Below are 143,420 nucleotides of genomic sequence, written 5' to 3' on the forward strand. Positions count from 1 at the left end.
TCTAAGTTGGTGTGCGCATATCCATTGGTCTGGTCATGGAGTCAAGTAGTTGTCAAAAACCTGAGGCCATTAGGAAACTATACATATCAAGAATCTGACCAGAAAAAACCAAAAAATGGAACTATTTTTTGTTTTTGGGCCATGAAAAATGGAACTATTTATGAAGATGATGATGATCAGTTGTGGATCTTTCCAGAAAAATGGTACATACATACATATATAGGCGTGAACCAAAAGGCTGGTTGAGAGGGGTGGGTGGGTTGGTGCATGCGTGGTCCTCTCCAGTCTCCATTGTTGAGCTACGCACCACCGCTGGCTCCATATTCAAAACAAAGAAAGCAAAGTCCTTCTCACCCTCTTTTCTTTTTCATTCATGCATGACATTAAAGTGTCGACACTCTGTGTTCATTCATATCCTCATTTCTGTATACATTATATATATATTCTACAGCTCTAATCTATGTTATAACCATTTAAGCTTCTCTGGAATATTTGTGCAATTACTAACATTATCCTCCCATAATTAAATAAAATTATGTTCATTAAAATTCGTATAATATATATATGCAAGATGCTCACTTAGTCACTTCTATATATAGTACCGGCATAGTGGATAGAATGGCAGCACTTCAGAATATTCGGGTCAATTGTTTAAGATTAATTTCCACTCAAAATATCAAGTCCTTGTAGCTCGGTCTGGTAGTTAAAGGTATTTATCCTTACATACGAGTTTTCAAGTTCAAACCCTTTAATTAATATTATTTGATAAATAAAGAAAAATATTTGGGTCATTCCTTGGGGGTACCCCAAGGTCATCTCTCTCCCAAAAATAACAATTTCGGTAATATCGGCATATGATCGGAATCGTTCACTTTTTAGATCACCTATTATAGATCATCTCTGCAAAAAATCAAATCAATCGGAAATCGTTTGGTTATATAACTGTTGTCAATTAAGTAGAAAAAATTGATGGTTTTCAATTAAAGAGTGATTTTTTGACCAAATCGTTGATTTTTTTCTATTTACTCACCAACAGTTATATAATCAAACGATTTCCGATTGAGTTGATTTTTTATATAGATGATTTATAATAAGTGATATAAAAAGTGAACAGTTTCGATCATGCGCTGATATTACCAAAATTATTATTTTAAGAGGAAGGGTGCCCTTGAAGTACCCTAGAGGTAACCCAAGTAGTGTCCATAAATAAAAGATTCAAATCCTGTTGGCTGCCAATTTGTGAACAATTTAATTATTTATTATGTTTTTGTTGAACCGAATGACGAGTTGACAACAAAAGGAGTCCAAAAGGCAAAAGTCACATGGGGTTGAATAGATACATATATAAAATCATATGGCAGATGGCTGCAGTCTGCAGGGAATATATAAAGGAGGACTGTACGTACAAAGGATAGTGTTTTAGTTCATAAATGCAGATGGATCACACTCAAGTACAAAAAGCCATTAATAAAATGTTCCTTTAAAAAAAAAAAAAGGAAAAAAGGGTGCAGATGGTTCACTCTTTTATTGCAGAAAACTCGAAAACAGCTAGCTGAAAGCTTTTTTGACAGAAGCTTAGCTTAAAGCTGTGGTATAATTTTGAACATGAATGAGATTTATCATTTGTTTTGGTTAGATAAGTGCTTGTGATTTTTCAAAAAGACATTAAGTTTGTAACTTTGTTTTCTAGATGAATGCATGTGATTTAACAAAAGTAAAAGCTTTTCAAACTAAGTATTCATTAATTTTGACAACCTTTTATTTATAAGACCATAAGACCATGCACGATTGCACCCTATTCCTCTAAAAAGAAATGGGCTTTTAATTTTCAAGGTCCAAGCTTTTAACCTCAATCAATTGGGTAAAGTCAAGAAATCTAAGTTCTAAACTTGGTTCAATACTTTTGTATTGTTAATTTGTTAATTATTTTCCATTTTTCCTCATAAGTTATAAACTTATAATCATCTCACAAATAAAAACAAACTTTAAGAATATAACAAAATTAAGTGCATCAACATTTTATATACGAAGTAAGTTATTAAAAATTATTGATTAATATGAATTTCATAATAAATTTTATAATATTTATTTATTAATGATGTTTAACAAAATTATAGAAAGACTAATCTTAATTATCTTATTAATCTTTTTTATTCTTCTTTTTTTTTTGTAAGGAAAAAAAATATAGTTTACGAGCCTATGACTATGAATAGTGATTTGTTCACAATTTAGGAAAGAAAAAAACTAAAAGAAGTAAAATAGTGATTAGATGGAAAGTAGTAATGATCCATCCGATACTTCTCACGTGGGCCACACACTTTGACAGTGGGTCTGCTTTTACCAAGCACACACCCAAGACCCACCACCACGTGTCTGCTCCGTTTAAAGGAAGTCGGTTGGTCCAGACCGTTGCGCAACCCACACGCCCCCAACAGCTCTGTCTCACCAAATCATGGCTCCACACGTTCCGGTCCCCAGGAGGGTGCGCTAATAAAGTTGAGCGGCCAAATCTTCGATCAACGCTCGTGATTCTACTTGCTCACATGCAGATACTAAATGGACGGTGCAGATTGATCGTGTAAGGCTTTCCTTTCACGTGCATTGCGAGTGAATGATAATGTGGATTGTGGTGGTGATTTATTTGGAGTTAATTACATTTACACCCTCTGAAGTTTATCATTTTTTCACATACACCCCCTAGGGTTTCAATAATTACACATACACCCCCTGAGGTTTTAAAACTGTTGCATATAACCCCCTATAAGAAAAATAAATAAATAAATAAAAAAGAAAATATTTGTATTCAGGTTGGACCTTACATCTTGAATAATCTTATTAGGCTATTTAATCCTTTAGCATGCTTTTTTGCATAATTTCTCATCATTTTCGTCTCACTATAGGGGGTTATATGCAACAGTTTTAAAACCTCAAGGGGTGTATGTGTAATTATTGAAACTCTAGGGAGTGTATGTGAAAAGACGATAAACCTCAAGGGGTGTAAGTGTAATTAACTCATTTATTTGTAATATTGTTTTTTGTCATTAACTCATTATATATCTATATTTCCTGTTTGAGTAATATGCCAATCCACCGGTAAAAAAAATTATTGAGTATATCTCATATATCGTTATATAGAATAATTAATTTAACATGTAAAGACATTATTAGATGATATATTTATATTAGTAAAATATAATATTAATAATATTTACATATATTATGACATGTTAAACTGATTATTTTATGTGACGGTGTAATCAATAAATGAAATAATTTTTCAATTTGTAGCACTGTAGCAGACTTGCGCATAAAAAGAAAGAAACTAGCCTCTTGACATGTGTACTTTGTGCCATTTGACTTTTTACTGTATATTATATTTTGATAATTTTATCATTTTTTCCTCAAATCAATGGGGTGTCTTTTTCTTAATTCTTAAATTGTGGTTGAATAGTTTCATTGTAAAACTATACTCTCATTTATAATAATAGAAACGAAGTAAGCATGATATAAAAATAAAAAGTAAAGATATATATGTGTGTGTGTGTGTGTGTGTGAATACTGTGTCCTTAAAATGAAGACATACATGAACACATTTAACACATTAATTCTTCGTTTCAAGATATTGACAGGTGAGATATCAAAAGAGTGATAATTAATAAATAAATAGATACTTAAGATTCTGGTCCCGTTTTAGTTTTAGGGAAATTAATGATTATTTACTTAATTGAAAAAAAAAAATATCCTCATATGGATGAAAGGGATAGAATCATAGCGATGTCAAGCATTGACAATGATAGTAAGTTAGTAACGATGGGATAGTTTGTTTATTTATTGTACATGCCAACCTTTTTTTTTCGTTTTTTTCTTTTTCCCATGAAAACAAAATGATTCATTTTATTTTATTTCTTATTGTCATTGCCATATTTTTTATACATTAATATAAATAACAAAAAGGATAAATAAAGAAGAAATATTATTAATATACCATGAATATAAAATTTTATTTTTGGAAATAAAATTTTATATTTTATAATAAATTATGTTACTACTGGGATATTGGCTTAGAGCGATTTGTCCCATATTGAGGATATGCAAAGAGCAGGGCCCTTGCTTCCTTAGATAAGGGCTCCTCCTTCAGCCTACTATGGATTTTCTCCAGTCTATATTTTTATGTCTCTATCTCAACATTTTACACTAAGAATTAATCTAAATGGTTAGAGAGAATGAAGAAATGTATTAGAATTAAAATAGGCTAAAGATTCAATTTCCTTAAATGTAATATAAAAAACTTTAATTTTTTTATATAATGAAAACATGAAACTACCTCTATAGATATAGCTTAGATTAAATTAAATGAATCACGTAGATTAATTTTATGTAATTGTATAATTTGAGAATAACTTACATGTAATATTTTAAGAAATAATAACTACATCTTTGCTATAGTTTTTAACTTCTAATACCATTATTATTAATATATAACAATCAGGTTAGTTTTATTAACTTAGGTCACTTTGAGTTGGTATCAATTGGTACAAGCTTTCTATCTTAGCCATCAAAGCAATCCAATGGTTGCTAATTTTTTAATTTTTTCAAAACTCTCTTAAACTCTCTCACGTGTCTCTCTCTCTCATTTCTGAAATTTATCTTCTCTTTTATTACTCTATTTCTCTCTCCCCAATCACTCTCTCTGTGTTTTCTCTTGCTTTCTCGTTGCAACTTTCTTCGACGGCGTGTGTATGCATCCGGCCATGGATGGCGACGAGAGGACCACCCCTAAGTTCCTCTCTCTTCCCTCTTCATTCCTGTGAGCTCGGAACACCCAGCAACCCCTATACCCAATCGGAGCCTCGATATTGACTCTGATCCCGGTCTTGTTGCGACATTGCTGAAAAATAAGCCAAGTTTCTCACTATAACAATGCCTAGAAAGTTATTGGGAAAACCAACTCCACCCTCGTGCCTTCCTTATTAGTAGTAGGTTCTTGATTTTTTTGTTTAGTTCAGTTTATGAAACTGCAGTTTTCTGTAGTTTCTGGAACTGCAAGTGAACTGAAACTGCAGTTTTTGAACTGTAGTTTTATGCAGTTTCTGGAACTGCAATTTATTGGAGTTGCAGACTTACAGTTTCAGTTTTCATTTTTTTGATGATGCTTTGATGCTGGTATTTTGGAAGGTGTCTACATGCTATGTTTTTGTTATGTTTATTTTCGTCAAAACAATGCGCAGGGTATATGGGGTTTTTGTGGTGCGGGAATCTAGTGGTGGTGTGGTGTTCGCAAATAAAGAATGAGTTTGTGATAGTTGGCCCGCAAAGGAAGAATGAGACTTTAGGTGATTTTGGTTAATAAAATTAGATGCCAATACCTGTATATTAACAGACTCATATTTTAATGTGGCATCCCAGACATACATGAAAGGAGGGAGGGTCCCACATTTCAATGTCCCAACTCTTGAGTCTTGTATATGATGCCACATCAATATCCAAGTTACATGTAAGTTCCTCTTATATAATTTTTCATTTTCCTATATTTTTTTATGTTTTTTTTTTTTTAAAATTCAACCTGAAAGGAAAACGAAAAAAAACTCAACTTATACTTTATTATTTTATATTTTAAAACAATACATCAGAATAAATTCGGTTTCTGAGGAATGCTGGTAAGGCTGGTATATTGTAAATAAGAATCAGGAATGTGAAAGATTCCTACCTCGCCCACCCTCTGCGTACCGGACTGGTGGCTCCTCTATAAGAATCCAAAGCCACTGTTCACATAGACCACTAGGTGTAAAGCATTAAGCAATCATACACTTCCTCGTCACCACCCTCAAAGAGCCACGTGCGTCCGTCATAGCTTTCAGTTCACAGGTTTGCTTCTTTATAAACCGACCCACTTGCCACTTTTTGTTTCTCTGAATCTGTACATCCTAAAATATTTTGTTTGCAACCGCGGTGTTCAATGCCAATTTGGGTTGGCTTTCAATCCGTGCGTGCTTATCTGAATTGGGTTCTCATTGTTCTTATCCCAAACGTGTTATTATATGCAGGTCTCAATGATTAATTAACTGAAGTCTCTCTGTACGTAGCCAGAGTATTTGATGGTTTTGAGTTGGGTTCTAACTTCTAAGTTTTTCATGGATATCTCGTTGGAGATCGTTAATGTAGCGTTTTTCATAGTGTTATTGACGTGGGTTTTGCTTGATATTATGAAACGAATTAGAAGAGATGGTAGTGGTGCTCACACATGTTTGAGAGATAGAGCTGAAGATAGAGGATGCAAAGGTTTTGCTTTGCTCACCTTTCTTGCAAATGCCTTAATCTCAACGTTCTATGTTGGTTTTGGGGTCTATGAGTATTGGGATCGTAGGATTATAAGTTGGAAATCAATCTTCTCAGGCATGACTTGGGTTTTAGCCACAGTGGTTACACTCTACTCAAAGAACAGGACTCACAATGAGCAAAAAAGGTGGCCTTGGGTCCTCATTTTTTGGTGGATCTTTTCCACCATTTTTTACTCACTTTCTGTGTGCCTTTACCTCATTACCCAATTGAAATCCTTAAAGTTTCCAGATGTTCTTCCAAAGGCTAACATAGTGGAATTTGCTTCCTTCCCTTTGTCAATACTACTTTGTTTCAATGCTTTTGGTTATGCCCAGAAAAACAGTGAACTTAAACACCCATTACTTGAGAAGGAAGATGAAATTTTCCGCCAAGACACTGATACTTTCACTAATGCTGGAATCTGGAGCAAAGTTACATTCCAATGGCTGAACCCACTTTTCAGAAGGGGTCGAATTCAACAGCTGGAATTACCTCATATACCATCTGTTCCTCCCTCAGAAAAAGCAGAACGTGCCTCCTCTTTGCTTGAAGAATCACTGCTGAAACAGAAGATTGAAGACTCTTCATTGCCAAAAGCCATAATGCGGGCCATAGGAAAATCGTTAGCCATAAATGCAATTTTTGCAGGTAACTCTTAAGTTTGTTCTTAAACCACTTTTCCTTTTCCTTTTTAAAAAAAAAAAAAGTTTTAATCCTGCAGGTTTTTATATATATGCTTTTATTTATTTTTGTAGGAGTTAATACTACTGCATCCTATATGGGTCCGTTCCTAATTACAAATTTTGTGAATTATTTACTGGGAAAGCATGACGATTCAAGCACCCATCATGGACTGATTCTTGCATTTGTATTTTTCATTGCAAAGACATTGGAATCATTGAGTCAAAGACAGTGGTATTTTGGTGCTAATCTAATTGGTGTACGAGTGCGAGCAGCTCTCACTGTGTTGATTTACAAGAAGTCTATTTCCATTAAGTATTCTGGTCCAAGTAATGGTAAAATTATCAATTTAATCAATGTGGATGTTGAAAGAATTGGGGACTTCTGCTGGTACATTCACGGTGTTTGGTTGCTTCCACTTCAGGTCTTTCTGGCCTTGGTTATCCTTTACAGGAATCTTGGTGCGGCCCCCTCTGCTGCAGCTCTTCTTACCACAGTTTTGGTCATGGTGTGCAACACACCTTTGGCCAATAGGCAAGAAAGGCTTCACTCCAAGATCATGGAAGCGAAAGATTCAAGAATCAAAGTAACATCTGAGACTCTGAAGAGCATGAGAGTCTTAAAGCTCCATTCATGGGAATCCACATTCTTGAAGAAGCTGCTGCAACTCAGGGAAACTGAGAGGGGTTGGCTGAAGAGATACCTCTATACATGCTCAGCAGTGGCCTTTCTCTTCTGGGCTTCACCAACTCTGGTTTCAGTTACCACTTTTGGTGTATGCATTATACTAAATACGCCATTAACAGCAGGTACGGTCTTGTCTGCTTTAGCTACCTTCAGAATTCTACAAGAGCCTATCTATAACCTGCCAGAGCTCATTTCCATGATTGCTCAGACAAAGGTTTCAATCGATCGAATTCAAGAGTTCATCAAAGAAGATCAAATGAAGCTGATTCCTTGTCATACTTCAAAAGCATCCAATGTCATGATTTTTATTGAGACAGGAGAGTATGCATGGAAAACAAGCGATCAAAACTCAAAGAAACCTACAATCAAAATTATGGAGAAGATAAAGATAATGAAAGGAAAAAAGGTTGCTGTTTGCGGCTCTGTTGGTTCTGGCAAGTCAAGCCTACTATGTAGCATACTTGGGGAGATTCCCAAAATTTCTGGGGCAGGAGCAAAGGTTTATGGAACAAAAGCTTATGTTCCACAAAGTGCTTGGATTCAAACAGGAACAATAAGGGATAATGTACTGTTTGGAAAGGAAATGAATAGGGGTTATTATGAGGATGTTCTGGAAAGTTGTGCTTTGGACAAGGATGTCAAGATGTGGCCAGATGGAGATTTGACTGTAGTGGGAGAGAGAGGGATGAACCTAAGTGGGGGAGAAAAGCAAAGGATTCAACTGGCAAGAGCTGTCTATAGTGATTCAGATGTTTACATCTTGGACGATCCTTTCAGTGCTGTTGATGCACATACAGGAACACACTTGTTCAAGGCAAGGAAAATTGCTATCATTTTAGTGTTTCTTTTTTGTTCCTGCACTGCTAAATTTATGATTATATTTTGAAATGAATTTGATCAGAGGGTGAAATATTTTGCAGAAATGTCTCTTGCAACACTTGTCCCTGAAGACTGTCATCTATGCTACACATCAATTAGAATTTTTGGAAGCAGCAGACCTTGTCCTGGTAAGTTATTAGAATTTTTTGCTGCTCTACTAACATTTTGCTGTCAAGTCTCTTATTTCTTCCTTTCAATTCAATTTTCGATAGGTAATTAAAGATGGTCAAATTGCTCAGTCTGGAAAATATGAAGATCTGATTGCGGATCCCAATGGTGAACTTGTCAGACAAATGACTGCGCATAGAAAATCATTAGACCAAGTTAACACATGCCAACAAGATGATTCCTTTAACAGTAGACCTCATCAAATTAATCTAATAGAGGTTGCAGAAGAGAAAGGGCCTTTCAACAATGGCAAGCTTCCAGAAAAATGTCATGAAGAAGAAGCAGAAACTGGTCGAGTGAAATGGAGCGTTTATTCGATCTTTGTCACTTCTGCTTATGGAGGTGCTCTTGTTCCAGTCATCCTTCTCTGTCAAGTCTTCTTCCAGGGACTGCAAATGGGCAGCAATTACTGGATTGCTTGGGCAACTGAGAAAGAAGGCAGGGTCAGCAGAGAACGGTTAATATGGGTATTTGCTCTGTTGTCTGGTGGGAGTTCCATCTTCATATTGGGAAGGGCAGTTTTGCTGGCAACTATTGCTATTCAGACTGCTCAGAGTCTCTTTCTTGGAATGATCACTTCAGTTTTCCGAGCACCCATTTCATTTTTCGACTCCACACCTTCTAGTCGAATACTCAATAGGGTCAGTTCTGAACTTTTTCTGTTTGCAAGTTATTGATTCTATTAAAGATTGTATTTCGTTGAAGTATAAATCAAGTTCTGCAGTTTAATTCTTATCTTCCTTTTTTTTTTTCTCTGTAAATAATGGATACAGTCTTCTACGGATCAAAGCACAGTAGACATGGATATTCCATATAGATTAGCTGGATTGGCATTTGCACTCATCCAGCTAATAAGCATCATCATACTCATGTCTCAAGTGGCATGGCAAGTTTTCCTTCTTTTCCTTGCCGTCCTTGCACTCTCCATATGGTATCAAGTAAGCAAAAACCCCATTTTCAATTTATATTTTCATTTTTATCATCTTGATTGTAATTAAACTCTTACCTACAAGGAAGATCTACACCATATTGCACTTCATGTATCACACAACAGAAATATGATGGTTATTATTGTTTTGATTTTACAAATTGATGTTTCTTCCAGCTATATATAGGTATTTATTTTATTTTGTTTTTCAGGCTTATTACATTACAACAGCCAGAGAACTCGCCAGGATGGTTGGTATTCGAAAGGCTCCAATCCTCCATCACTTTTCAGAATCAATCACAGGGGCACCGACAATTCGTTGTTTCAATCAAGAAGACCGCTTCTTGATGAAAGTAATGAACCTGATTGATGATTATTCTCGTGTAGCCTTTCACAATTATGCCACAATGGAATGGCTATCTGTTCGGATCAATTTTCTGTTCAACCTTGTATTCTTCCTTGTTCTTATCATCTTGGTGAGCTTGCCTAGGTCTGCCATTGACCCTAGTAAGCCCCTCCAATCCCTGATGTTTTATTAACCCAAGAATTAAGAGTAAAATATGAACACCAAAAGCATTAAAACTGTCAATACTGAGCTAATCGACGAGTTTTCTCTGGTCTCAGGTTTGGCAGGATTGGCAGCTACCTATGGTTTGAACCTAAATGTCTTGCAGGCTTGGGTGATATGGAATCTGTGCAATGTAGAAAACAAAATGATATCAGTTGAGAGAATTCTTCAATTCACAAATATACCAAGTGAGGCACCACTAGTGATTGAAGATTGTAGACCAAGGCCTGAATGGCCAGCAACAGGAAAAATTGAACTTGAAAACCTTCATGTTCAATATAGTCCAGCTCTCCCAATGGTTCTCAAAGGGATCACTTGCACCTTCCCTGGAGAGAAGAAAATTGGAGTTGTGGGCAGGACAGGGAGTGGAAAGTCCACTTTGATCCAAGCTCTCTTTAGAGTAGTAGAACCCTCAGGAGGACGAATTCTTATTGATAGTCTTGATATTTCTAAAATAGGTCTGCAGGACTTAAGGTCAAGGTTGGGCATAATTCCACAAGACCCAACATTATTTCAGGGAACCATGAGGACTAATCTGGATCCTTTGCAGCAGCATTCTGATCAAGAAATCTGGGAGGTTAGGATCAAAACTCTTTATTTATAAGAATTATATGGGGGTATTTTTACTTATATGACCCGATAACTCAGGTTCTCAATCAGTGTCGACTGGCAGAGATAGTTAGGCAGGACCAAAGGCTTCTCAATGCACCTGGTATGAAAAATCTACTCAATCATATAATCAAAATAGTTCAATAATTATTTTTTTGGTCTCATTCACTGCATCATATAATTCATTCGAAAATCTGGATTGTAATACAGTTGCTGAAGATGGAGAAAACTGGAGTGTTGGACAGAGGCAACTTGTTTGCCTGGCCAGAGTGCTCCTAAAGAAAAGGAGAATTCTAGTGTTGGATGAGGCTACAGCTTCTATTGATACGGCAACAGATAATGTAATTCAGGAGACAATAAGGGGAGAGACTAGTGGATGCACTGTTATCACTGTGGCTCATCGGATTCCCACTGTTATTGACAATGACTTGGTTCTAGTTCTTGATGAAGGTATTGTAGGAAACCCCTTAAAGAAACAAAGCTTTTGCTTCCAGGAAGTTTTAAGGAATTTACAACAAATTTTGAAATTAACGAGATCAAGCATATCTTTTTTCTACTGTGAGTGTAACTGCTGTCTAGATCTGGCCTTAAAAAAGATACAACATTCCACTGTAGCAGATACTATACTGTAAGAACATGGATCTAGTGCCAACAAAAGCAAAAATCATAACCAACATCCACTGATTATTAAAAACTTAATATTGCAAAGGTGACATGATTTGAACTGATTTTTGCCAACTCTTTGATTTATGTAGGCAAGGTTTTAGAGTATGATTCCCCAGCTCGGTTACTTGAGGATAGTTCTTCTGCATTCTCCAAGTTGGTGGCAGAATTTTTGAGGAGATCTTCCATGAGCAACTGCTATAGAGATCTATCTTGAGGATTTGGTAGAGAAGGTGCATGAACGTCAATTACCTCAATTTCTAATCCATGCAAGGGGCATGGGCCCAAGTTGTTTGGTCATATATGGTTTCGGTCTGAGAGGCTTGGTCCAATAGAACAATTTCTTTTCCTTTCAATCAAAAGATTTGCCTTGTTGAGTATAGAAATATTTTGATACCATAAAGGCTTGGGAATCTATGAGAGGACATTTCCTTGGTGCCTAAGGTTACTAGAGGTGCTATGAAGAATGATGTTGCAGTTGGTTCAAATTGCCATGTTTACATCCCAAATTTTTAAGTCAATGGGCGAAGGATGAGATTCTGCATAATCAAGGCAAGTGCTTTACAAGGGTCCTTACATGGTTACTGGAGGCATGTTACAGATGGAAGTTAAAACTCCTGAAGAAGCTGCCGCTGTAATGGCGCACATCAGACAACAGCTTAGGGATGATGGGACTGCAGGACAAAGTGGACGTTCATTTCAGTCAAACAGGGCTGTCTCTGGCTGTAAAGAGATGCCTGAAGCTGGTGCTATCAAAGGTTTATGGTTAAAACATCGATCTATACCTCACTCAAAACTTCTCTTGTGTACATGCATTTTGCTTTCTCAATGGAATTGTTAAGTGTTTGAAATTTAAATGCTTATTGGTTTACTGCCTACAATATTAATGCATGATCAGCATGTAGAGCGTAAACAGCTAACTTAATACCGTAAATGTAAATGGTAAGAATTTTGCAGCTTGTGGGTATTTGCCTGATTATTTGAGTGCAGGTTAATTATATTTTGCCAATTTCTTTTACCCCCTTCTCTCATAGAAAAAAAGAGAGAGACAGAATTATAAAGAAATTCAAGCATGCCCATGTGTCCATGAATCTCTTTTTGGTCAATTAACAACTGTAAACAATAAAACAGGAACACTCTAGCTTTTGTCCTCCACTGACATTCTTTCGTCTCTACCCCATTGCAGTCAAATCTTCATTGACCCATAATTTGGCATCCTGGTCCAGAGCACAAGCTTCCAAAATAAAACATCCTTATAACAAGCCCCACTTATTTCCTTTCCAAACAACAGATTCTTTCTCATATCCATGAATTTCTTTATCCAACTTTTCTCAGTTTCCTTGAGTTGGAGGAGCTTCAACCAGAATCTGCTCTTCCGATCCACGAACTGAATTTTACAACTCTTATACTGTTGAGCGCCTCTATGGTTGTCTTCATTCTTGAATCCCTGCCTTCTGAGATCTTTGAATGAAGCGTTTTTTGCAGTTTGGTCACTGGTCTGCTGCATACCATGACCAATACTGTGGTCACAAGGGCTGTGACACAAGGAGCAGCACCGAGGTTTCTGTGCAAGATGATCAATGATAAAAGCAACTTTAAGCTGTGTCAGCTAAACATCCTAGATATCTAAAAACAAGTCCCAATTGTTTCTACATCGTCCATGTAAATTGACGATTCTTCCACTGCTTGGACCAAAATATTTAAAGGAGATTGACTTCTTGTAGAGTAGGGCTTTGAGAGCTGCTTGTATTCGTAGACCAATTTTCCGACCACCAAATTCCAATCATCTTTTGGCCAGCCATTTAGCGAGAAGAAGTATACCAAGGCATGCATGACTCCATAATGGATATTGCTTGAACCGTAATGCTTGCCAAGTATATAGTTCACCAAATTAGTGACGAGGAAGGGGCCCCTAAAATAGGCAATAGCATTAATTCCTACAAAAAAGAACAGAGTTCATATAAAACCCCAAAGGAAGAAGAAAAAAGCAGTAAAGCATGAGATATGTAAGTGAGTCAAGAACAGTTAATGAAAGAGTTAATTACCTGCCAAAACTGCATTCAAAGTTGTAAATCCAAATGTTCCAACACCGTACTGCCAAATCTTTCCCTATGTGCATCTTTTACGAGCCTCTTCCTCCTCACTTACTTGGTGAACTATATGCTGGGAAATCATGAGGGTTCAAGCAGCATCCACTACAGAGTCATGCTTGCCTTAATATTCTCCTCCTCCTCCAAGACACTCAAAAGACAGTTGAAATTCGGGGTTGGGAAACTGTCCTGCGAGTAGGAGCGGCTCTGACAGCCCTGCTCTACAAGAAGTCAATCTCCATAGAAACTTCTGGTCCAAGCAATGGAAAAATTGTCAATGTAATGGACGTGGACGATGCAGACCCAATTGGGGAGTTGTTCTCAGAAATTCAGGATGTTTGGCTGACACCAACTAAAGTGCTTCTAGCATTGATCATCCTGTACATAAATCTCGGTGCTGTGCTCCTTGTGTCACAGCCTTTGTGACCACAGTATTGGTCTGGTATGCAGCACACCAGTGACCAAACTGCAAAAAACTCTCCATTCGAAGATCTCGGAAGCCATTGATTCTAGAATGAAGAAAACCACAGAGAACCTAAACTGTATAAGAGTTGTGAAATTCAATTTTTTGGAGAGCAGATTCTGAGAGGAGCTCTTCCAACTCAGGGAAACTGAGAAAAGTTGGATAAAAGATTCTGAATATGAGAGAGAATGTATTGTTTGGCTAGGAAATGAGTAGGGGTTATTATGAGAGTGTTTTGGAAGCTTGTGCTTTGGACCAAGATATCAAATTATAATGGGTCAATGGAGATTTGACAGCAGTTGGGGAGAGAGGAATGGATCTTAGTGGAGGGCAGAAACAAAGGATTCAATCACAAGTGGCCATTTTCTTCTTCTTCTTCTTCTTCTTCTTGGCTTTTCTGTGCGAGCTTGCCATTGCTGAGAAAAGAAAAGAAGAAGAAGGAGAGGGCTGCAGGGAAGAATAGGAAGATGGAGTTATGAGAGGTGCAATATTTGATCTCCTATTTGTAGAAAAATTTCATGGCCGGGATGAGATTAATTCATTAACAATGATACATGAAATCACATTGATCACACTGCTCAATCATGAGGACATGAGAGCAAGAAACCTTAATTAATACAAGCTAGTAAGCATTTGTCACCTCACTGTCACACTTACTAACTTACAGTACATATTTTTGGTATAATTACTCATAGGATATGTGTGTGTGTGTGTGTGTGTGTGTGACTGTGTGTATCAATTGATTACTTCTGTTTTTAAGTTTCAATTACTCCAAAAAGTTCGTTAAGCAACATTGTATATATCAAGCTAGCTTTGGTATCAAAGTAGTTAAAAAGCTTAAACCTCCATGCTGATGGTATATATATCACAGTGAAGTGTTTATGGACGAGAAAGGAAGAGATAATCAAGAGTTTGGTTCTAATTTTAATTAATATTACTGATGTTTTCATTAAAAGTGTAAATCCTCTGTTTCTTGTGTCATGACACTTGTAATAGGCTCATGATATTCATATTCATTACTTCAGTAAATGGCACTTTAAGGTAGAACTAAAAGAGCAGTCATCATGTGAATTAATGTGAAGATCAATGTTCCTTTACATTAGTACTTCAGTAGGTAGTAATTACAGGTCATTTTATTGGTAAGCAGTTACAGGTCATTTTCAAACCGAGCTATGCATTATTGGGGGATAAATTGGATGAAGATGCCAGAACCACACATTAAATCATTGCACAAATTTCCAGTGAGGTTTGGTTATGTTCCATATGCATAAACATAATGCAGGTTGCTTTTTAATCCCATATGGCATAACATACATATACGGTTTGTCATTCATTTCACAAGGTTGGCACTAGTCTCGTACATCAATGAATGTGATGAGCAGAGAGCAGAATGACAATAAATAATGCACATTGGTTTTTACTTGTATATGGTATAACATCCATATATGCTACAGATTTGTTTGTTGGCTACTGATATGATGAATTTGTTTGCTGTCACAACATCCACAATGTCACATGATTGATGACACTAGTTTCGTACAACAGCAATCAAAGTGATGTGCAGTATGACTAGGGCTGGGTCGGGTTGACCGAAAAACCGAGGCCGAGTCCGAAACCGGCCCAACCGATACCGAAAAAAACCGTACCGGAAGTTCGGTTTGACTACTGAACCGGGAGGTTCGGACTCGGTCCCGGTTCCCATATCCTTAAACCGTCGGTAAACCGAACCGAACCGAACCGAATATATTTAACAAATCATTTACATAATTCATTTTTATACATTTCTAATACATTTCTTATACATTTCTAATAAATAATTTATAATTTTATATAATACATTTCTATAATTTATATAAAACATATATAAATTTATAAACCCCTATAATTTTAATTTATATGTTTTTTAATATATATAAACTAATTAAAAATACCCTAAACCATAATATTAATATATTATACTAAATTAGTGAATGGAGTTAAGGCCCAAAAATGGCCCAAAATGTGCCCCAAAACATGGCCCAACATGTGTTCGGTCTAGGCCCATAACCGAGCCGAGCCGACCGAATTCTTCGGTTGACCGAACATCGATTTACCGGCTTTTCGGTCTCGGTCTCGGTTGCCGTGGAGGCTTACCGGAGGGGTTCGGTTCGGTCTTCGGTTTAGGGATTTCGGTTCGGTTACCGATCCGAACCCACCCCTAAGTATGACAGTAATCTTTCATCATGTTCTTGGTACCAATCATAGAGCTGTTGCTCCTGCAAGTGCAAATCAAAAGTGTAAATTTTCTTCTAATATTTGAAAATTTTTACAGATTTGTCAAGTCTTAAACTATGCATTTGATCAAGGAACAACATAATGGGTGGAGGACCCGGTCCTCGTCAAGAATGCTAAGCAAACAACCAGAGGGCCCATAAGCATGGAAGCCCAAATCTCTCTCACAGTCCATAATCACATGGAAGCCCAAATTGCAATTAATTATTTTTTTAAAGCCTTACAATTTGGGTCCAATAAGCAATATATGATAGAAGGTGCAATTAATTTTTTAAGGTAAGATAATTTTTTTTAAATTAAGCTTGGTCCCTTAGAAAAACAATTTTTGGATGAAGATCGAAGGTATTTTAAAATTTATAAAAAAATCATTTTAATTCATAATAAAGTCTTCCTCTGATTTAAAAGGTATTTCCCTTGATTTGAAGGGTATTTTCCTTTTTAGGGTGTAGAATGGGTTTGTAGAGGCTGCATGTTAGGTTTTAACTCCAGGATTCCACTCAAAATCCCGAAGTTAAAACCTAACATGCAGCTATCAAATAAGAAAAATTAAAAGACTTAATTAAAAATCATAAATCACTATCAGTCTTATTCTAAGAAAGACTCATAAAATGAATTGAATTCTAAATCTCCCTTCTCTTTTTTTTGCCTATGTTTTAAGGTAGACAATTCAATTCCTAGTATTAGGAATATTGTACATGCATGTGAATGAATGAAAGAGGGCCTATGAAATATGAATCCTTGTCTTGCCCGGTCGATCGGTCCAGCAGCTGAATGTATGCAAAATTGCAATGCGAACAAGATAAGGAAGCCTGCTCGATCGATCTGTTTAATAAGAGGATTGCTAGCTAGCTTATAATATAGAACTGTCATCTTCCTTAAATGTCTTGTTTCATTGCACTTGTTGCTGTCATTTAGTGGGTACTGTGCTGTCTTTCTCTTTGGAATAAATAAAGGTCACAGACTTGGAAAGTTCAGCTGAATATCCTCCATGCATGCATCTTTAGTATATTGACCATGACTCACTCTGCTTTATTAATTTGAACTTTCAAGTGCATGGACTATAAGCCATAAGCTAGTCCATACAAACCCTGGCCGGGTGTTAATTTCCAAGTTCATGATCGACTCGCATGGTACATCGACTCCACTTGTGGAAGTATCCAAACTATAACGTCTATATATAATCATCAATTCATCACCAACCCCTAAAGCAGTTATCTGCAACCATATTACTTAATTCATTCATATCAGAGATCGAACCCATTAATTGCCAATTGCTAGTCTTAATTCAATTATCTTTTTTTGTTTTTTTAATTTTTTTTAAGAATGTCTTTAATTCTTTTCTGATGATATATTCTTCACAATGATTTACACAACCAGGCCTTGTCATTGTGACACGTTTTAATTTGCCACTTCATAACCGGTCGATCGATCAAGGTATTAATTGGCTTTCCTTAATTTTGATATCATAAACTTTTTTCCTTAGTATTTCTTTTTAGAGCACTCCTCTGCATATTACATATGACTTCAATTATATTTTTTTGGGGAAGTTTCTTATTTTGGACCTTTTTGAAGAAAAAAATTATTTTTGCTCTATAAATAAATAAAAGTTGCATGAACTATAGTTCTCTAAAAAAATGCGCTGTGTTTTCACTATTAATTTCTTGATTAGTTCCACATCACGCTGAATGATCACTTAACTTACCCCACAAGTTAGGTCATGGTGTAACCCTCCTCATTACAATTTACTATGCACCCTTTGATCCTTGAAAGTTGGACTGATCTGTCTCTGTTTTCTAACTTAATTCTTCAGATTATGTTTAATGGCACATAGTTGGGTTGCTTTTCAATCTTTGTGTGCTTAATTATCTGAACAGAGTTCTCATTGTTGATAAATGCAGGTCTCACTTGCTCATTGTTGTTATACATATTTTTGAGTTGGATCGGCCGATTGAAGGTTCAGACCTGATTAATTGGACATGGCTAGTTACGGTACTAACGATTTCAAAGCACCACTACTGATCAACAGGGAAGATGATGTTCATGATCATGAAGTTCCCAAGCCACAAGACACTACTACTGGTGATCACAGTTACACTAGTTTCGGAATATGGAGCAAAATAACATTCCAGTGGATGGGTCCAGTTTTTAGAAGGGGATGTCACATCAGAAAACTGGAATTATCCCATATTCCATCCCTTCCTCCCTCACAAACAGCACAAAGTGCTTCCACTTTGCTTCAAGAATCACTCGATCAATACTCTTCGTTGCGAAAAGCAATATGGAGGACTATATGGATGCCATTATTCATAAATGCAGTTTTTGCAGGTAACCCTTTAATTGTTCTTGAATCATGATCAAGTACTTGTATATTTTGTGCTTAATTATTTGTTCGTTTTTGTAGGAATTAGTGCTATTGCATCTTTTACTGGCCCCTTCCTCATCACTTATTTGGTGAATTATATACTGGGCAAATATGATGGTTCAAGCAATATCAATTATGGAGTCATACTTGCCTTGGTATTCTTTTCCTCAAAGACATTAGAATCGCTGACAGAAAGACAATGGAAATTTGGTGGTCGGCAAATTGGTCTACGAGTACGAGCAGCTCTCACAGCCCTACTCTACAAGAAGTCAATCTCAATCAAATATTCTGGTCCAAGCAGTGGAGAAATCTCCACATTAATCGTCGACGTAGAAACAATTGGGGAGTTGTTTTCAGATATTCAAGATGTTTGGCTGACACCACTTAAAGTGTTTCTAGCAGTGATCATCCTGTACATAAATTTAGGTGCTGCTCCTTGTGTCACAGCCTTTGTGACCACAGTATTGGTCCTGTTATGCAACACACCTGTGACCAAACTGCAGAAAACGCTTCATTTGAAGATCTCGGAAGCCAGGGATTCAAGAATGAAGACAACCGCAGAGACTCTCAAGAGTATAAAAGTTGTGAAATTCAATTCATGGGAGAGCAGATTCTCGGAGAAGCTCCTCCAACTCAGGGAAACCGAGGAAAGTTGGATAAAGGGATTCCTGAATATGAAGTCATTGGGGGTGTTACTGTTTTGGACTTCACCAACAATTGTCTCTGTCACAACTTTTGGTGTTTGCATTTTGGTGAAAACCCCATTAGAACCAAGCACAGTGCTGTCGGCCTTGACCACTATTGCCATCCTCGGAGACCCTCTCTTCACTCTCTCAGACCTCATATCCTATATTGCCAAGGCAGGGGTGGCAGTGGACCGTATCCAAGCAATCATGATGAGATCAGAAGATCAAATTGAGGTGATTCCTGCTTGTCATACCACTTCAAGAGCATGGGACGATACTATGATTGTAATCGAGACAGGGGAGTATGCTTGGAACACAAGTAACGATGATGATCAGAGCTTACAGAGTCGACCTGCGATCAACATTACCGAGAAGATAAATATAAGGAAAGGAGAAAAGGTTGCAGTTTGCGGCTCTGTTGGTTCTGGTAAGTCAAGCTTGCTATGTAGCATACTCGGTGAGATTCCCCAAATTTCTGGAGCAGCTGGAGGAGCCAAGGTTTATGGAACAAAAGCTTATGTTCCACAGAGTGCTTGGATACAAACAGGAACAATAAGGGAGAATGTCTTGTTTGGAAAAGAGGTGGATTGGGGTCATTATGAGGATGTCCTGGAAGCCTGTGCTTTGAACCCGGATATCAAGTTATGGCCTAATGGAGATTTGACTTCAGTGGGGGAGAGAGGAATGAATGTTAGTGGAGGACAGAAGCAGAGGATTCAACTAGCAAGAGCTGTATACAGTGATTCTGATGTCTATATTTTGGATGATCCATTCAGTGCTGTTGATGCACATACAGGATCACATTTGTTCCAGGCAGGCCAAAAATAAATTCTATTTATCCTTTAATTTATCTTGTATTAATTCATTGTCCATGGCCATGTACTACCGCTATATATATATTTATATTTTTATCTTCTTCTTGTTCCATTTGCAGAAGTGTCTGTTGCAGCACTTGTCAGCCAAGACCATCATCTATGCTACCCACCAGCTGGAATTTTTGGAAGCTGCAGACCTGGTTTTGGTAAGTTAATTACACATCAGAACGGACTCTTGGATGCTCTATGTCTACTCAGAATATATATATATGTGTGTGTGTGTGTGTGTGTGTGTGTGTGTGTGTATGCATGATAGAATTAATTAATTTAATTGTTCTCCAGTCTCTTATCTCTCATTACAATTCAATTTTTGATATACAGGTGGTTAAAGATGGTCAAATTGTGCAGTCTGGCGCGTACAGGGAGTTGATTGAAGATCCCAATGGTGAACTTGTGAGACAAACGGCTGCACACAGAAAATCTCTACACCAAGTTCACACAAGCCCCCAACAAGATTCTTCTGGCCCAAGTGAAAGTAAATTAGAAGTAGAAACAAGCAGTAGCAGTAGCAGTAGCAGTACTAGTAGCGAAAGTGGTAGCAGTAACAGTACTAGTAGCGAAAGTGGCACTAGTGAAACAGAAGAAATTGTAGAAGTAAAAGCAGGCAGTGGTCGAGTGGAATGGAGTGTATATTCGACCTTTGTCACTTATGCTTATGGAGGTCTACTTGTTCCGGTCATCCTTCTGTGTCACATCCTATTCCAGGGACTTCAAATGGCAAGCAATTACTGGATTGCTTATGCAGCAGAGAAGGAAAACAGGGTCACCAGAGAGAAACTGATGTGGATGTTTACTTTGTTATCTGGTGGGAGCTCCCTATTCGTCGTGGGAAGGGCGGTTTTTATGTCAGTCATCACGAATAAAACTTCTCACCGTCTCTTCGTTGGGATGATTACTTCAGTTTTCCGAGCACCTATGGCTTTTTTCGACTCCACACCTTCTAGTCGAATCATCAGCAGGGTCAGTACTCAGTATTTTCAATGTTATAAATTATTAGATTCTAATCTATTTCTTTCAAGTATAAATCAATAAGTACTTTTACGTGCAACTCAATTCTTGTTTTGCTTGTTGCTAATTACAAATATAATTAATGATTACAGTCTTCCACCGATCAAAGCACAGTAGACACAGATATTCCATACAGATTAGCTGGACTTGTATTTGCACTCATCCAAGTAACATGTGTGGTCATCCTTATGTCTCTGGTGGCCTGGCAAGTTATACCTCTGTTCCTTGCTGTGCTTGGACTCTCTTTTTGGTACCAGGTAAATACGAATAGAAGCTCTTTTGAATTTATAGTTTCATTCTTTAACGTGCATGATGATCTTGATTATGACTATACTCATAGTAAGTTAACTTCAATTTTTTCTTTTTTTCTTTTCAAGGCATACTACATTACCACTGCCAGAGAGCTAGCCAGGATGGTTGCCAAACAAAAGTCTCCGGTACTCCATCACTTCCAAGAATCAATCGCAGGGGCTGCAACCATTCGTTGCTTCAATCAAGAAGATCGCTTCTTGAGAAAAATAAAGAGTGTGATTGATGATTTTTCCGGAGTAGCCTTTTGCAATTATGCAACCATGGAATGGCTCTCTCTGCGAATTAATTTTTTCTTCAATGTTGCCTTCTTTGCCGTCCTTATTGCCTTGGTGAGCCTGCCTAGGTCTGCCGTTGACCCCAGTAAGCCCCTCATATCCCTGGTGTTTTATGAAGCCAAGAGTACCTGAGAGGAAATGCTATTAAGTGTAACTATATTATCTGTTTTGGAATGCTTTCTCAATCAAACACTTTAATTAAAATTCTCAACTATTTGTATTGGTTTCTCTGATATCAGATTTGGCTGGATTGGCTGCATCCTATGGCCTGAAACTCAGTGTCCTGCAGGGTTGGGTGATATGGAATCTCTGCAATGTCGAAGATAAAATGATATCAGTTCAGAGAATTCTTCAGTTCACAAGAATAGAGAGTGAGGCACCACTTGTGATTGAAGGTTGTAGGCCAAAGCCAGAATGGCCAACTGAAGGACTAATTGAACTTCAAAACTTGCAAGTTCAATATCGTCCTTCTCTCCCGATGGTTCTTAAAGGGATCACCTGCACCTTCCCTGGAATGAAGAAAATCGGCGTTGTGGGAAGGACAGGAAGTGGCAAGTCCACTTTGATTCAAGCACTTTTCAGAGTAGTAGAACCCTCAAGAGGCCAAATTCTAATTGATGGAATGGATATTACAAGAATAGGCCTGCAGGATTTGAGGTCAAGGTTGGCTATAATCCCACAAGACCCTACCCTATTCCATGGAACCATGAGGACTAATCTTGATCCTCTGCAGCAACATTCTGATCTAGAAATATGGGAGGTATGTTAAAATCAAAAATCTTTATTTAGAACTCATAAATATGATATGGTGGTTAAACAAGTTTACTTATATGACCTGATATGGTGGTTAACTAACTCAGGTTGTGAATAAATGTCGACTGGGGGACATAGTGAGGCAAGACCAAAGGCTCTTGGATGCACCTGGTATGTATATAAAAAAAATAAAAAAAACTACTTAATCATACAATCAATGCAGTTCAATATATAATGTTTATTACACATTGTTTTTTGTTTGTCTCATTCATTTAAAAGTGTGGTATAATTCATTTAGAATATATGGATTATAATACTAATACAGTTGCTGAAGACGGAGAAAATTGGAGTGTTGGACAGAGGCAGCTTGTTTGTCTGGCCAGAGTGCTTCTAAAGAAGAGGAGAATTCTTGTGCTGGATGAGGCAACATCTTCAATTGATACAGCAACGGAAATGCTTATTCAGGAAACGATAAGGGAAGAGACGAGTGACTGCACCGTTATCACAGTAGCACACCGAATTACTACTGTGATTGACAATGACTTGGTTCTTGTTCTTGATCAAGGTAGAATATATAATAACAAGAAATTTATATCCCTTAAACAAACATAGCATTTGCTTCTAGGAAAGGGTTTTCTTGAAAAAAAAAGAAGATGAATTGGCTTTAAACATGATGCAACATCCTTTTCTGATATGGTTTTTACTAACACTTTGATCCATATACAGGCGAGATTATAGAGTATGATTCTCCTGCTCGGCTAATGAAGGATAGCTCCTCTGCATTATCAAAGTTGGTGGCAGAATTCTTGAGGAGATCTTCCAGGAGCATGAGGAAGTGCTAAATTTGAGGAGCAGAAATAGTGTTAAGTTCCAGATCTTTAGGACATAGAAAATAATCTGCTTGGTTAATTTGTATATAATATGAATCTATCTATAATGCTTTTTAGTGTTCAGTTTCAGATGGAGGTTTATTATTGCATGAAAAGGTGCAATAACAAACCCCCCACTTCAAAAGCCTTTTTTTTTTTTGCTAAAGAAAGCATCAAACCTTCCTCTCCAACTCAAGTTTGATCAACCAACCAACCTTCTAATTCATGTTTGTTCATGGCAAATCTTTGTTAACTCAGTCAAGTTTTGTATGCAAACTTTATTATAACCTTTTGGGTAAACTGCTACTCATGCATGGGAACTTAATATATTGAATTTAAAAGAGCCAAATGAAGGAATAGTTTGACAGCAGATCATATAGTAGACAAATAAGTATTTCTGAATGAATCTTTCATGTTTTATACAAAATAAGGTAAGAAAACTTGAATGAATCTGTTCTCATTTATATGAAAACTTGAGTGCTATGTTTTATTTTGATGCATACTTGTAATGGAATTGGGGTTATATCTACTAGGAAGCATGGAAATATGGAATTAGGACAGTCTCTGCACTTTAAAGAACTCTGTTTTTGGTTATGGTGGTAACTTCTATTGTTGGAGCCATCACATGCCCTTTGATGTTTTGTCGTCCCGGTTTTAAAAAGAAAAGGAAAAGTTCAAAGTTTCTAGTAAAAAGTTGGGCACATGGGAAAATTTAAGTGGTTAGGCGCACCATATAAGCATGCTGTGTGGTACTGCAACTTTTTTGACTGGAGATTTTTTGAAAAATGATGCAGAACTCCTTCAATGAAACTGACTTAATAGACTATAATTCAGTATATGAAAAGAAAAGTCCTACATTCTTGGCCACATGTTATTTTCAATTAACAGTAGTTGAAATTTTACAGTGATTATGCTTCACTGATTGTTTTAGAGTTAAAATGCATAGCTCCCAAACTACTCGATATATATTATATATAGTTGGATCAATCTGCCTTGGGTACATAATCAGCCAAACTTTGTGTGAGCAAGCTACTTTAGTGTTAACTATAACTGATTGGTTTTAGTCGATCTTTTCACTACTCTTGCTTCGCATAATGTGTCAATAGGCTCCTTTCACTATCTTGTGCTTCCAATAGCAGGCTCTCTTGCTTTATATATATGACTATGATATGTACAATGAATCATCAATCCAGCACCAGTAGCATACTCAGCTGAAGCAATAAGACAAACAAAAATATAATTGCTCATGCACGCACAATAAAATACTCAGACAATCAAAGATTAAAGTGAGGTTGATGCAGGTACAATATTATCTTTTCCACTACTCCTCAAAATTAGCAGTTCCACCTACTCCTGGAAGACCTCCTCAAGAATTCTGTTGCCAACTTTGAAAATGCAGAGGAGCTATCCCTTAATAGCCGAGCAGGAGGATCAACGTTTTAGTAAAATTCAAAAAAGAATGTCGCACCCGCCAATTAATAAATATATATTTTTTTAAAAACCTTTCCTAGAAGTAAAAGCTATTTTTGTTTTAAGGATTAATTTCTTGTTACTATATATACTACCTTGATTGAGAACAAGAACTAAGTCGTTGTCAACCACAGTTGGAATTTGGTGAGCTACTGTGATGACAGTGCAGGCACTTGTCTCTTCCCTTATTGTCTCCTGAATAAGCATCTCTGTTGCTGTATCAATTGAAGCAGTTGCCTCATCCAGAACCAGAATTCTCCTCTTCTTTAGTAGCACTCTGGCCAGGCAAACAAGCTGTCTTTGTCCAATGCTCCAATTTTCTCCATCTTCAGCAACTGTATCAGTATTATATGAGACAAAAAGAAAAAAAATATATATTAAACTATAATGGAACTTCTTTGATTATATGATTAAGTAGTTTTTGATATATACCAGGTGCATCCAGGAGCCTTTGGTCTTGCCTGACAATGTCCCCCAGTCTGTTGATGTAGTTTGAGAATTAAATCCTAATTCCCACCGTCACGGCGTACAAGCAATAATTCGATGAAAGATAAATAACAAACACAGCCAAGAAAACAGAAAATAATAAACCAACAAGCACACACAATCACACCGAGATTTGTTACGAGGTTCGGCAAAATTCCTGCCTACGTCCCCGGGAGAGATCTCCGTTCTTCACTATGAGAATAATAAGTATTAAGATTACAATTGGACTAAATCACATAACCCAATCCCCAAATCCCTTGTACACCCTTTCACAAAGTGTTTCCCAAAACCCTAGATCTCTCACCCAAGATTAATTACCTAATCTTGATCTTACCAATTCTAGATTGTGTGCCTCCCAAGAATCCTAAGGACTTGCTCACTCTAATCTGATTCTCTCACATTTTTCTAAGCCCCTAAGGTCCTATTTATAACCATAGGCCTTATATTACAATCCTAAATAAAGTAGGAAGAAAGTTAACTTTGAGTAGGAAATAAGTTTCCTTTATACACAAGGAAAACCTCAAAACTTGCCCAAAATGAAGTCCAAAACGCACCAGGAATTAATAACCTTCCAACACCTATTTGGACTCCTAACTTCATCCTAGAATACCATGGAAATCCCCCATGAACCAGGAAATCTTCAAATGCGAGCCAAATTAACAACACAGTCGACATTTATTCAAGACCTGAGTTGCACATAAGTAAAATTAATTTACCACCATATCATAGTTCAGAGTTCTAAATAAAGATTTTTGATTTCAACATACCTCCCATATTTCTAGATCAGAATGTTGCTGCAGAGGATCAAGATTAGTCCTCATGGTTCCATGGAATAGGGTAGGGACCGTAGGGTCTTGTGGGATTATAGCCAACCTTGACCTCAAATCCTGCAGGCCTATTCTTGTAATATCCAGTCCATCAATGAGAATTTGGCCTCTTGAGGGTTCTACTACTCTGAAAAGTGCTTGGATCAAAGTGGACTTGCCACTTCCTGTCCTTCCCACAACTCCGATTTTCTTCATTCCAGGGAAGGTGCAGGTGATCCCTTTGAGAACCATCGGGAGAGAAGGACGATATTGAACTTGCAAGTTTTGAAGTTCAATTAGTCCTTCAGTTGGCCATTCTGGCTTTGGCCTACAACCTTCAATCACAAGTGGTGCCTCACTCTCTATTCTTGTGAACTGAAGAATTCTCTGAACTGATATCATTTTATCTTCGACATTGCAGAGATTCCATATCACCCAACCCTGCAGGACACTGAGTATCAGGCCATAGGATGCAGCCAATCCAGCCAAACCTGACATCAGAGCAACCAGTACAAATTGTTGAGAAATTTGAATTCAAGTGTTTGATTGAGAAAGAATTCCAAAACAGATAATATAATTGACACTTAATTAACATTTCCTCTCAAGTACTCTTGGCTTCATAAAACAACAGGGATAAGAGGGCTTACTGGGGTCAATGGCAGACCTAGGCAGGCTCACTAAGACAATAAGGACCGCAAAGAAGGCAAGATTGAAGAAAAAATGAATCCGCAGAGAGAGCCATTCCACGGTTGCATAATTACAAAAGGCTACTCTGGAAAAATCATCAATCACACTCATTATTTTTCTCAAGAATCGATGTTATTGATTGAAGCAACGAATGGTTGCAGCCCCTGCGATTGATTCTTGGAAGTGATGGATTACTGGAGACTTTTGATTGGCAACCATCCTGGCTAGCTCCCTGGCAGTGACAATGTAGTAACCGTGCAAAGAAAAAAAGAAAACAGGAAATAGTACCAAAGTTAAGTAGCAATGTATGAGTTTAATCATAGTCAAGATCATCATGCATGTTATTAAAGAATGAAAATATAAATTGCAAAAGGGTTTTATATATTCTTTTTTACCTGATACCAAAAGGATAGTCCAAGTACGAAAAGGAACAGTGGAATAACTTGCCAGGCCACCAGAGACATAAGGATGACCACACATATTAACTTGATGAGTGCAAATACAAGTCCAGCTAATCTGTATGGAATATCTATATCTACTGTGCTCTGATCCGTGGAAGACTGTAATCATTAATCATATATGTAATTAGAAACAAGAAAAACAAGAATTATGTTGCACTTAGGAGTACTCAATTAATTTATACTTGAAAGAAATAGTTTAGAATCTAATAATTTATAAACTTGCAGCAAACCAGAAAACAAAATACTGAGTACGTACTGACCCTACTGATCATACGACTCGAAGGTGTGGAGTCGAAAAATGCCATAGCTGCTCGGAAAATTGAAGTAGTCATCCTGAGGAAGAGACGCTGGGAAGTTTCAACTGTGACGACTGACATAAGCACAGCCCTTCCCAAGAGGAAGAGGGAGCTCCCACCAAATAACAGAGCAAATATCCACATAAGTTTTAGTAATGTTTTCTTGTCTATTCAAGTAATGTGGGCTTAAGGAATAATAGATATTGATATGGGTCAGGTCCGTCAGGATCTATGTCACTACATACATAACACAGCTTTTGACACAATTAATTTTGTGGGGTCTTGAGATTCAGTCATTTTCAAGGGTAAGGATGTTACATATATGGATGTTAATTTGACTTTAGAAGTTAAAGAAAATATCAAAATACTCTCTCCTCTAATTCTTTTATGGAAGTTAAAATTTATTTCCCACAAAATTGTGTCAAAAGCTGTGTTGTTCCTGTCTTCCTGACCCTTACAAGTTAATATAACATCATAACATGATTCGACCTAGTGCACGAAAGGGTTAGATCTACAATTAATTCAAAACTCTAATAATATATTGTTATGTATGTAAACATTTATATCCCACCTGGTATACATCTTTTTAAAGTTTAAATGTCTACAAAAAATTTGTCCGATCCCATGCATGTCCAAAAAAAAAAAAGGACTTGTTTGTTCCTCAAATTAAACTAAGAAGTTTAAAAGAAATACACAAATTAATGTGAGTTATTGGAACTTTCAGATGTTGTAAAGAAGGGAAAAATGACAAACGTACAACTTAATTAAGGAGAAAACTAAGAAAATTAAGAAACATATTAGAAGTTAGAACAAAAACAGAAGGAGTCGATTTGGCAAAAAAAAAAAAAAAAAACAGATCGAAGGAGTTGTACTAGCTAGCTAGTCCGCCACCCTGTAACAGTTCATGCTTAGGGCGTAGCCATGCAGGTCTAATTTGGGAATAAGAATGAGAGTGGTTGGTTTCCTCTGTTAATTAAGCTGCACCCACAAAATATCACAAGGCCTTTAATTAATTAATAAGGGTACTTACGCAGCAGTTAAAAATCAGAAGATCGAAGAGGAGATCGACGAGGACGAGTAGTATGCCAGCTAGTCTGAAGGCAAGAATATTGACAAAACAAATCGACCGATCTGCTGTGTCATGGTACGTACAAATGAAATAACATGTGCTTCTCTTACGATCGAAAGTAATTAAATTTCCAATCGATTTCCTTAATTTCTCTGATCGACTCTCCAAAGCTTGAAAAAAAAAAAAAAAATAGTTGTCTAGCGCTTCTCAAAGTTTCCGGGAAAAGATCATAAAACAAACGTAAGGCGTTGCAAACTGGATCGATTGAACTGCAATTGTGTATGCATGACATAAAGAAAAGGAGAAAATAAAGAATGATCAGTCAGTAATATTGTGTTAAAGGCAAAACAAGAGGACGTACGTGCAGTAGTGCAACTCAAGAATATATGCAGGAAATAATTAAAACTAATTAAGGAGCAAGCAGCTAGGATCGACAAGAAGAAAGTTAATTAATTGTATAGATAACCTCGATCTCTAGCTAGGTATACCTCTCAAATATTTTCTGTACGTATACTGAATCTTCACCCCATGCACTCCTTACAAAAACAAAAAAAGAATCTTCACAATTAACCACTTATCTGTGAAACTTAAAAAATGAACTGTCTAGAGTGAGTGAGTGTGAGTGTTTATATATACATGCAGTTAAGGGATTGCATGGTTTAATCTTCTTATTTAATTAATAAGCGTTTAATTGGTAATTAATACAACCGCAATTAAATCAACTACAAGTCCACAACTGACCCCCTGGCGGGTGTCAATAATATTAATTCTCGGACACTTTATATCACTGTCTTAAGTAAAGCATAGAATCCTAATATTAGCAAGTCTACATTGATATTATATATATGTAGTATCAGACCTGGTCATGAATCGAGACTCGTGACTCGTGATAAGGCAAATGATCGAGACTTATAAGGTCCATGGTCCCATAATATTCCAAATGAGGCCATCGTGACTCGTGCTGCGCATGTACTGGCCAGTTACCAATTACCATGAAATAATTATATATATATATATTGTCAGGTTGCATGTGCCACATATCCAATTGAATATATATATATATATATATATATATATCAGATTTCCACATTTTAATTATAATGCATGTTGAAGCTGCAGTATTAGTTCATGTACGTATAAGTATGGTCCTTAATTAAAATGCCAATTTTTCTATAATTAAATTGGGTAAAAAAAAGTGGTCTGAATTTAATTATCAACTGTACGTGAATATTAGCTAGTAATGTAGTACGTACTTTTATTTTCGTCTTTCCATCAGGTATATATCATATATGACAGTGTCTCAAAGAATAAACATGGAATGCAATGATAAAAACAACTAGTTTTTATCATATATTGCACACTACGTACGTTTTTTTTCTTATGGCATTCTAATTCAAGATTATATATATATATATATATATATGCAGCAGAGTTTTTATCACCTAATGAGATTGTCCTTAATTTATGGTGGAGGCCAGTTTTCTGGCAATTAGGCTCGCCAGCGCCGGCAGTGGAGGTTGCCAATGTTGAACTGCCGGTAAGATGCCCTTGGGAGGGGGCCGGTGGGCCAGGGTTGCTGGGTTGGGTGAATGGGGATTTATAGTGTTTGGTTACATGTTTTAGTAATTATAAAATTAACACATATCTCTTTGTTATTGGGCCATGTCAAAATTAAGAACAAGAAGGTCTCAAAAGTCAAAATTGAAGACTTGAATATTTTCCATTTGGAAGTGTATTCTAAAGGTAAATAGGTATTTAACTAAAAATAATTTAACAAGTAATAATGTGATTTGATAATTATAAGTAATAGTAAGTATGAGAAAATTACAGATTTGGTCTACTTATTTTATACCTAGTTCAATTTTGGTCCATAATCTTTTTTAAGTTCTGTTTTGGTCCACTAATTGTTTCATTTGTTCAGTAAAGGTCCAGATTTGTGACTTTAAATCCTTTGGGTTGTGTTTTCTTCAATTATAATTGAACTATAAGTTATATTTCATCATTTCTTAGTCATAAAAACAAATTTGGAGTATTATAATCTAAAAGAATTGAGATTGGGTGAAGTTTGAAAAATTGGCAGTTTCGGGTACCCTACTTTGGGGTCAATTATCTTGAGTTTTAGAACTCCAATTTGAATGATTTTTATATGGTTGTAAAGAAGAAATACATAGCTTTAAAACAAGTATATGTTCGCTGAATTTGGGTGAGATTTGATAGGATAAAAAGCATGCCAAATTTGAGAAAACAAATATGGACCTTTACTGAACAAGTGGAACATTTAGTGGACCAAAACAGAACTTAAAAAAGATTGTGGACCAAAATTGAACTAGGTATAAAATAACTGGACTAAATCTGTAATTTCCTCTAGTAAGTATTATTTAAATTTATCGCATCAGATGCGACACTAACTTAAGGCACAAAATTTAAGCCAAATTCATTTCCCCAAATATATATTTCTTTTTTCGGATATTGGGTTGTTTATTTTGATGAATCAAATGTATTACTAATTAAAAAACCAAATGATACAAAATTTAAAAGTTACTTAATTTGTTCTGGCATGGCATGCAGTGCTGCAGTGTGCAATGAATCCAAGGATTGTTTTAGGAGAGAGCAATGAAACAGGTCTAGGTCTAGGATTGTGACAGGGGCAGATGGGGGTTTGGTTATTCTTCATTTTATTTTTTAACTTTATTATTTTAATAGGAATAAAAGAGAGAGCTTCAGAAAATAAGTTTTGAGTGTAAGATATGAGTCTTGCTAAAGTGATTCTCAATTTCTCATTCTCAAGTCTCACTCGCCAAGAATCCGGCCCATTGATTTTGGAGCCTACTATGTTAAAGTCTTTATACAAGAAGGTGTCTGTTCACCAAGCAATTGCAGCCAATTATTTTCTGTTCATTTCGTGTTTTTGGAAAAACGATCAAGATTCCCGTGGCCACAAAAAGCTAGCTAGGATAAAAATGAAGACAAATTAAATGGGTAATCGTAAATGAATGAACAGTTATAAAAGGTCAATCAGTACGTGCAAAATTTAATTTGGTGAGAGAACTGCAAAACTTTACCCATGTTCATCCCTTTACAACATTTTTACAGTTAATTTCTCAACAATCCTTCAGAAAAATCAGTGTTAGGCTTAGGAAAAGAAAGAGAATGTAGAAATTAAGAAGATCTTGTTTCATGATCAAAGCCCTCCTCGAACGCATGGAAGCTTCCATGCATGCAAAAAGAACTTGTTGACAACCGTAATTGAAATTAAATGAAAAGATCAATGTCAATCAGGCGTTAATTAGTGAGAGAACTGCAAAACAGCCAAGACGAACCACTTAATATATATGCACAATAACTGAAAATTATTAAAATTCAATATGCACACTTCTATTCGCTTAAGTTAGATGGAGACGATCATCATGCTTTGTCTGCCAGTGTAGATTCAATACCAAGAGTATTAATTCCCCTAGACATAAGCTTTACTAAATGCACATATTGTTGGATATATAATTGCCCTATAGGGCAACCAATAAAATAAATAAAATGATGTCAAACCAAAAAGATGAAACCAGGGTGCTGTACCAAATCTGATGAATGGAAATCAAATAAAATAAGGGCTCCAAATTATCCCAGTTTTTCATTTATTTTTAATAACCTTTATCCATATTAATTTCTAATAAATATAACCAGCGTTCTAAAGTTAACATGTTATTAAGTTAATATGAAGTTAATCAACCTTTTAGACCCTTCACATGATTAATATTATAATTTGAATCGTCTATTTTTTAAGTCCCACTTCAAAATGATCACAAAAGATAAATTAAATCGAAAATTATTTAGTCATCTACCTATAATCAAATAATAGATGAATATTATTTTCGATAAAAGTATATAAATTATTGTTATTATAATTAAATGACTAAATGACTTTTGATTTTAGAGATTTTTTACATTGTGTGGTGGGATTAAAAAAATGGTTAATTTCAAAAATCAACCTTTAAGAATGGTTAATTTCAAAAAGAATAATTAAATTAAAAAAATGATTAATTTTATATTAATTTGTTAACCAGTCTACTTTAGAGTATTTTTGTTAAATATATATATATATAGTCTCTATGCACTTAGATGGTGAATGGACTCTTTTAACACAATTCGAGTGTGAGAAAAAGAGGGTTAAATGGGCCTCGGCAGGAGGGTATCTAGTGGAGACGTACAGTCGGGTTGGGCCTTAGCTGAGGTTAAATCAAATATTGGGCCTTTGTTTGTTGAGGATTGGATTGGTAATGTGTCAAACTGTCTATACTATTTATATGACATTTATTTCTTGTAGACTTGTAGTACATGTTTTGTTGTATGTATAATTCTCTCTGGCTTAGATTCTTCCTTTGCCCCAAACACCAATTTCCACACTACGACCGTTTGACTGAAGACTTTTTGAACATGATGCAGAACTACTTTTTTTTTTTGGCCACTGATGCAGAACTACTTGAATGAACAAGATGACTATTATCAAGATAATGACATGAACATATGAATAGAAAAGTCTTCCATGAATAGTCAATCAACATGTACACAATAAAACCCAATTTAAAGCATCCATATACAGACATCACATATAGATCAATGAGTCTCAACATAGATTACTAGTGGTTGGGGTTGCATTTTATATTACAGTTAAGAGTGACTTTTCTTGCAACCTTGCCCTTTTGTCAAATTTAAAGAAATCCTAAACACAAGTGGTCCAATGGATGATTATTTGAGTCATCTTGGACTTTCTAGTTTGAACCAAATGCATATAAAGTATAAACCAGATATTTTAGCTTATGTTAGGTGATCATGGCTGCTGTTCAGCTCGAAATAATATCCAGAGAAATCATCAAACCCTCCTCTCCAACCCCACCCCACCTAACAAGTTTCAACCTCTCTTTCTTCGATCGGATCTCTAGTCGTATGTATGTGCCACTTGTTCTTTTCTATAACCATTGCAACAGTAGTAGTCCAGCTGAAATATCCAATCTGCTCAAGAAATCTCTATCTGAAACACTAACCCTGTACTACCCATTTGCTGGAAAGGTCAAACATAGAGAGCATATTGACTGCAATGATGAGGGAATTGTATTTGTGGAAGCAAAAATCAAATCAAAGTTGTCAGAAATTCTCAACAATCCAAAGGCTGATAGCTTTGACCTTTTATTTGCAGACAATCTGCAGTGGAAGGACACAAATTTGAGTACTTCGGTGGCTGCTCAGGTTAGCTTCTTTGAGTGTGGAGGAATGGCAATAAGTGCGTGCATGTCACACAAAATTGGTGATGCACTGACCTTGGTCACCTTCATCAATGACTGGGCTGCCAAGGCCTCAAACTCCGGTAAACAAGTGTCCCCTATGTTCAATGCAACCTCAATGTTCTTGCAGGGTGACCTACCAGTGATGCCGGAACATGCTATTGAGCAAAGGAATTATTCCTCCAGAAGGTTTGTATTTGATGCCTCAAAAATTGCTGCTCTCAGGGCCATAGTCACTAACAAAGTGCAAAATCCCACAAGGGTACAGGTTGTGAGTGCACTGCTATATAAATGTGCCATCTCTGCCTCCCAAGCAAGCTCAGGAGGTACTAAAAGACCAACCCTTCTTAACCAAAGTATCAACGTCCGTCCCAGGCTGATCCCTCCCCTGCCAGAAAACTTTGTGGGAAACTTGAGTTGGTTCTTTCAAGTATCAACAACAGAGGACAGTGAGACAGAGTTGCATAGCTTGGTGGGTCAAATGAAAGAGGCTTTGGCAGAGTTCTGCAATACTTACGCAAACAAGTTTAGGGGTGAAGAATGGGAATTGAGCATTAGGGAAAATTTGGAGAAGTCAAGAAAATTGGTCAGAAGGAGTAACCAAGTTCGATATGTATGTAGCAGCTGGTGTAGGTTCCCAATATACCAAGCAGACTTTGGGTGGGGAAAGCCAGTGTGGGTGAGTATTGGCAGTTGTGTGGACAAGAATAATATCACTCTGATGGATACCAAAAGTGGGGATGGGATTGAAGCTTATGTGACTCTGGAAGAGCAAGACATGGCTGCTTTTGAGCGTGATGAGGAGTTACTAGCATTTGCTACTTCTAATCCAACTCCACTGTAGGACAAATGCATGAGAAGGAATTGGAGGACCGGTCCTTAGATCCTCTGCCAGTACACCTAGTTGTTTAGAAAACACCTTTTGATTTGTCTACTCAGTGATGGCTGCCTTACTTATTTTCTAGCCACCCATAACCATTTTTCCTATATAGCTGGGTTATCTACGTAATTAGTCATGTTGAATCGTTGATTGTCTTCCCCTGTTTTAAGGATTGCTCCTTGTTTTGAGATGTGCCTTACTGTTGGTACTTGATAAGTTCTTTCTTCCATTATGTAATTAATGCTTCAGCTAGCTCCACCATGAAGGTGGTTGATTGTGTGTTAGCTACTTAGCTCTCTTTTGATTGTAATCTCCCTATAAAAGGGATAGCTTGTGTGTAATTTGAAGTTAATGAATATTCAAGAAAACTTGTTCCAAATTCTGAGAGTATTCTCTCTTCCTCTTTGTGCGTCAAAGAGAACCGTCCCTAGCACGAGAGCTAGTCTTCCCAGCGATCCTGCTGCGTCAAAAGTGGTGTCAGAGCGAGGACTACCCTTGCATCGATGGCTGCCGGCAACAATCCCAATTTGGCTAACCTCGCAGAATTACCCGAGAAGACCCGAGTTGTGATCACCCAATTAAGTGATAGAATTTGAGTATCCAACTCAAAACCAACTTATAAGCACATACTCTCAACCGCACATGTGGTGAGATTTTGAGCCTTTAGACAAATTGTATTGGGTGACGTGAGACGAGACCTTATAAGCACATATGCTAAGCTCTAATTTTCCGATGTGGGACATTGCTCCACATTACTCTCAATACTAACTAACACATTCACCTACTTATGGTTCCCAATATACCAAGCAGACTTTGGGGATGGCTGCTTTTGAGCATGATGAGGAGTTACTAGCATTTGCTACTTTAAATACAAATCCATTGGGACATTTATCAGTGGATTAATGTATAATAGTATGGGGAGTTTTCGTTTCTCTAGTACTTAACAATTCACAGTCGAATGGGGGTTCCTTGTAGTATTTCAAATGGGGTTCCAAGTTCCAACCCAAGTTTGAAAAAGTCTCATTAATATTAGGAGTTTGACAAAAAAATCTCTGGCCGCCCTGATGATTCCGTGGACTTGGGACTGCAACTCCTCAATATATCCTTAATTGGCTGTGACGTAATGACAAAGAAATGCAAACAAACAATCCTGATCCAGGTGAGAGCTCACGGTTCTCTCATTAATTTGAGTCAAAGTAAACATTTCTAATCGCGAATTATAATTCAATCATATTTGCTTTTTTAATTTCCTCCTGTTCTCTTGTAGAAATTTTGTCATCAGTTTCTAACCGATTGGCCAATTCATTCGCTGTCATGTCACTTCATAATAAGCTTATATATACATATGATGCATGCATGTATGACTTAGACCAGTCAATTAGTTGAAAATTGCAAATGTCTTCCTCCTCCAAATCAATCCAATTTTGCAGAAAAGTGTAATTAAGAGCTAGACAGATCTCCATCCAATAGTAAGAACAATATTATGGCCGAGGAGATGAAAATTAGGATCATCAACAAGGAAACCATAAAACCATCCACTCCAACTCCCCATGACCTTAAAACCTTCAAGCTCTGTCTTTTAGATCAGCTTGCTCCTGTAGCTTATGGTCCTCTGGTGTATTTCTACCCCAACAATGAGGTCACAACAGAGGAACAAAGATCCCAGCGGCTAAAGCAGTCACTCTCCGAAGCCTTAACTCGCTTCTACCCACTTGCTGGAAGAATCAAAGAGAACATCTTTATTGAATGCAATGATGTGGGGGCTGTTTATGTCGAAGCCCGAGTCAACGGACTTCTCTCAACCTTCCTAGACCAACCCAATTCCGAGTTACTAAAGCAGTTCCTTCCCATTGAGGTTGGATCCCCTGAAGCAGCCACTGGGTCTCTGTTGCTTGTTCAAGCAAGCTTCTTTGACTGTGGTGGATTGGCCATTGGTGTGTCCATATCACACAAGCTTGCTGATGCATCTACTGTGGGCTTATTCATCAAAGCTTGGGCTGCCACAGCTCTTGGCCTTGGACACACAATACTACCAGATTTCTGCGCCGCAACCCGATTCCCACCTAGAGATTTCTCAGTGCAGAGGCCTGCTGTGGAGTTGGACGCAGAGAAATGTGTCAGTGTCATAAAGAGATTTGTGTTTGATGGACCAAAGATGAGGGCTCTCAAAGCCAAAGTCACTAGTGGACGAGTGCAAAGACCTTCGCGGGTTGAAGCTGTGACGGGCCTAATTTGGAGGTGTGCAATGAATGCGTCAAGATTGAGTTCAGGGATTTCAAAATTGTCAATGGTGTCCCATTCTGTGAACATACGCAGAAGGGTTGTGCCGCCATTGCCTGTAACCTCAATTGGGAACCTTGTGGGGTACTACGCAGCAACCGCGGAGGAGTGTGGGATAGAGTTGGGGGAATTGGTTTCTCGACTCAGAAAAGGGATGATTGAATTCAATGAAAACCATCCCAAAAGACTGAGAGGGGACAACGCTTTCGAGGCAATCTGTGAGTATTTCAAAGAGGCAGGAGATTTGATGAAAAGAGATGACATAAACTTCTTCATCTGTACAAGTGCATGTAACTTTGGAATGTATGAGGTTGATTTTGGGTGGGGAAGGCCGATCTGGGTGAGCATCCCTGGTGGTCCCCTCAAGAATGTCGCAACTTTGATTGACACCAGAGAGGGTGATGGAGTAGATGCATGGATAAGTTTGAGTGAGGAAGACATGGCCTTATTTGAACGTGACCCAGAACTTCTTGCATTTGCTTCTGTAAATCCAAGTGTAGTTGGGCCTGTAACGAGAAGATCTGCACTCTAATTTCTGAGGATTTATTTATTGTTTATGCTTGTTTTTCTATCTGTTTTTTTTACCTCTTTTTCTTTTGTAAGAAGAATTGTTGGTGTGAGCAATATGGTACTGTGTCTCGTGTAGTCGTGTTCTTATAAAGTTCAATAAAGTGCAACTATGCACATTATTACATTAATTAATTACATCTGTTTTCGGTGAAGTAATTACATCCTTTAATACTTATTAGTTGATGTGTCTCCTAATTAGCATCTGCACATCCTTAAATCTTCATTTAACTAGTTAACATAGATACATTACCAAGTTAACCATTAGAGATATAATATAAAAGGACAAGTTGATAACAAACCAACAAAACACAAAACAAGTTGATAACAAACCAACAGAACACAAAAGGAATTCCACATTACCTGGAGAGCCAAAACAGACAGCAAAGAAACCTGCCCCCGCATCAAATGAGAATGCTGAAAAGCTTTCAATTCTCATCATATGTTTTTCAACAACCCCAACTTCACAGCTTTTTCATGCATTAACAAACCGCACTTCAAAAGCCTTAATTTGTCAGGTTTTTGTGCCTGTGTGCTCCATTAATTGTCAACTACATTCCTCTTTATAAGCATCCACTAGGTTGCAGCTAGCTTCAAGAAATCTCTTCATTATTTTCAGAGCAGGAATAAGATGACAACAGCTATAGAGGTTGGTATTATTGCTAGAGAAAGCATCAAACCCTCCTCTCCAACTCCCACCCAGTTGAAAACCTTCAAGCTTTCCCTTTTGGACCAACTGGTTCCTCCTACCTACATTCCTCTGTTACTCTTCTATACCACAAGTGATCCCAGTACTGCTGCAGCAGACAGAGCCCAGCAGCTTAAGAAATCGCTATCCGAAACTCTGACTCACTTCTACCCATTTGCAGGAACAATCAAAGACAACGCCTCCATTGAATGCAATGACGACGGGGCATGCTTTATTGAAGCTCGAGTCAGCTGCCTCCTCTCAGACATTCTCAAAGAACCCGACCTCGAGGTACTAAAACAGTTCCTGCCAAATAACTTTGAGTCCTTGGAATCAGGCAGGGAATGTGTACTGATTGTTCAAGCCAACTACTTTGAGTGTGGTGGGATGGTCATTGGCATATGCCTTTCCCACAAGATATCTGATGCAGCCTCACTGAGCACATTTATCAAACACTGGGCGAACACTGCTTCCGGGACTGGCCAGAGAGTGGACCCCATATTCAACGCCGTGCCAATGGTCCCACCAAGAGACATCTCATTGGCTCCACCGGCTGTTGAGATCAAACCGCACAAGTCTGTAACAAAGAGGTTCGTATTCGAATCCCCGAAGATTGCTGCTCTCAAGGCCAAGGCTGCTTGTGTGAGTGTTGAGCAACCCACAAAGGTGGAAAGTGTGGTGACCCTCATTTGGAAATGTGCAATGAAGGCGTCAAGGACAAGTTTTGGGTCCTCCACTAGGCCATCGGCATTGTACCAAAACGTGAACATCCGAAACAGAACAGTCCCTCCCCTGCCAAACGAATCCATTGGGAACTTTGTTGGGTCCTTTCTTGCAAAAGCAGAGGAGGCTGCCGAGACAGAGTTACATCACTTGGTGGCTGAGTTGAGGAAAGGCATTGAACAATTTCGCAAGAATGCGAAAAGGGTTCCACTGAGTGAGGACATATTTGTGATTATTAAGACTCAGATGGAGGCTGTAAAAATATTAAATGGGAATGAGATGGACTTTTACGCGTGCACCAGTTGGTGCAGGTTTCCATTGTACGAGGCTGATTTTGGGTGGGGAAAGCCGACGTGGGTGAGCTCAGCTCCTCCAAACTGCAAGAACATGGTGATGTTGGTGGATAAAAAAGGTGGTGATGGAATAGAGTGTTGGGTGAGATTGAGCGAAGAAGACATGGAACTCTTTGAACATGACCAAGAGCTGCTCGCTTATGCATCTTTGAATCCAAGCGTCTTCAAAGCAGATTGACTCACCAACTTTGAAAAACATTAAATTATTATTTACTCTTTCATGTTCACTCTTTATTTTTTTAAAGTAAATTAGATGAAGGTCCCAATGAATGTATAGCTGAAGTTTGAATGGAATAAGGGGAGGAACCCAGCCAAACTTACTGCTACTACCCAAATTGTACCCAGAGCCCACCCACTTGAAGAAAATTAAACTAGAATTGAAGATTAACTAATTAATTAACTTAAAAGACAAACATTAATCATTTTGTGAATCAACTAGTTCAGCACCGGGCCAGTTGGAGAAATGTAGGCCATGAACTCGGGATCAGTTTCAAACTTAGCCATGACTTCCTCCGCCAAAGCAATGTATGCCTCTATTCCATCACCCTCTTTGGTGTCCATAAAATCTACAAGGTTGTTGAACATCCGTGCCGGTGTGCCCACCCATGCAGGTCTCCCCCAACCAAAATCATTATCATCATAAAGAGGAAATCTGCACATACTACTGAATGCAAATGCAACCACCTCTTCTCTGATGATCAAACCGAGTTCATCATCATCACCCTGTTTTAGTCTTTCGATGTACTCTTTGTCAATCTTCCTTATTGCTTCTCGTAACTGCCTGGCCAGCTGGCCATGACAGTATTCTTGGCCGCGGCCGCCAGCATCTGTATTGTTATTAATTGTGGTTGGAATCCTGGCCAAACGAAAAAGATTTCCAAAAGAACATTGGGGCAATGGTGGATCGAACCTTGGACGCAAGTTCACAGTGTGAACCATCGCGTATGACACCGTCTTCTCAGGCCTAATTGTATCATCCTTGCAACTGGTAGCAGCAGCTGCCATAATTCGGCTCCATATGAAAGTTGATAAAGCCTCAACACGTGAGGGGCCTTTTGGGGTTTTATTATTGTCGACGACATTACCCCCACATTTTGCTTTGAGAACCTCTATCGCAGAGGCATCAAATACAAACCTCTTCGTTACTTTTTTCTTTGTCATGGCTGCAACGCTTGGAATGTAGTTTCCAGTAAAATCCCTTGGTGGGAAGAGTGTGGCTGAAACAAATTCTGGGCGCTCTATATTGGCTTCATCTCCACGAGCAATGGCAGCCCAAGTTTTGCTGAACATCAACATAGATAACCCATCTGCAACCTTGTGAGAAATGCATTGACCAATTGCAAATCCTCCACATTCAAATATGTTAAGCTGGATTCCCAAGGCAAATGTATTAGTACTATTATGACTATATCGCTCAAATGGGAGGAACTTGTTGATTTCAGAAGGGATCGGATTCTTGAGAACATCGGAAAGTTGGCACTTCACTTGAGCTTCTAGGTAGGGAATGCCCTCGTCGTTGCAGTCTACAAAATGGTTGTCTTTGTCGACTCGTCCGGCTAGTGGGTAGTAAAGGGTTAAGACTTGGGCTAAGGACTTCTTAAGGTGGTTGGATATTTCAGTAATGGTGTGTTGTGTTTGGCCATTGAATCCATAGAAGAGGACAAAAGAGGTATAGACTGGGGGACATAATTGATCAAGATAAGAGAATTGATAATGGCGTAGATGGTCAGGGGTTAGAGAAGATGGTTTGATAATCTCCTTGGAGATTACTTCTACTTCAACATCCTTCATTCTAATTCTCTCCTGGTGGACTTGAACAAATTGGTTTTGTTGATGGTGTGGTGGTTCTGTGGTGGAAGTGCTATATATTTGCCCTACACTTAATGTGTAAACAGTAAAGCTAACACAGCTCAAACAAGTGCAGTACATGCAGTAGCTGCTGCAAACACGTGACCCTTAATCTAGCTGCATGTTGCACACTAGGATATAGCTATCTTAGTTGTCATGTTTGTCTTTTAATTAGTTAATTGAGCTTTTGACCATTGACCCAAAAAAAAAAAATTGAACTTTTGAGCAAAAGAAATCATCTAATTGAGATGCTTGCATAGTTGCATATGCATCTTTAAATCCAAGCGTCTTGAAAGAAGATTGACCAACTTTTATTGTTACGTTACTATATAACTCTACATTAACTCTCCTCTATATATATGCCAAAATTAATGTCTATTTCAATTTTTCATCCACAATTTTAATAATATATTTACAAACTAAGGTACCTTACTATAATAATCATAACAGTCCCTCCCCTGCCAAATGAATCCATTGGGAACTTTGTTGGGTCCTTTGTTGCAAAAGCAGAGGAGGCTGCTGAGACAGAGTTTGTTAAAATTAATAATGTATTTTCTGCAGATATGTTTTCTACAGCAGGCATGATTTTTCCTAAAGGGTATTAGGTTGTGTTTCTTAGTATTTAGATACATCTCTTAAATTTAAATCAATAGTTGTGTCCTCTTATGAAAATGTGTATTTGTATCTATAAATACTTAAGCCATCATTATGGCATATTCATTAAAATGAAATACAACTTTAGAATTCACAATCTCTCTGTCTAGAATCTTCCAACTCAATTTACTTTACAATCCTATGTTTTGTGATCCTTTCCTCCAACATAGTTACATCACTTGGTGGCTGAGTTGAGGAAAGGCATTTAACAATTTCGCAAGAATGCGAAAAGGGTTCCATTTGTTGAGAAAAAGATGTCACATTAAAAATGTGAGATATTGTATAATGGCTTATAAAGGTTTGGACTACTCCTCCCATTACCAATTGGTTTTGGGATGGATAACTAAATTCTTTCATAGTATCAGAGCAGGCTATTCAGTGTTACGTTATACGTGCGATGTCATATTAAAAGAAAGATCCCACATTGAAAATGTGAGGTCTTACATAGTAGTTTATAAGGATTTGAACTACTTCTCTCATTGCCAATTAATTTTGAGTTGAATGACTAGATCTAAGTGAGGACATATCTGTGAGACTGTGATTGTTAAGCATGGAGAGTGTAAAAATGTTAAATGGGAATGAGATGGACTTGTATCCGTGCATCAGTTGGTGCAGGTTTCCATTGTACAAGGCTGATTTTGGGTGGGGAAAGCCGACGTGGGTGAGCTCAGCTCCACCCAACTGCAAGAACGGTGATGGAATAGAGTGTTGGGTGAGATTGAGCGAAGAAGACATGGAACTGTTTGAACATGACCAAGAGCGGCTCGCTTATGCATCTTTGAATCTAAGCGTCTTCAAAGCCGATAAACATAAAATTATTATTTACTCTTTCATGTTCACACTTTTTTTTTAAAAGCAAATTAGATGAAAGTCCCGAAGAAGAAAACAAAAACACTTGCATTAACATTGATAAAGAGGAATATATATAGCAATAATTAATGTATAGCTAAAGTTTGAATGGAATAAGGGAGGAACCGAGCCAAACTTATTGGTACTACCCAAATTGTACCCAGAGCCCACCCACTTGAAGAAAATAAAACTAGGATTGAAGATTAACTAATTAATTAACTTAAAATACTAACATTAATCATTTTGTCAATCAACTAGTTCACAACCGGGACAGTTGGTCAAACATAGCCTTGAACTCGGTGTCTGTTTCAAACGTAGCCATGACTTCCTCGGCCAAGGTAATGTATGCCTCTATTCCATCACCTTCTTTGGTGTCCAGAAAAACTACAAGGTTGTTGAACAGCCGTGCTGGTGTGCCCACCCATGCAGGTCTACCCCAACCAAAATCATTATCATCATACAGAGGAAATCTGCATATACTACTGAATGCAAACGCAACCACCTCTTCTCTGATGGCCAAACCAAGAAAGTACTGTTCATCCTCATCATCACCCTGTTTGAGTCTTTCCATGTACTCATTGTCAATCTTGCTTTTTTCTTCTCGTAACTGCCTGGCCAGCTGGCCATCAGCACTATTATTAATTGAGGTTGGAACTGTCCTGGCCAAACGAAAAAGATTTCCAAAAGAACATTGGGGCAATGGTGGATCAAACCTTGGACGCAAGTTCACACTGAGAACCATCGCGTAAGACAACGTCTTCTCAGGCCTAATTGTATCGTCCTTGCAACTGGTAGCAGCAGCTGCCACAATTCGGCCACATATGAAAGTTGATAAAGCTTCAACACGCGAGGGACCTTTTTGGGTTTTCTTATTGTCGACGACATAATCCCCATATTTTGCTTTGAGAACCTCTATCGCAGAGTCATCAAATACAAACCTCTTTGTTACTTTCTTCTTTGTCATGGGCCTCATCGCTGCAACGCTTGGAATATTGTTTCCAGTAAAATCCCTTGGTGGGAAGAGTGTGGCTGAAACAAATTCCGGGCGCTCTATATTGACTTCATCTCCACGAGCAATGGCAGCCCAAGTTTTGCTAAACATCAACATAGATAACCCATCTGCAACCTTGTGAGAAATGCATTGACCAATTGCAAATCCTCCACATTCAAATATGTTGAGCTGGACGCCCAGGGCAAATTTATTAGTACTATTATGACTATCTAGCTCAAATGGGAGGAACTTGTTGATTTCAGCAGGGATCGGATTCTTGAGAACATCGGAAAGTTGGCACTTCACTTGAGCTTCAAGGTAGGGAATGCCCTCGTCGTTGCAGTCTACGAAATGGTTGTCTTTATCGACTCGTCCGGCTAGTGGGTAGTAAAGGGTTAAGACTTGGGCTAAGGACTTCTTAAGGTGGTTGGATATTTCAGTAATGGTGGATTGTGTTTGGCCATTGAATCCATAGAAGAGGACAAAAGAGGTATAGACTGGGGGACATAATTGATCAAGATAAGAGAATTGATAATGGCGTAGATGGTCAGGGGTTAGAGAAGATGGTTTGATAATCTCCTTGGAGATTACTTCTACTTCAACATCCTTCATTCTAATTCTCTCCTGGTGGACTTGAACGAATTGGTTTCGTTGACGGTGTGGTGGTTCTGTGGTGGAAGTGCTATATATTTGCCCTACAATTAATGTGTAAACAGTAAAGTTAACACAGCTCAAACAAGTGCAGTACATGCAGTAGCTTCTGCAAACACATGACCCTTAATCTAGCTGCATGTTGTACACTAGGATAGCTATCTTAGTTTTCATGTTTGTCTTTTAATTAGTTAAAGAAAATGCTTGGTACCTTGTATTCATTACCAATTACATAAGCCCGGGGTCCACCATCTTTTCTCATAAGCCAACCATCTTTTCTCATAAGCCAATAATGAGGTCTACCATCTTCTCTTTCATGATAAACCACATTATGAGCTCATGTGATTGGTAAAAAGTACAAGGTGATACTCAAAATTGAGTACCCAATAGCTATTTGAGCTTTTAGAGTTTTAGTGCTTCTAACATTTCTTATTGGGTCCGTTAACATACAGGTGTTGGTACCTAAATTTATTAACCAAAACTACATAAAGCCCCATTTTTTCTTTGCGGGCGAACTACCACAATCTTATTATTCATTTGCGGACACCACACCCACTAGATCCCAAAATACCATGCAGACACTACCACCACTACTAGATCCCAAAATACCATCCGAAAATAAACATAACAAAAACATAACATGTGGACATCTTCCAAAATACCAGCATCAACGTATCACCAAAAAACAGAAACTAAAACTGCAAGTCCGCAACTCCAATAAACTGCAGTTTCAACTCTAATAAATTGTAGTTTCTGCAGTTTCAGTTCACTTACAGTTCCAGGTTTCTGCAGTTTCAGTTCACTTGCAGTTCCAGAAACTACAGAAAGTTCACTTGCAGAAAATGAAACCGCAAGTCCGCAACTCCAATAAAATGCAATTTCAACTCTAATAAATTGCAGTTTCTGCCGTTTCAGTTCACTTACAGTTCCAGAAACTGCAAAAAGTTCACTTGTAGTTCCAGAAACTGCAGTTTTAGTTCACTTGCAGTTCCAGAAACTACAGTTTCTGTAGTTCCAGAAACTGCAGTTTCAGAAACTGAACTAAACAAAAAAAATCAAGAACCTAAACATACTCATGCACAGGCATTGATAAGAAGAGAGAAAAGTCGGGATCTGAATTATTTGATTAATTGCTAATTGGATCGAAATCGGTGGCGGGCAGCGGTAAAATGGCAAAGCTGGATGACGAACAGATCGCGGAGCTGCGGGAGATGTTTGGATCGTTTGATGGGAACAAAGACGAGAGCTTGACGCAGCTGGAGCTGGGGTCTCTGCTGCGCTCGCTGGGGCTGAAGTCGAGCCCTCACCAGCTGGAGGCTCTCATCCAAAAAGCCAATCGGAACTTCAACGGACTCGTCGAGTTCTCCGAGTTCGTGGCGTTGGTGGAGCCGGACCTTCTACGAGCCAGGTGTCTGTACACCCAAGACCAGCTCAAGAAGATGTTTAGGATGTTTAAGAGAGTGATGAAAGAGAAGATAAATTTCAGAAATGAGGGAGAGAGAGACATGTGAGAGAGTTTAAGAGAGTTTTGAAAAAATTAAAACATTAGCAACCATTGGATTGCTTTGATGACTAATACCAATTGGTACCAACTCAAAGTGACCCGATTGTTAATAAAACTAACCTGATTGTTATATATTAACAATAATGGTATTAGAAGTTAAAAACCTTAGTAAAGATGTAGTAATGAGTAATTATTTCTTTCTTATTTGGAAAAAAAAATCATATGATTTTTTTTCCTAAATAAAGCCCTTGTTTTTTCTTTTTTTAAATAAATTAACTCATTTGACCATTGCCTTGTAAATAAATATGTCATTATTGTTTTTTTTTTTTTTTTTTTTTTATGGTATAGGGTATGAGTTCACCTCATACTTAAAGGTATAAAATGGGATTTGTAGAAGCTTAATATAAAGCCGACAAATCAACGCTTAAGGAATAAGTAAAAATGCACTACCGAACACTTGAAAATAACCGTCGAGTGCTCGACATCTAGTATGTGTGAAAAAAATAAAAACTAATAGATCAATATTATGTAACATGAAATTGTTACAATATTATTGAATTTTAGTTAAAATTTTAAAAGTCATAAAACTTTAGTTAATAAATTATAAAATTAAAGGATCTGGATGAAAGTTTCCAAAAATAAAATTGTGCTTTTCAGCAAAAGAAATCAGCTAATTGAGATACTTTCTTATGCATCTATGAATCCAAGCGTCTTGAAAGCATATTGACCAACTTTAATTATTACGTTACTAAGTAACTCTCCTTGATATATATGCCAAAATTAATGCCTATATCGATATGTCATCCAACAATTTTAATAATATATTTATAAACTAAGGTACGTTACTATAGTAATCACATGCATATTTCTCATTTTAGGGCATTTAACTTGTTTACTTTTTATAACCGTTATTACGTACGTTGTATTCACTTAGCATACTAATGTGATAGCATACAACTAATCCTCTCTACAAATAAAATTGGACACATGAAAATAATGAAAGGTATATAATTTACGAAATTACATAACTCAATTACGCCATTGGGATTGTACCAAAACGTGAACATTCGAAACAGAACAGTCCCTCGATCTCCTACCAAATGAGTCCATTAGGAACTTTGTTGTGTCCTTTATTGCAAGAGCAGAGGAGGCTTCCGATTGAGACAGAGTTACATGACTTGCATATATGGTTGTTGAATTGAGGAAAGGCATCGAACAATTTTGCAAGAATATGAGGACATTTCTGCGGTCATTGAGCCTCTGATTGAGGCTGTGAAAATGTTAAACGGGGATGAGATGGACTTGTACGTGTGCACCAGTTGGTGCAAGCTTCCGATTGATTGACCAACTTTGGAAAATATATGATTATTATTATTATTTAGCCTCCCTCATGTTGCTAGTGTAAGATGTGGCACCAGAACCCTTTCATATATGGTCACTTTTTTTTTTAAAAGTAAATTAGATGAAAGTCCCAAAGAAGAAAAACAAAAACACTTGCATTAACATTGATAAATTAAGAGAAATATAGCAATGTATAGCTAAAGTTTGAATGGAATAAGGGAGGAACCCAACCAAACTTATTGCTAGCTACTACCCAAATTGTACCCACTTGAAGAAAATTAAACTAGAATTGAAGATTAACTTATTAATTAACTTAAAAGACCAGCATTAATTATTTTGTTAATTAACTAGTTCAGCACACCGGGCCATGGCCAGTTGGTGAAACGAAGGCCATGAACTCGGTATCAGTTTCAAACTTAGCCATTACTTCCTCGGCCAAGGTAATGTATGACTCTATTCCATCACCCTCTTTGTTGTCCACAAAAACTACAAAGTTGTTGAGAACCCGTGCCGGCGAACCCACCCATGTAGGCTTCCCCCAACCAAAATCATTATGGTCATACAGAGGAAATCTGCACATACTACTGAATGCAAACCAATCCATCTCTCCACTGCTGACCAAACTGTGAAAGTACTCTTCTTCATCACCATGTTTTAGTCTTTCCATGTACTCATTGTCAATCTTGCTTATTTCTTCTCGTAACTGCCTGGCCAGCTGGCCATAACAATATTCTTGGCCACGGTTGCTGCCAGTCGTCGGAGCTCTCCTGGCCATACGAATAAGATTTCCAAAAGCACATTGGGGCAATGGTGGATCAAACCTTGGACGCAAGTTCACACTGAGAACCATCATGTACAACGACGACGTCTTCTCAGGCCTACTTGTATCATCCTTGCAATTGGTAGCAGCTGCTTCCACAAATCGGCTCCATATGAAAGTTGATAAAGCCTCAAAACGTGAGGGGCCTTTTTGGGTTTTATCGTCGACGACTGTATCCCCATATTTTGCTTTGAGAACCTCTATTGCAGAGGCATCAAATACAAACCTCTTTGTTACTTTCTTCTTTTTGATGGCTACAACGCTTGGATCGTTTCCAATCAAATCCTTTGGTGGGAAGAGTATGGCTGAAACAAATTCCGGGCGCTCTATGTTGACTTCATCCCCGCGAGCAATGGCAGCCCAAGTTTTGCTGAACATCAACATAGATAACCCATCTGCAACCTTGTGAGAAATGCATTGAGCAATTGCAAATCCTCCACATTCAAACTTGTTGAGCTGGACGCCTAGGGCGAATTTATCAGTACTATTATGACTATCAGGTTCAAAGGGGAGGAACTTGTTGATTTCAGCTGGGATCGGATTCTTAAGAACATCAGAAAGTTGGCACTTCACTTGAGCTTCAAGGTAGGGAATGCCCTCGTCGTTGCAGTCTATGAAATTGTTGTCTTTGTCGACTCGTCCGGCTAGTGGGTAGTAAAGGGTTAAGACTTGGGCTAAGGACTTCTTAAGGTTGTTGGATATTTCAGTAATGGTGGACTGTGTTTGGCCATTGAATTCATAGAAGAGGACAAAAGAGCTATAGATTGGGGGAGATAATTGATCAAGAAAAGAGAATTGATAATGGCGAAGATGGTGAGGCGTTGGAGAAGATGGTTTGATAATCTCCTTGGAGATTACTTCCACTTCAACGTCCTTCATTCTAATTCTCTCCTGGTGAACTTGAACGATCGAATTGATTTTGTTGATGGTGTGGTGGTTCTGTGTTGAAAGTTCATGTTATATATCATGCCCTACAATTAATGTGTAAACAGTAACGTTAACACAGCTCAAACAAGTGTTGTCCACGCATGATCAGGAGCTGCTTGCTTATGCAAATTTAAATTAAAGCGTCTTGAAAGCACGTTGATCAACTTTATCGTTACGTTACTATTGACCAACTTTTATCGTTACATTACACACGAATCACAAATTGTATTAGTAAAATGTAACAAATCTTGTGTACATATATATGATCAATTGTGTTTGTAAATTTTGTGGTAATCACAAAATTAAGTCCATATTCTTATTTGAAACCCACTATTTTTACAACTATATATACTCAAATAGTGATTATGTGCAACTTTTATATACAATAGTTCATATATTAATTAGGCCACATTAGAGCCACTGCCAATTAAAATGGTTACTGTTATCCAACCAAAATGGTGTAGCTTAGTAAACTCATTTGATCGAGGATTGAGAAAGATTGACCATCGATCCTAAGAGAAGCAATTAATGGCAACATAATACAAAATAGTTCTTAAAAAAGCTAGGTGGGAATAGGTCAAATTTCTTGTAGTGCATACTAATATGATAATAGCAAACAAAATTGGACACGTAAAAATAATGAAAGGTATATATTATATGAAATAGAAAAGTACATCTTGAGGAAAATTAACCAAAAGATTGAACATTAATTAACGTAAAAGACTACCATATATTAATTAATTATTGCGTGAATTAACTAGCTAGGTCTCCCCCAACCAAAATCATTATCATCATACAAATCTGCACATACTACTAAAGTACACCTATCACGAAGTTTACGGATAAAACTCAAGAGCTCATCACCCCCCAGTCATAGTCTTCTCCGGTAGTACTTTGTCAATCCTGCTTATTTCTTCTCGTACCTGGTCATGGTCATAACTGATAGGAAAGCTATGGTAGCCATGAAAAAGAAACAGAGATGTTGCAGAGAAAGAGAGAAAATGGAAGAGAGAGAATCAAGAAATGCTCTGTTACTTAACTGTTTATGTAAATGTTACAACTTACTGATTCGAGAAGCTACTACAGACTTGTCTTATATACTGTGATGTATTACTCACGTGTATATTGTGCTACTGCTATACAGCTGGATAAGCTACTAACAATGTAACTGACTTACAAAAGACCATTGACCATCATTGACCAACTACTTAATAGTCTATCCCTTACAATAACAACATTCTTCAAGAACATTGCGGACAGAATTACTGTCATGGCAAAACGAATAAGATTTCAGAAAGAACATTGCGGCCATGGTGGATCAAACCTTGGACGCAAGTTCACAATTAAGTACGCAATTACTGACACATTTTTTCCACATATAAGTTTCATTACAAGCTAATCTAATGGTTAACGAGAGCTTTGCTCTTTTTTTGTAAAGTTATTGAATAGAGAAATAAAAACAAGAATTCTGAATTCTCTATCAAAGCTTACCTCTTTCTCGGCTTTCATTTCTGAATTTGATTACTTTCTCTATCTCGCTATAGTCTAATCTTATACACATATAGAGAACTAGCTAGTTGTTTAATTGTTGGGAAGCAGTCAAAAGGATTAAAAGATTAGATAGTTTTTTAAATTAGTACATTAAAAACAATAAATGCATCATTCTTTTAAATTCTCATGATAAAGTAATTCAAGAGAAGAGATAAGAACCAGTGGAGGAGATCGAAGTGATCTAACATATATATATATGAGAAAAGATTTTGTACCTTATTAGAGTCCAAGATCTTTGTGCCCTAATCTGATGTGGCAAAATTATTTTGTACACATCATTAATTATTATTAAAAGACTATCTTACTTAATTAAAATCTAGTGATCGACTGAAATTATTATTAATAAAAAATTATCTTAATCATTCTTTGTCTTCAATTAATTTTAATCTCGATCAACTACACTATTTCATTAGAATATGTAGATCTAATGGAAAAAAATAAATTTTTGAAAGAGAAGAAAAACTATAGACTAGCTCGATCTTCCTCAATTCCCCAATCACATTCAATCTCATTGTGCTCTCTCTTCTATCATTGACACTAGCAACCCGGCCAAAAGATTAGTTTCAGCCACACATGGCAGTCCGAGCCACACGTGCAGCTATCTCCTGTCAAATTAAAGATTGGTTTGGGAATAGAGGATGAGCCTCTAGTTTGCAATTTGGTTCATGCATGCTAGCTCTTTATATTACTCCAGCCCCTAATCGTTGCTCTTCATCAACTGGAACAAAGGTTTGATAGGACTAAGTTGGCCCCCATGGATAAGATCTATATAGAAGTGATGAATTTTCAATGAAGGATTATACTATAATCTCAAAAAATAAATAACTTGAGTATAATACATCATTTAACTTAAGTATAATCTCCATATGCTTGTTTACCAGCAGTTATATTATATATCAAATTGGAACAAACAAATAACTTGAGTATAAAATTGAGACAACTAGCTAGCTAGCTAGTCTCGGTATCTAATTGGCAAAATTGAAAACCACCCCCTAAAATAAAAACAATGACATACTGCTAATCCTGGGCAATCAAATTAAATTGCATTAAGAACGTACTGCAGACTTGCATTAACTTTGATAACATATTGCTTAACTTTCAATGGAGCGCTAGCTAGGGAGGAACCCAGCCAAACTTATTACTACGACCCCAACTAATAATTAAACTTATTGCTAGGAAGATTATTAAATTTCAAAGCACAATTTTAATTAATTATTAGTTGATCGAGCACTGGAGCTAGAAACATAGGCGAGGAACTCAGTATCGCCTTCAAATTTGACCATGACCTCCTCCGTCAAGCAAATATACGCCTCTATTCCATCACCCTCTTTAGTGTCGATGAAAATGGCTAGATTGTTAAACAGTCGTGAGGGTGTGCCCACCCATGTAGGTCGCCCCCAACCAAAATCATTATCATAGTGAGGAAATCTGCACAAACTTGTGAAGCCAAACGCTTCCATCTGATCTCCTTTGGTAAAATCATCAGCAAAGTTTTTTAGCAGATTGTAGTAGTCATCATGACCCTCTTGTAGTCTTCTCATGTAGTCATTGTCAATTTTGTTTATACCTTCTCGTACTTGCAAGGGCACATGAAGCTGCCCACCACAACAGTCTTGATCCGGAGCTGTGATTGCAAGACGAGAAAGATTTCCAAAACAACATTGCGGCAATGGTGGATCAAATTTTGGACGCAAGTTCACAGCATGCATCATGATCACCTTGTACGAGTCCGCCTTTGAATTCTCATAAGGACTTCTTGTATCGTCCTTGGTAGCAGCCAAAAATCGACTCCATATGAAAGTCGATAAAGCCTCAACACGTGATGGCCGTCCCTTATATTTGGTCCTGAGGACCTCTATCATATGCCTATCAAATACAAACCTCTTTGTCACTCTATTCCTTGTGATATAAGCGGCTTCATCAATTAATCCAGTAGACTCCTTGGGTGGGAAGAGCGTGGCCGAAATAAATTCTGGACGCACTATGTTCGCTTCATTATCTCCGCGGGCAATGGCAGCCCATGTTTTGGTGAACATGATCATAGATAGTGCATCTGCAACCTTGTGAGAAATGCATTGCCCAATTGCAAATCCTCCACACTCAAAGATGTTGAGCTGGATACCTAAAACAAATTTATTATTGTTAGTAATATGACTGTCTAGTTCAAATGGGAGGAACTTGTTGATTTCACCAGGGATGGGGTTGTTGAGAACATCACAAAGACGACACTTGACTTGAGCTTCAACATAGGGAACGCCCTCGTCGTTGCAGTCTACGAAATCCTTGTCTATGTTGACCCGTCCGGCTAGTGGGTAGAAAAGGGTTAAGACTTGGGCTAAGGACTTCTGGAGGTGGTTGGATATTTCGGTCATGTTATTGTTGGGTTGTGTTTTGTCATTGAGTTCATAAAAGTGGACCAGAGAGCCATAGACTGCGGGAGATATTTGATCAAGATATGAGAATTGGTAATGGCGAAGATGGTCAGGGGTTGGAGAAGATGGTTTGATAATCTCCTTGGAGATTACTTCCACTTCAACGTCCTTCATTCCTAATTAATTTCCTTCTAATGAACTTGATCGATCTATCGAGTACGTTGATTGATGATATGTGCTTTGGTGGTTTTGTGGTGTGTTATTGTTATATATATTAATTTGCCCTACACTTTCTTGTATGTGTTAACACAGCTCAAACAGCTGCTGAAACACGTGAACCTTAATCTAGCTGCATGTTGTACACTAGGATGCCTTGGGGCTTATCCTAGTTGTTATGTTTGTCTTTTAGAAATTTAAAGCGAGTTTTGCTCTGTTTTGGATCTTTGTGTATCTCCTTTTTTCCATTCTTTTTTTCTTTTGGGATCTTTGTGTATCTCCTTTTTATTTTCCTTTATTCTTTTTTGATCTTGTGTATCTCCCATTTATTAAAAAAGAATACAAATCGAAAACTTTTATAAAATGCAATTGGTCTTGTGCATTACAGAGCTACCAGACCATTATTGTAAAAGCTAATTAAGGGTTAAAAAACTGACACATTCTTGTGGCATTCAACATGTTTACTTTCTTTTTCTTTTTGTAACCGCATTATTTCATTACACACGAATCGCATGTATGCTTGTGTTCATGACAATTCCATTTGTTAAAAACACTAACATACTAAAGTGATGATGGCATACTACTAATCATCTCTACAAATAAAATTGGACACATGAAAATATATTAATGAAAGGTATATAATTTGTGAAATCATATACCTCAATTAGGCCATCCGCATTGTACCAAAACGTGAACAATCAAAACAGAACAGTCCCTCCCCTACCAAATGAGTCCATTGGGAACTTTGTTGGGTCCTTTATTGCCAAAGCAGAGGAGGCAACCTGGACAGAGTTACATGACTTGGTTGCATGTTGAATTGAGGAAAGGCATCGAACAATTTTGCAAGATTGCAAAAAGGGTTCCACTGTGAGGACATATCTGTGGTCATTGAGCCTCAGATGGGTTACTATTATTTACTGTATTAGGCAACTATCTTAAGTTACTAATGGGCTGCATTTATTTATATAAGTTGTATAATGGGCTAATGGACTCGGGTAATATTATCAATGGGTCATATTAGATCATATGGGTTATATAAGGCAGTGAGCTCATTGTAAGGGATATGGATGAATGAATATCAAATTTATTTCCTTTTCTTGTGTTTTCGTTAGCATTTTCAATGTCTTTCCCTTCCTTTGATGATGGTAACCCATCAGTTGGTGAGCTCAGCTCCTCCCACATGCAAGAACATGGTGATGTTGGTGGATACAAAAGGTGGTGATGGAATTAATAGAGTGTTCGATGAGATTGAGCGACGAATTAAGAAATGGAACTGTTTGATCGAGCGTCTTATTGCTACTACCCAAATTGTACTCACTTGAAGAAAATTAAACTAGAAGTGAAGATTAACTTGTTAATTAACTTAAAGGACCAGCATTAATTATTTTGTTAATTAACTAGTTCAGCACCGGGCCATGGCCAGTTGGTGAAACGAAGGCCATGAACTCGGTAATGTATGCCTCTATTCCATCACCCTCTTTGGTGTCCAGAAAAACTACAAGGTTGTTGAACAGCCGTGCCGGTGTGCCCACCCATGCAGGTCTCCCCCAACCAAAATCATTATCATCATACAGAGGAAATCTGCACATACTACTGAATGCAAACGCAACCACCTCTTCTCTGATGGTCAAACCGAGAAAGTACTGTTCATCCTCATCATCACCCTGTCTTAGTCTTTCCATGTACACATTGTCAATCTTGCTTATTTCTTCTCGTAACTGCCTGGCCAGCTGGCCGTGACAGTATTTTTGGCTGCGGCTACCACCCTCAGTAGTATTATTAATTGAGGTTGGAACTGTCCTGGCCAAACCAAAAAGATTTCCAAAAGAACATTGGGGCAATGGTGGATCAAACCTTGGACGCAAGTTCACAGGGTGAACCATCGCGTATGACGTCTTCTCAGGCCTAATTGTATCATCCTTGCCACTGGTAGCAGCAGCTACCACAATTCGGCTCCATATGAAAGTTGATAAAGCCTCAACACGCGAGGGACCTTTTTGGGTTTTATTATTGTCGACGACATGACCCCCATATTTCATTTTGAGAACCTCTATCGCAGAGGCATCAAATACAAACCTCTTTGTTACTTTCTTCTTTGTCATGGGCCTCATCGCTGCAACGCTTGGAATGTTGTTTCCAGTAAAATCCCTTGGTGGGAAGAGTGTGGCTGTAACAAATTCTGGGCGCTCTATATTGGCTTCATCTCCACGAGCAATGGCAGCCTAAGTTTTGCTGAACATCAACATAGATAACCCATCTGCAACCTTGTGAGAAATGCATTGACCAATTGCAAATCCTCCACATTAAAATATGTTGAGCTGGACGCCCAGGGCAAATTTATTAGTACTATTATGACTATCTAGCTCAAATGGGAGGAACTTGTTGATTTTACAAGGGATCGGATTCTTGACATCGGAAAGTTGGCACTTCACTTGAGCTTCAAGGTAGGGAATGCCCTCGTCGTTGCAGTCTACAAAATGGTTGTCTTTGTCAACTCGTCCAGCTAAGGACTTCTTTAGGTGGTTGGATATTTCGGTAATGTTATTGTTGGGTTGTGTTGATGCTCAAAAATGGTAAAGCAGTCAACGTCGAGTCGAACCACGTAGGCCCGTTGACCCACCACTGAGTGGATGACACGTCGAAGTGGGGCAGGAACGGGTAGCTGGGTCCGACTGGTGAGTAATGAGAGAAAATGATATCCAAAGCACCCTGCGCAAGTACACAAAAGTGAGCGGGAAGGGCACCGGTGTGGTGCCGGCCAAAGCTCCTCCGACGCTCAAGTCAGTGTTCAGAGAGATCTGAGAGCAGTGTGAGTGAATAGTATAATATTGATTGAATTGTCCTTTTGTGACAAGAATATACCTCTTTTATAGTACCTTTGGAAGAGTGTCAACCAATTCGGTGACGACACGTGTCCTTTGTGGTGACTTGCACTGTAGGAGCGCCACGTGTCACCGGTCTCGAGGATCCAAGTGAGTTGACACGGGTCGGAGGCCCAGGAGGCTTGAGCTTGGGAGGCCGGAGCCTAAGAGGCCGGGGCCCAGGGGGCCGGAGCCTAGTAGGTCAGGGGCTAGGAGCCCATGAAGGGCTTAGTCATTTGGGCCTAGGCTCAAACAGCACGATGTTAAGCCTTGTGTGACTTATCGTTATGCCCAGACCATTCATCATACGAACAGGTTGTGTTTTGTCATTGAGTTCATAAAAGTGGACCAAAGAGCCATAGACTGTGGGAGATATCTGATCAAGATATGAGAATTGGTAATGGCGAAGATGGTCAGGGGTTGGAGAAGATGGTGTGATAATCTCCTTGGAGATTACTTCCACTTCAACGTCCTTCATTCCTAATTAATTTTCTTCTAATGAACTCGATCTATCGATCGAGTACGTTGATTGATGATATATGCTTTGGTGGTTTTGTAGTGTGTTATATATATTAATTTGCCCTACACTTTAATGTATATGTTAACACAGCTAACAGCTGCTGCAAACACGTGAACCTTGATCTAGCTGTTATGTTTGTCTTTTAGAAATTTAAAGCGAGCTTTGCTCTGTTTTGAATGGACTTAACACTAGTTTTCCTCTCTAGAGTAAGGTATAACCCTTATAAATGAGTATCTCCTTTTTTTCATTCCGTTTTTCTTTTTCGATCTTGTGTATCTACTTTTTATTTTACTTTATTCTTTTTCGATCTTGTGTATCTCCCATTTATTACAAAAGAATACAAATCGAAAACATTATAAAATGCAATTAGTCTTGTGCATTACACGCGTACAGAGCTGCCACACCATCCTTTTAAAATCTGAGGGTTAAAAAACTGTCATCAGGAAACAAAATAAGTTTCATTACAAACTAATCGGAGGGTTCAAGAGAGCTTTGCTCTGTTTTGTAAAGTTATTGAACAGACAAATAAAAACATAGATATTCTGATTTCTCTCTCCAAAAGTTTGTCTCTTTATTTGCTTTCATTTCTGAATTTAATTACTTTTTCTCACTACAATCTAAACTTATACACATATAGAAAACTAGTTGTTTAATTGTTGGGAAAAGTCAAAGGATTAAAAGATCGGATAATGTTTTAAATTAGTACATTAAAAACAATAAATGCATCATTCTTAAATTCGCATATAATAAGTACTTCTTTTTTTTTTTTTTTTTTGGCCAAATTATAATAAGTACTTCAATAGAATAGATAAGAAACTAGCAGATCGGAGGAGGTTAAATTTGAGACATCTCAAATTGTTAAGAGTAATACAGCTATATCGATAGAGTTGATCTAGTACTATTTCTCTTACTTTAATTACCATATATTATTGTTACTTTGCCCAAATATAATATATCAAATTAGAATGATATCATGGTCCAATAATTAATTATGTTAGTATGCTTGACGAATTCACATTCTAAGTCAAATTGGGACAAAATAAATATTTAGTTGTAAAATTGGAAAAATAATAATTTAGGTACTTAATTAAGTTAGTAAAATAATTAATTAGGAAGAAAATAATAAAAGAAATCTCATTATAAACTTGAGGAGAAAGCAAGGAGGGCAAACCCCATCTTACCAAAAAAAAAAAAAGGAGGGCAAACCCCATTATAAATATTAGAGAACTCTGCGAAATTAGGAGCTGTCCGAAATTTGAAGTTGTGCATGACTTTTATCCAAATGGTTATCATGGGGGCCTTGATACCAGAAGTAAAAATATGCCTCAAGGAATGCGACCTATAATTGTGGGTTCCAAATTGTATATGGTGAGCCGGATCATTCTGATGTGCCCAACTAGATGAAGTATGTTCCTTTGATCCTAGTGATATTGATCCTGAGGGTCAATCCTTCCGCCTCTGTGAGGGCCCCATTCCCAGATTCATTGAGGAGAAAATCTATGTTCTGGGATCAATATGATGAGGGACTTTTGTGGATCAATATGAAAAATTTTATCAATAAAATCAAATGTTTGTTTCTCTCATTCCCAGATTCCCTCTTGTAGTGTTGGAAATTGATTAAAAAATAAAAAGGAGGTTTGCTGCTACAGTTTTGTTTGAAAGGAGAAGAACCATGTGTTTATGACACATGATGAAAAAGGGTGCTGCAGCATGGTGTGATAGAGACAAGCCTCCTTGAAACAAGGAGGGCTATGACAATTGATAGGCAGGGGGCTGAGGAGCTGTGGGCTAGTTGGATCAAGTTGAAAACCAACTCTTGGTCTTTATTAGTTGGCACATTGATGGCTGCTTTTTTTTTTGTTGACTTCGGTGGATGAAAGAGTTCACCCACTGCAATTGTTTATAAAAGGCAGCAACCCTTTCATCTATTTAAGTAGCAAGGCATTAGAGAAGCAAGCCTTGTGAGCTTCTGAGTGCAGAGAGGAAACAAGAGTGCAATACTCTTGGGTGAGATAGAGAGTTCTTGGGAAATTCTATGAGTGTGGGTGTACAAGGGTTCATGGGATTGGGTTATGTGATGTAACTCAAGTGTGTCTTGTACTATTTGTATTCTCATAGTGAAGAACAAATATCTCTGGTGGATGTAGGCAGAAATTTACCGAACCACGTTAATCTTGTGTGCATTATTTTTATTTCTCTGTTGTTTTTTATATTTCTCTAAAGGAGGATCCTGGAGGGGATTTGGAAATACTCTCGAGTTAATATTGAGAGGTCCAATTTTCCCAACATGTAGTCTTCTCATGTACTCATAATCTTGTTTATTCCTTCTCGTACTTGCAAGGGCACATGCATGCAGCTGCCCACCACAACAGTCTTGATCAGTTAAGACGGATCCGGAGTTATGATTGCAAGGCGAGAAAGGTTTCCAAAAGAACATTGCGGCAGTGGTGGATCAAATCTTGGACGCAAGTTCACAGCATGCAACATGATCGATCACCTTGTACGAGTACGAGTTGGAATTCTCACAAGGCCTTCTAATTATATCATCCTTGGTAGCAGCCACAAATCGACTCCGTATGAAAGTCGATAAAGCCTCAACACGTGATGGCCGGCCCTTATATTTTTCTCTGAGGACCTCTATCATGTGCCTATCAAACACAAACCTCTTTGTCACGAAAGGCACAAAATTCAGCAGGTGGAGATAGTGTGGTTAGTGGCAGCCCATGTTTTTCTGAACATGATCGTAGATAGTGCATCTGCAACCTTGTGAGACATGCATTGCCCAATTGCAAATCCTCCACACTCAAAGATGTTGAGCTGGATACCTAGAACAACTTTACTTGAGCTTCAACGTAGGGAACCCCTTCGTCGTTGCAGTCTAGGAAATCCTTGCCTATGTCGACCCGTTCGGCTTGTGGGTAGTAAAGGGTTAAGACTTGGACTAAGGACTTCTTGAGGTGGTTGGATATTTCAGTAATGGTATTGTTGGGTTGTGTGTTGTCATAGAAGAGGATCAAAGAGCCATAGACTGCAAGAGATATTTTATCAAGAAAGGAGAATTGGTAATGGCGAAGATGGTCAGGGGTTGGAAAAGATGGTTTGATAATCTCCTTGGAAATTACTTCCACTTCAACATCCTTCCTTCTAATTCTCTCCTGGTGAACTTAAACGAATTGGTTTTGTTGATGGTGTGGTAGTTCTGTGGTGAAAGTGCATGTTATATATTTGCCCTACAATTAATGTGTAAATAGTAAAGTTAACACAGCTCAAACAAGTGCTGTACATGCATACAGCAGCTGCGACAAACACATGACCCTTAATTTAGTTGTCATATTTGTTTGTCTTTTAATGAGTTAATTGAGCTTTTGACCTTTGACCAAAAAAAAAAAAGAATCAAGATCTCTTACCCATTTAGCTACCATGCTTTAATCTTGGCCATCAAAGAGAGAGTAGAGAGTGAAAGAAAAGGAAAGAGGTGAGAAGCTTGATGGCCAAGATTAAAAGTATATAGAGAAATAAGTAGGTAAATGAATAGAGGATCCTAGTCCAAAAAAAAAAAAAATAGAGCTTTTGACCAAAAGAAATCAGCTAATTAAGCTGTCATTGGCTAATTGAGCTGCTTGCATATACTGATATACACTTTTGAATAAACGTTTTGAAAACATACTGACCAACTTTTAATGTATACATTACTATATTAATGTGCCAAAATTAATTTATTGTTACGTTACTATATTAAGTATAGATTAACTCTCTTTGTTATTTCATCCAAAATGAATGCTCTGTTTCGTATATATGGACTTAATTGGGACTAGTTTCAAGTACTCACCGAGTTAAATTTGTACCCTGTTTGAACTTTGAAGTAGGTTTGCCCTGTACGTTGTGGTCCTTATTGGGCTTTGCTAGTATTTTTTTCTCTACAATATACCCCCTTATAAATAGGGGCCTTCCAATTTATGATCATTTAACACTAAATGAAGGAAGGATCTTTCTGTGGAGCCCACATAAGTCGTTTTGTGTCAATCCGAACGTTCATTTTTTACATATTTATTAATTAGATCATCTTTGCAAAAAATTTGCCAAATCGGAAATCATTTTCCTATTTAACTTTGATCAAACAAATTGACGGTTTCATCAAAAATATTTGGTTCATCTATTTGTTTGAACAAAATTAGATAGACAAATGATTTCCGATTTGGCTGATTTTTTACAAAGATAATATATCAATGGAGATGTAAAAAATGAACGGTTCAGATCGACACAAAATGACTTGTGTGAGCCCCATAGAGGTATTTCGGTTATACTTAATAATTTTTCTATTAAATGGTCTTGATATACTATATATTATATAAAATAAATTATATGTACGTATAGACATTAGATTTATTTTATATTTGATAATATTTGATTTAAAACCTTAAGGTATCAATCCATCTCTCCTAGGGTTTGTTTATGTCTCATTCTGAGCATGGCAGCCCTTGCAGACAGTTTTGAGGCTCATAAATTTGTGACAAAACTCTACGTTGAATGCTCCAAATTTCGAGCGGCCATTACTTTTTACCAAGAAACTTTCGGCGCGGTTGCAGTTGAGGCTGTTGAGCCGAGCCGGAAGCGGAAGTCTATGCAAGTAAACACCCGCATCCAAGCGACTCAGATGAAGATAGGAGAATCAATGATACTTGTATCTCCCTCGAAATCGGTTGTTTCTGAGGAACTGTATGTTAATATCTCGTTTTTCTGTTTTGTTTTGTTTTGTTGATACCATCATATTTATCTCGGGTTTTGTTTTGTTTCTGAGAAGTGTATGCTAAATTAGTAAAAACTAGTAATAGTGCCCGCGCGATGCTGTGGGTCTTAAAAGCTTATAAAACGTGCATAAGGCTGATAAATTTTTTACATATATACATCAATGTCAAGCTTAAGTTACAAAACGTAGATTCATGATATGTTTTATATGCTAATTGTTATGTTAAAATATTAATGATATATTAATAAACCTAAGATATTGATGATATTTTAATAAACCAAACAACATTCAAAAAAATATTACAATACTTGGTTAGACAATTGTATGTCATAGTAAACAAAAGATGGGCAGTATTCAAATGGTCATTGTTCAAAAGTTCTTGGATGGGCGTTCACAGGTGACTTAATAGGTTTTGGGGGATTCATCTTCAGTGTTCTTGGGCTGCTTATCTACTTCATTGCCTTGTGCAGGGGGATTCTCGTTTTCTTTGCTTGAAATTTTGAAAATGTGATTTGTTAGTGTGTATAATGGTAAAATTTGAGTCCATGTAATTTAAAAGTGCAAACATATTCTTTAAAGTGTAATAAAAACACATATGAATGTAAAAACTTTATTTGAATGAGATTGATAAGATGCAAGATCGGAAGAGGCTGGTAAAAATGATTCTTGCAATTTAAGCCATTGAATTAGAAGGAACACCTCTAACCAATTGAAAGTAGTTTTACATAACAGTAGAAGTTAATTCATGCATAAAAATGAAGTTCAACTAAAAATCTCACAATAATGCAGGGTAAGGAAGCCTTGGGAAAATTAAAAAAAAAAAAGAGAATTTTTAACTAAGGCATAAAGATCTGGAGAGAGAGAGAGAGAGAGAGAGAGAGAGAGAGAGAGAGAGAGAGAGAGAGAGAGAGAGAATGAGAAGTTAACCAATGAAAAGCAGCTTTGCACAATAGGAGAAGTTAACCTATTGTTAAAAATGACATTAATGTAAGATCTCACAATAAATGAGGGACAGGAAGCTGGAGATAGAGGATGAGAAGTATAAACAGAGGAAGTTGGAAATTAGTTTTCATAGTTTGGTTCATAATTTTTATAGTCATATATGCAATTTTTTAAGAAGTATAAAGCATGTCTTTGAGGTGTTGCAATTTATCGTGCATGTGTGTTGTTGCAGGTGAGAAAAGTGAAAAGATAATTGTGATTTGAGTATATAAAACTGGTGACATATATATATATAGATGAAAATATAGTTTATTATATTATTTTGTGAAATTTAAGATAATAAAGATTGTAAATAATGATCAAATTGTGTATATGATTTTGTGATGGATAAATAACTCAAATTATTTCAGATCAAGACGTAAGCAAAATAAGCATCGCATACTCAGCCACAATAAAAGTAGTTTAAGAAAAATTCTAAACACATAGTAGGCTAGAATATTTTCTTCCTTATCAATCTATACCTAGTAAATGTGCCCGTGCAGTGCCGCGGGTGTGGAATTCTTCCTCCCATCCTTCTCTAATGAAATGCCTGCATTCCATACTACTGAAGTTAGTTTTCTCACCCCTTAATGCTATAAAGTCTCAAGAATACATGGGATCAAATAGTCAATTGGAATTTAATTGGCTTGGCCTATGTTTGGCAGCCAATAAAAGGCCAAGTAAAAGAGAGAAAGAAACAAAAAAACATAAATTGACAGCTCACAATTTTCGGTTAGATTGTTAAATCCAAATCTTTATCAAATAGTAGAAGATTTAGTCACCTTAATTGATCAAAACAGCTTCCTAAAATGGTTTTAAAAGAGCAAGATAAATTAGGAACAGAGACAGTACCAATTAATCTATACAAATTGTAGAGAGATCAGAGGAGAGAAAAAAGTGGAGACTTTACCTTGAGCCTGAGGCTTACAGACAGTGCTTGTGGGCAACACCAATATGAAAATCTAAATATGTATGTAAACATTGACATCAATAGCAAATTAAATTCAGATCTTAAACATCAAGAAAATCGAAAGCTCACAAAATGAACACCCAGTTAAAATAAAATGCTGCAATCAAATAGTCAATTGGAATTTAATTGGCTTGACCTTTGTTTGGCTGCCAAGAAAAGGTCAAGTAAAAGAGGGAAAGAAACAAAAAAAAGAAATTGACAGCTCACCGTTTCTGTCCGGTTCTGTCCCTGTAGCTTAAGAAACGGTGAGCCTTTGACACATAATATGAAAACTATTTTGGCAACTCAAGCCAACTCATCAACAATCAAAATCATCACAGCCATCACAAATCACCAACAGCATGACCATTAACATTTCTTAATTATCCAATTATTCAATTAATATCTAACATATCATGGCAAGCTAAGATGCAGTGATTTCATATTGGATGGTTCGAATCAATTAATGATATTTACAGGCTGCTATACATAACACAAAAAATAGGAATAAATGGGCCAGCCCAAGAAAAAGATGGATGAATACATATATACAGAGAACAACTGTTTAAATGTAGAGTACATCATAAATGTAAATTTTGTACAAACATTTTTTAATTGAAGCTCTTACATACAATTTTTAAGATGTCTTTTTATATATTATTTAAATTTTATAAATGAAGCTGTTACATAATTTTTTTTTTAATTTATAGTTCACTTGTAAAAAGAATTATTTTGGAAATAATGGAGACAATTTAACAATCAACTTGTCATTTTCTCTTTGTTATCTTCTAAATCTTCCCCACTTTCCTCTCTACGTTCACTCATTCTTTTCCTAAAAGTCTAAAGAGTCCCATGTTCCTCTCTTTATCTGCTTAAGCTTCATCTGGGCAATAATGGCCAGATGAAACTTACTCTTCTCCCTCTAGTTCCCCAACCCATTTATATAAATTACTACACTGTTAAGAAAAAATGATAAGAAATTTACCTGGACAATGTGGATCCTAGAGAGTGAGTGGAGGAACTACTAAACAGACAATTATAGAAATAGTGTCAAATTTTGCAGCAACAAAACAATATATCACACAAAAGTAAATTATATATTAATATATTACTACACTGTCCATATATATTACATATAATTATTTAGGTCAGCTGAGGTAATTGATCTAGTGAATTATATATATATATATATATAATTTTTTATAAAGTTCAAGGCAATGTTTTGACTCCTAGCTTGGTGACAATCGAAGAAGGGTGCATTCTGCATTTCATTTTCAAACGGTTAATTTGTCATCGAAATACTTTCCTAACTAAATGACCAAAAAGGAAGGTTGCAATGAAGTAGGGTCAGCCCAAGTAAACACGAAAAGCTGCATTAATTGCAACAACAGAAGAAATAATGATTGAAGTTTACACTGACCTCTGCATCCAGCCTGATGAATTTGGCATGAAGATGCCTTGAAGCAAGGGACTTCAAATGCTAATCCATTATCCTACAAAGAATCATTTCACATGAGAATATAAATTTTGCATGCAGATGTAGCGGCTCAAAGTCTACAATCAGCTACCATTAGCAGTCCATAATAATCCGATTATTCAATTAATAACAGAACATCATCAAATAATTCTTAAATCAAGAATGATCCAGTCATTTCATTAACAGGAAAAACATCTCAATCATGTAATGACCAATTAGATCAGCGTACCAACCTAAACTAAATTCACTTTAACCATGTTCATTCACCTAGGAAATTAACATATCTCAATGCAATCCAGCTCAACCCGGTCAGCTGCTACAAACAAAATCAGAGTTCTGAAGCTATCAACCAATTTCAATCCATCACAAACACTCAAAATAGCAGTCACCGAAGCCATACACAGCGGAGGTCACGGTGGCAGAGGGTTCTAGTTTAGGTTTTTGGATTTTAACAGAAATCCAAGTTACCAATCCATACAAACAATAATATATATTATCCTTTCACTTTTGTTGATATTTTCTGAGAGATCTCAATGCAACAATAAAATTAAAATTAATTAAGCACTTCAAAATCAGCTGTCAAATAAACGAAAATAAAACTATATATACCACTAATTTCAACCAATCTAATTACAATTCCTAACTTGTATCTAACCAAACCAAACTGCCTATTTTAAAAGACTGAAAAACCATTTGTACTAAAAACAAAAACAATTCGAATAATAATGTCTGAAATTGCTTACCAAATGAGTCTTCTTCAGAATAGAACGAAGCCTGGTGAAGCAAATCTCCATTAGTGCAATATATCTGCAGTGAAAAAGGGAATAAGCAAAACTCAGTCATTATAGTACCCCAAAATTTTGTGAATTTGATGATACTCACTAAGGCATGATTCAAATGTTTTTTTATAGAAATCAACCAAAACCTTGAGAGTTAAAAGTTGAACAGAAACATACCAAAGCTAAAACCAGCGAAAAAAACCATACCTTACCCCAAAAAAGAAACCAATCTTCAAATCCAAAAAAGTATGGGAACCTGAAATTAAAACACAGAAATCAAGTCATCGGCGCCGGCGGGAATCATGGTGGCAGTGGGTACAAAACCTAGAAATACAGATTTCACAACCAATTGAACAATTCGATCCAACAATCAGACAGAGTAGACAAAGAGTAGTAAAACTCACACAAAACCTGAGGCATAAAGTCACCGGAGCCGTCGCAGGTGACGGTGGCAGCGGCGGAGCTAGGGTTCGAATTGGAGCTTTCATTTCGGGACCCAATTGACTTAGATCAAGCACACCAATAGAAAGGCCTGGAAGAGAGGAGCAAAACCCGACCAAAATCATCACCATCCGCTGCCGGAATCGCCAACATCGGCGGCGGAAGGCCGCCGGACTTCTCCGCCTCGAAACTCCGTGCACGGCGGTCGGTTGAGCAATTTGAAGACCCATTCATCCTCAGAACGATGGGAGGAACAAAACCCACCCGGTCCGACATCCCAACTCAGCCGGAATTGACGGATCGTCGCCTAAGGACTCGATCGGGTTTGGGTGTCTTTTCGAGTTTTGGCATAATTTCCGGGTTAATCAAATACCATAGAAATGAAGAGGAAGAGAAGAGGAAGAAATCGGGACACATATCGCCGGCATACGTCGCCGGACGGTGGAGATACGGCCGGATAAAGGGGGCGGAAGGAGAACAGAGAGAGAGAGAGGCGCGTGAGATGAGAGTGTTCCAGTATTTTCTAGGTTTTGGGCTTTCTAACAATAATCAGGATGAATGACAAAAAAGGACAGACTCAACCCTGGTATTCACAGAATGGCACGTAGATCAAAAAAAAAAAAGACTGAGAGGGGAAACAGAAGAAAAGGAGAGCAATGGCACGGGGCGTAAAAACACAGAAAAATGAGGGGAAGAAGAAAAAAGGACGCAAAATGACCAAAACAGGCCCAAATAACCCACTAATTACAATGGCAAGCAACTAAAAAAAAAAAAAAAGGGGGCAAAAAAGGAAACACACTATTCCTAAGCTACAGTACTGCCTTTGTTCAGTTTTAGTATATAGGTAATTTCTCATTCTTCTGTTTTGTTTTGTTACTAGTACCGTATTAATTACTTGTGTTTTTGTGTTATTAGGGTGAAGAGGGCCGTGGCTAAGAAATCAAGGTCTGCAGTAGTGGTATACACGGATGACGTCCTCAAATGCGTGGAAAAGGGTTTCTTCGCTGGTTGCATTGAGGCTTCGATAAGTGACAACCCAGGTCAGCCCGGGGAGCGAATGTCGAGAATGATTGATCCATTCGGACATGAATGGCTTATCCAGCGCATCGACCCCAATTTGGCATAGGATGCTCTACTATTTCCATCTGCAGTGTTTGTTTTTCAGGTTGATGATCGGCTATTTTGGACAGTGGTCAGTTGGTCACAAACCATTTTGCATTATTGATTATCATTGGTCAAAAAATGTTATTAAAGTCCGGTCCAATAATTTTATAAGCTATATCTATTAAATGGGTTATTAATGAACATGCTCATTTGTTTGTTCTTATTGTTTGTTCTTATTGTTTGAAATTGGAAGCGAGCATGCACCTGGCCGGTGATATCGATGGCTCTCATCCGTAGTATAGTTGCATGCATATTGAAATTGAGAAACAGCTTTAATCTGATGATAAAGTATTATCAATTACCTTAATTACAACTTTCAACATCTGATAACCATTTCGTAAGATGTGCCGATAGAGAACAAATTAAGGTCTGCAGGGACTTTCACAATTGTATAACACTAGGCTTGGTCATTCACTTCATATGTTACTTCTCCATTCAAACAATATCACAAAGACAAGGAGAGATAGCTATATGAACATTACGGTATAAATACATAGAGGGTGGGGGCGAAGATGACGATACAGTAAGATTTTTCCACGTATAGAAGATAACAAACATCTCAATTCTGTAAATCTAAGCATTGCATAAACTCCAAATAAGTCATGTGAAAGAAACATTACAAGAAAATTGTCTTCTTTCTTTTTCACAATAAGGTGGGATGAGATTTGGATCGAATCATACCAATCAAACAGGGAAAATATACAAATGAAAATTAAAAAGGTACGTAGGTGTCAAAATCCAAGCAATCCAATTCAACCTAGCTAGCTATTTTCCTTTTTCAACTCAGATAGTTAATTGTTCTTAAAAATATGATCTGCTTTTAAAGTATCCAAACCTTTAAATTCTGTAAATGATTTGATACGGCGGTAGTTGTAACTCCAATGCTATTTGCCACAGTCGGTATGTCAAACACATATTGTCCTTGCTAGTCTCAGACCTGAAAATCTCATTAAACAAATTTGGTCCACCGCATGTTATTTGGTGTAAAGTTGTATTCAATTGCTTTGTGTAATCAAAGCCACTAATTATACTCACTTCTTCAGAATTGCTGCAATAAGTACATCCTTTTCAGCAATCAAAACTTGGGGAGTCTGCATTCATTCATATAATTAAGGCCCTTAATTTACTGTAATGGGCCTTATGCGATCGCACCACTTTCACCGGTCCGCCCCTTGTTATTTGTATAAAACCGCACTCCCAGCCTCATCCCAAAAACCCACAAATGATTTTCCTCTCTCTCTCTCTCTCTCTCCTAGCTAGGGTTCTGGTCTTTACTTTTTCAGTCTGACATGGCCGCCCACAAATGTGATCTACTGCTCCTTATTGAACCCTTCAAAGTTGAAGAGGCCATTTCTTTCTACACCGCTGCCTTCGGTGCCGTTCTGGTTGACCCTGAGAGCGGGCAAGAAGACAACCATGTTAAGTTGAAGATCGGTGAAACGACCCTTCTTATCGGTCCAAGATCTGTTGTCACTGATTTGTAAGTTTTTTCCGGTTTATTACGTGGAGTTGTTTGAGTTTATTTTGGTTATGTTGTAGGTGTGATTACAAATCATAATTTTTCTTGTTTGGGTAGAGCGGAGGGGTCGGAGGATGAAGAATATGAGCTGGAAAAAGACCTTGGTATCGTGCTGTACTGTAATAACGTGGTGGAATGCTGGAATAGGGCTGAGAAGGCAGGTTTTGTTCGTTCAACTCCTGCTTATGACCCAGAGCAGCCCGGCCAGCGCATGACAACGATCTACGATCCTTTTGGCTATGTGTGGCAGGTCAAGCGCAGCAAACCCAACCGTCTGATTTGCCGACTTGCACCAGCTTCAATTTTACCAAAGTGGTGGGTATGAGATGGAGGTGAGGTAACGTTTGAACTAGTATGTTGCCGAGAAATAAAGATGGTGATTTACAGAAGGAAAGAGAGAAGGGGATGTAGAAGAGAGTAGACTGTAAGTGGATGTGAATGCAAGAAAAATATGAAGAGGAGAAGAGCATCCCATCATTTACACAGAGAAATAAGTTCAGAAAAAAAAGAAAAAAAAAACTAACTAAAAAGAGGAAAAAAATTAATAAATCTATAGATCAAGATTTGGGGCAATGTCAACCATGAGATTTGTGTAGATGGTCGTGATTAATACATTATAAAAACTTTAAAGTAATAAAAATATTCTTCTAATGATGACTAATAAAAGTTTATGAAATAAAAATAAAAAGTTCTTTATATAGCCAAACATTATCAAAAGTACTTGTGTATGGTATAAAAGTACTTTTATAATGACACCAAACAATAAACTGTTTTTATGTAAAAGCACTACTAATTGAAAGTGCTATTACCAAAAGCGCTTCTCAAGAAGCAGTGCCAAACGGGTCATAAAGTGACATTTAATTTTCATATGATTTAATTTTTAGATCATGTCCAATAGTCATGACAAATAAGCAACCAAGTCATGAAATAGTATGGTATTTAAACAAAATTTATATTAACATTTTGCAAAAATTAATGAATAAAGTGTTATGCTTTACAAACTGACAAAAACCCTATCCAAATAACTTTCCACATATAATATACAAACCACATGCGATCCTCACCCCAAATGTCCATTTCTAGGCAATTACTACTAGGTTTTTTATTTCTCAAATATCATCACTCCCTAATTTCACTTCAAATAACTATAAAGCCCTTCATCCTAGCCAACCTTAACTATATATGCCTTTCATTAAAAAAGAAAATAAATAAAAAAGAGTGCACTATCTTTTACTCTTGTGTCGAGTTCTCTTCGAGTTGGTGGTAATGTTCAAAATCTAATCCCCATCATGTTGCCTCAATTGGTTAATTGTGCTTTTAAAAAAATATTATTTCTCGCACTAGTTTTTACTACCAAATGATTGTGTGTATTATGTTATGTTGTCGGACTATTAATTTAAATCATTCTTACAAATTGTTATTGACATAACATAACATATTAGGTATTCGAGAGAAGTTCATCACAGTTAATATATGATTAGAAAAGTTTTCATGATTTTATTCCATGAATTAGATATACTACTGATGAGGAAACACATGATCAAGCTGTAGATCGAGAAACAAGCTAGTTCATTTAATAGTTAAAGACGAGCAAGTAGATTTTCCTTTAACATTACCAATCGGAGAAGTAACCAAGGATAGCTTGGAAGTCTTTGTGATGTTCAAACTCGGCCATGTCTTCCTCCTTCAAGCTAAAATATGACTCGATTCCATCACCACTTTTAGTATCCATGAAAACAATTTGATTATTGATATCCATGGCAGGCATGCTCACCCACGCAGGCTTCCCCCAACCAAAATCAGCCTCATATATTGGAAACCTGCACACACTCGAAAACGTCAATGTAACCAGCTCTCCTTTCGCAGCCCTTTCCATGCGTTTCTTCATGAAATCCAAATGTTCATGCCACCCATCTTGAAATCTTCTCAAATAGGTCTTGTCAATCTTCTGTATTTCCTCATTCACCTGCCTCACAAGGCCATGACACTCCTCCCCAGTGACCTTGGTCGGAGTTGCCATAGCTGCCCTGTAATAATTTCCAAAACAGTGTTGAGGCAGTGGTGGGTCGAGCCTCGAACGCAAATCCATAATATAAACAACGGCGTACAGAGTCTGAGGCCGTCGTGGACCCGATGATTCTTCTTTTGCAGCAGCAGCTACGAAGATGTTCCATAAGAAAGCAGACAAGGCCTCAACGCGCGAAGGGCGTTTCTGGGGTTTGGGTTTTAAGCTCTCGGCATATCTTGCTCTCAGAGCCTCAATCTTCGACCCATCAAACACAAACCTCTTAGTTATAATCTTATTCTTGTTGGTTAACGAAACGCCTCGATACCCAGACATGTTCTTAGGTGGGAAGATGGAGGAGGCCGAAGAAAAATCTGGACGAACTACTGTATTGGCATTTCCACAAGCAGTTGCTCCCCAATTTTTGACGAATGTAAAACAGGACAACGCATCGGCAATTCGGTGCGAAAGACATAAACCCACAGCAATTCCTCCACAGCCAAAGACGTTGAGTTGGACTCCGAGAGCAATTTCGGTGACAGCGTCCATCTTGAAGGGCAACAGCTTGTTCAACTCAGCGACGGAGGGGTTGGTGATGGCGTCAGAGAGTTGGACGTTGACTACTCGAGCTTCAAAGAAGGGAATGCCCTCGTCGTTGCAATTAACAAAGAGGTTTTCTTTGACTCTTCCGGCGAATGGGTAGTAATGGGTTAAGACGTTGGAGAGAGATTTCTTGAGGTGGTTGGAAATTTGGGTGATGTTGTGAGGAGTACCATTTAAGGCGTAGAAGTAGACAAAGGGGATATAGGCGTGGGGAGCTAATTGGTCGAGGAAGGAGAGCTGGTGATGGCGGAGATGGTGAGGGGTTGGAGAAGACGGTTTGATAATCTCTTCGCAGATAATTTCAACTTCAATCTTCATTCTGATATGTTAAAGCTTTATCGATTCCTTTCCTGAGAAACTTTGGCTAATCCAATTATGGAAGGGGAAATTCTAATCCGATAATCGCTCAAGACTACGGAAATTTTCTTGGTATTGTGCATCGGGAGTCAGTCATAATTGGATACTACTGTTGTCTTTTTTCAAAAATATAATAAAAATTAACACCAATCATTTTGCAGGGAGTTTCTTTGTGTAGTCTATGTAACCGTAATGGATTCATTTTTTATCAGCATTTCTGATATGTGTTACGTGTACACATCCATAATGATAATGTTCATTATCATTTTTTTGTAGTGAGTAAATATGGACTCTAATAGTACTATCAAAGTATGTAAATTTACTCTGATATCATTTATAAATTTAGACATCAATTTCAAAGTTAAGCATAAACTAAAACATTCTAGAGCTACAAAGATAGTTATTAAATCGTTATAGTATTTGAATGAAATCAATTAATTAGTAAATTGTTTGTATATCACATATATACCTTTAATAATTCATAAACATTTAATAATTCAGTTATTTAAAATATGAGACAATATTTCATATTCTCATAATTACTTTTCCAACATTACCAAACAATATCAATGAGACTCTTGCATTCATTTCTATATAAAAATGCATAGAAATAGATTTCATAAATACTTCGTGTTGATTCACAAATTTGGATCGGTGGTAGATTCAACAAATACACAATGAACACAAAATGTATAGTGGTTCACCATGATCCATGTGATTAGGCTACGTCCACTTAGGTCTTTTTGGGTTCTCGTTATAAATAAAGTTGTTTACAACGTACAAAAGAGCATGGAATCTCTAGAGAGAAAATGAAAGCTAGGTCTAATGATGGAAGAGAGGAGATAAGAGAGAGATGGAGAGAGATCATTTTCTATGTAGGTAAGGGTCCTTATCGTAAGGGTCCTTATTTATAAAGGATAGGGAGCCCTTCCCTTATAATTAGCCAAATGTGGGACTTTTACATAAGTAAGGTCCAATATAACATAGAAGCTTAATACAACATGGAGGCCCAAATACACACTCTTAAAGATCCTGACCTTGCAGTCGGTGGGTGTTCATCATTTTGTTAGGATGTAGTTCTGCTCAGTGCACATATATATCAACACTCCGCTATCCAAACGAAATGCGGAGTAAGTCTATAACCATTGTTAGCTAACTTGTAATGCATGGACGGAGAAAACTAGAAGATTCATCAAATTGAAATTGTAACATTATATCGTTGCACATATATAATATATTATTCATAAGGGACACATTTCCTTAATTAATTGAGCAATCGGACAGTAGGAGAAACAGAATTCTCATCTTTGTTTTCACTTTTATAAATTAAACAAACTCTTGAGCTTTTCATATAGGGCCGGAGATTCATTTGTGGGCTCATGTGTGTGCCTATGAAGATTTTTCAGCTATCTCCTTTTCAAAAGCTTGAGAAGTGAACCGAGCAAAATAGAACCGGACCCAAGTTTGACTGGCTTGGTATGGATATGTTTCTTAATTATATTGGGTCCGAGGTTTTGGGAGTAGGCATTTGCAACCCGATTAAACCGAATCGGTTGACGGGTCAAGCTTGAACTGGAACCAATCCAACCCGGACCCACCCGTTGGAGGAACTGAGTGTCCCCTTCAAGTTTAGCCATGGCTTCCTCAGCCAAACTAATGTATGCCTCTATTCCCTGGGTCTCTTTGGTGTCGACAAAAACGATTACGTTGTTGAAGGGCAGTGCGGGTAAGCCCACCCATGTAGGTCTGCCCCAACCAAAGTCATTACCATACATAGGAATTAAATCTGCACAAACTAGAGTATGTAAGCATTTCTCCGCTGATAAAACTAGGATCAACTTTCCTGAAGAACCTCAAGCGCTCATCACCATGTTGTAGTGTTTTGATGTAGTCCTTATCAACCCTGCTTATAGCTTCTCGAACTTGTCCCGCCAGACCATAACATTGATCATCATCATCATACCCAGTATTTAAAGATGGAGTTGTTACCGCAAGACGAAAGAGATTCCCAAAAGAATGTTGCGGCAATGGTGAATCGGACCTTGGGCGCAGGTTCACAGTATGGGCCAACCCGTACAACTTGGAACTCTCATCAGGACCTGATCCTCTTGTAGCGGCCATGAATCGGCTCCATATGAAAGCCGATAAGGTATCAACCCGTGATGGTGGGAGGGGTTTCCTCATCATCAGCTGCTGATTATAATTTTGCTGATGATGATCACCATATTTTGCTCTGAGGTCCTCTATTGTAGTGCCATCAAACACGAACCTCTTTGTTACTTTATTTTTTGTGACACAAATGTTGGGATCATACCCAGCAAGCTGGTCCGTTGGTGGAAAGAGTGTGGCTGAAACAAATTCTGGGGGATCTATTTTAGCTTGATCATCTCCGCGGGCAACGGCAGCCCAAATTTTGCTGAGGATGAGCATAGATAACCCATCTCCAAGCTTGTGAGACATGCAGTGACTGATAGCAAATCCTCCACATTCAAAGATGTTGAGCTGGACGCCTAGGGCAAATTCATTATCACTATCATCTAGTTCAAATGTGTTAAACACGAAGCCTTAGCCCAGAGGGACTCCTCTTCCTTGTAGGACTATAAGTCTTTCCCTTGTATGTTCTGAATGTCTTGCACACCAAGTATTGGTTTCCTAGTTATCCTAGGCTTGTGTCTGTATATATATTGGGTTAATCCCTCTTAATAACTTCATCAAGTTATAAACTTCTACATGGTATCAGAGGTGCTCACGCACTAGGGTTTTTCTTCTCTCTTCCCTGTCCTCTCTTTCTTTTTGCCGTGCCTTCCCATTGCAGCCATGGCCGCCTCTTCTTCCTCCTCTCTTCCTGGTCCCAACGTTGCCCATTTTCTCAAACTGACTGAGACCAATTATCTCCTTTGGGAGAGCCAGATGCGTCCGTTCCTTATCGGGCACAATTTGTTTTAGTTTGTTGATGGCTCTTCTCCTGCTCCTGCTGTGATCAACCGGCTCAGCCTAATCCGGCGTATATTTCCTGGTTTCAGGTGGATCAACTTGTGTGTAGTTATCTTACATCTACACTCTCCGAATCTGTTCTTGCTCTTGCTGTTGGGAAATCTTCTGCTGCTTCTATCTGGGAATGCTTGCGGCAGCACTTCTCTCAAATTTCTCTAGCGAATGCTACGAACATTCGTTTTCAACTTCTGGGTATGCAGAAAGGCTCCAAGACTGTCACTGAATACCTTCAGGCTGCCAAGTCTCTGTCCGATGCTCTCTCTGCTATTGGTCAGCCCGTTTCTAATGATGACTTGGTCTCCGCCGTCCTTCGTGGCTTGGGTTCGGAGTATGCCATGTTTGTGACTGCCGTCCTCAACTCTTCTTCTCTTCCCACCTTCACTGATCTGCGTGCTCGGCTTTTGTCTGCGGAGGCTCAGAATGCCCGTCTACACTCTGACCAGGCTAGCCAAGCCTTTGTTGCCACTCAACAACCCCGCCCCATCTCTGGTGGTTCGCATGATGGTGGCAGCTCCTCTTCGCATCCCCGCCATCACAGCAGTGGCGGCTCTTCCTCGTCTCGATATATATTGGGTTAATCCCTCTTAATAACTTCATCAAGTTATAAACTTCTACAAAATGGGATGTAGTTATCCTAGGCTTGTGTCTGTATATATATTGGGTTAATCCCTCTTAATAACTTCATCAAGTTATAAACTTCTACAAAATGGGATCAATTTGTTCAGCTCACCAGTGATATTGGGATTCTTGAGAAAATCAGAAAGTTGGCCCTTGACTTGAGCCTCAAGGTAGGGAATGCCCTCGTCATTGCAGTCCCCCAAGTGGTTGTCGTTGTCGACTCGTCCGGCTAGTGGATAGAAAAGGGTTAGGACCTCGGCTAACGATTTCTTTAGCTGGTTGGATATATCTGTAACATTGGTGGGTTTCTCGCCATTGAATTCATAGAAGTGGACCAAAGAGGTATAGATTGAGGGAGATAGTTGATCAAGAAAGGACAATTGGTAATGACGAAGGTGGTGTGGGGTTGGAGAAGATGGTTTGATAATCTCTTTGGAGAATACTTCTACATCAACCATCGTTCTAGTTTGACAAGTTGTGTTGTAGCGTGTTATTGTGCACTACGGTGATCAAATTTATACACACTAACACAGATCGAGGACTATTTGCATGTTTAGTTATCAAGAAGTGGCAAACGATTTGAAAGGTTTAATAATTTATAATTTGTCTACAAAGTCAAAGCATAAAGAGAATTTGGGTAATAATTATGAACTAAATTTATATACATGCACATGGCCTTGCATGTTTATATATATATATCAAAGAAGTGATTTAAAACTTTAGGATATCATTACAACAATGGACTTGAAGATTTCAATAATAGAGTTTGTCAATTTATAAACAAAATAAAAAAAATAAAAACAAATAGAGTTTGTCAATGCTTAAGTGCAAGTGGGAATTAAAAGTGCATAAACTAAAGAGCTAACCGTGTTCAGCGCGCAGGTAATATATATTAATATATTGATTATGGGATGTCATGGGAATCTGTCCTAGGATCTACAGCTAAACATCCCTAAGTGCGCATAAAAAATTCTACATTTCTAGCACAACTGCCACATCCCAGCAATTTAATTGAAAAAAAAATGTCGATCTTAACGAAGTAATGATGATCACAGTAAAAGAAAAAAATTATATTCGAGTGTTCTATGCTTAATTTTACGTGGTTCAATTATAGTTATATACTTATATATTATAAATTTGTTTACTTTCAGATTTGAATTTTAGAACTGCCAAATGTCACTTAGAGCTATAGCTTAGAGCATCTTCGGTCCTTCTTTAATTAAACATTTCCCCAAATTTAAATTTGAAAAAAAATGATATAAAACAGAATTCCAATCATTTTCTAAAATTTCTCCAAATTTGAGATTTTTCTAAAATTTTCTCTAAATCAAGTTAAATGAACGAGGCACTTCAAACTCTCCTTAAACCTGCAATAGTCAGATTTAACTAGAAACCCAAAAAAATATATATATAGAAAAATTTTCAATTTTAGCATTGGAGAGCCTTTTCCTAAATCTAACTTTTTTCCATAAATTATCCTCAAATTAAAGAAAAATATAAAGAAATAACTGAAGATGTTCTTATAAAGCACATTATATGGCATTTTTGAATTTAATTTGTTATAATACACGACATGACAATTAATAAGTCAAACTAAAATTAAGAGCATTTATCATATGAGATACTATTTGAAAGAGCGTTTTTTTTGTGAATTAATATCTATGAACTAAATATACTTATAAAAAATACTAACAATACCCATGAACCATAGGTAAATTTTTACTTTGCACCCTAAAAAAAAGGTGCAGTTTTAGATTCTACCATGAGATATGTCGAATATTATGCTAAGAAATTAAGTTTGATCCTTTCATAAGAAAAGTTTGTCCCCTTGTTGCATTACAACATACTCTATCTTCTAGCTAGTTAGGCCCCGTTTGGGATTGCGGTGGAAGACCCAAAAGCTGCTGTGAATGACAATTCTCAATTACCTACATCAGTTTTGGTGTTTGGTAAAAAAAATTAAAAACTGCTTTTTCCCACAATTCTCAACTCCCCACAACAAAAACAGAAATCAGGTTTCTAGGTGCTTTTGAAAGCTGCAGTGAATCACAGCAACAATGAATATTTTATTTTACCCATAATATCCTCATTGATTTCTATATTTTTAATTTGTTTATTTTAAATTAAAAAATATGTCCATTGTTAGTTATATTTTATATTGTAATAATTAATTATGATATTTTATTTGCACGATTAAAATTATAATATACCTAAAAAAATAATAGACATACTTATTTAATAATGTTGTTCTTAGAAAAATTAATGCTAATAAAAATTTGTAGCTAAAAATTTAAAAAACAAGTAAAACACATGTTATTTTTACCAAACAAATAAGTGAAAGACACTTTTAGCATCATGTCTATTTTAGTAATTATTCACAGTCACAGCGCTTTTACATTAACATTTACCAAACACTTTGATACTGTTTTTTGCACTCACAGCACTTTTGAAAACATACTTTACCAAACACTCAGCTGCTTTACTTTACAGCTGACTTTACTTCACAGCTGCTTTACTTTACAGCTGACTTTACTTCACAGCTGTTTTACCTCACAGCTGTTTTTTCACACAGCAATACCAAACTGACCCTTAATGCAATTATGCAGGGTGGAACAAATCTTACCGGTGAATATGTACTATATATTTTCTTTTAAAATAAAATTTTGATGTTTATATGTGCATTATAATTTAATACTTTTTTAAAAAAATTGATGTCATGTAAATTGAGAAGTAAAGATTGAAAAAAAAAAAATAGTTGAGGGACAAACAACATTTTCTTTTATTAATTTAAAAGATAAATTAGTCATTAAGAAGAACATATAAAAATTGAATGCATATCAAATTATAATTAGCTCATAAAGACTACAAATGGGCTTTTTGCAGGTAATGCTGTACGGAAGTCAAACATTTTTTGTCCTCGATTCTACACTTTATCTTTCTGATCCCAAAATATGGCTCTTATAGACAAAATGTGCCACATGTGAAAGTTTATTTCAAGTGATCAGCCAATTTTAGTGAGTCAAAAACTTGGTACTTTTTTTTTTTAGGAAATTAGAAAAATCCCCTTCAAATTTATTTTTCTACACTAAAACCAAAACCCATGATATTATTTTTTCGTGTGTTAACCTTTTTAACCACTTGCCAACTTATCATTCTTTCTAGTTTTAGATTTTTTAAATTTAAACTTTGTAAATTCCTTATGTGCCCTCAATTTTATTTAAGACCTTTTTTCCTTAGTTGATTTTTTTATTTTTGGTAACATTTGTATTTACTCTATACAATTTGTTGTGCTTTAAATGCTAATAATTCATTTTTGGACATTCTTTTCAAACGTCAATCATGAATGCCCATATATGATTTTTTTGAATTATATTAATAATTATAACAAATAAATAACCTATAAATAATTCTCATAAATAAATAATCAACCAAAAAAAATTTATATAAATAATAAATATAATGAACATACACACAATCCTAATAAAATAAATAGAAAATTATGATTAAATACCAAATCTCAATAATTTTTTGGTATAGCATGAAGACCATATAATATTTCAATTGAACTACCAAATTTAAATGTAATTTTTAGATTATGTCACAAATACGTTAGCCCCTTTGATTTGAGCCTTTTCCATTTGACATTTTTATCTTTTGGCCCACATATGAAGAGTGTTAGTTAAAATTTATAAGGTTTTGACAAAATTGCCCTTGAGGCTTTTATATTATTTTGAAAATTTGCTAATGTAATCTCAACTTCACATTTAGTTGTGACTGTATGACACTCACAACTTCAAATTTAGTTGTGACTAAACGACAGTCACATCTAAGTTGTGAGACAATTACAGTTAAGTTGTGACTTAATTGAATTTTTTTAGAGAAATTATACTACAATATAGTATAAATAGAGGTCAAAACAATACTTTTACTCAAAATAATATATGGTATAATGGTGTGAGTTGTCTTTTTCAATTTACCAAGACAGTCACAATTAAGTTGTGACTGGATTGATTTTTTTATTTTTTTTAATACAATATAGTATAAATTAATGTAAATATTTGTGATGTAATATTATTTTTATTTTTTTTATTGTAGTGGCATGTGATGTAATATTTGTAAATTCTAATACTTTTTATTTTATTAATTTGTTTGACTTTTCAACTAGTACCTAATCTAAAATGCTATTTAATTTTGGTACCTAAACCAAAAAGTTATTAAAATTTAGTAGTTAAAATCAATGGACCTTAAAATAAATCTTTAACAAGTAAATTACTTATAACAACTAATAAACCTACAAACAATTTTTTTAGTAATAATAACCTACACAAATTAATGAACCTATATGAATTAAAACACCTACATTATAAGACTTTATTACATTTTACCCACTTGAACTTTGAGATCAATCTCACTTCACCACCTAAAAAAAAAAATTGTCTCAATTTACCACCTGAATTAAAAATTTGTTGCAATGTGCCACATCTGGCTCATTTTGTCTAAATTTTTGTTAAAAATAAGGGTGTTTTGGTCTTTTTCAAGTCAGTTTTTTATTGTGTCAAAGTAAATAAAGCGTAAAAAAATCATTTTTTTTAACAATATGAACTTGAAAAACACCAAAACACTCTTGTTTTTAACAAAAATTAGTCAGAAGTGATACATTGCAATAAATTTTTAACTCATGTGGTAAATTGAGACAATTTTTTTTTTAGGTGGTGAAGTGAGATTGAGCCTAAACTTCAAGTGAGTAAAATGTAAAAAAGCACATTATTATAATGAACCTACTGACAATTCTCAGTTGTACGTTCCTTATTTGACTCAATTATATATATCACGCGCCTTAAATTAAGTGTTTTAATGAATTTTAGGGGATTCATTTTCTAGAAAAATTGGATAATTAATGGTAATTAAAGAGTGACATAATTTGAAAATAAATATTAATTACGTAATGGCATAATTTGTAAATAATATAAATCTAATGGAATATTGTTATTCTACGTGGAGCAAGATTTCAAATATGGGTTTTAACTATTAAAATAAAAATAATAGTGTTTGACACTAAAAAAATGGAATTTAATGGACTAATATCGAAATCACCCTAAAAATGATATTCGTACAAATATTTTATATTTTTTTGTTACATATATATACATATGAAAAATGAATAAAACAACACATAATTTATATTTCTTCATAAGAGATCATTTCCTTACACCAACACTTGGAGAGTAGTACTAGAAGCAAACTACGATTCTAACTTTATGGATCCCAATATCATATTTTATTGTTCAATAATTGGGCTCACTTTGGACTAATTCATTTATTTATAACAAATACGAAACTATGATGTCATCTTGATAAATAAAAATTGAGAAAATACTATTCATTTATTTTTCAGGTTCAACCTTTGTTTCAAGATTTTCTGCAAGTCTATCTCCTTTTCAAAAGCTTAAGAAGTGAACGGAATAAAATCGGACCTGGACCTGGACCCGAGCCAAGTTTCACTGGTTTGGTATGAATTTGCTTCTTAATAATATTTGGTCGGTTTTGGGCATAAGAATTTGCAACCCGATTAAACCGAATCGGTTGATGGGTTAACTTGGAACTGGAACCAGTCCAACCCGAACGCATCCGGCGGAGAAACTGAGTGTCACTTTGAAGTTTAACCATGGTTTCCTCAGCCAAGCTAATGTATGCTTCTATTCCACCACCATCTTTGGCATCGACGAAAATGACAAAGTTGTTGGCGGGGAGTGCGGGCAAGCCCACCCATGCAGGTCTCCCCCAACCAAAATCATTATCATATAGAGGAAATTTGCACAAACTAGTGTAACAAGACTCCTCAATCTCTCCTCGGTTAACACTCAAGTGCTCACCCGGCCCCTGTTGTAGTGCCTTGATGTAGTCCTTGTCAATCTTCTTTATCGCTTCTCGAACTTGCCAGGTCAGACCATAACATTGATCTTCCCCAGTATTCAAAGACGGCGTCGTTATCGCACCGTGAACAAGATTTCCAAAAGAACGTTGCGGCAGTGGTGGATCAAACCTCGGACGCAGGTTCACAACATGGACCAGCATGTACAACTTCTCCTGATGATGATTGTTGGAGGCCACAAATCGGGAGAATAAGAAAGCTGATAAGGTCTCGACACGCGAGGGGCGTTTCATCGCCATCAGACCATATTGTGCTCTAAGATCCTCTATCATACAGGCATCGAACACGAACCTCTTTGTTACTTTATTTTGTGTGATTCTGCGTGCATCAAATCCAGTGTGGTCCTTGGGTGGGAAGAGCGTGGCCGAAACAAATTGGGGACGCTCTATTTTGGCTTCATCATCATCAATATCTTCGCCGCGGGCAAAGGCAGCCCATGTTTTGGTAAACATGAGCATAGATAACGCATCTGCAATCTTGTGAGAAAGGCAGAGACTGATGGCAAATCCTCCACATTCAAACACATTCAGCTGAGCACCAAACACAAAGTTATTGTCAGTATCATAAAGTTCAAATGGGACCAATTTATTGAGTTCCGAAGGGTTGGGATTGTTGAGAACATCAGAAAGTTGGCACTTGACTTGAGCTTCGACAAAGGGAACGCCCTCGTCGTTGCAGTCTATGAAATTGTTGTCTTTGTCGTTGAGTGCTTGTCGTCCGGCTAGTGGGTAGTAAAGGGTTAAGGCTTGGGCTAAGGACTTCTTAAGGTGTTTGGATATTTCAGTAATGGAGGGTTGTGTCTGGTCATTGAATTTATAGAAGAGGACCAAAGAGGTATAGACTGGGGGAGATTGTTGATCAAGGAAGGAGAATTGGTACTGGCGAAGATGGTCAGGGGTTGGAGAAGATGGTTTGATAATCTCCTTGTTGAGTGTTTCCACTTCAACCATCATTGGATTCATTCTAATTTCAGATCGAGGTTGTATTTATCTGATTGTTGTTTGTGTGCTTCTGTGGTGTTATTCTGGCCATGCATGATCAAATTTATACACATAGAGGAGTAGTTGTTTAGTTATCAAGATCATTCACGAAGAGGTCTAACACTCAAACCACTAATTAAAAATTAAGTTCAATAATAATTTGCCCAATTGCGTAATAATTAAAAAGAATTAATTGTGTACAAGGGGTGGACTTACCTTAAACTTTGGAACTTGAAGATTTAAATATTAGAGTTTGTAATCTGATAAAAAAGAATAAAGAGCAGTTGTATGTTGACTCAAAAAAGTGATTTAAAACTTTAGGTGGCCTTGCATAAGAAAGTGATTTAAAACTTTAGGATATCATTACAACAATGGACCTTGAAGATTTCAATAATAGAGTTTGTCAATTTGTAAACAAAAAAAAATAAAAACAAATAGAGTTTGTGAATGGTTAAGTGCAAGTGGGAATTAAAAGTGCATAAACTAAAGAGCCAAACATGTTGAGCGCGCAGGTAATATATATTAATATATTGATTATGGGATGTTATGGGACTCCGTCCTAGAATCTACAGCTAAACATCACTATGCACGCATAAAAAATTCTACATTTCTAGCACAACTGCCAAATCCCAACAATTTAATTGAAAAAAAATTAGATCTTGAAAGTTGTGTACGCACTACTACAATAACATGCCTTTGCTTCTGATATATAACAGTCTCTCTTGGACTGACCGTTGTCAATTACTTATATCCAATAAGGGAAAAATTTACAAACAGGACACATATTTTGATGACTGTTTCATTTTAGGACATTAATTTTGATTCGTGTTAATGAAGGACATATACTTTTATTTTGTGTCAATTAAAGACTATGTTTTATCTCAACTTTAGCTCGACATTGGACCCATCAAAACTCTACCAAATTTAGCAAACTTATACTTGGTTTAAAGCTATGCATCTCCTCTTTACAACCATATAAAGATCACTTAAATCTAACATCTACAACTCCAGATAATTGGCCCAAAAGTAGGGTATCCGAAACTGTCAAATCAAATCTCTGGAAAAAAATTTGAAAAATTAAACAATTTCGGGTACCCTACTTTAGGGCCGATTATCTGGAGTTGTAGAGATCTGATTTGGGTAATTTTTATATGGTTGTAAAGAGGAAATGCATATTTTTAAACCCAGTATAATTTTTCTGAATTTGGTGGAGTTTTGATGGGTTCAACGTCGTGCCAAAGTTGAGATAAAAACTGAAAAAAAAACACGGTCCTTAATTAACACAAAATGAAAGTATGTGTCTTTCATTAACACAAAGTAAAATTAATGTCCTAAAATAAAACAACCATCAAAGTACGTGTCATGTTTGTAAATTTTTCTCATCTAATAACTACAGTGCAGCGACCAAATACTTGACAGTCTTACAGGATAGGGTCGGTATAGCACTATTCCAACTTCAAGCTTATCCGTCCTTCCTTTATTTCCAACTATTATGTTTTATCTATTAATTTGGCTGCCAATTTGCAGGCAGCAGTCAGGTCTTGTCGGCTGGATTCATGACTTATCTTGGCATGCGTCTGCAGTGGATCACTGCTTCTACAAATATCTGCACTTCCACTTGGTTATTCTACTCACTTACTGCATTGGATCTTAACTGCTACATAGGTGCCATTCCACTCTAGTCTACATGTCTAATGTTGCAGTGGAATTAAACTGTAAATGGTTCTGCGATTCCATTTGGGCCACCATGCCTCATGTTGCAGTGGAATTCTCCCCTCAATCCAAACCAATAATCCATCCCTTTATTCCATTATTTTTACCTTTTGATATATACTATCAGTCCCACGCTCAAAAAGTCAAAATTGTTGGTCTCTGTTTTGTATCAGTCATTTACAATTTCCCAATTTAATATAACATTCATTTGCATTTTTATATATATCATTGTTTATATACTATAGCAACTACATCAGTCACCACCCTATTGTGGGATAAATCTTGTATGGGGCTTGCCATTGGGGCATCTCTCACATGAGGTGGGACCCACAACCATGTAGGTCCCACCTCATGTGAGAGATGCCCCAATGGGGCAAGCCCCACCGAAGACTCACTCCCCTATTGTGTCAATCCTCAGTAATCATGAATGTTGTGACCATTGCCATTCCTGTCTCTTTCACTTATTTTTCCAACCAACTGCATATCTCTCTGTCTCTCAATAATTTTCGTCATACTGGCTAATACAAAAACAGTTTCCAAGTCCTTTTTTTTTTTTTTAATTGCAAATGACATTTGTATTATATTATTGATTATATTGTATTATTGAAATATACTGTACTCCAATTAACACAATTGAAAACTTTTTTTAATTTTTTACTGGAGAGGGAATTTATATATCCATAAAATTCTTTGTTCTGTTGTAAAAGTATGTAGAAATTAGGGTTTGTAGAAAAGAAGAGGCAGAGAGAATATGATCAGTCTATTTCATTCATGTTATAAATATCCTTATATAGAAGTAGGGTTTACTAGATTTTGTATATTTACTAGTATGCCCCTACAACTAATTACAGGGATAGCCACATATAACAATATATTTACAACACTCCCCCTTGGATATTCCATGTCATTAGTGTTGTCTCTACTATGCGCTTCTAAGTTGCCTCGTTAAAACCTTGCCAAGTAATAAAAACCCTGTGGGAACAAAAACAACCTTGGTCGAAGGAAAAAGAGTGCAACGCGCGTGAGTGTGGAGTAGTCGCATCAGAACCTCGAAAGTAGGTGAAGTCATATCTTATGGATTATAAGCAGATAGTATGTCAATGGGAGCGGGGTGCATTAGAGTTGCTACACAAAAACCTTGCCCGGTAAACCCAATGGGAAAAACCTGTGGTCGAAGGGAAAAGATGAGCAAATGCATATACATCAGATCAACACATCTTCAGGATGTAGTATGAGTAGGGTGACCATGCCAAGATGTGCCTCATTAAAACCTTGCCAGGTAACAAAACCCAGTGGGACAAAATAACCCTGGACGAAGGACAAAAGAGTACACGATGGTCAAGCGAGTATGCTTCGGGATACTCCCCCTGATGTCGACTCCCCCTGAAGACTACATACTAGATAAATTAGCCAATCTACGCGAACCAATACCTCGAACATGCATCAAGAACGTGGACTTTGGTAGTGACTTGGTGAAGAGGTTTGCATGGTTGTCATGAGATCGGATCTACTTGACTTCAATCATCTGATGCTCTTGTTGCTGTTGATCGAAGAAGAACTTCGGTACAATATGCTTGGTGTTGTCTCCTTTGATGAAATCTGTCTTCATCTGCTGGATGCAAGCGGGATTATCCTCATAGATAATCGTTGGTTCATCAGTGGTGGAATTCAGTCCACACGTAGTTCGAACATGCTTGGAAACTGCTCTTAGCCATATACATTCACGAACTGCTTCGTGAAGGGCTAGAATCTCAGCATGATTCGAAGAGGTAGCAACAAAGGTCTGTTTCGTAGACCTCCAAGATATTGTTGTATTCTCAATGGTAAAGACATAACCAGTTTGAGAACGCGCCTTATGCGGGTCTGATAGATACCCTGCGTCAGCATATCCAAAAGGCGGGCATCATTCCGAGGATCGAGGGGGTTCGATCCATTCCTTGATGCGTAGCTAGGGATAGAATAAGCTCATATCCGTCGTACCTTTAAGGTAGCGGAAAATGTCTTTTATGCCATTTCAGTGGCGGCGTGTTGGCGCAGAGCTACATCTAGCTAACAAGTTCACAACGAATGAGATGTCCAGTCTAGTACATTGAGACAAGTACAATAATGCGCCTATTACACTTAGATATGGGACTTCTGGTGCCAATATCTCTTCGTTATCATCTGCGGGATGAAACGGATCTTTCTTAAGATCTAGACTACGGACGATCATGGACGTGCTAAAAGGCTTCGCTTTATCCTCATTAAAGCGCCTTAACATCTTCTGGATGTAATTCGATTGATGGACTAGAATTCCATCTGCATGATGCTCGAGCTCCAGGCCGAGACAGAAATTCGTTCTCCCAAGATCTTTCATCTCGAATTTCAACTTCAGGTGTTTAGTTGTTTCCTTGATCTCTTCAAGAGTACCAATTAGATTCATGTCATCGACATAAACAACTACAATAGCAAAACCAGAACTTGTTCTTAATAAACACGCAAGGGCATAGAACATTATTCACATATCCCATCCCGATCAAATACTCACTTTAGACGGTTATACCACCTCCGTCCGGATTATTTCAATCCATAAAGTGAACGCCTCAAACTAATGGAGAGCGTGTTCCGTGGTCTGGAACTATTTGCATCAGGTGTCTTAAGTCCTTCGGGAACTTTCATATATATCTCTGTATCAAGATCCCCATAGAGATAAGCAGTGACCACATCCATAAACTGCATACTCAGTTTTTCGGAAACTACCAAACTGATAAGGTAGTGGAACGTTATGACGTCCATTACGGGGGAATACTCTTCCTCGTAATCAATCTCAGGGCGTTGAGAAAATCATTGCGCCACTAGACGAGCCTTGTATTTCACAATCTCGTTTTTCTCATTACGCTTCCTTACAAATACCCATTTAAATTCTACAGGTTTAACATGGGGAAGATGTAGGAACGACAGGCCCAAACACCTTTCTCTTTGTCAAGGAATCTAATTCGACCTGGATTGCTTCTTTCCATTTTGGCCAGTCGTCTCGACGTTGACATTCATCAACAGAGTGAAGTTCGATGTCATCGCTAGTTATGATTTCGGTAGCTACCGCGAATACAAATATATCATCGATGATAATCTCGTTTCGATTCCAGAGCTCACTTAAGCATGCATAATTTATAGAGATCTCTATGTTCTCGGGAGTGGGTTCTAACGTTGGAGCGTCCCCCAACGCCGTCTCTTCTGGGACGGACCCATAATCCGGAACTATTTCGTGAGATGGATCGATTGAGATCGCGATGTCAAGGGGACTCGTTTGTGCCAAATGTATCCTCTTCCAGGGATAAGAGTCTATCGAACCTAGTGGTCAACCTCACTTCTGGGCAGGGACATATGACTGGTTAGCCACTATTGTTGTACCTCGTCCATCTGGGACGACACGTCCTCCTAGGACGACACGTCCTTCGGGGACGGATATCCTTGCAGGCACATTTGCAGCAGGTATATATGATCTCGTCACTTTAGCTAGATCAGAGAATGCGTCTGGCATATTATGAGTTATACTCTGTAGATCTAGAATTCTCCGCACTTCACTATCACATTGTGCGGTTCGGGGATCGAGATGAGACATAGTGGGGACATTCCACGTCAATTCACGTCGTTCTTCAGGAACGGTGACGTTCATATCTCCCCCTAACGGCGGGAAGACTGTCTCATCAAAGTGACAATCCGCAAATCTAGCGGTAAAGAGATCGCCTGTCAAGGGCTCTAAAAAGCGTATAGTGGATGGGGATTCATAATCGACATATATGCTCATCGTTCGTTGAGGACCCATTTTGGTACGTTGTAGCGGCGCAACTGGCACGTAAACTGCATACCCAAATACGCGTAAATACAAAACGTCAGGTTCGTACCCAGTCACCAGCTGTAACGCTGAGTAAGGTTAGGTAGCAGTGGACCTCAACCGGACCAACATGGCTGCATGCAAGATTGCATAGCCCCACGCAGAAATTGGAAGCTTGGTGCGCATAACCAAGGTTTGTGCGATCATTTGTAATCTTTTAATGAACGCTTCTGCGAGACCATTCTGGGTGTGAACATGGGGAACTCGATGTTCAACATTAATCCCAAGGGGCATGCAATAATCATCGAAAGTTTTCGATGTAAACTCTCCGGCATTATCAAATCTTCTGGACTTTATAGGATAATCCGTGTGGTGAGCCTTCTGGGCGAGAAGTTTAGCAAAAGCAGCGTTTCTTGTGGACAATAGTGTAACATGTGATCGCTTTGTCGATGCATCAACCAAAACCATAAAATATTTAAATGGTCCGCATGGTGGTTGGATAAGTCCACAAATATTCCCTTGTATCATTTGCAGGAAAAAGGATGGAGTCTTTACTAGTCTTTGCATATGATGGTCTAGTATTCAACTTTCTGAGCGAGCAAGTTTGGCATAATGTGTCACTAAACACAAGATCCTTATTAGTAAGGGGATGCCCGTGTGATGAATTGAGGATACGGCGCATCATACTTTGACCTGGGTATCCCAACCGGTCATGCCATAGAAAGAAACTGCTCGAATTGGTTAACTTCTGGTTAACTATGTGATTGGCCTCAATCGATCAAATAGTGGTCATGTAAGACCGCTCGAGAGACATTTCGATTTCTCCAATGTACGCTTCTGGCCATACAAATTGGAGGTTATGCAAAGATATTCCACTCCATTTTCCTCAGTGGTTTCAACGTGATAACCGTTGGCTCGAATATCCTTATAACTCAACAACGTTCTTCTGGAACTTGGAGAATATAAGGCCTCATTAATGGTAATTCAGTACCATTGGACAACATAAAAATGGGCTTTGCCATGGCCCTCTATCAGGTTGGATTGGCCTGATATGGTTGTCACAGAGGTATGAGTAAGCAATAAGTTTGAAAAATACTTCCGATCTTGAAGTATGGTGTGCGTAGTAGCCCTGTCTGTCAGACAACAAACTTCCCCACTAAACATGCTTATTCATAAATTTAATTCAATAGATCACATGTATGAAAATAACTTGATTGAATTAAATAATATTCGAGCATAACCAAATTTCCAAAACAAATAATCCAAATCATAAATCACCAAAATAATCCGAATAAGAAAAACATTATTCAGAAAATAAATACGGCACAAGCGCCGATCATATCCATGTCATCGAATTTCTAATCCTCGAAGTGTCCAGTAGCAGTCTGGAAATCAGTGACCTCTAAGGTGGTATCCATAGGAAATGATCCATCAACGAGATTGGTCTCTCGAGTTCCGCAACTGGCGTGATACTCATTTACAGCTTGCGCTGATGCACGGCAGGTGCGGGACCAGTGATCAGTTCCTCCACATCGGTAACAGATATCATTCTGATTCTGATTCTGGTGGCGACAGGCCGGACCAGTGTTCCTCTCATTTCGAGTTCTTGGGGCCGAGGGACCGTGGTTCCTACCACGTGGGCCATGGCCACGTTGGCCTCGGTCATACAGGTCATTCCTCTGAGAACCTTTCCTTCCATATCTCGGGCGGTCAGACTTTGTGCCCTTTCCATGACCTCGGTATCCTCTTTCGCGGTTTGAATCGCGATAAGCAACAGCGTTTGCTTCAGGCAATGGTGCTGTTTTAGTACCGACAGGTCGGATTTGATCATTTCTCATTAATAAGTTGTTGTTCTTTTCAGCGAGCAACAGAGTGGTGATCAATGCCGAGAACTTGGTAAAATTTATCTCCCTGTATTGTTGCTGCAGAACCAAACAGGTGGCAGGGAAGGTGGAGAAAGTCTTTTCCAATAGGTCAGCTTCGGTGAGCTCCTCCCCACAAAATTTGAGGAGCGACCGGATCCGGCAGATTTCCGAATTATACTCATTCACGGATTTGAAATCCTGGAAACGAATGTTCTGCCAATCATGTCTTGCTTCAGGCAAGAAAATGGTCTTTTGATGGTCAAACCGCTTTTCCAGAGCAACCCAAAGAGCTCGTGGATCCTCTTCAGCGAGGTACTCAACTTGAAGTGCTTCCTCCATATGCTTCCTAATGAAGATCATGGCACTTGCCTTAAGAGATTCTGCGACAACATTGTCTGCATTGATTGTCGATCTCATCTTCTTGGCAGTCAAATGAAGCTTAACATCTTGAGTCCACTTTAGATAGTTTCTTCCGGAAACTTCCATAGCGACAAAATCAAGCTTGTTGAGATTTGACATTCTTTGGTTGAAAGGAACAAATAATCATGATTAGTGCTTCGGGCAATAATATCCATAAACAATAAATAAGAACTTCAAGTTCTATAACATGGTATAGACATGTAAAATCTACTGGTTTTATCATGTATGGTGAAATTATAAAGGAAACTTCAGGTTCCTTATATGGCATTATTGAAGCTACAGGTTCAATATTTATGTATGAACTACTGGTTCATTAATTACCTGCAATTTCTACACATATATTTTAGTGCAAAAATTTAAACAAGTAAAATATTCATATACCCAAGTAGAACAGAAAAATATCACAAAATTATTTGAATAAAATTTTCTGACATTTAGAGTATATATATTAATTGGTTTGCATACTAACAATAAACTATCAGCAGCACAGTGGTTAAGGTGCACTCTTGGTACCCAAGAGGTCCTGGGTTCAAACCCCAGGCATGACAAGAATTAACATCTCCTTTTTACAAAGTTTCAGGAGGCTCGCCATGTGTCAGCGTGGGAGTGGCAATGACGTGTCAATGACATGGCACCTGCGTGGCGCTGACGTGGCAGCGGCTTGGCTGCCTATGTGGCACCTGCGTGGCTGCTGATGTGGCAGCCGCGTGGCGGGCCTACTGGGCTGCCTGCGTGGTGGGCCTGCTGGGCTGCTGGCCAATTGGGCCTTGTGCGCTGCTCTGCTGGGCTGGGTTGCGCTGCTGGGCTGCAGCAAAGCTGGACCTGCTGGGCTGCTGTGAGGCTGCTGGCTGGCTGCTGGCAGCATGCGAGGTGGTGTGCTGCGCGCGCGAGGGGCTGCTGCAGGCAGCGAGGTTGCACAAGGCAACGCTGGAAGCAAGGGCGTCTGCAAGGCAGATGGGCTGCTGGTTGCTACTGCTGCTGCTGCCAGAGAGGCGTGGCTGGGCGCTGCTGCTGCTGGCAGCGAAGCGCGAGGCAGCGCGCGTGGGTGAGGGGGGCTGCTGGCCGCGCGGGGTGGTTTTCCGATCACCCAAAAATTATTTCTCTTTTTATTTTAATCATTCAATTCAAGGAAGCATGTATAAAATATGTAAACCCAAATAAATCAATCACATAAATCTAGGGTTCATGCTTCATGGGGATTTTTCAATCAATCAAGGTTAAATAACCATGAGCATAAAATTATTTTATAAAACCTACTTGGTTGAAGAACAGATTGAATGATGATCCTCTTTTGTTTGGCGATCCACAATCCAAAGAGCTTCTCGTGCTGATAACGTGTTGTAAAAGTATGTAGAAATTAGGGTTTGTAGAAAAGAGGAGGCAGAGAGAATATGATCAGTCTATTTCATTCATGTTATAAATAACCTTATATAGAAGTAGGGTTTACTAGGTTTTGTATATTTACTAGTATGCCCCTACAACTAATTACAGGGATAGTCACATATAACAATATATTTACAACATGTTCATCAATTTTTGAATCCCGTGTATGTACAGTATACCATATATCTTTTTTTTTGTTTTTTTGGTCTGAACAGTATACCATACATCAATATTATCATATATGCAATGGCTATTGGAAGTACACCATGTCACTTCATCGTGTAATTTTACTTCTGTTATCCAACTCCACATTGCAATTGGGTGGTTCCATATAACAGACAATTTAGGTAATAACACATCATAAGCACTTCATATTAGTATTCACAAACATGGTTCCATACAGTTGAGCACTTCATATTAAACAAATTATGTCTGCTTGGGCCACACAAAGTTAATTTGCCATCCTAAAAACTTAATATTTCACACTGCCTATTCATATGCCCTTTCCAAATCAACCATACCAAGCCTTAACTCTCTTAATCCCATGATAATGACTATACTTCAAAATATTTGCTGAGCTTTTTCCTAAAGCATAATATTTAACAGTAGCATAACACTTCATCATAGTTTGTCATATTTACTATAACATATATAATACCAAAATTGGGAACAGAAACCCAACCTCAATCAACTAGTGTTGTTCCCAGATAGACCTTTCAACGTTGCAAGTGCGTGAGCCAAACTCGAGAATCCAGCTGTTTGCATTGCATTGTCCATTTGCATTGCCACTGTAGATTGTACAGCTGCCTTAAAAGAGTTGTCCAGTGCTGCCTTATGGTTTGCTAACGCTTGTTCATTCTCTTGCCTCAGTGTTGCATGCTCATCTCTAAGTATTGCATTCCCTTTTGTGCTTCTTCTCTTATTCGTTGCATGCCCAACTCTGCCTCATCTGCCCTCCTCCGCTGCTCATCGCATGCTTCTGTTAGGAGTTGAAGCTCTCGTGTTATTCCACTCCGTTCAGTAATGACTCCAGGCACATCAGCCCATGTTACTCCATCACCATAGCCTCTCACCCTGTTTCGCCTTTCAAGTCCCAACACTTCAGAATAAACCTCATGCATGACAGTGTCAGTGGCCTCTATCCCATTAGCTGCACACAACTCGAGTGCTGTTTGAAATTCAGCCTGCCATCCAATTTAATGCATCAGATTTAGTATAACCTCATAACATCCCGTGTTGTAATATGGAAATTAAACTTGCAGCGCCTGTGCATTTCATATACTCTACATATGTAATGGTTATCTTACTATAATCTGTTCAGATTCTGCATCCACTGGTGTCTGATCTACTCCTCTTATGTGGGTCATTTTGAAAAACGTATAACGGTCAACTTCCTTGCCATGCTCTAGAAACTGCCAAATCAATCGAAGTTTTTGCTAGCAACATATTATAAGTCATTTATCTAATCTCCAGCTTGTCATCAACATATATTACATACATTTGTCTTTACTCTTTCTCTTGTTGTATTGCCTGTTTTTATGGTGTTGGGAAGTTGGCCTTCCAGATTAGTTCAAGTAATATTGTACATTTCAATCCTGATTTTATATTAATGGACCTCTGGGGCACAACTTATTAATGGTGGTGCATATTTACATATAATATGGCCAAATTTGATAATTTCATTTAAAAAAAAATTGTAATTTGTATATTAAAAGTACTGCATATTTTGGGCTTGTGCTTTTGAGTGTCCACATTCGCAACCAATCATATATTGTTCACCTTTTAATTAATGTCATGTTTTCCTTACAGGTGATTACCCCATTCGTACACTATCATCTAACAACGTGCAAACTATTTTTTTTTTTTTATCATAACATGCTAACTCATTATTCAGTTTTCATGAATGAATCTTATATTACTATGCGCGCCATAATCCAACTATTTTTGAGGAATTCCCTTTCCCTATATGACGTGAAATTGATATTATCATACACAACCATATCTTCCAATTATTGCTGGTTACATACATGACAAACGTAATATATATGCACATATAAATCACTCACATATTCATGTCGTATTTGTGCAAACGTCCTTGTCCCAGTACTGTGACTCATCTTCAGTTTCTGCCTATTAGCTTTGTTTATGATTGACCGTTTCTGCATATTACACAAGACACAATAGTAATCATTAGTCATTCTACCAATGTGGGCTATTACGTTTTAACCATTACACCAGCAGCCTACATATTATGAGTTACGTATTATTCCCTTGCATTACTCATGACATATTAAACTCATATGACATTGGTATAAACCTGCTTGTTTACCTGCCCTTTCACATCATCCCAGAAGCAAACCAATATTCCAATGCTCTTGTTTTACTCGCTTGTCACCAAAAGTAAAACGTGCTAGTTTTCCCACGTTTGGTGCATACCAATCTCGTCTTAGAGTTGCCTTAAAGTGCTTCCATCTGGCTCCAATTTTTTTCACCACAGTGTGCCTAATTCGATCCTCCAGCAACCTCCACTACAAGAAAAATATATTTGGGCGACCACACTTTGGGCGACGAACATATATTCGTCGCCCAAAGAAATTTAGGGCGACGAACGAGAAAATTTGTCGCTCAAAGTCATAAAGGTTTGGGCGACGAAAATGTTCGTCGCCCAAAGACGTTTTGGGCGACGAATCACACGTTCCTCGCCCAAAGTTACTTTGGGCGACGAACACATTTCGTCGCCTAAACATTAACAACAAACAATTAATTGAGAAATACATTAGGCGAGGAATATACATGTTCGTCGCCCAAATTGTCTTTGGGCGAGGAACACGAAAATTTGTCGCCCAAACTTACTTTGGGTGACAAAATATTTCGTCGCCCAAACTCATTTTGGGCGAGGAATATACATATCCTCGCCCAAAGACACTTTGGGTGACGAAATTATGTTCGTCGCCCAAACTATGTTTGGGCGAGGAACATGTTCGTCGCCCAAAGGATGATCCTGTTTTGTAATAATGGTTTGGGCAAGGAACCTCACAATTCGTCGCCCAAAGTTACTTTGGGCGACGAAATGTTAGGTTCCTCGCCCAAGATCACTTTGGGCGACGAAATTTGTAGTTCGTCGCCCAAAGTAAGAATACTTTTTTGTTTACAATTTTATATATGTAATAGCATACTATACGATTGTATTTCCAAAGATCATAACCATTCATTTTTTAATTCCCCACTTAAGGATCATCCATGCAAAAAATTAGCTCAATCGGAGATGTAGAAGTTAGGTAACGGTGGTTGAACTTATGAACGATTGTAAATTTTCAAATACGAATCGAAGTATGAGATGAATTCCGATTTAGCCGATGTTTTGCAGGGATGATCTTCCAGTATAAACGAATAGAATGAACGGTTCCGATTGTTAAAATCACATTATAGTCTTCACAAATTGTTGAATCACCAAAATTTCTACCCAAAAGTTAATATAATTATACTCTTTAAGTGTATTTGTATGTAGAAGATCACTTTTGTATTGTGTTTTTAACGATCCGAACCGATCATTCCTTAGTGCCTCACTCAAAGATCATCCATGCAAAAAATTAACTCAACTGGAGATGTAGAAGTTAGGTTTAGCATTTAGGATGTATGAACGATCTTGATTCTTATAATAATAATCAAACGGGTAGATGAACTCCGATTGAGCCGATTTTTTCCAAGGTTGATCTTTGAGTATGAACATATATGAAGAATGGCTCTGATTGTGATAATCACGTTGTGGTCTTCACAATTATTGAAGCTACAAGGTTTTAACGAAAGAGTTGATATAATTTTAGTCTTCAAATGCAAAAATCACTGATTTATATGTAGAACCTTATATGTCGATTGTGTTTTTAACGATCTGAACCGTTCATTTATTAGTTTGTCACTCAAAGATCATTCCTCTAAAATATTAGGTCAATTGGAGATCTAGAAGTTTGGTATTGGAGCTCGAACGTATGAACGATCATGGTTCATAAAAAAATTCAACTTTGGACGACGAAATGTAGCTTTAGGCGACGAACAATGCGTCGCCCAAAGTCTGAAATTATGGCGGGATAAAACGGTGCCCTAAAAGTCAACAACTTTGGGCGACGAACATGAATTCGTCGCCCAAAGTGACTTTAGGCGAGGAATTAACACGTTCGTCGCCCAAAGTGACTTTGGGCGACGAACGTGTTAATTCTTCGCCTAAAGTCACTTTGGGCGACGAATTCTCGCCCAAAGTCTTTAGATTTATACCCATTTCTGGGTTCACTTCAGTCAGCTCACTCACTCACCTCACCCTCGCAGCGCCACAGTCCCTCACCCTCGCAGCGCCTCCTCCTTCCCTCAGCTCTCACTCCCGCCTCCTCCTCCTCCTCCTCATCCTCCTCCCTCCGCCTCCTCCTCCTCCTCCCTCCTTCCCCGAAACCCAAAACCGCCCCCCCCCCATCGGCAACCCACCCCCCGCGAAAACCCACCCCCCCTACCGAAACCCACCCCCCCCATCGGAGACCCACCCGCCCCTCCCCTGAAAATCCACCCTCGCCGAGACCCACCCCCGAAAATACCCCCCCCCCCCCGCCGAAACCCACCCCCGCGAATACCCACCCCCGCCGAAACCCACCCCCTACCCGAAACCCACCCTCCCCCGATAACCCACCCCCACCGAAACCCATCCCCCCCCCCCCAAAGAATGGCGGCGGAAGATGGCCAAGACCCTAGCATAGCAAGAATTGCCTCTGCAATCAGAGTCATACCGGATTTCCCCAAGCCAGGTACTTTTTCTCTGTTTCAAGCTTTTTCTGATAATTTTTTTTTTTTTACATTGATTTTAGTTTTATTTTCTGATAAGCAAGTAGAGACCTGCCTTTTCTTTGGTGGGTTTGATCTGTTTTTGGTTAAAAGATTCATACTTTTACTTACAAGTGAATAAGTGATCCCATTTGTTATCTGGGTAGTGGGTTGTTATCTGTTTTTGGCTTTTACTTGATTTATGGTCTTTATATGAGGCTTCTTTGAGTTTGAGGACGCGTATGCCCAACTCTCTATGGCAGGGATTATGTTCCAAGATATTACCACGTTGCTTCTGGATACCCAGGCTTTCAAGGATACTATTGATTTGTTTGTTGAGAGGTACAAAGACAAAGAAATCTCTGTTGTTGCAGGTAATTTAATTGTAAAAACTTACTGATTCACTTTTTTTTTTTTTTTGTTAATTCAATCAGTTTTAGTGGCAGTTCAGTTGTGCACGACTTATGAGTTATGATATGTCATTTATGAGATATTTTATTTTATTTTTCTGATAAGTATGCTGTCTATGAGAAAATTTAGTTGGTGTTTGGAATTAAGCCATATCCAAAGCCTAGTCTTCAGCATTCTGGCATTGGAGTTATCTCGATTCCTAGTTTGGTGGTTCTTACTGTTTTAATGGCTGTGTTTGTTGCATATACTGGATGTTGGTTAATGTTTATAATCTGAAGTTTTATTGATGACATAATGTAGGTATTGAAGCTAGAGGTTTTATATTTGGCCCTCCCATTGCATTGGCCATTGGGGCAAAATTTGTACCTATGAGGAAACCGAAAAAATTGCCTGGTATGTTGTTCACACCTTTTTTTTTCACTCTCCTCTTAAACTGCATAGTTTTCTGAGCTTTGAGAAATTCCTGCGTAGGAGGGAATCCTTGATTAGTTACTGACTTATGTTACAGTATAGATGTTGTTTAAATCACAGGCTGGCTTAATCATCTATAATGAGATCTTTTGTTTAATGCAATATGATTAACTTATCCAATTACAGTTTTGTTTTGACTTTTGAGACAGAAATGGTAGAAAGGAGTGAAGGGGTCACCTGGGGGTAACAAATAAATAGACACCAAAACTAGTTTCTTCTTGTTTTACAAATAACACAATGAATATATGTCAAGAACGTTTTTATCTTTATTAGAACATTTGCTTCTTTGCACGAGTAAGTATCAATAATATATACTGTGGGTTTTTTAACCACCATGTGTTAAAGAAATCACAAACAGTGTGATTCTTAATGTGCCAAGTTTATTTCACATTTTATTTACCCAGTAAGTATCTGGTGCTTTCAATAAATGTAGTTCTCAAGATTGCATATAGTGCTTATTCTTTTATGGTTCTGCAGGGAAGGTTATTTCTAAAGAGTACTCTTTGGAGTATGGAACAGACACGATGGAGATGCATGTGGGTGCTGTAGAAGCAGGAGAGCGTGCCTTGATCATAGATGATCTCATTGCAACAGGGGGAACCTTGGGTGCAGCAGATGTTTGGCCAGTTGGCCAGGATTGTACCTGGGTTTGTGCTGCCGCCCAACATTGACCAGTGCATGCCAGACTCCTCCACCGGTGTCGATGATGCTACTGACCTAGGGGGCCAATAGTTATTTGTATGTATGTATTAATTAAATTATTTCTACTTTGTATGGATATTTTGGATATATAAATTTATTAATTTTGTTTTATATAGTTTTTGAATAAAGATTATTAGTTATTTGTATGTATTTTTTTTTAAATATTAAATTCATATATATAATTTAAATAAAAAAAAATTTTAAATAAAATACGTTTAGGCGACGAACACCCTTATTCGTCGCCCAAACAATCTTTGGGCGACGAAATTTGTCCGTCGCCCAAACATTCTTTGGGCGACGAATAAGGGTGTTCGTCGCCCAAACCAGCTTTGGGCGACGAAATTTGTCCGTCGCCCAAAGCACGTTCCAGCGAGGAAATTAGTTATTCCTCTCCCAAATCTTGTTTAGGCGACGGATAATTTCGTCGCCCAAACATGCTTTGGGCGACGAATAAGGGTGTTCGTCGCCCAAACCCTCTTTGGGCGACGAAATTTTTCCGTCGCCTAAACATTCTTTGGGCGACGAATTTTATGTGTTGGGAGACAAAAAAATTTTGTCGCCCCTAGGTGTCTTTGGGCGACGAAATTTATGGGTTCGTCGCCCAAACTCTTGGGCGAAACATCTTGGGCGTCCAATTGCTCGACGAACCAATTTCGTCGCCCAAATGTTTGGGCGACGAAACTCTACTTTGGGCGACGAATTCCGTTCCTCTCCCAAACCCTTTTTTCTTGTAGTGCTCATACGCTCGTCTGACCAATCAAGGCTTTCCTGTTACATCTTGTCATTTGTTAGTTTCACATCTTATGTTATTAATTAACCGTGCAAGTAGTACATGCATTAAGTTTTCACAAAAATTTGATAAGTGTAGTTCTTTCATATGGTAGTAGAAAATACCTTCACTTCATCCCATGCATCCCTAATTGAAATTCCCTGCCGAAAATCCCTCCAATCCGTGAAATGTACAGGAAAAAGTTTGTGGTTATGCGCAAACATTCCCAGAAACCTTGAGAATTGTGCACATTTGCGCCTAGGTGCGACTGCTTGTCCGCTACTATTAAATGTAAGTTTCTCGGCCCCCCCGATTGCCCAGTTAAGCTTATTTTTGCCCCTTAATTTCTTAAGGGATGGTCCACGACCTACTGACTGTGTTGGCTCACTTACCTGAACCCCCACGTGAGGGCCCTCCTGGTCATATGATAGTATTTCCTCATTCCATCCATGCTGCACATTGTTCTCAACATGAAACAGTGGAAGTAGTGGTGCTTGCATGTGTCTCATCATCCCTATCCAATTCTGTGACGTTGAATCCTTCAGTTGCAGCCCTTAAAAAATCATATGAGATATTATTATAAAGAGCGTTTTCTTTGTGAATTAATATGTATGAACCAAATTTACTTATAAAAAATACTAACAATACCCTTGAACCATAGGTAAATATTTACTTTGCACCCTTAAAAAAAGGTGCACTTTTAGATTCTACCATGAAATCTGTCGAATATTATGCTAAGAAATTAAGTTCGATCCTTTCATAAGAAAATTGAGGAAATTACAGATTTGGTCCACTTATTTTATACCTAGTTCAATTTTGGTCCACGATCTTTTTTAAGTTCTGTTTTGGTCCACTAATTGTTTCATTTGTTCAATAAAGGTCCAGATTTGTGACTTTAAATCTTTTGGGTTGTGTTTTCTTCAATTATAATTGAAGTATAAGTTATATTTCATCATTTCTTAGTCATAAAAACAAATTTGGAGTATTATAATCTAAGAGAATTGAGATTTGGTGAAATTTGAAAAATTGGCAGTTTTGGGTACCCTACTTTAGGGTCAATTATCTTGAGTTTTAGAACTCCAATTTGAATGATCTTTATATGGTTGTAAAGAAGAAATGCATAGCTTTAAAACAAGTATATATTTGCTGAATTTGGGTGAGATTTGATAGGGTAAAAAGCAGGCCAAATTTGAGAAAACAAATCTGGACCTTTATTGAACAAGTCAAACAATTAGTGGACCAAAACAGAACTTAAAAAAGATTGTGGACCAAAATTGAACTAGGTATAAAATAACTGGACTAAATCTGTAATTTTCTCTAAGAAAATTTGTCCACTTGTTGCCTTACAACATACTCTATCTTCTAGCTAGCTAATGCAATTATGCAAGGTGGAACAAATCTTACCGGTGAATACGTACTATATATTTTCTTTTAAAATAAAATTTTGATGTTTACATGTGCATTATAATTTAATACTTTTTAAAAAAAATTGATGTCATGTAAATTGAGAAGTAAAGATTGAAAAAAAAAAAAATAGTTGAGGGACAAACAACATTTTCTTTTATTAATTTATAAGATAAATTAGTCATTAAGAAGAAAATATAAAAATTGAATGCATATCAAATTATAATTAGCTCATAATTAAAGACTACAAATGCGCTTTTTGCAGGAAATGCTGTACGGAAGTCAAACATTTTTTGTCCTCGATTCTACTCTTTATCTTTCTGATCCCAAAATATGGCTCTTATAGACAAAATGTTCCACATGTGAGTTTATTTCAATTTTCAAGTGATCAGCCCATTTTAATGAGTCAAAAACTTGGTACTTTTTTTTTTTTTAGTAAATTAGAAAAATCCCCTTCAAATTTATTTTCTACACTAAAACCAAGGAATAAAATTTCGAGCTTCGAGGAAATTTCGATGGAAATTTCGACGGAAATTTCGAAGATTTTTAAATTTCGACGGAAACGATGGAAATTATTATCAAAATACAGAAATTTTGATTGAAACTTCACAATATGTTTATTTAACATATTATCTACTACATTGATAAAAAACATTGAAAAAAACCAAATTATATGGTAGGTTTCATGTGATATGTGATGAATATAATGCGCGCTGGAGGCAAATACTGTTAAAAAAATGCTTCACTAATTAATAATTACTTTAATAACACCTCAATTTTATTTTTACTATAATATTGCCACATGAATTACAAAAGTAATCAATACCACATAGAGTTTCTAGGAGGTTCAAAATTTCCGCTGTCTTCAGTATCATCATGTCCAGAGTAGGTGTAATGTGAAGAATAATCATCCCAAGATACTTCTCCAGCATAATTTTGCATGTAATTGCCAACATGCCAACCATATGGATCAGGAACCTGTTGTGGTTGAATTTGCCCATAAGCATACTCATTTGAAGAGTTTGTCTCTTGTTGTGCCAATGAGTTACTATCAGACTCAACCAAGTAAGGCAGATGTGGTGGGTAGAATATTGGAGGGTTTTGCCCATAATTGTAATTGTCACTTCCTACCCCCATAGAGCCAAAAGTGGTGGATAATGAATCCTCTTCTTCTTGTGCCAAACTCTCATGACCTTTTTGTCTGCGACTATAGTCTTTTCCTATGGCACCAATTCCTGGTCCGGCACGCCTACTCCCATGATCCTCATCTTGTGTTGCATGTGTATAGTGTGCTTCGACAGAAAATGGGCTCATATACTCTTGAGAATGTCCAGTGACATCTTCATTTCCACCACCACCACCACCACCACCACCACCACCACTACCTCTACCTCCACTGTTGTTAGGAGTGCCCGATCTTGTGCTAGAGTTGCCTGATCGAGAAGGATTAGTGGGAACTGGCTCAGTACGATGTGTCGACCTTAGTTGCATAAGGTCATTCAAACTTGTAGTAGGGCTCACCTCCTCATTTAGAACTCTGTCCACATTGATACCTTCCTGACGTGCTTGAGCTGCAATATCAGGGTCTGGATTGCCTGCATCATCATCTAAATGGAGGGGCCTAATCCACTGATAAAGCTGGTTTTCCTCCACATCATCATCCCCTATAGCAGCATCATATATATCCAGCGGATCATATTCATCAACGCGATCCTCCTCTGCTTTCTTATCTCGAAGTGCAAGCCTCATATTATAGTAGCAATATACCATTTTTTCTAACCTACTATATGAGAGCCTGTTTCGTTGTTTGGTGTGTATGAGTGCGAAAGTGCTCCAGTTTCTTTCACAAGCTGATGATGACGCCGTTTGTGATAGAACTTTGATGGCTAACTTCCTCACAGTAGGCGCATCACTCCCATACATGATCCACCATTCACCTGAAATGAAAAATTTGTTTGTGTAAGTGTAACTATAAAAATAAATAATTAAGTTAATCTAACTAATACAAATAAGATGTATACTCACTAGGAGACATTCGTGATCTAGCGGCCTTTGCAGCTCGCTCTCCGAACATTTTCCGGGCATCTTTAAAATAAGTTAACTAGATACAAATACAATACAAATTATACAATATCAATCAAATATATAATTTAAGACAATCAAATTCTATAAAGTATTAATATTTTTCGTAAGGATTCTTATGGGCCTTATGGCAAATTATTTTTACCTCATTTCCAAATTGGCCAACTTGTGGTGAATCGGGATCCAATTTGGAGAATACGTTGTGCACAGCCCGAATAAGTTCACCATCATCTCCAACGCCAGGTCTATACTGATAGCGAGGATTCAAATAATAGGCTGCAATCATGCATCAAGTAAATATAGAAATATATAATTAGTAATTTAGTTCATTAATTGAAAGCTAATTAGCTAAATCAATTAAAAAAAATGCGGAACCAAAATAACAAATAAATTATTGGGTTACCTGCTGCGTGCAAATCGTGTTGTAACGTTTTAAACCATCGATCATTGATGATTTTTATTACCCACCGTGCACCCTGTTTTTTTTCTAGTTCTTCCTTCACTACACGCATTAACTCATAAATGGATCCCATTGTAGGATACACTTCTGTGTCCACAATACGTAAAACTACGTAGAGAGGTTCAAACAGACCGCACACCTTATGCACCTGTTGCCAAAAAGAGTGATCAAGAACTATATTTTCAACGGTGATGCCTGCATCTGAACGCCGGAAATTGCTACGACCCCAATCATCACTGGTGAACAATTGCTTCAGCCCCATCATCTTACCATACAAACTATCCAATGCAATATAGTTTGTAGCAAATCGGGTGGCACCAGGACGAACAATATCTCCCTTCGTGATCTCTCGCATCTTTGCCAACAACCAGTTATGGTTGTAAATATAATTCGTGATCATTCTGGCTTTTTTAATCACATTAGCAACCTGCTCTTTCTTCCCCATCTCTTCAAACATTAGATCAATGCAATGTGCTGCACACGACGTCCAGTACACATTGTATTTGTTCATTAACTTCTTACCTGCTTTGACAAATGCGGAACCATTGTCGGTCACAACTTGAACAATATTCTCCTCTCCAACCTCCGTGATTACATCCTTCAGTAGCCCATAAATATATTTATGATCCTTTATGCAATCTGAAGAATCAACGGACTTAAGGAATACCGACTTCCCTCTTGAGTAGGCCATGAAGTTAATGATAGACAGTTTGGTTGGACCTGTCCAACCATCGCACATGATTGTGCAACCATAAGTTGCCCAATCAGTCTTCAATTTGTTAACATGCTCTTGCATTTCTTGAAACTCCTGGTCCAAAAATCCGGTGCGTATCTGATAGGGTGTTGGAGGTTCCACTCCTACTCCTGCCTGTTGACATCCTATCACCAAATTTTTGAAATGATGAGATGCTGCTTTTGAAGGAGGAACATTTTCATATATGAAGAACTTGCTGATCAAGCGTTGCATCCCATCTTTGATTGACCCTCCGGAAAAGAGATTTTTAACACTCTTTTGGCGTGCTTGAGCTGCCTTGTACAAGCTTGGTGCCACTGGAGGTGTTGGTCGTGAATCTCGTGATTCCCTCATGCTTGATGCTCTTTGCATCTGTGCACCACTACTAGACCCAGAACCTTGTCCCCTATTTGGGACTTTATGTGAGTGTTCTCTCTCCCATTCTGCTGCTCTAGAGGCTCGAAGTGCAGATCGAAATTCTCTTCGCTCTTGAGGCCCCATATCATCATTATGATCTTCATCATCATCATCTTCATCATCACTCAGCTCAATCTGACTTTGTCCTCGAAGCTCTTCTCTGAGCTCTTCCATCCTTTGTATTTTTTTGCTTTTTTGGTGTTGTTTGTGTTGCATCCCTGCAATGATGAATTGTCTCACTTCTGGTGGGACACTATTGCATCGTTGCACATTGTGTCCAGGATCCAAACCACTAAGGTGGTATTTTAATCGTGTCACTCCAGCACCCTTCATTACAAGGCCACAATATTTGCATACTGAACCTTGTCTGCTACCTGGTAATGGATCGGCATGATCCCAAGCTGGATCACGTGATCTCCCTCCACTGGCCATTGAATCCTAAATTCCTAATAACAAAAAGACATACACAGTAACACAATAACAATAACAATTAAATTCCATGTTAATATCATATCAGTATATCACCAAGAAATTAATATCATATTAGTTATTAACTTATTAGTTATTACTAATTAGTAATTTCATATCATATTCATATTACCAATTGGCAATTCCATATTTCCATATTACTAATTTGTAATTTCATATCATATTACCAATTTCATTTCCATATTACTAATTTCATATTAATTATTAATTTATTACTAACTCCATATTAATTTCACTAATTTTAAATTACCAATTCGGCAAATCCCATACATGATACATAGATGCTATTAACAAATCATACAAATTCCATATTAATTATTAACAAATCATACCAATTCCAATTCCATATCATATCAAATCACCACTTTCAACTTCCATATCAATATTTATATATCATACAAATTACACAAATCATACAAATCAAAATCAACCTAAAATTATACAATCAATTCCACAATTATACGATTAAAGATTCAAAATTAACCCAAAATCATATAATTATACAAATCAAAATCAACCCAAAATTATACAATTAATTCCAAATCTATATAAATCAACCCAAAATCAATATAAGTTATCTTATATAAATTAACCCAAGATCAATATAATGACATAATGACATAATGTACATATAAACCCAAAATATGATATTAATCAATTGATGTTAGATAATATTTAAAAGTGGGTAAATGTCTAAATGATATACTCATATAGATATACTCAGATATACTCATAGATCAATTTAGATATACTCAGAATCTCAGATATAGGACTCAAGACAAACAATAAAAACCCGAAAATTGAAAGGAAAAGGAAATATATTAAAAATAATGATGAACTAGATGGTAGTATCAACGATTTTTTTTGGCCAAGTAGTATCAACAATTTTAATCATAAGATTCATAACTAGATAAGTAATTAAGTACAAAGATTTTAAATAAAATGGAAATAAATTTTTCCCTTCGCCACGGGACGGTGACATTAGAGGCTTAGATAGTTAGATACTTAGATCAACAATAAATCAAATCAAATATAAAATAAGACACTTCACCCATAAGTTCCATAACTCCATAAGTATAGTCTGTATAGAATCTATAGATCAAGACATTTTGACTGGAAGACTTGACTTCACAGTTCTCACAAAGGCACAAAGCCACAAACACTCACAGACAGAGACTTCACACTCCCACAAAGGCACAAACCCAAAATACTCACAGCCTGGACTTCGCACAAACACAGATGTCGCCGAGAAGACAGAGACGTCCGAGAAGCTTCGAGGTGGCCGGACGCTTCGAGATCGCCGCTGCAAGCCGAGAAGATAGAGTCGTCCAAGACCGGCGCTGCAAGCCGAGAAGACGGAGGAGAGAGGCGAGAGAGAACCGAGAAGGAGGAGAGAGGCGCTGGCCGCGCTGCGCTGGCTGCAGATCGGATCGAAGGTGTGCGCCGAGCCGCCGAGGTGAGATTGTGATACTGATTTGTAATGTGAGGCAGTGAGGGACTTAGGGTTAGGCTGGGTACCGTATTTGAGCGAGGCTGCGAGGGTTAGGGTGGGTATTTCAGTATTTGAGAATTGAGATTTTCTGATTTTGCGTTTGCCACTGTTTTGAAGCTCAGGTGAAATCTGGGTATTTTGAGCGAAATTCGTCGAAATTTCGCTGAATTTCGACGAAATTTAAGCGAAATTTCGTCGAAATTTCGCTCAAATTAAAAAAATTGGCTGTTAGGGGCCTTCGAAATTTCGCTCGAAATTTCGAATATTTCGCCGAAATTTACCGAAATTTAGTCGAATATGTGTTAAAATTTCGGAACCCCTAAAAAACGAAATTTTCGGCGAAATTTCGCCGAAAACTTCGAAATTTAAACCCTTGACTAAAACCTATGACACTATTTTTTGTGTGTTAACCTCTTTGACCACTTGCCAACTCATCATTCTTTCTATTTTTAGATTTTTTAAATTTAAACTTTGTAAATTCCTTATATGCCCTCAATTTTATTTAAGACCTTTTTTCCTTAGTTGATTTTTTATTTTTGGTAACATTTGTATTTACTCTTTACAATTTGTTGTGCTTTAAATGCTAATGATTCATTGTTGAACATTCTTTTCAAAGGTCAATCATGAATACCCATATATGATTTTTTTTTTAAATTATATTATTAATTATAACAAATAAATAACCTATAAATAATTCTCATAAATAAATAATGAACCAAAAAAAAATTATATAAATAATAACTATAATGAACATACACACAATTCTAATGAAATAAATCATTAACAAATAAATTACCTACAACAACTAATAAACCTACAAACAATTTTTTTAGTAATAATAACCTACACAAATTAATGAACTTACATGAATTAAAACAACCACATTATAAGACTTTATTACATTTTACTGACCTGAACTTTGAGTTCAATCTCACTTCACCACCTAAAAAAAATTGTCTCAATTTACCACATGAATTAAAAATTTGTTGCAATGTACTATCTCTGACTCATTTTGTCTAAACTTTTGTTAAAAATAAGGGTGTTTTGGTCTTTTTCAAGTCAGTTTTTTATTGTTTCAAAGTAAATAAAGTGTAAAAAAACCATTTTTCTTAATAATAGGAACTTGAAAAACACCAAAACACTCTTATTTTTAACAAAAATTAAGACAAAATTAGCTAGAGGTAGTATATTGCAACAAATTTTTAATTCATGTGGTAAATTGAAACAAATTTTTTTATAGATGGTGAAGTGAGATTGAGCCTAAACTTTAGGTGGATAAAATGTAAAAAAACCACATTAGCATAATGAACCTACAAACAATTCTCAGTTGTAGGTTCCTTATTTAACTCAATTATATATATATTTATATATTTATATCACACGCCTTAAATTAAGTGTTTTAATGAATTTTAGGGGATTCATTTTCTAGAAAATAAGGATAATTAATGGAAATTAAAGAGTGACATAATTTCAAAATAAATATTAATTAAATAATGACATAATTTGTAAATAATATAAATCTAATGGAATATTGTTATTTTATGTGGAGCAAGATTTTAAATATGGGCTTTTAACTATTAAAAGAAAAGTAATAGCGTTAGACTCTAAAAAAATGCAATTTAATGAACTAATATCGAAATCACCCTAAAAATAATACTCGTACAAATATTTTAAATTTTTTTGTTACATCTATATACAAAATGAATAAAACAACACATAATTTATATTTATTCATAAGAGATCATTTCCTTACACCAACACTTGGAGAGTAGTACTAGAAGCAACAACTACTATTCTAACTTTATGAATCCCAATATCACATTTTATTGTTCAACAATTGGGCTCACTTTACTTCATTTATTCATAACAAATACGAAACTGTGATGTCATCTTGATAAATAAAAATTGAGGTAATACCATTCATTTATTTTTCAGGTCCAAACTTTGTTTCAAGATTTTCTGCATGTCTATCTCCTTTTCAAAAGCTTAAGAAGTGAACGGAATAAAATCGGAGCCGGACCTAGACCCGAGCCAAGTTTCACTGGTTTGGTATGAATTTGCTTCTTAATAATATTTGGTCGGTTTTGGGCATAAGAATTTGCAAACCGATTAAACCGGATCGGTTGATGGGTTAACCTGGAACTAGAACCAGTCCAATCCGGACGCACCCGGTGGAGAATCTGAGTGTCATTTTGAAGTTTAGCCATGGTTTCTTCAGCCAAGCTAATGTATGCCTCTATTCCACCACCCTCTTTGGCATCGACGAAAATGACAAAGTTGTTGAAGGGGCGTGGGGGCAAGCCCACCCATGCAGGTCTCCCCCAACCAAAATCATTATCTTCATACAGAGGAAATTTGCACAAACTAGAGTAACCTAGAGGCGTAACAATCTCTCCTCGGTTAAAACTATTAGAATTTTTCTTAGTGACACTCAAGTGCTCATTCCCCTGTTGTAGTGCCTTGATGTAGTCCTTGTCAATCTTCTTTATCGCTTCTCGAACTTGCCAGGTCAGGCCATAACATTGATCTTCCCCAGTATTCAAAGACGGCGTCGTTATCGCAAAGTGATAAAGATTTCCAAAAGAACGTTGCGGCAGTGGTGGATCAAACCTCGGACGCAGGTTCACAACATGGGCCAGCATGTACAACTTCTCCTGATGATGATTGTTGGAGGCCACAAATCTGGAGAATAAGAAAGCTGATAAGGTCTCGACACGCGAGGGGCGTTTCATCGTCATCAGACCATATTGTGCTCTAAGATCCTCTATCATACATGCATCGAACACGAACCTCTTTGTTACTTTATTTTGTGTGATTAAACGTGCATCAAATCCAGTGTCGTCCTTGGGTGGGAAGAGCGTGGCCGAAACAAATTGGGGACGCTCTATTTTGGCTTCATCATCATCAATATCTTCGCCGCGGGCAATGGCAGCCCATGTTTTGGTGAACATGAGCATAGATAACGCATCTGCAATCTTGTGAGAAAGGCAGAGACTGATGGCAAATCCTCCACAGTCAAACACATTTAGCTGAGCACCAAACACAAAGTTATTGTCAGTATCATAAAGTTCAAATGGGACCAATTTATTGAGTTCCGAAGGGTTGGGATTGTTGAGAACATCAGAAAGTTGGCACTTGACTTGAGCTTCGACAAAGGGAACGCCCTCGTCGTTGCAGTCTATGAAATTGTTGTCTTTGTCGTTGAGTGCTTGTCGTCCGGCTAGTGGGTAGTAAAGGGTTAAGGCTTGGGCTAAGGACTTCTTAAGGTGTTTGGATATTTCAGTAATGCAGGGTTGTGTCTGGTCATTGAATTTATAGAAGAGGACCAAAGAGATATAGCTTGGGGGAGATCGTTGATCAATCAAGGAGAATTGGTACTGGCGAAGATGGTCAGGGGTTGGAGAAGATGGTTTGATAATCTCCTTGTTGAGTGTTTCCACTTCAACCATCATTCGATTCATTATAATTTCAGATCGAGGTTGTATTTATCTGATTGTTGTTTGTGTGCTTCTGTGGTGTTATTCTGGCCATGCATGATTAAATTTATACACATAGAGGAGTAGTTGTTTAGTTATCAAGATCATTCACGAAGAGGTCTAACACTCAAACCACTAATTAAAAATTAAGTTCAATAATAATTTGCCCAATTGCGTAATAATTAAAAAGAATTACTTGTGTACAAGGGGTGGACTTACCTTAAACTTTGGAACTTGAAGATTTAAATATTAGAGTTTGTAATCTGATAAAGAAGAATAAAGAGTAGTTGTATATATGTTGACTCAAAAAAGTGATTTAAAACTTTAGATGGCCAGCCTTGCATGTATATATATATATATCAAAGAAGTGATTTAAAACTTTAGGATATCATTACAATAAGAGATAATTAGACTTAGATCCTTTAGAAAAATAGTTTTTAGATGGAGACCGGGAGTGTTTTAAAATTTATAAGAAAATATTTTTAATTTATAATAATTTATAAAAAAATCATTTTAATTCATAATAAAGTCCTTCCCCGATTTAAAGGGTATTTCCTCCTATTTGAAGAGTATTCCCCTCTTAAGGTGTAGAGTAGGCTTTGTAGAGGCTGCATATTAGGTTTTAACTCCAATTTAATTAAATTGCTGGGATGTGACAGTTGTCCTAGAAATGTAGAATTATTTATGCGCGCGTAGTGATGTTTAGCTGTAGATTCTAGGACGGAGTCCCATGACATCCCATAATCAATATATTAATATATATTATCTGCGCGGTCAACACGTTTGGCTCTTTAGTTTATGCACTTTTAATTCCCACTTGCACTTAAGCATTGACAAACTCTATTTGTTTTTAAATTTGAGAAAAAATGATATAAAACAGAATTCCAATCATTTTCTAAAATTTCTCTAAATTTAAGATTTTCTTAAAAATTTTTCTAAATCAAGTTAAATGGATGAGGCTCATCAAACTCTTCTTAAACCTGCAATAGTCAAATTTAACTAGAAACCCAAACAAAACAAAAAAATATAGAGAAACTTTCAATTTTAGCATTGGAGAGCCTTTTCCCAAATCTAACTTTTTTCCATAAATTATCCTCAAATTGAAGAAAAATATAAGGAAATAACTGAAGATGTTCTTATATATAAAGCACATTAATTATAATGGCATTTTTGAATTTAATTTGTTATAATACACGACATGACAATTAATAAGTCAAACTAAAATTAAGATCAGCATTTATCATATGAGATACTATTATGAAGAGCGTTTTCTTTCTGAATTAATATGTATGAACTAAATATACTTTATAAAAAATATTAACAATACCCTTGAACCATAGGTCAATTTTTACTTTGCACCCTAAAAAAAAAGGTGCAGTTTTAGATTCTACCATGAACTCTGTAGAATATTATGCTAAGAAATTAAGTTTGATCCTTTCATAAGAATTAAAAGTTTGTCCACTTGTTGCATTACAACATGTACTCTTCTAGCTAATGCAATTATGCAAGGTGAAACAAATCTTACCGGTGAATTAATACTATATATTTTCTTCTAAAATAAAATTATGATGTTTACAAGTGCATTATAATTTCATACTTTTTTAAAAACAAAAAAAATTGATGTCATATAAATTGAGAAGTAAAGATTGAAAAAAATAGTTGAGGGACAGCAACATTTTCTTTTATTAATTAATTTATAAGATAAATTAGTCATATATTAAGAAGAAAATATAAAAATTGAATGCATATCAAATTATAATTAGCTCATAAAGACTAAAAATGGGCTTTTTGCAGGTAATGCTAGCTGTATGGAAGTCAAACATTTTTTAGTTGCATGTGATCAAATTTATACACACTAACACAGAGAGGACTAGTTGCATGTTTAGTTATCACGAAGAGGCAAACGATTTAAAAAGTTTGATAATTTATAATTTGTCTACAAAGTCAAAGGATTAAGAGAATTTGGGTAATAATTATGAACTAAATATATAACATGCACATGGCGTTGAGTACCAAGAAAATATAATTTTAGTGCCATAATTAACAAATAGCTAGTTGAAACTATTTGCATGTTCTATTTGTTTATGGAAATAATTAGATCTTGAAAGTTTGTACGCGTAATGGAGGGTTGTGTCTGGTCATTGAATTTATAGAAGAGGACCAAAGAGATATAGAATGGGGGAGATCGTTGATCAAGGAAGGAGATCGAATTGGTACTGGCGAAGATGGTCAGGGGTTGGAGAAGATGGTTTGATAATCTCTTTGTTGAGTGTCTCCACTTCAACCATCATTCGATTCATTCTAATTTCAGATAGAGGTTGTATTTATCTGATTGTTGTTTGTGTGCTACTGTGGTGTTATTCTGGCCATGCATGATCAAATTTATACACATAGAGGAGTAGTTGTTTAGTTATCACGATCATTCACGAGGTCTAACACTCAAACCACTAATTAAAAATTAAGTTCAATAATAATTTGCCCAATTGCGTAATAATTAAAAAGAATTAATTGTGCACAAGGGGTGGACTTACCTTAAACTTTGGAACTTGAAGATTTAAATATTAGAGTTTGTAATCTGATAAAAAAGAATAAAGAGTTTTCAAATAGCAAATGTACGTGTTGCCTCCTTGGTTGCTTTCACAACTGCAACTTGATTGTAACTTCAATAAAGCTTTGCTTAGTCAAAAAACAAAGAAAGCAAATTTGTTGTGGAAAGTCAGTCCTTAGATTTTAAAGAGCTGGATCGGAGGTGAACCATAAAAGTGAGACATCAACCTTTCATAATACATTCACTTGATTTGGAATTACTATTGTAATATTACACTAATTAGAATTTACACCTAACACCAATATATAAAGAATATTATAAAATTTGAGGACCCAAGACATTTGGGAGCCAACAAGCTAGATTGTCTCACTCGACTACCCTCACATCATCCGGCTGTAGGGAATGTAAATATATTGACATGGGATGGGGAGCTGGTCGTGGCCAATGTGTTGCGTGGGCCGGCCGGGAATTTTAAAAATTCTATTTTCCAGCATAATTGACGACAACGTATGCGGTATGCCAGCAATTTGAAAAATGTCTTAACTAAGTATAGTGATGGTGATCACGATCAAAATATTGTATTCTCTTTTTTAAATAAAAACAATATATATAGTATTGTTAGAGTTGGATTTTCTATTGTGCTTATTTTCCACACACAAACAAAAAAGTCACGATTTCCGCACTAAGCAAGATTCAAATCCCAAATTTTAATATTAATTTAGATACACGTACATTCAAGATGAAGATAAGAACAACAATTGCCAAACAATGGGACCTAGTATGGAATTCACAAATGTATACTACTTTTTTTTATTCGTCAAACACAAATATATACTATACTAATTACTAATTAACGATACTTCTGATCGATAAATTAATTTTTCAGTTCAACCCATTTGGAGACCCAAATGCAAGGAACTCCTGGTCACCTTCAAGTTTAGCCAAGTCTTGTTCCTTCATGTTAATATATGCCTCTATTCCACCACCGGACTTAGTGTCCATAAAAACAATCAAATTATTGAAAGTCAAGGCGGGCGACCCGACCCAAGTGGGCTTTCCCCACCCGAAATCAGCTTCATACAAAGAAAACCTGCACAAACTTGTGAAGCTGAGCGTAACCATCTCTCCCTTGTAGAAATTTCGAGACCGCTGTTTGATAAAATCCAAGTGCTCACTGCCCTCCTGCAATTTCTTCACGTAGTGTTTGTCTACGAGACTCACTTGGTCTCTCACCTGCTTTACAAGACCATAGCACTCCTCTCCCGTATCCAAACGTGGAATTGTCACTGCGATTCGGTAGAGATTTCCGAATGAGTAATCGGGCAGTGGTGGGTCAATCCTTGTACGTAGGTTCACTGCATGAACAATGGCGTAGAGCCTCTGATCAGGTACTCCTGATGATGACTCTATTTGATGAGTCGGACTGCTAGTGGCAGCAACATAGCGACTCCATATGAAAGCCGACAAAGCCTCCACACGAGATGGGGGTTTTTGGTTTTTTTCTAACCTTCGGCCATATTTTGCTTTAAGAGCATCTATCATGGAGGATTCGAACACGAACATTTTTGTTACGATATTTGCCTTTGTGATACCGACCCTGGGATCGAACCCGGATATATTCCTCGGCGGGAAGAGTGTCGCCGATACAAATTGTGGGCCCACTGTAACTGTCGGATCGACATCTTCTCGAGCAGTGGCTGCCCAAGATTTGATGAAGGTGAAAAATGACAAAGCGTCTGCAATCTTGTGGGAAATGCACAGGCCAAGAGCAATCCCACCACAGTCAAAGACGTTGAGTTGGACACCAAGTGCCAGGTCAGCAACTTGGTCTAGTTGAAATGGAATGAACTTGTTGAGGTCACTAGGGACCGGGTTTTGGATCACGTGGGAGAGTTGGCACTTGACTCGAGTTTCCAAATAGGGTATGCCCTCGTCGTTGCAGTCTATGAAGAGATTGGCGTTGGCTCGTCCGGCTAGAGGGTAGAATTGGACTAAGACCTCAGAGAGAGATTTTTTAAGGTGGTTCGAGATGCTCTTAGTATTGAAATTAATTATATCATCGCGATCTTGCGAGGAATAGAATATCACCAAAGGACTAAAGACAGGGGGAGATATTTGGTCGAGAAAGGAGAGTTGGTATCTGCGAAGGTGGTCAGGGGTTGGAGAAGATGGTCTGATAATCTCTTTGGAGATTACTTCCACTTCAAACTTCATGATCGATCTCCTCTTTGGAGATAGTACTTGTGATTGTCTGTGGGTTTTGTGTTTCTTTCCAATGAGACATATATATATAGAGCTTAATTATTGCATGCATGGTTAAGAAGTTAACATATATATATATATAATATTATATATATTGGCTCATGGGTGGAGCAAAAACATATTTGGCCAATGGGATTGATAGATTATATATCAGTATATATCCAATGGACGTTTTTTTTTACTTGTGGAACATAACATATGATCGACATGAGTGGCCCGTTTTTGTTCAATTTTTCTAAAGTATATATCTTTAAAATCAATCTTTAGCTTTTTTTTCTTTTCTTGAATTACAAGGGAATATCAAGACTGGATCTGAGCAGTTAGGTTGCAAAACTTTTCCAGTGATCGATGATGCATGCTGATAGGGTTTTCGATATAAACTATAAATATTAAAACGTCTTAATTTAAGCAAAGCATAGAATATATGATTAGTCCAACATTAGTCCAACCTGTTTTAATTTTCTTGCAGAAGAGTACATATATGTGGCGTGTAACGTAATAGTGAAGGCTAGGTAAGAGTTCCATGCTAACAAGATAAGCCAAAAGATTCTCATAAAATAAAAAACACTCAATATATGATTAAGACCATCTGAACTAACAACAATATTTGTAATCAAATCTCTTATCTATAGAGATGAAAAGAGAGATATGGTGGTCCAATTAATGTTCTCTATGTAACATAACATTACTGAAAATAAAAAGAGTGATTTTACTTTCTTTTATCTGGAGAGTTGAACTTGAAACCTCTCCAGTCTCCATATTATGAAGAGAAATACGTACAATTAATTAAACTAATAATTAGTTTTTAGTAATTTTACTCGTGAAACTCTTAGATCTTCTTTCATCATAAATTTATTACAATTTTACCGTGACCAATTTCTTCTTCTAAATATTTATTAATTTTTTTTCAAACTTGACAAGAAGAAAATTTCACCAGTACCATAGCTCATCTATTCAGTGGGCTGTAGGGGTTATAGTGCTCCCCACCTTTCTTATTTTTTTAAGTTTTTCCTATGTACTTTTAGCCCATATAGCCCAGCACACTTGGTTGGGTTCACTACAAAAAATATGACCAAAGCCCACTAATGATTGGCGGCTATAAAAGGGGTGGCAATTAGCAATAGGGACTAAAGTGCCTCTATTTTAACAAAAATTGGTGGCAATTGAGCAATATGCACTCAAGTTTCAAATTGCCACCCCTTTTGTAGCCGCCAATCATTAGTGGGCTTTGCTCATATTTTTTGTAGTGGTTTTGGTGTTGTTTAGCATCGTGATTTATTGTATACAAAGGAAACATGATCAAGCTAAATGAAACAACAAGTCCTTTTATTTTCAAGAACTGCAAACTTGGATTAAAACTTGAAAGAGTAACATTATTTTGATGCACATAATGAAGAGAAAAAAAATATAGACGCACACAATTCCTTCCTTAATTCAGCACCCGGGCAGTTGGAGAAACATAGGAAACGAACTCCTCATCACTTTGAAATTTAGCCATTCTTATAATGAACCTACAAACAATTCTCACTTGTAGGTTCCTTATTTGACTCAATTATATATATCACACGCCTTAAATTAAGTGTTTTAATGAATTTTAGGGGATTCATTTTTTAGGAAAATTGGATAATTAATGGCAATTAAAGAGTGACATAATTTGAAAATAAATATTAATTACATAATGGCATAATTTGTAAATAATATAAATCTAATGGAATATTGTTATCCTACGTGGAGCAAGATTTTAAATATGGGCTTTAACTATTAAAAGAAAAGTAATAACGTTACACTCTAAAAAAATGTAATTTAATGGACTAATATCGAAATCACCCTAAAAATGATATTCGTACAAATATTTTAAATTCTTTTGTTACATATATATATACAAAATGAATAACACAACACATAATTTATATTTATTCATAAGAGATCATTTCCTTACACCAACACTTGGAGAGTAGTACTAGAAGCAACAACTACTATTCTAACTTTATGGATCCCAATATCACATTTTATTGTTCAACAATTGGGCTCACTTTAAACTTCATTTATTCATAACAAATACGAAACTGTACGTGATGTCATCTTGATAAATAAAAATTGAGGTAATACTATTCATTTATTTTTCAGGTTCAAACTTTGTTTCAAGACTTTCTGCATGTCTATCTCCTTCTCGAAAGCTTAAGAAGTGAACGGAATAAAATCGGACCCAAACCTGGACCCGAGCCAAGTTTCACTGGTTTGGTATGAATTTGCTTCTTAATAATATTTGGTCGGTTTTGGGCATAAGAATTTGCAACCCAATTAAACCGGATCGGTTGATGGGTTAACCTAGAACTAGAACCAGTCCAACCCAGACGCACTCGGTGGAGAAACTGAGTGTCACTTTGAAGTTTAGCCATGCTTTCCTCAGCCAAGCTAACGTATGCCTCTATTCCACCACCCTCTTTGGCATCGACGAAAGTGACCAAGTTGTTGAAGGGGAGTAGGGGCAAGCCCACCCATGCAGGTCTCCCCCAACCAAAATCATTATCTTCATACAGAGGAAATTTGCACAAACTAGTGTAACCTAGAGACGTAACAATCTCTCCTCGGTTAAAACTATTAGAATTTTTCTTATTGAAACTCAAGTGCTCATTCCCCTGTTGTAGTGCCTTGATGTAGTCCTTGTCAATCTTCTTTATCGCTTCTCGAACTTGCCAGGTCAGGCCATAACATTGATCTTCCCCAGTATTCGAAGACCGCGTTGTTATCGCAACGTGATGAAGATTTCCAAAAGAACGTTGCGGCAGTGGTGGATCAAACCTCGGACGCAGGTTCACAACATGGACCAGCATGTACAACTTCTCCTGATGATGATTGTTGGAGGCCACAAATCGGGAGAATAAGAAAGCTGATAAGGTCTCGACACGCGAGGGGCGTTTCATCGCCATCAGACCATATTGTGCTCTAAGATCCTCTATCATACAGGCATCGAACACGAACCTCTTTGTTACTTTATTTTGTGTGATTCTGCGTGCATCAAATCCAGTGTGGTCCTTGGGTGGGAAGAGCGTGGCCGAAACAAATTGGGGACGCTCTATTTTGGCTTCATCATCATCAATATCTTCGCCGCGGGCAAAGGCAGCCCATGTTTTGGTAAACATGAGCATAGATAACGCATCTGCAATCTTGTGAGAAAGGCAGAGACTGATGGCAAATCCTCCACATTCAAACACATTCAGCTGAGCACCAAACACAAAGTTATTGTCAGTATCATAAAGTTCAAATGGGACCAATTTATTGAGTTCCGAAGGGTTGGGATTGTTGAGAACATCAGAAAGTTGGCACTTGACTTGAGCTTCGACAAAGGGAACGCCCTCGTCGTTGCAGTCTATGAAATTGTTGTCTTTGTCGTTGAGTGCTTGTCGTCCGGCTAGTGGGTAGTAAAGGGTTAAGGCTTGGGCTAAGGACTTCTTAAGGTGTTTGGATATTTCAGTAATGCAGGGTTGTGTCTGGTCATTGAATTTATAGAAGAGGACCAAAGAGGTATAGACTGGGGGAGATTGTTGATCAAGGAAGGAGAATTGGTACTGGCGAAGATGGTCAGGGGTTGGAGAAGATGGTTTGATAATCTCCTTGTTGAGTGTTTCCACTTCAACCATCATTCGATTCATTCTAATTTCAGATCGAGGTTGTATTTATCTGATTGTTGTTTGTGTGCTTCTGTGGTGTTATTCTGGCCATGCATGATCAAATTTATACACATAGAGGAGTAGTTGTTTAGTTATCACGATCATTCACGAAGAGGTCTAACACTCAAACCACTAATTAAAAATTAAGTTCAAATTGTGGGCCCACTGTAACTGTCGGGAAGAGTGTCGCCAATACAAATTGTGGGCCCACTGTAACTGTCGGATCGACATCTTCTCGAGCAGTGGCTGCCCAAGATTTGATGAAGGTGAAAAATGACAAAGCGTCTGCAATCTTGTGGGAAATGCACAGGCCAAGAGCAATCCCACCACAGTCAAAGACGTTGAGTTGGACACCAAGTGCCAGGTCAGCAACTTGGTCTAGTTGAAATGGAATGAACTTGTTGAGGTCACTAGGGACCGGGTTTTGGATCACGTGGGAGAGTTGGCACTTGACTCGAGTTTCCAAATAGGGTATGCCCTCGTCGTTGCAGTCTATGAAGAGATTGGCGTTGGCTCGTCCGGCTAGAGGGTAGAATTGGACTAAGACCTCAGAGAGAGATTTTTTAAGGTGGTTCGAGATGCTCTTAGTATTGAAATTAATTATATCATCGCGATCTTGCGAGGAATAGAATATCACCAAAGGACTAAAGACAGGGGGAGATATTTGGTCGAGAAAGGAGAGTTGGTATCTGCGAAGGTGGTCAGGGGTTGGAGAAGATGGTCTGATAATCTCTTTGGAGATTACTTCCACTTCAAACTTCATGATCTCCTCTTTGGAGAGAGTGTTGAAATGAGTGTCTGCCATTAATGGCGTAGAGTCAACGTTTGTCATTAATTGAGGTTAATTGCCTAATATGCTGCAAAATTGGATACTTAAAATCATGCATTTTCAATTAAGTTAGATTTGTAATTAAGACAGATTAGTTGACTTTGTGTAAGAGGTTTAAGTTTCTCCTATATAAACCTCCCATGAGGAGAAGAATAATAACAAGAAATTACCCCAAAACATTAGTTTTGACAGAGAGTACTTGTGATTGTCTGTGGTTTTGTGTGTTTTTCCAATGAGACATATATATAGAGCTTAATTATTGCATGCATGGTTAAGAAGTTAACATATATATATATATAATATTATATATATTGGCTCATGGGTGGAGCAAAAACATATTTGGCCAATGGGATTGATAGATTATATATCAGTATATATCCAATGTACGTTTTGTTTTACTTGTGAAACATAACACATGATCGACATGAGTGGCCCGTTTTTGTTCAATTTTTCTAAAGTATATATCTTTAAAATCAATCTTTAGCTTTTTTTTCTTTTCTTGAATATATTACAAGGGAATATCACGACTGGATCTGAGGAGTTAGGTTGCAAAACTTTTCCAGTGATCGATGATGCATGCTGATAGGGTTTTCGATATAAACTATAAATGTTAAAACGTCTTAATTAATTTCAGCAAAGCATAGAATATATGATTAGTCCAACATTAGTCCAACCTGTTTTAATTTTCTTGCAGAAGAGTACATATATGTGGCGTGTAAAGTAACAGTGAAGGCTAGGTAAGAGTTCCATGCTAACAAGATAAGCCAAAAGATTCTCATAAAATAAAAAACACTCAATATATGATTAAGACCATCTGAACTAACAACAATATTTGTAATCAAATCTCTTATCTATAGAGATGAAATGAGAGATATGGTGGTTCAATTAATGTTATCTATGTAACATAACATTACTGAAAATAAAAAGAGTGATTTTACTTTCTTTTATTTAGAATATTTATGTGACCCTCACGTGATCAATTTTAACGGAAGTTTTGACAGAACTGACGGAATATCCTTAATTGAAACACTTGAAAATAATAGTTATTAATTGAAGCAAAATGAAAACGGGATCTTCACCTGAAAATATGAGTATAGTTATACTCCTTTTGCTAACATTTTCCCAAGAAAGTAAACTAGAATCTGCATAAATTAGAAATGAAAAGTGTCAGTTTTTTAATTATATTCTCATGTATTATTTATTTAATGAATGACAATAGAGATGACATTTTAAAATAATAATAGGGTTAGTTTTGTCAAAAAAATAAACAATAAATGAGTTTCATTTTCCTTCAAATAAGGGTATCAGATTCCACTTCCATGTACTTATTTTTTATTTTAAGGTCTCCAAAATTTGAACTAAACAAGTTCTCTCAGTTTTCAAACTCGTAAAACAAGAAAAAAATTAATAGAAAAACTTAATAAAACTTTTTTTCTTTTATTGTGTATCAATAGGATTGGACCTATGTTAATTCCATGGTGTTTATGTATTGAATTGAGAATACTAGGTATGATGGAGGGATGGGATGGAGTCCAAAAATGAGAAAAGTTATGGGCTAAACTTACCTAGAAGAACTTAATAAATAAAAAAATTGCATGGATAGCCCATGTGCCCCCAATGTTGAATCGTCCCTGTGTATGTTATTTACTTATGTATTGCAAAGTGATTAAAAAGCAAATAATTAATTTAATCCTTTCTATATAAATTTCTTGAGTTACATACTTACATCAGAATTTTTCGTGATGAACAAATTTATTCATTCCAAACATCATAGTATTATACAAATAAAATAAACTTCAATAAAAAGAAAAATCCAAGCACATAAACCAATGGGGTCGACAGGCCAGAAATTGAGGGACTAAATTTTAGCACCTTGGGCTGGATAAGTAAATGCGCGCAACTGCTCATCATCTTCAAACTTAGCCATGTCTTCCTCTTTCAAATTAACCCATGCCTCAATCCCACCACCCGACCCGGTATCCATGAAAACAACCAGATTCTTAAACGTGAGGCTAGCAGACCCGACCCATATAGGCTTGCCCCACCCGAAATCCGTTTCATAAAGTGGGAACCTGCACAAACTCGTAAAGCTAAACGACACCACTTCTCCCTTGGTAAACTCCTCCGCTCGCTGCTTCAAAAAGTTCAAGTGCGCGGTCCCTTCTTGGATCCTCGCCATGTAATCACCGTCGATTTTCTTGATGGCCTCTCTCATCTGGCCCACCAGCCCATAACATTCCTCCTCGCTCTCCAAAAACGACGGCGTTGCCATAGCGAACCGGCTCACGTTCCCGAAGTGATGCTCCGGAAGCGGTGGGTCCATCCTTGTACGTAAATTGACAGCGTGGAGCACTTTGTAAAGCGTTTCCGGGTTGGGCTTTCCTTGGGTCGAAGCCACAAACCGGGCCCACACGAAGGCCGACAAGGCCTCAATGCGCGTTGGGCGTCTCTCGTTTGAATTGGGCCCGGTGTATTGGGTCCTCAGGGAAGCAACCGTGGAGGCATTGAATATGAACCTTTTGGACACAATGTTTTCCCTAGTGATCCCAGTGCCTGGTTTGAACCCGGATATGCTTCTAGGTGGGAAGAGGGTGGCCAAATCAAAACGTGGAGGGGATGTATCATTTTTACTATCTCCACGAGCTGTGGAGGCCCAAGAATTGAGAAACATGACTAGGGACAAGGCATCGGCAATTTTGTGAGAAATACACACACCAATTGCCATGCCACCACACTCAAAGATGTTAACTTGGATTGCAAGGACCAAGTCACCCACTTTGTCAAGCTCACATGGGAGTAATTTGTTGAGTTGGCCCGGGTCGGGCTGCGACATGATATCGGAAAGTGGGCACTTCACTCGGGCTTCGACGTATTGTGCCCCTTCATCGTTGCAGTCTACGAAGGCATTGTCAACAACCCGCCCGGCTAGTGGGTAGAATTGGGTCAAGGTCTCGGATAGCGATTGCTTGACCCGATTGGCACAAGTTTTAGTAGTACCATCAATCCCAGCTGGGTAGAAAAGGATCATGGGCATGAAAATTGGAGGGGCAATTTGGTCGAGGAAAGAAAGCTCATGTTTACGAAGGTGGTTTGGGGTTGGAGAGGAAGGCTTAATGCTATCTCTCTCAATCACTTCAATCTTCATCGTTCAGACAATTATTGCTTTGATCGATTGGTATTGTGAAATTAAGAGTAGTGCAATAGCTAGGTAGCTCGAAGAGGGTGGTTGTGCACATTGCCTATGCATGCTATGTGTATATATAGTGGTGGATACATGATCAAATGGTGCCACTGCCAAAGCGGCCATCTTAATAGGCTTTTCACATCGGTCAAACGCGTACATGCAATGTTGACGTTTACTTTTCGATCAGCAAGTTGGTGGGCAATAATGCTTTTTGCCCAAGAAATTTTAGTTGGAAAAGAACATAAGTTCAATCAAAAAATCCAAATGCATCAATATTAAGAGGATAAAGTACTTATTCATTAGGCGGAGACTTGATATGTGCATGTACGTGAGCACTATTCAAAGTCTTTAGGACGCGGATTTGGTGAATATATCATATATGCACAATAAATTTATGCATTGGGGTTAATTGTTTGACTGACCCATATCTATTGTAGATTTGGCTGCTTATTCTCAAAAAAAGAAGGGGGAATTGGGTTGGTACTTGCCTACTTGGTAACAAAGCCGCTTTGGGGGACAAAAGATGGGACATTATAGTACGGAACATGGCATATATTGACTGACCATCTTATGCTCACACTAGCTTATATCATACTAAGGTTAATCATGATGCTTGTATTATCTATAACTAAACCATAGCTAGTTAGCTCTTCTTATAATATTAACATTGTCAGTGGCGACCCCAGTACATCATTTTTGTTTGTACAGAAAATTACGTACAATTGAAATTAAATATTATATTCAGGCTAATATTAACGTGAACCTCTTAGGCTCCACCATGCTAGCTAGCTAATACTTTGAGGTTCGTTTAGTTAGTAGTTTAGTACATAATTTAATTAGATTATATGAGCGCCTAATGAATTCTCTGCATGCATACATATATATATATATATATACTGGTATCTTGTTGTGCATGTGTAATCAAAGCCATCTAGAAGACGGTATATGACCATACGTCCGTGCCAAAATATATGTATTAATATAAAAGGTAAAGAAGATGAAGACTATGGAGTAGTACGTACAGTGTTTCACAAATTGATAACATATTAACATATAGACGAACCTTGCGCCCACATTCATTGACCATATTACTATATAACCTTCGACCCGAAAGTAATATTCAAATAAAGAATTTATTTATATTAATTCATTTAAATAATACTCAGATATATATATATATATATGCACCTAAAAAATAACTTACCTATCCTGAAATATCACTGCATCCCTCCCCTCTCATTGCTCTCTCTCTTTCTCTGTGTGATATATACCACCTATCCTTGTTACCTGTCCCTGTGTGATAGTAAGTTCTTCTCATGGACCTACATATCTTATCCATTAATTAATTACTAGTCTCCATCATACATTCATCCTTTGTAGAAAAACTAGCTTCTCGGTGACCACTGACTAGGGTGGGGAGGCCTCAATAAGTCAATCCGATGATGATTGAAATGACATAACAGTGACGTTATTCTTTCTATTTTTTGGATTTTTCTTTTTTCGTAAGAAGGATTTTTTTTTTATGTCTTCTGGTATGTATATATATCTAAAAAAAAAAAGTAATTACTAAAATGATCCATTTATTATTCGCTAAATTACGTTTTGATTCATAAATTTTTTTAAGTGTTATATTGGTTCATGAATTGTTTGAAGTGTTCTATTTTAATCCAAATTGGGTAAAATTAGACTATTTTGCCCCTCAATTTTGTATCAATGAGTTAACTTTGAGGGATAAAATTAGAATTAATTACTCTAAGATACATGACAAATATTTTATTTAACTTCTACTATACCTATTGTTCAAATTTAACAATAAGGTCACATTTGTAAGTTATGATATTAAAAAAATATGTTATTAAAAAAATATGTTTTTTTTTTTTTTTCTCTCTCTCTCTCTCTCTCTCTCTCTCTCGCGATCCACACTGCTCCACACCGAAGCTTCTTGCTCCGGCCTTCCCCCAACGAATGGCGACCATCGGTGTGCTCCCTACACCGGCGCCGACTCAACCCACCCTCCCCGCTGCGGGCTGGCCGCCACCTGCAGCAAATCGATGCAAGAAAGGGGAGTAATGCCACCGACTTCCTCTTTCTCTCTCTCTCTCTGTGCTTGATCGAAGCCTTCTAATGGATCTGCAGTTTCACTTGCAGTTTCTGAAACTGCAAAATGAACTGAAACTGCAGTTTATTTGAGTTGCAACTGCAGTTTCAGAAATTGCTAATGAATTGAAACTGCAGTTTCAGAAACTGCAAATGAACTGAAACTGCAGTTTATTTGAGTTGCAAGCTTGCAGTTGCTGTGTAAGTGAAACTGCAATTTCTGAAACTGCAAGTGAACTGAAACTGCAATTTATTGGAGCTGCAGTTACTGAAACTGCAAGTGAAACTGCAGTTTCTGAAACTGCAAAGCGAACTGAAACTGCAGTTTTTTTGGAGTTGCAGAACGATGCTTGTGAGTGAAGATGAACAATTGGCGATTTGGTAAAGTTGAAGAAAGAGATCGATTTGGCCAAAAAAAAAAAATATCAGTTTTGGGCTGTTTGTGTAGTTGGTTTGTTTATGATGCATTTCTTTTGGAAGGTGTCCGCATATTGTATTTTGGGGGGCTGGTAGATAGTGTCCGCAAGTTAATAAAAATAGATTGAGTGGTTTTGGTTAATATTTTGCTTTGTCAGTACCTTATAATTAATGGACTCATAAAATTATTCATTTTGAATTAAAATGAAACATTTCAGACAATTTATAGACTAAAATAGAACTTAAAAAAATTTGTGGACCAAAACAAAACTTAACAAATAATAAGTAGACTATTTCTATAGTTTCCTCTATCTAAAAATACTAAGTTGAAATTTAGAGAACACCTTTCTTTTGGTACAAAAATCTAGAAAAGGCCTTTCACGTTAACAAAATAGTGTATACGTAGAAATCAACGTATGAGATGACCTTTCGATCTCATTAACAAAAGGCTTTATCAGACATACATTTATTTTAGGAGACCCAATTTGATATTGTCCTATTTTTTTGGAAAAATTGGATATACACCCGTTTTTAAATTTGTCACGTAAGATTATTCATTTTATGCATAAAATTTATTTTGTGATTTCTTCTTTTATTCTTTGAGTTGAAAAAAAGTAAATTTTAATTTTGTTAATTAATGCCTTATTTCAAGGTATTATTATGAAAAAATTTTGTAATTATTTGCCATTAATTATGAAGTTGAATATTAAGATTTTTCGTTTTTGATTTTCCAAATTAGTGTATATGAATGTCTTATTTCAATGTTTTATTATTTATTTTTTTGATAATTAATTGTCATTTATGTTTGACTTTGAAAATTAATTAAGTATTTTTTTTTAATTTTTTTTTTCAAATTTCAAAATAGGTGTTTTCTTATCCAGATTAGTGTATTACGACAAACATTCAAAGATTAAGAAGAAACGTCATTTATGTTTTCCAAACATTATTAAGCTTTCATCCTCACCTGTTATTTAGATTAACAATTTCAAAAGTTCAACACGGCGTTTTTTGTAGTGTTTTTCAAATTTCCTTTCATCCTTATTTACAGGTACGTAACGTGTCATTTTGTTTTGGTTATTTTTGTGGTTTCTTCGATCCTCTTTTTCTTTTTTTCTTTTTTTCTTTTATTCTTACTTGATTTTTTGTCACCTTCTGTCCTTCTTGATCATCAATCTTCGATCTTCTTCTTCTTTTTCTTCCTATATATATTTCTCTTTGCTCTTTTTTTTTTTCAACATTAAGCCCTCTTTGATTGTGGTTCTTGTTTTTCTTTTACATTTTTCTACTTGAGTAAGAGGTGATGAGACCATTGATATATACGTACCTCAAAAGGAGGTTGGTAATTATACTTTTTTCTTTACCTGAGCGATAGGTATTTTCTTATTTTTCTTATTTTTTTAATATACCTAAGTCCAAGGTATTGATATTTGTATTTATATATTTTAGTGCTATTTTTGTATTGTGTGGGATTTGTTATATTTTTATTAGATTTTTTTTTTGTTTTTTTTACCCAAAATGGAGGCATACTGTGTTCATTTTTTTTTGAGTCCATTAATATAAAGGTACTGGCATCTAATTTTAGTAACCAAAACCACCTAAAGCATCATTCTTCCCTTGCGGACCAACGACCACAAACTCATTCTTTATTTGCGGACACCACACCACCACTAGATCCCAAAATACCATCCGAAAATAGACATAACAAAAACATAACATGCAGACATCTTCCAAAATACCAACATCAACGCATCACCAAAAAACAGAAACTGAAACTGCAAGTCCGCAACTCCAATAAACTGCAGTTTCAACTCTAATAAATTGCAGTTTCTGCAGTTTCAGTTCACTTACAGTTCCAGAAACTGCAGTTTCTGCAGTTTCAGTTCACTTGCAGTTCCAGAAACTGCAGAAAGTTCACTTGTAATTCCAGAAACTGCAGTTTCAGTTCATTATAAACTGCATAAACTGCAGTTTTTTATGCAATTTCAGTTCACTTGCAGTTCTAGAAATTGCAGAAAGTTCACTTGTAATTCTAGAAACTGCAGTTTCAGTTCACTGTAAACTGCATAAACTGCAGTTTTTTATGCAGTTTCAGTTCACTTGCAGTTCCAAAAACTGCAGAAAACTGCAGTTCCAGAAACTGCAGAAAAATGCAGAAAACTGCAGATAACTGCAGTTTCAGAAACTAAACTAAACATCTGCAGTTTCAGAAACTGAAATAAACAAAAAAAATCAAGAACCTAAACATAATTGGGGAAGGGGCTCATGCAGATCGGGAAATCTGAGCTCTCGATCTTGCGACGTCGTCCAGATCGAGCTCTCTTCTCTCTCTCTTCGCGACTTTTCAGACTTCTCTTTCTCTCGGATTGAAAAATCAGCTAGCTTATAACCACATCCATATGGAAAACCACCTACCTTAAACTTCGCGCTCAATCATCTTCGTCGGAGATCGATGAAGAAGATGGATGAGTTTGGGTGTGGGTGTGGCTGTGGTTGAGTTTGGATGTGAGTGTGGGTGTGTGAATGCAAGTCTATGTGAGCTATAGAGTGTAAATACGGGTTGTCAAATTTTTTTTTAATGGTGAACAGTAGCACATTTTTTCCATTATTAATTAGTATAGATATCAATTTTAAAGCATGGTTAATAAATTGACTAATACCAATTGGTACCAACTCAAAGTGACCTGATTGTTATTAAAACTAACCTGATTGTTATATATTAACAATAATGGTATTAGAAGTTAAAAACCATAGCAAAGATGTAGTAATGAGTAATTATTTCTTTTTTTTTTATCTATATTACAAGTATATGATATGTATATTGGGTGTTTAATTTTTTTTGTAATTAAGTGTTTATGTGTTCATGTTCATAATTGGTAACAATTTTTTTTTAATTGGATGCATGAATCATGACATTTCATCAATTAAAACATTCAAAATTAGGAGTAGTTTATGCCTCAAATCATGGATATTTAAATATTGTTCAAATTGGAGCAATAACATCTTTTGTAAATATTCACAAATTCATGACTAAGTCATTATCTTACGTAAAAAAAAAAAAAACTTTCACGCACATTTATTTACCTACTGGATCTACCCCAATTTGAGAAGGCCCCAAAATAAAATAAAAAAATGGTCCAATTAAATTAGCACCAGAAGAATCAAATTAACACAGGACCACATAGAGTAGGAAAACCAGTGCCTCAACCACTAAACCATCAACTCATTTTGAAATTATTATTCTAATAAATATATTTATACAAATATTACGTAATAAATTAATATTAATAGATTTAGATTTAATCTATCAAGTTAACCTAACAATCTTCTTCTTCATTTTTGTGCCACCACACTATTCTGTTTCTCAGTTATCTCTCTCCCCTTTCTAGCCCTCTCACTCCTTTCTATGCCTCTCTCTCCTCTCTATCCACTGCCAAAAAAAAAAAAAAAAAAGTTTTAGTCACAACACAAGTTGTGACTAAAAGTGTAAATCTTGTTTGTGACTGTGTTGTAATTAAAAGCTCTGTAATTAAAATTAAGGGCCCAATTTAGATTTTTGCCCCTAAGCCTTCCAAAAGTCAGGGTCGGCTTTGTCCGTTACTAAAATACTTCTTTTTTGAAATGATCACACTCTTTCTCCGTCACGACACATGGAAAGAAAAGATTTTTTGATAATATATATAATTTATACTTGAAAGTTATAAAGGCTCTAATTTACTTTTGCACAGGCCCCCAAATTCGTTGGGAGAGCCCTAAGACCTACTCTCTAAAATGAGGTATTCAAAATAGTATTATATTTAAAAGACCTTAACAAAACATATAGTATATATAATAATTCTTTTCTTATCAATACATGAATAATTGACAATTGTGGATAAGGGTACGAATTTTTTAACTGTTTATATGCATCTACGTTTAGCATTGGTCGATGCGGGTGGGAACTCTCCTTAGTTAACAACATTTGTACAAATATTAAAGGCGATATTAATTGGTTCAAATCATGAGGTCATCCAAACGGTACGGAAATGTGCCTTAATTAGTAGCGCGGATTGCAGTTATCAATTTGAACTTAATTTCTTCTCTGCAAGAATATTTTGAATTAATGCATTCCTCACAAACAAAGACTAAGTTCTTACTGGTAATTATGAGTTGATGACTAATTAATTGTCATGGTAGTGATGACTTTACATGAATCAGAATCATTATTAGATTAATCCAACGTCCGCTGGATGGCAGTTTTATTTTATTTAATTTAAGGTTCGTTGAATTTAGATACAAAATTATAATATTTTTTTATTTTAATTATTATAATATTTATATTATTTTATTTTAGATATTAAATTTCAGTTTAAGTATCAATTTTTAAAAATATGGTTATGATGAGTTATGACTCTTTAACAGTCATAACATTTTTATTGATTTGTTATTTTTTTAATATTTATAAGGCTTAAACTTTAATGTTCAGTCTATGAGTTATAGTACTTCATCTCCTAAGTCTAAATAAAAAATATTAAATTTTTATAAATTTTTAATTTTTATGAATTTAAAATAGTCACAACTGTGACTATTAACTGTATAACAAACTGATTTGTGACCTAATCCAAAATGTATTGCTCTAGGTTAGCACCTAAACTAAAAAAAATTAGTGTCTTGCTGCTTTGCTGAAAAACTATTGATATTTAGTACTTAATCCTAATATTTTATTTTATTTATGTACATATACATAATTATGAGTTAGGATGTAGTATTTTCGTATACAAATACAACTCATCATATATTAGAACCTTATTGACCCATGTAAACCCATCTAGACTTAAATATACCCACGACTGCAACTGTGTAATTTGAACCTTAGGGTAAGTTTACAATTAATCCTGATTATATTCTGATAGTTAAAATCGTTAAATTAAGATCAAACTTGAGTCATACGTGTGTGTGTGTATATATATATATATCATTGCATGAATGTACACATGAGCTTATTAGAGTATCTCCAATAGACTCTAGCAAATTTATTCTTCAAATAGTGATTTGCTAACCTATGTGGTAATTTGAGGAGTAAAATTTGCTACTTGAATTTTTTTTTCTCCAAAAGACTCTTTTAACTTTAATTATTTGTTTTTTCTATGAACTAATTATTTTTTTGGAATTAAATTAATAAAAAATTAGGATTAAATACCAAATATCAATAGTTTTTCAGCAAAACAGTAAGACACTAATTTTTTTTAGTTTACGTACTAACTTAAAACAAAACATTTTAGATTAGGTTACAAATCGGTTTGTTATACATTTATGACTGTTTCAAATTCATAAAAATTCAAAATTTATAAGGATTTAATGCTTTTAATTTAGGCTTGGGGAATTAAATCCTATAACTCATAGATTAAACATTAAAGTTTAAGCCTAGCAAATATTGAAAAAACAACAAATTATAAAAAAAAAAGTTATGACTATTAGACAGTCACAGCTCGATATAACCATGTTTTTTAAAATTGGTACCTAAACTGAAATTTAATATCTAAAGTGAAATAACATAAATATTTTGATAGTTAAAATAAAAAAAAATTACAATTTGGTATCTAAAATCAACGGACCTTTAGATTAATCAAACAAAAGAAAAGAAAAGTTTAATTTATTTAACTTAAAATTTATTATTATAGGAGAGAATGTAAATTTTATAGAAATTATAAAGAAAATTTAATGTCATTAATATTTGAAGAGAGGAGTGAGGGTCCTAAATTTGAAGAGAGAGAAATTAAGTTTTAAATTAAAAATTCATTTTGAAGAGTTTCTTAAAGTCTAAAATAATGTTTTTTTTTTTTTAAATAAAGAATTATTCATTTGAAGAATCTATCGGTGACGCTGTTAGTTTGCTAATTATCAACTATTATTGACTGTTTATTAATTGCAAGAGGACTGGTTTTCAAAACTCGTATAATATTCAATTGGATAACTGCGTGAATTGTGTCAAGGGTAGCTCATAAGTGTCAATCAGTCTCCTTCACATCATGCGTTTAATGATGAAATATCAAGTATGGTTACGCGTTAAACATCATATTCCAATTAATGAATTCTATAAGACTATAATAAACAATAATATTATATATTTATATGAGCTGCTAATATATATTAACATATTACATATACATCTATCATTCGTGTTATAATTGACGACTAAAAATTATAAGATTTAATTAATACTCCAGTGCAGCCCTTTGCCCACTCCAAGCCTCTTTGTTCTAGATTCAATCTCATACATATTGACTTATTTTTTTTTAGAAAAAAAAATAATTCGGAAACTAAAACATTCGGTTATTAGAAAAAATCAATCACCATCAACTTGAATTAGGCGTGTTAATTAATTTATTGTCCATGCGTTGATGGACCTATTCCCTCCACGCGTTGAATGGCAAACCATCGAAATATTAATGGTTGTAAAACTCATATAATACGCGAGCAAGCATAAATCCAGTGCCGGCCCTGAAGGGCACCGAGTGCGACTGCGTAGGGCTCACTTTCAAGGGGGCTCACAGATTTTTATATTATGTATATATTAATATATATATATATATATTAAAAAAATAGTTATTAAGTTTATTTATAATATTTTTGTTATAATTAGTTTCTTTTATTTATTGTGTCAGAGCTATATATAGTTATCTAGTTTTTTTTTGGATTTAGGCCCCTTTTGTATAAAAAAAAAAAAATTAGACCCTTCTAAGATATAAAATTTGAGTTATGCAACCTATTTTTCTTTGATTATTAGTTGAAAGCCACTTTTTTTTTTTTTCCTTAATTTGTGTTTGGCCAACTTGTTTCATTTTTTTTTTTGCTTCACACGTGAATCACAAGAGAAGTAAGCCAACATCCTCATCTGCATGGCAGTGGGTCCTTTTTGCCCTTGGGTTTACACCTCTTTCTTTTTTTTTCTTTTTTTTTTTTATCAAAAGTACATGCCTCTTTCTGGAAAGTTGGATTCAAGGAGCATGTTTGCTTTGAATTGGTAAAGACAGATCAGAGAGGTCCCATTGAGGCAATAAGGTAATTAATGTTTGAGTGTGTATTTTTCCCTTTTAATTTTTCTCTTATATTCCTATAAATTATTTTTTTTCAATTATTTCTTGATGTTCAACCGAAATTTTCCTATTTAATTTCTTGTCAATTGTAAATTGTTTTGCAAAAAATTTTATTAGAGACCCAATTTAAATTTCGCCCTTGGGCCTTCCAAAAGTCAAGACCGGCCTTGCATAAATCCACTATTTAGTGACGGGTTTTTCATAAACTCCCAACCACTATTTGATCCAACTTTCAATAATTTCTTATTTTGGTTTTTTTATTTCAATATTAGTTCTGTTCGTATGAGATAACAATTTATACTGTATATCTCTCCAAACTATATATATATATATATATATATATTTTTTTTTTTTGAGAGATTGAGAAAATTTTATAATAGTTGGATGTATTTCTCTGTTGTGAAGGACAGACGGGTTCTCGATCTTGACTCCTAACGGTAGAACTCAATTTATGCATAGAATACAAACAGGACGGTTGCGAAAGTAACAACGAGTTACAATGCAATGAATAGCATTACCTACGTACATCCGACAAACACATAGTTAAACCTAGCTATATGGCAATTAATAACATTACCTACGTACAGACGACAAACACACAGTTAAACCTAGCTATATAGCAATTAATAGCATTACCTACGTACATACGACAAACACACAGTTAAACCTAGCTATATATAGCAATCAGTCAAGACTCAAGACTATAATTTTGCCAGGATATATATATTAATTTATACTTGTTGGTCGTTAAAGATATATCTAACCGACCCAAAGTTATACAGTACGTAGCGAGCTCTAGAATATAATTGTGTATCGGGCTCTGGAATATAATTGTCTTAAAGGCCCTCTATCACATAATAATTACTACTATTAACTAATCCAATGCAATTGACCACAAAAAAATAATTAATCGATCCTAGTGCTATCTTTGTGGGTGTAAGAGAGACATAGTCAAATATCAACATTGCCTACGACATATTCTACCATCATCGACTCTAGAAAATGTATATAGTACATATGTAGATCTCGTTTAATGCCTAGGATTGAATTAAATAGAATAATGATTAAAATTATGTGTCTACAAGAAAGAAGATGCCTCCATCTTCAACTTAAAAAAAGGAAAATTGGTAAAAAAATAGATTAGTCATAAGAGAAAAACTTATCCCTATTAATTTCATCCCTTTCAATATATAATAGATAAAAATATAATTGAAAAACTGAACAATTTTTATTTACTATTAAGAGTGTTTGAACCTCATAGACCCAAAACCCCAAAAACACTCAATGATCTCACTCACTCACAGAGAACAAGAGAAAGAAAATAAGAGAAAAAATTCTCTTTACAATAGTGGCAAATCACACCTTCACTAGCCAACAATGGCTTTTCTTCTTTTCTCTCCAGGTGGCTGCAGCTCTCAACTTCTCTCTCACGTTCTCTCTTTTGTGTGGCTGCTGCTATCTTGATTAAAACCCTAATAGAACATATAGTTTTGGCAGCGAGCAATAGGCTGGAGTTGGTTTTGGGCAGAGAGTACAATTTGAAGCGGAAAACAACAATGCATGCATTCATTGATGGATCAAAGTGTTTGCCCCCCTTTTGGATTGAACACAGACAATTAATGTCCTTAATTTGAAAAACAATTAACTTAATTACTATATGTTTGATAATTGATGCATGGATCTGGTCCCCGGTCACCCATCTTAATCATCAAGTATTATTCGATAAAGAAATTAAATAAAATTTTCACGTGTTATTAAAACTGTTTTTCATTTCCTGGCCAAAAAAAAAATCTGTTTCTCATTTTTTAACTTTTTTGGTATCCATCTAATAATGGTGGCTGAGTCGGAGTGCGGTATAAACTTATCAGGAAACTGTGGGCAGAATGACCCAATCTTCCCAATGGTCCAACTTTGAGACCCACATGAAAACTTGATAAGCTAGACATAGATTAGTGGCTTCTTATTTGTCGTGTATATATATACGTATGCACTATATGTGTCTATATATATATATATATATGCATGTTTGTCAATATTTTCCGCTCCACTTTTCGCTATTGATCCATATGTACACATTGCTTTTCCTGATAATTTCTATGTGTATAAATGCATGAGAAATGAAAAGGTGGGTTCCATTGTCAAAGAAAAAAAGAGTTGTAGTTGTTTTATTTGCTTCTTTTTTATTTAGATATCTTTCACATTGACTCCACTAAAACTCCAAAAATTTAATTTCAAAATAATAAAAGGCATATGTTAGCAAAAAAGAGATAAAAGTTCGACAATATTGATCTTTTTTTCGATTCGATGGGTACATATATTAGCACCAAAAGTCGTAAGTATTTTTTTCTTTTTTGTGTTTTACACATTTCCATCCAAAACAAAAAGGAAGAATGATAACACCAAGACAGTGAATAGTTTGTGCATGCAAGAGCGGTAGCAGAATAACAACAGAGAGACAATTAAGTTGGAGAATTAATACTTTAGTCAGTGATCTCGAAATCTCAATGAGAGTGAGTCACAGGCTGGTCTGTTATCTCGTACTAATCCTAGGATATATGTACATGCATGCATGTGGCGCCCTATTTAGCAGCTAAAGTATATAAACATTTTTGAATGAGCAGGCTACCTCAGTTGAGAATCTCTCGCTAAAATATTATATAATTAAGTACAGCTGGAGCTTTAACTCGGCCATTAATTGTCCAAATGTCAACGCATCTGCCCCATGTCCAAGCCCTCGATATATATTGCATGAAATAGAATACTATATATAATAACAGCGACAACACATTATGCATATATACCAGATGGCGAACAATTTTTTCATTATTTTTTAGCAAAAAAAAAACAAGTGCAAAGTTACAAATGGGTATCTAATTAACAAGTTGGGAAAAGAAAAAAACAAACAAAAAATAGAATGGTTTCTTCCGGTTATATATTTCACATTGATCATGATTCATGAACAAACTTATTACAGGACATTTAAAAAATACAAATTATAAACTTTTGTACACATTACAACTTACACACAAAGCAAGAAGTTTAATTAAAGCCATAAACTTATTTTGATCACTACATTTACGTACCACATTACATATCACATTTTTAATAGAAATTGTACATTTTTTAAAAATTGATTTTATTTAATCTATAACGTGGTTTATAAATGTGATTCATATATTGACATGGCGAATATCTTACTAGTAAATCAAGCCGTTGACTCCGAATTCTTCGAATGCGGGGTGGATGAAAGTGAAACATACTTGAGAAACTCCTCGTCAGCTTCGAATTTCTCCATGTCTTCTTCCTTCAAGTTAATCCAGGCTTCAACTCCATCCCCCGCCGTGGTGTCAAAGAAACTAACCAAATTCTTGAAATTAAATCTCATCGACCCGACGTAAACGGGTTTTCCCCACCCGAAATCAGCGTCATAGATGGGGAACCTACACAGGCTCGTGAAGCTAAACGAATCTATCTCTCCACTCATAAACTGTTTGGTACGCTCTTTCAAGAAACTCAAGTAGCCGTCACCCTCCTGCAGCTTCTTTATGTACTCGCCGTCAACTTGCTTGATACCCTCCCTCACGTGGTTCACTATGCCGTGGAGCGACCCGGCTTTGGGATCGACGGGTAGGGGAGGCACGGATATAGCGGTTCGGGTCACGTTTCCGAAAGTGTTCTCCGCAAGTGGCGGGTCCATTCTCGTACGGAGGTTCACCGCGTGAGACACGGTGTATGTTGTGTCGGGGTGTTGTGTTGGGTTGGTGCATGCTGCGATGTAGCGGCTCCAGATGAAGGTCGATAAGGCCTCAACGCGCGTGGGACGCCTTGCGTGTTCGTTGGCAGTGTCAGTGCATTGCGCTCTGAGAGACGCAATCGCCGGGGCTTCAAACACAAACCTCTTGGTCGAAATGTTATGTTTCACGATCCCGCTACGTGGCTGATATAGCCCGGACAAGTCTTTCTGAGGGTAGTACTTGTCCGCGACAAAATCAGGCGCGAGCAGGAGATTTCCCTCGCTCTCGCCGCCACGAGTGATGGCGGCGAGGCTGTTGAGGAAGATGAAATACGACAGGGCGTCCGCAACCTTGTGAGACATGCCCAGGGCGATGCTCATGCCGCCGCAGGCGAAGGTGGTGACTTGGAGGCAAATGGGGAGTTCGTGGGCAGTGTCGAGTTCGAGGGGGAGGAACTTGTTGAAGTCGCTAGGGATAGGGTTTTGGATGACATCGGAAATTTGGGAAGTGGTTTTTGCTTCGACGTAGTAAGCACCTTCGTCGTTGCAGTCGACGTATTGTGTTCCACGGACCCTTCCGGCGAGTGGGTAGAACTTGGTTAAGGCCTGGGACAAGGCCTTCTTGATTCGGGTGCAACGTTCGGTGAGAATAGTATTGTGGTGATGGATAGGATCGTGGTCGGCTTCTTTAGGATAGAAGAGAACCATGGGCATGAAAATTGGTGGTTGGAGTTGGTCGAGGAGAGAGAGGTTGTGTTGCCGGAGGTGGTCAGGGGTTGGAGATGAGGGTTTGATGGTCTCCGTTGAGATCACTTCCACTTCAACCGTCATCTTCTTTTTTGTGAGCTTGCAAAGATTTAACAAAAATTAATGGTTTCAGAGTGTATCTGCTAAGTCTGAGACGTGACAAGTTGGCAAATATGCTGATGAGGGGGATATTGCCAACATAGTTATATATATAGATCGAGATTGGAAGCTCGTAACAAAGTCAAACATACCAATTCGATGGCTTGTAGTCTGTACAAAGATTAATTATTGCACGTATACTCCTGCAAAACAAGGTTTGACAGTTGTGTTTTAATAAAATAAAACAAAATACAAAAAATCTACCAGAAAAGAAGGTTAACTTGGAATCATTCTGATTTTGATTTTTGATGGCTGACAAGTGCCAATTCAACGCATCACTCACAGTGCAACCAACAAAAGAACTTTTGATAAGATGTACTTTTTCACAACTTTTACATTTTTAGAATAATTTATAATACAAACTTGTATGTTATACAATTCGTTTTTTGACTTTGAAACATTACAATTTTACCATTTTCTCTTAAGATATAGGGTTTTCTTTTTTTGACCAGGAGATATAAGTTGATAGTTAACGTTGGATGTGACTGTACATGATATAAGGTTATATTGTATAAAAAAACTCCAAGTTTGAATTTGAAAAGTCAGCTCCTCATTAACATACTGATCTTACAATATTACTACAACATACAGTACAAACTTTGACTGTTAATGTTAAATACCTAGCTACTTTAGTAATATAAAATCTCCAATTTTATCGGACTGTACGATATTGAAGTTGGATATAAAGCTGAATGAACTTATTTTTCAGAGTAAATAATTTATGCTCGATCACTCCAATTCAAGGGTCAAGACTTTCCAGAGTGCATAAAATATTTAGAGAAAAATCAATAAAAAATTATTAGAGACAAAAAAAAACACGTCACATTCAATAAGAATAATTTTATATAATACTCACGCGTTGGATTCTGTAGCTGATTACCCATTATTTAATGGGGATTGCGTGTACGTTAAAAGGGGTTCACACTCGTATATTCGTCGATTCCTCTTTTCTTTTTTCCTTGTCTTTTTTTTCTTTTTTACCTGCTAAGCTTCCTCACTTGGGGACTGCCAAATTTCACACCTGAGCTAGGATGGCAATATGCATCTCAATACCTCCACACTTGGGGACTACCAAATTCCACACCTGGGGATGCCAATATCCATGTTAATATTAGGAGTAATACTATTGTGAATATCTCAACGGATCATTTTATAAATCATTTCTTTAATAGAGATTAGACCCACTCATGTGAAATTCACATAAATAGATTTCATCTTCATTAAAAAGATAATTTACAAAATGATCAGTTAAGATAGTCCGAATAATTTTATTCAAATACTAGACTTATAAATTATAACCATTGAATGTTTATTTTAGCTATATGATAATTTGAATGTTCATCATTTTATTTTTTGTATTTTTTCATGGGTATTTGGATCTCTTAATCATGTATTAGATGGAGCCCAAGGCTGTAATTAATGAACACCACCATTAAATTTATCCACAAAAATTTGTTAACTAGATTGTGTTTTATTTATGATGAATGTTATCTATATTCTCCACGACTTTTTCTTTATTATATTCATTCAATAATGTATTATGATCAAAATCGTTTATTTTTTAAATAATTATTTAAAGATTATCTCTGCGATAGTTTAACTAAATCAGAATTCGTTTGATCATATAATCGTTACAAATAAACTAACAGTGAATCAAATTGTTACTAAAACCGTATGTTTATTTGATCACAGTTACATAACCAAACGATTTCCGATTTGGTTGATTTTTTGCAGAAATGATCTTCATAGTTAAATCTAAAAAATGAATATTTTTTATCAAGAATTTATATTGTAGAATGAAAATAATAAATAAAAATATTAGTAAAGAAAGTAGGTAGGATTCCCTTTTATTTATTTAAGGATGCTTAAAGAACAGTAGTTGATTTATCTCTTTAAAAAAAGAAAAAAAAAAAGTAGAATGAGATGGCATGGATTTGGACTTAGAGAGGTACCCAGTAGGCCAGTACCCACCAAACTCGGAAATAAGAAAATCCGGGCAAAAGTAGACTTTGGCAAGTGGACACGGGAATTAAACAACGGACTAAGTAATTTTATAAACAAAACAATGTAAGTGGTTGCGTGATCCGGAAAAGTAAACGGGCTTTAATTAGTTTGTACAATTCAAGTCATGGTTGACTCATTCAGGTTTTGCATCAACTAATCAATATAATCGAAATTTATGTTATTAATTGTAATAAAATAAGAAGCATTTCACAATATTTAATGTGGGTCATTAATACTTAGAAGAATAGGACTAAGTCGGTGGGTCAGCATTACGTAATTGGAAAATTATTTTCAAGGTTGGGTTTTTTTGCCGACCAACAAAAAATTACCAACTATCGACCTGATCAATTTGGGGTTTGTCTGTGAAATGTCGATTTTGGTTGTATAATTGAACTGCACCACCAAAATTGAAATCGGAAACAATTTAGATACTATTCCCTGGAAATATCAAAAATTTAATCTGATTTAAATACTATTCTCTCAAAATATCAAAAACTTAAATCGCACTGTTAAATAGCGTCAACCAAATCCAACTAAACCCAAAAAATTGGCAACCGACGGCCATTGATTCCCTTTTGTGCCATTCCTTCTCTGTTGGTTGGGTGGTCAATTTTGGCTGATCGGTTTGGTAACCGAACCGATTTCACCCTTGATTTTTTTGCTAGAAATTAGCAAACGAGTCAACATTCATACCAATACCAACCTTGTGAACCCGGTCATCTTTTAAGGCAATAGGCTAGCTAGGGTGCAAATTGAAGCACTCTTTTTACTTCAGACAAGATCCATTTATATCATACATTTTTTTTTTTGTCTGACCATTTATATCATATAAGAAGCATTAAAGCCGATCGAGGTGAATATTAAGTCGACTCATAATATGCCAAATATGTTGATCAACTTACAAAGCCAGAAAGCTTCAAACTGTACTTTCAAATCTTTTTTTTTTTGGTCAAAAAAAAAAAAAAAAAAAGAGATTTGAAATAGGTAGCTGTCTTATAGATAAAGATTGTCATGGCGGAGAAAATTAATTAATTCATCAGAATTATGACCAAATCAAACACTTGCCAAGTTGCCAATCTAATTGCTTTAAGATTCTTGGCTTTCTCTATTTGCTAATTGTTATTTATAATAATATTGTACGTAGACTTGAATAAATCAATGCTATTCAAACGATTTGCTTCTTGTCCAAGGATCAGAGCCCTGAGCTAATGATCACATCATCACAGAATAATAATTGTAAATTCTATTTTGTTTTAGGCAACAGGAAGTTTCATTAATCCAGCTAAGGAGAGGGTAAGAGAAAGTTTCAGACTGCAGCTGAGAACGTAATAGTATAATAGTATATTCCAATAAGCTAACTACAGATTTCTAACCTCCAAACAGAAAAGGTGGCAAAATTAATTTAGTTATATTCAAAGGAATTAAAATGCTGAGAGTCCTAACATTTTTTTTTTCCAACATTTGTTTATCACCTTATGTATCATTACTTTATTGGACATGGTACTCCATTTTTTTTTTTTAAGTTTTATTTTATAATTTTTAATGTTTAATGTATGAATGTCATTTCAGTTGAAAGAAAAAAGTTGGAATTCCTACCACAACTGATTGTTTAAAGCTCACAACCCACAAGGTTCAGCCACACTTGAAATCTCAATTCCAGTTATGGCAGTCCAAGTGAATAAGTGATAAGGGTAGGGTAATAGTGAGGATTATCACAAGTTCATGGTTTAATTATCTTTAGGCTATATACCACTTTTTCCCCTGACATTACAACGAAATTTTAATTATCCCCTCTAGTTTCAATTGTATTAATTTGTCACCTAATAGTACACATCGTGGTTCGAGGCTGGGTAGGGGTAAGGAGGTGGGCGGGGTTGGGTTGGGTTGGGTTGGGTATGGGTGGGGTGGGGCTGGGGCTGGGGCTGGGGCTGAGGGGTGGGCTGGGGCTGGGGCTGGGGCTGGGGCTGAGGGGAGGGGTGGCTACGGGAGAGAAGGGTTGGGTGGGGGTGGGTAGGTGTGGCCAGATCTGGGTTGGGAGGGAGGGAGGGGTTTTTTATTTAATTTATTTAATTTTGGTTTTTTTAAATATTAGAATTTTTTTATTATTTGTTTGTACACGTGGCAACTCTTATATGGTCTAATTGGCGAAATGACTAATATACCCTGCCACGTTATCAAAATTGACGGAAGTTATGATGAAATTAAGCCGAAAGGGCACATTGGAACATCATGTGTACTATTAGGTGACAAATTGATACAATTGAAACAAGAGGAGGTGAATTGAGATTTCATTGCAATGTCTGGAGGCAAAAGTGGTATATAGCCTTATCTTTAATATAATAAAAATATAATAGTAAGTACCCATTAGCTGCCACGTTATGATCATCTATTGTTGTAAAAATATATATATATATAAGTCGTAAGATAAATTTGAAAAATTAACTCAGATTTAAGTCAATTAAAGATTTTTAACTTTTTTTAAAAAGAGTAGCACTCAAGCTTTCCTCAAGAAGTGCTCAAACACCCTTCGAGCACTATTTGATAGGGGTTCAAGCACTACTTGAGAGGGGTTCGAGTATTTCTTAAGGGGAGTTTGAGTACTATTCAATGGTCAAAATACAAAAAAAAATTAAAAACATTAAAAAACCTCTTTAATAATAATAAAAAAAAAAAAGTTAACTTTCCAAATTTCTAAGGGTCAGTTTAGTATTATTGTGAGAAAAAACAGCTGTGAAATAAAGTGAGTTGTAAAGTAAAGCAGTTGAGTGTTTGGTAAACTATGTTTTCAAAAGTGTTGTGAGTGCAAAAAACAGTATCAAAGTATTTGGTAAATATTAATATAAAAATGATGTGACTGTGTATAATTAGTAAAATAGACATGATGCTGAAAGTGCATTTCACTTATTTGTTTGGTAAAAATAAAATGTTTTTTTTACTTGTTTTTGAAATTTTTGACTACAAATTTTTATTAGCATTAATTTTTCTAAAAACAACATTATTAAATAAGAATGCCTATTATTTTTTTAAGTATATTATAATTTTAATCGTATAAATAAAATATCATAATTAATTATCACAATATAAAATATAACTAACAATGAACATATTTTTAATTTAAAATAAACAAATAAAAATTATAGAAATCAATGAAGGTATTATGGGTAAAATAAAATATTCATTATTATTGTGAGTCACTGCAGCTTTCAAAAGCAACTAGAAACCTACTTTCTGTTTTTGCTGTGGGGAGTTGAGAATTGTGGGGAAAAACAATTTTTTATTTTTTTACCAAACACCAAAACTGCTGTAGGTGATTGAGAATTATCATCCACAGCAAATTTTGGGTCTTCCACCGCAATCCCAAACGGGGCCTAAGTCATAGTGCAACCCAATCACCCACCCTAAGGCCCAGCCGGCCGGCCCCAAACCACCACCCCACTTCATGATCTAGGCCAGCTCACCAAGATTTTGTAGCATGGCTCCGCGGCTCATGGCGGTCCCTTTAGCATTCTCGGGAGAGACTAGAGAGGCATCATAGGCTCAAGCTACATGCATGAGTTTGCTTTTGCTTGAATGCCATCAGCCCAACAACTCTGGCCCATTGTTAGAACATGGACCTCATAAATCTTGTTCTCAAATGGTAGCCCACCATTTACCTTCAAAGGGCCTTCCTCACAAAGCACATATTGGGCTTCCTATATTGTCTTTGATTGACGAGGGACTACTTAATTTTTGGTCCATTAATGATAAGTAACATATCACTAATTTGATAATTCAGAAGGAAAACTGCTTGTTATTACATTCTAAGACCAAAAAAAAAAACAAGAAAGCCGAGTGTTTGACAGATAGTTCGGATCACACCCGACCCAATAGCTGTAGTTAAGTTGGGTGTGCAGTTACAAGTTACAACATTGCAGCCACACCCTGTATCCTTCATAAGAAAATATTAACTTTAAAAAATCTTAAACTCACTCTAAAAAATATATTTAAACACACTATTAAAAATCTTAATCAACCACACAAAATATTAAGATCCAAGTAGAAGACAAAGAAAAAAAAATGTCATTATTAGGGAAGTTAGTTATCCTTATTTCTTGAATAACAAATGAAATTTATATCTTTTCAAGTAATTTAAAGAGTGGCCTTTATAAATCTTGTAATCTATTACGCCAAGCCCATTCTTTCAAAGTCCAATGGTGACAAGTCACATTTCGAACATTTTTTTGGGTCATAAGTCACATTTCGAACATAATTTTTGGTCATAAGTCACATTTATTACATAAACAACAGGAGAATTTAAAGACTCCCTTTGGGCCTTGGCCCCCATCTTACCAAAGCAAAAAGAAAAAAAAGCGTTTGAAGACGCTACCGTAAGCAACGTTTTCAAAAAAGGTATATCGACTTCTCCTTTGCTTCTACTGATTGTACCTTAAATTCAAAGCACAAAATGTACTAAAGTACAACAGCAAAAAGCAGCAGCTGGATGAAATTGAAAGGATGGCGCTTAAACTCGAAGCTTCTACGCTGACCAGCAACCAATTCCAACACGTCTCTGCTGAGTCCAACAAATTGAATTGAAGCACTCTTCAATGGCGTCTACTCCCTTAACTTAATACCCAAAACCCTCTATCTCCTCACCTGATCTTTGTTTTTCTCTCTGTGTACAAATAATGCCAAGCCTAAATTTGAAGCTCTACAGCTTGTTCTTCAAGTACCACCTGAGACACCAATTACAGTCCCTAACCCAATCCCACCTCCACAACACCAACAGCCCATTCGGAATCACTTCCAGACCCGAAGAGCCCGCCGTTCCCGCCAACCCGACTTTCCAAAACGGCGTCGCAACCAAAGACATCCACATCGACCCCTCTTCCTCTCTCTCCCTCCGCATCTTCCTCCCAGACTCCATCCTCACCCCCAAAAACCCAAAACCTCCGCCACTTGGCGCCACCCAATTGGACGATGTTGATGATGGGGTCGTTTACAGGGGATACTCTCCTCCTCCGCCAATGGGAAAGCACCACCGCCACCGGAAGCTGCCAATAATGCTACAGTTTCACGGTGGCGGGTTTGTGAATGGGAGCAACGACACGTCGTCCAACGACGCCTTCTGCAGAAGGATAGCGAAGCTGTGCGACGTGATCGTGGTGGCGGTCGGGTACAGGCTAGCGCCGGAGAGTCCGTACCCGGCGGCGTTTGACGACGGGCTTATGGGCTTGAACTGGTTGGTGAAGCAGGCCAACTTGGCATCGCTTCGCAATGGCCAGAATAAATTGTTTGATAGCTTTGGTTCGTCAATGGTTGAGCCTTGGTTGGCTGCTCATGGAGACCCTTCTAGGTACTTGCTTGTTTCATCCCCTTGCAATCTTTAAAATTGCTTTTCAATTTTTGTTTCTGTTTGTTTTTTCAAATTACGTTTTCGGTCCCTATAGACTTGGTTAGGAAACTACAGGAGCAAAATTATTACAACTGACCCTAAATGGAACTTGGCGTTGGCACAAACTACACAGATTGAAAAGTAATTTGGCCTGTAAACTAACCCAATTATGAATGTTAGCAATGTATAATGTCATGAATAAGACCCAATAAAGATGAAAGAGGCACTTTTGAATAATGGTTGTTCATTAGCCTTTTACTTGC

The 143,420-nt window shown here is 36.8% G+C and overlaps 14 protein-coding genes, 1 long non-coding RNA gene and 10 pseudogenes across 17 annotated transcripts in view; 7 read left to right on the forward strand and 18 right to left on the reverse strand.

Annotated features, from left to right (window-relative positions):
- The first annotated feature begins 5,789 nt into the window (after nt 1–5,789).
- Nucleotides 5,790–12,448, forward strand: LOC147294798 (putative ABC transporter C family member 15). Its single transcript, XM_086231782.1, has 11 exons — nt 5,790–5,865; nt 6,045–6,966; nt 7,074–8,500; nt 8,607–8,693; nt 8,778–9,374; nt 9,507–9,671; nt 9,874–10,168; nt 10,286–10,806; nt 10,878–10,941; nt 11,049–11,288; nt 11,594–12,448. Exons 2-11 carry the CDS (start codon nt 6,096–6,098, stop codon nt 11,716–11,718), a joined length of 4,392 nt encoding a protein of 1,463 aa, XP_086087908.1. The 5' UTR covers nt 5,790–5,865; nt 6,045–6,095; the 3' UTR covers nt 11,719–12,448.
- Nucleotides 12,449–17,520: 5,072 nt separating this feature from the next.
- LOC147294799 (putative ABC transporter C family member 15) lies at nt 17,521–23,794 on the forward strand. The gene is made up of 11 exons (XM_086231301.1): nt 17,521–17,759; nt 18,224–18,650; nt 18,727–20,186; nt 20,308–20,394; nt 20,570–21,208; nt 21,349–21,513; nt 21,634–21,928; nt 22,083–22,603; nt 22,704–22,767; nt 22,922–23,161; nt 23,323–23,794. The coding sequence occupies exons 2-11, from the start codon at nt 18,302–18,304 to the stop codon at nt 23,436–23,438; spliced, it is 3,936 nt and encodes a 1,311-aa protein (XP_086087427.1). The 5' UTR covers nt 17,521–17,759; nt 18,224–18,301; the 3' UTR covers nt 23,439–23,794.
- A 654-nt stretch (nt 23,795–24,448) lies between these two features.
- Nucleotides 24,449–27,784, reverse strand: LOC147294800 (putative ABC transporter C family member 15; annotated as a pseudogene). Its single transcript, XR_015120595.1, has 8 exons — nt 27,636–27,784; nt 27,308–27,474; nt 26,875–27,167; nt 26,189–26,718; nt 26,087–26,107; nt 25,368–25,410; nt 25,031–25,270; nt 24,449–24,676 (listed from the first exon to the last, which is right to left on the reverse strand). The product of XR_015120595.1 is annotated as a putative ABC transporter C family member 15 (transcript).
- A 5,656-nt stretch (nt 27,785–33,440) lies between these two features.
- On the forward strand, nt 33,441–35,272 carry LOC147294801 (17,18-epoxy-17-hydroxycur-19-ene N-malonyltransferase-like). The gene has a single exon (XM_086233053.1). It carries the CDS (start codon nt 33,565–33,567, stop codon nt 34,855–34,857), a length of 1,293 nt encoding a protein of 430 aa, XP_086089179.1. The 5' UTR covers nt 33,441–33,564; the 3' UTR covers nt 34,858–35,272.
- A 1,011-nt stretch (nt 35,273–36,283) lies between these two features.
- On the forward strand, nt 36,284–37,875 carry LOC147294802 (HXXXD-type acyl-transferase family protein). Its single transcript, XM_086233720.1, has one exon. It carries the CDS (start codon nt 36,377–36,379, stop codon nt 37,703–37,705), a length of 1,329 nt encoding a protein of 442 aa, XP_086089846.1. The 5' UTR covers nt 36,284–36,376; the 3' UTR covers nt 37,706–37,875.
- A 496-nt stretch (nt 37,876–38,371) lies between these two features.
- Nucleotides 38,372–39,682, forward strand: LOC147294803 (akuammiline synthase 1 pseudogene; annotated as a pseudogene).
- A 257-nt stretch (nt 39,683–39,939) lies between these two features.
- On the reverse strand, nt 39,940–41,295 carry LOC147294804 (limonoid 21-O-acetyltransferse-like). Its single transcript, XM_086234214.1, has one exon. It carries the CDS (start codon nt 41,293–41,295, stop codon nt 39,940–39,942), a length of 1,356 nt encoding a protein of 451 aa, XP_086090340.1.
- Nucleotides 41,296–43,109: 1,814 nt separating this feature from the next.
- On the reverse strand, nt 43,110–44,458 carry LOC147294805 (limonoid 21-O-acetyltransferse-like; annotated as a pseudogene).
- A 3,236-nt stretch (nt 44,459–47,694) lies between these two features.
- Nucleotides 47,695–49,041, reverse strand: LOC147294806 (limonoid 21-O-acetyltransferse pseudogene; annotated as a pseudogene).
- Nucleotides 49,042–51,848: 2,807 nt separating this feature from the next.
- Nucleotides 51,849–53,186, reverse strand: LOC147294807 (limonoid 21-O-acetyltransferse-like). Its single transcript, XM_086231216.1, has one exon. The coding sequence runs from the start codon at nt 53,184–53,186 to the stop codon at nt 51,849–51,851; it is 1,338 nt and encodes a 445-aa protein (XP_086087342.1).
- Nucleotides 53,187–54,625: 1,439 nt separating this feature from the next.
- LOC147294808 (limonoid 21-O-acetyltransferse-like) lies at nt 54,626–56,567 on the reverse strand (annotated as a pseudogene).
- A 2,424-nt stretch (nt 56,568–58,991) lies between these two features.
- LOC147294809 (stemmadenine O-acetyltransferase-like) lies at nt 58,992–60,031 on the reverse strand (annotated as a pseudogene).
- Nucleotides 60,032–61,601: 1,570 nt separating this feature from the next.
- Nucleotides 61,602–65,791, reverse strand: LOC147294810 (uncharacterized). Of its 2 annotated transcripts, none has more exons than XR_015120932.1 (6): nt 65,750–65,791; nt 65,507–65,570; nt 64,707–64,779; nt 63,248–64,310; nt 62,820–62,887; nt 61,602–61,846 (listed from the first exon to the last, which is right to left on the reverse strand). It is a non-coding gene; the product is annotated as an uncharacterized LOC147294810 (long non-coding RNA). The 2 variants fall into 2 exon arrangements; XR_015120933.1 differs by having other exon boundaries at nt 65,755–65,789.
- Nucleotides 65,792–70,149: 4,358 nt separating this feature from the next.
- Nucleotides 70,150–71,711, reverse strand: LOC147294811 (stemmadenine O-acetyltransferase pseudogene; annotated as a pseudogene).
- A 1,326-nt stretch (nt 71,712–73,037) lies between these two features.
- On the reverse strand, nt 73,038–75,701 carry LOC147294812 (stemmadenine O-acetyltransferase-like; annotated as a pseudogene).
- A 4,969-nt stretch (nt 75,702–80,670) lies between these two features.
- LOC147294813 (limonoid 21-O-acetyltransferse-like) lies at nt 80,671–82,128 on the reverse strand. Its single transcript, XM_086231217.1, has one exon. It carries the CDS (start codon nt 82,126–82,128, stop codon nt 80,671–80,673), a length of 1,458 nt encoding a protein of 485 aa, XP_086087343.1.
- Nucleotides 82,129–96,055: 13,927 nt separating this feature from the next.
- LOC147294814 (adenine phosphoribosyltransferase 1, chloroplastic-like) lies at nt 96,056–97,881 on the forward strand. The gene is made up of 4 exons (XM_086231739.1): nt 96,056–96,137; nt 96,417–96,527; nt 96,865–96,957; nt 97,513–97,881. Exons 1-4 carry the CDS (start codon nt 96,056–96,058, stop codon nt 97,704–97,706), a joined length of 480 nt encoding a protein of 159 aa, XP_086087865.1. The 3' UTR covers nt 97,707–97,881.
- Nucleotides 97,882–100,681: 2,800 nt separating this feature from the next.
- On the reverse strand, nt 100,682–104,034 carry LOC147294815 (uncharacterized). The gene is made up of 4 exons (XM_086231757.1): nt 102,396–104,034; nt 102,138–102,268; nt 101,936–102,011; nt 100,682–101,847 (listed from the first exon to the last, which is right to left on the reverse strand). The coding sequence occupies exons 1-4, from the start codon at nt 104,032–104,034 to the stop codon at nt 100,730–100,732; spliced, it is 2,964 nt and encodes a 987-aa protein (XP_086087883.1). The 3' UTR covers nt 100,682–100,729.
- Nucleotides 104,035–107,550: 3,516 nt separating this feature from the next.
- Nucleotides 107,551–109,035, reverse strand: LOC147294816 (limonoid 21-O-acetyltransferse-like). The gene has a single exon (XM_086231218.1). It carries the CDS (start codon nt 109,033–109,035, stop codon nt 107,551–107,553), a length of 1,485 nt encoding a protein of 494 aa, XP_086087344.1.
- Nucleotides 109,036–112,489: 3,454 nt separating this feature from the next.
- Nucleotides 112,490–113,821, reverse strand: LOC147294817 (stemmadenine O-acetyltransferase pseudogene; annotated as a pseudogene).
- Nucleotides 113,822–115,298: 1,477 nt separating this feature from the next.
- LOC147294818 (stemmadenine O-acetyltransferase-like) lies at nt 115,299–117,513 on the reverse strand. The gene is made up of 3 exons (XM_086231219.1): nt 116,082–117,513; nt 115,809–115,854; nt 115,299–115,380 (listed from the first exon to the last, which is right to left on the reverse strand). The coding sequence occupies exons 1-3, from the start codon at nt 117,511–117,513 to the stop codon at nt 115,299–115,301; spliced, it is 1,560 nt and encodes a 519-aa protein (XP_086087345.1).
- Nucleotides 117,514–117,676: 163 nt separating this feature from the next.
- Nucleotides 117,677–118,345, reverse strand: LOC147294819 (stemmadenine O-acetyltransferase-like). Its single transcript, XM_086231220.1, has one exon. The coding sequence runs from the start codon at nt 118,343–118,345 to the stop codon at nt 117,677–117,679; it is 669 nt and encodes a 222-aa protein (XP_086087346.1).
- A 1,690-nt stretch (nt 118,346–120,035) lies between these two features.
- Nucleotides 120,036–121,616, reverse strand: LOC147294820 (stemmadenine O-acetyltransferase pseudogene; annotated as a pseudogene).
- A 12,459-nt stretch (nt 121,617–134,075) lies between these two features.
- LOC147294821 (stemmadenine O-acetyltransferase-like) lies at nt 134,076–135,778 on the reverse strand. The gene has a single exon (XM_086233524.1). The coding sequence runs from the start codon at nt 135,702–135,704 to the stop codon at nt 134,346–134,348; it is 1,359 nt and encodes a 452-aa protein (XP_086089650.1). The 5' UTR covers nt 135,705–135,778; the 3' UTR covers nt 134,076–134,345.
- A 6,560-nt stretch (nt 135,779–142,338) lies between these two features.
- The window catches only part of LOC147294822 (putative carboxylesterase 11), a 1,967-nt gene continuing 885 nt past the window's right edge, over nt 142,339–143,420 (forward strand). The window contains exon 1 of the mRNA XM_086232906.1: nt 142,339–143,118. Coding sequence (XP_086089032.1) covers nt 142,451–143,118 — 668 coding nt within the window. The 5' untranslated portion in view covers nt 142,339–142,450. The remainder of the gene's footprint in view (nt 143,119–143,420) is intronic.

Source organism: Dryas octopetala, chromosome 2 (genome assembly GCF_963921425.1).
Source record: "Dryas octopetala chromosome 2, drDryOcto1.1, whole genome shotgun sequence".
NCBI lineage: Eukaryota > Viridiplantae > Streptophyta > Magnoliopsida > Rosales > Rosaceae > Dryas > Dryas octopetala.

Coding starts and splice junctions, on each gene's coding strand:
- LOC147294819 (XM_086231220.1), bottom strand. CDS start 118,345: ATGGCAGACACTCATTTCAACACTCTCTCCAAAGAGGAGATCATGAAG.
- LOC147294816 (XM_086231218.1), bottom strand. CDS start 109,035: ATGATGGTTGAAGTGGAAACACTCAACAAGGAGATTATCAAACCATCT.
- LOC147294814 (XM_086231739.1), top strand. CDS start 96,056: ATGGCGGCGGAAGATGGCCAAGACCCTAGCATAGCAAGAATTGCCTCT. Junction 96,528..96,864: donor AGAAATCTCTGTTGTTGCAG/GTAATTTAATTG, acceptor GACATAATGTAG/GTATTGAAGCTAGAGGTTTT. Junction 96,958..97,512: donor GAAACCGAAAAAATTGCCTG/GTATGTTGTTCA, acceptor ATGGTTCTGCAG/GGAAGGTTATTTCTAAAGAG.
- LOC147294815 (XM_086231757.1), bottom strand. CDS start 104,034: ATGGCCAGTGGAGGGAGATCACGTGATCCAGCTTGGGATCATGCCGAT. Junction 102,269..102,395: donor ACACGATTTGCACGCAGCAG/GTAACCCAATAA, acceptor GCATGATTGCAG/CCTATTATTTGAATCCTCGC. Junction 101,848..101,935: donor TAGATCACGAATGTCTCCTA/GTGAGTATACAT, acceptor TTTTCATTTCAG/GTGAATGGTGGATCATGTAT.
- LOC147294813 (XM_086231217.1), bottom strand. CDS start 82,128: ATGATGGTTGAAGTGGAAACACTCAACAAGGAGATTATCAAACCATCT.
- LOC147294799 (XM_086231301.1), top strand. CDS start 18,302: ATGGCTAGTTACGGTACTAACGATTTCAAAGCACCACTACTGATCAAC. Junction 22,604..22,703: donor CTGATCTAGAAATATGGGAG/GTATGTTAAAAT, acceptor TAACTAACTCAG/GTTGTGAATAAATGTCGACT. Junction 23,162..23,322: donor GGTTCTTGTTCTTGATCAAG/GTAGAATATATA, acceptor ATCCATATACAG/GCGAGATTATAGAGTATGAT.
- LOC147294807 (XM_086231216.1), bottom strand. CDS start 53,186: ATGAAGGACGTTGAAGTGGAAGTAATCTCCAAGGAGATTATCAAACCA.
- LOC147294802 (XM_086233720.1), top strand. CDS start 36,377: ATGGCCGAGGAGATGAAAATTAGGATCATCAACAAGGAAACCATAAAA.
- LOC147294818 (XM_086231219.1), bottom strand. CDS start 117,513: ATGATGGTTGAAGTGGAAACACTCAACAAGGAGATTATCAAACCATCT. Junction 115,855..116,081: donor GAAACTTGGCTCGGGTCCAG/GTTTGGGTCCGA, acceptor GGATCCATAAAG/TTAGAATAGTAGTTGTTGCT. Junction 115,381..115,808: donor ACTACTCTCCAAGTGTTGGT/GTAAGGAAATGA, acceptor AATTGTTTGTAG/GTTCATTATAAGAATGGCTA.
- LOC147294821 (XM_086233524.1), bottom strand. CDS start 135,704: ATGACGGTTGAAGTGGAAGTGATCTCAACGGAGACCATCAAACCCTCA.
- LOC147294804 (XM_086234214.1), bottom strand. CDS start 41,295: ATGAAGGATGTTGAAGTAGAAGTAATCTCCAAGGAGATTATCAAACCA.
- LOC147294801 (XM_086233053.1), top strand. CDS start 33,565: ATGGCTGCTGTTCAGCTCGAAATAATATCCAGAGAAATCATCAAACCC.
- LOC147294798 (XM_086231782.1), top strand. CDS start 6,096: ATGGTTTTGAGTTGGGTTCTAACTTCTAAGTTTTTCATGGATATCTCG. Junction 8,501..8,606: donor CAGGAACACACTTGTTCAAG/GCAAGGAAAATT, acceptor AATATTTTGCAG/AAATGTCTCTTGCAACACTT. Junction 11,289..11,593: donor GGTTCTAGTTCTTGATGAAG/GTATTGTAGGAA, acceptor TGATTTATGTAG/GCAAGGTTTTAGAGTATGAT.